At 39.2% G+C, this 144,179-nt stretch overlaps 3 long non-coding RNA genes across 4 annotated transcripts; 2 read left to right on the top strand and 1 right to left on the bottom strand.

Annotated features, from left to right (window-relative positions):
* Positions 1–40,155: 40,155 nt before the first annotated feature.
* On the bottom strand, positions 40,156–80,171 carry LOC113944999. Of its 2 annotated transcripts, XR_003526911.1 has the most exons (5): positions 79,758–80,171; positions 66,306–66,461; positions 49,046–49,152; positions 41,100–41,196; positions 40,156–40,484 (listed from the first exon to the last, which is right to left on the bottom strand). It is a non-coding gene; the product is annotated as an uncharacterized LOC113944999 (long non-coding RNA). The 2 variants fall into 2 exon arrangements; XR_003526910.1 differs by lacking the exon at positions 66,306–66,461 and having other exon boundaries at positions 40,158–40,484; positions 79,758–80,170.
* LOC113944998 lies at positions 78,366–86,497 on the top strand. The gene is made up of 3 exons (XR_003526909.1): positions 78,366–78,652; positions 82,991–83,078; positions 86,460–86,497. It is a non-coding gene; the product is annotated as an uncharacterized LOC113944998 (long non-coding RNA).
* Positions 86,498–86,505: 8 nt separating this feature from the next.
* On the top strand, positions 86,506–118,261 carry LOC113944997. The gene is made up of 3 exons (XR_003526908.1): positions 86,506–88,339; positions 113,464–115,252; positions 115,881–118,261. It is a non-coding gene; the product is annotated as an uncharacterized LOC113944997 (long non-coding RNA).
* Positions 118,262–144,179: the final 25,918 nt, after the last annotated feature.

The following is a 144,179-nucleotide window of genomic DNA, read 5'->3' as shown; positions in this document are numbered from 1 at the left end:
AGAACAGCTGTTTTACTACATTCCATTTGCTTGAGTCAACAGGCCCATTCTAATAGTTTGTTGATTGTCTTACATTTTGTCAATATTGTGGTATGATTTCAGTGTTTGTTTTATCATTGCTCAGACTGACAATGTTTTATTTTGTGAGCTGTGATGAGATAGCACGTAGGGTACAATGGTAAGAACGATTTATTTTGAATTCAATTTTTACCAGATTGTTTTGCAGTAGCTACTGCCCTGCTCTAGCTATTTAATGATTTTTGCTTTATGCTTCTCTCTTGTGGACCCCAACCAAAACAATGTTTTTCTTGGTGGTCAGCGATTTAAGCCATTGTCCCTATTACACATATTTGGCTCTTCTTCTTAAGGGACTTTATGATAGAGTTTCCTCCTGTGCCCTAGGGATTATACTTAAAGTATCCTCACATAGAATTGATGATGTAGCTCTCTGGGCTGCCACTGTTGCCTCTCCTTTATGCCCTGGTCTGGAAGACGCTAGAAATGAGTGTTGACATCAAAGCACAGAGGATCACCATCACAGTCAGATTCTGCACTGGAGGCTCAAGGTAGAGTAGTGTCCATCCCTGACTTCCCCAATGGGCACAGTGCAGCACTAATTTTTTAGTTCTTGGCCAATCATGATCTCTTTTGCAACATAATGTCAGCAACAAGTCCATTTACCTGCTATGGGCATATGAAGTGCTTAATGAGTTCTAGAAGACCAACTGTGAAGTGCCTGGCAGAAATATAACAGCTTGCATTGTATAAACATGCAAAGGGGCATGCGATGCAACTTCCCCCTAAGTGAGTTTGGGTTTCATTGCTAGCGATGGAAATCCAAGCCATGGTATGGAGATCATATTTACAGGGCCCCCAAACAAATCATTAGTAAGATCCTGGATCTGAATTGTACTGTATCATATATTCAGCCCTAACTTACTTCATTCTAACACCTCCCTGTAGACATACTCTATTGGAAACATATGAAAAAGCTCCAAACATAAATGGCATGTCCCTAATAAATAAATGATTATGCTGGGAGCAGCAAGAATATTTTTCTGTTTTCTTTCAGCCACTGTTTTGCAAGTGTTAGCAATTTTCACAACAGTTCAGAATTCCCATACCCATCTGTGGTGATTTCCCTCAGACACCCATAAACCCACTTTCTGAAATTTCTTATGTATTTTTATCTGTTCTGGTAGAAATATTCAATTCATTTGATGTGCATAAAGCTTCCTATGTTGTCAAATAATTTTTGAACTTCAGCAGAGAATGCAGTAGCATTGATAGTCATGTACCTTGCTCTGCTATTTCAAACTGCCCACTTTATTTATCTAAGACGTTCCAGTATTTTTTATCACTCTAGTCATTAGCAAATTTAAATTGCTCTCTTACCTTTTGCGTGCTTGCCAGGACAGAATATGTAATAACAGTCTGTAATTAAATCTTCCTCAACTTACTTTATCACTGTACATCTTCTCTATACATTTTCTTCTTTTCACCGTCCGTCAAATGATGGAGCTGACAGAAAGGAAAGATACTGCTTGAGCTGCACAAATACCTATATGCAAATTAATCTGAATTAATCTGGACCCCTCCTCCCCCCATTAAATTAACATTTAATGAAGCTCTCAAATTTTAGGATGTTAAACCTCATTTAGCTGAGAGTTGAATACAGCTATTGATGTTCAGGTTCTGCAGTGATAGTAAGTTTGATTAGGAAATGAAAAGTTTTTAGCTTAAAGTAGCAGAACAAAAAATTTGTGTGTTATGGTGAATCATTAGTAATATAGCAAACACAGTGGTGTCAAACTTTTCACTTTAGTTGTGGTGAAAAATGGCCAGAGCAGGATCAACTTTTTGCACTTCTCTTTTTTTTTTTCTCTAAGCCAAAGAGAAAGCAGGTTTTTCCCTTCCACTCTTGGTGTCTCGTTAAGCCTTAGAGGAGTCCTGCAGTGTTAGGGAGCTAGTGTAAGTGAACTTTCTAAAGGAACAAAATATGTGACTGATAAAAGTAAAATATGTCTAAAATTTTGCAGCAATATGTGATTAGAGTTCAACTCCAGCTTCTGGCTGGTGTTCAAAATGAAAGTGAATGTCTTCGCTCACATAGTGCCCAGAAGATTACAGGGAATGTGACAAGGAAAAGTAGGAACTTTTTCCTTAATTTCCAATACTTATACTTTCAGAGAATGGCATAAGAGAATGGTAAGAATTTTTGCCTCTTTTTGGGGAGATTTTTCATGATGGAAAGTGGAAGCAGCTGAATGGGAGTTTCTTTACTAGTTAATATTGTATAAAAAAATGTAATTTAGACTTCCACCTGTAGACTAACTTGCAGTATGCTATGAACATATGACTGACTACTTTTATTGGCTGTTCCAGCCTTAGAAAACTCCTTTAGAACATCATAAAAAGATATAACTAAAAAGTCATCTCAAACGAAGTTCTATTTTTTTAATTAATTTCCTTATCAGGTACAAATAAATACAAACAGCAGAAATCACCACTTAAAAAAAAATGCAATAGGGATTTTGGGGATTTGCATGAAAGCAAATTAATTAAAAAGGCAACCTTACATTATAAAGTATATGTCTCATTTTACTTGCAGTTGCCACAGCCTTTCCCTATTTCTCTCTTCCTCTGTTGAGGCCCTCTGGCTTTCTAATTTTACACATGAATTTGTAAGCTCCTCTGAAAACATCTTCCTCTTCTTAGGCTTTGGGGAACCATCTATCAAACCACAAGCTGATTTTTTAGAGAATTCTATTTCTTTTTCAGTCTGGTGGAGTCAGTGAAGCTAAGGCTGTGGGCTGAACTGTACAGTGTTTCATGTTTTGCAAATCCCTATAGGGGCTGCAGAATCCTTCCAAAACCCCAAACTCTTCAGACAGGTAAGAGATGCCCTCAGCTGTCCTGGTTTTGGCTAACCAGGAGAGATGAAGCAGAGGATGTGGTTATCAGCTGGAGCCTGAGGCCACTGATCTGGTGACACATGGAATATGTGGCTGAATGGAGACTGAAGCAATCAACACAAAGGTGCTTTGGGTGAGTGGTTATCAGCATCTGCTCAAACACAAATCACAGACTCATAAGACTGTTTGGGTTGAAAGGGACCTTAAACATCATCTGGTTCAAACCACCCTGCCGTGGGCAGGGCCACCTTCCACTAGACCACGTTGCTCAAATCCCATCCAGCCTGGCCCTGAACACTCGGAGGGAGGGGTCATCCACAACTTCTCTGGGCAACCTGTTTCAGTGCCTCACCACCCTCACAGTGAAGAATTTCTTCCTAATGTCTAATCTAAACCTGCCTTCTTTAAGTTAAACACCAATACTCCTTGTCCTATCACTACATGCCTTTGTAAAAATTCCCTATCCAACTTTCTTGTAGCCGCTTTAGGTACTGGAAGGTGCTCTAAGGTATCTCTAGAGCTGTCTCCTCTCCAGGCTGAACAGCCCAGCTCTCTCAGTATGTCTTCATAGGAGAGGTGTTCCAACACTGTGATCATCTTTAGGGCCTCCTGTGGACCCACTCAAACATGTCCATGTCTTTCCTATTCTGGAGACTCCAGGGCTAGATGCAGTACTCCAGGTGGGGTCTCCCAAGAGCAGAGTAGAGGGGGAGAATCATCTCCCTAGACCTGCTGGTCATGCTGCTCTTCATGCAGTCCAGGGGAAAGTTGGCGAAGTTCTCCTGTGACACCATGCAGTTTCCTCCTCAATTTTTTCCCAGTCTTCCCTTTTCTTGTTTAATCCACACGTGGATGGTGTGGATGGACAAGCACCCTACAGCTGGACAAAGTTCAGACCTAGCAGTGGCTTCCTGGCTCCACTTCTGCATTTACTTGTGGGAAGCTGTGGACAATTTTCATGAGTGTTTTGTGTTTCTGACCCTAGCCTAAATGCTTTGGTAATTTCCAGTCTCTCTGCAGTCACCAAAACAAAATATAAGAGATTAATCTTTGACCTCTGAAAAGATGCAAAGTTGCACTGTATTCAAGAGAATACTAATGATTTGTGATCTTGACTATTAAAGGGAATAAACAATTGCATGACTTTTTAACCGATCTCAGAACGAACTCCATTAAAAATGATTTATAATTAATTTTTAAGTCTGCCAGTTTTAATCTGATAATTCATACTAACCATTTTTTTTTCTGGTAAACTGGAGAGATAAAGTGAGGGGGGATGTCTTCAGGAATGAAATTATGGATTTAACTATATGTTGTATTTATGATGTATTAGCAATTTTAAAGCAAGCATGAAGGAAACTAACACCTGAAAGTGTTAGCCTGGTTGAAAGTTCAGAGGTCTGAAAGTCCCTTATTACACGTAAGGGACTCTCAGATTACTCTCATATCAGTTAAGTGCACTGATATGAGAGTTTTTGCCTTATAGTCTCATGTGGTTATTTCATCAGAGAGCACTAGTTTTCTTTACCTTATTTGTAGAGCTGAACCTATGTGCTCTATAAATTTACAGTACATCTACCTGTACCCTGAATAAATTTTCTACACAGCTCATTTGAGCAGTATAGATGAATCATTGGCAGTGACAAGTATAATACTGAAATAAACTTCCCGTTTGAGCCAAGGGAAATTGTACTGCAGACCTAGAACCTCTAAAGCCGGAAGTGTAGTCTCAAAATCCAGCAGCAAGTTACAGCTATGCTGAACAGATTCAAGTAGAGTGAGAGGTGGTATTAAAAGATGAGATGGTCCCTTATCTTTAACACACTGGTGCTAAGTCTCTGTCTCTACCTCACACACGTTCCAGATACAGATGTTTCTGTGTTTAATGATTTCAGCAAATAAAATTAAACCCACAGATACACAGTGCTTAGGGAGTAAATGGATGGTGGGCAACAGAAAGGCCTCTATCATGATTGTATCTGTTTATTCAGTAGCCCGGTTCCTGCAAACTATTAAGTAAATGCTTGTGTCCTAGTGGGTGACAGCTTGACATTTCCATGGTGCTGTAGCTATGTGCAGCATTTTACAGGTGATGCCAATGGAACAGAACTGTCACACACATTGTGTGCCCCTCTATTTTTAATTTAGTTTAAATCTCTGTATGCATATGCAAGGGTAGATCCATCCACTTTTTCCTTGAACATCACTGCCTTGAACATTTTCCACATATGTGGAAAATAAGACATTGAATCACTTTGTCACTGCACAGATATGCAGCAATATCACACTGAGCAACCATGTTCTGTGATATCTGGTCCCACTCTGTGGTGTCTGTGGTCTTTGTTTCGCAGGTTCGCTGCTGTAGAGTGGCATTTTAAGATGGTTTCAAAAGTGACCACTGCCAAAGCGATCCTTTGACATGGCAGAGAGGTGCAGGAGGAAAAAAGATTGTTAAAAGGGTGATGATTAAGATTATAATGAGTCAACAGCATGATAAGAAAGTCATAGCCAGAAACTTAGGGAGGATGCTTAGGGCACTGGTGATTTTTTAAAACAGTCTTCCACTTCAAAGGAAGGAATAGGAAATGTGATTTTCAAGTGCAGTGGGATTAGTATTGCATGTTTGTCTGTGATAGTAAAGTCTGCTCTAACTGACTGAGGTGTGTCCCAGTCTAGTTTTGTGATTGGGTGTTGATTTTCCTCCTTTTAAATATAGCTTTATGATTAAAGAATTATAAGTATGGTACTGCAGGTAAAAGAGATTAGAGAGGCAAATCTGACTGTCAACAACCTTTTTATAACTAGAAAAATAAAAGCAGAATTGCTAACACAATTAAGTACAAATAATGGCAAAATGTAAGGAAATATGTAGGATTTAAAGCCAGCTTGCAGCTCCCAGTGCTGTGTTTGCCACAGAGCACTAAATGGAAGCGCAAGTTTGAGGACCATTGAACAGAGTTCCTATCCCCAATGAATCACAATTATAGTAACACCTGGATTAATAAATTTGTGCTGATCCACTAGGGAAATTCACCTTGTTTAATAGCCCTCAAATTTCTAAATAAAGTTGTTTATCTGTGGCAGGATGAACTACTTTGTCCCAGGTTGGGCTGCAGAGCTTGTAGAAAGACTTCTTCAAGACCATTTGAAGGACTTTTCCAGTAAAACTAGGAAGTACAGTGCTGCCCCTTCATAGCCTGGTCATGTTTCCATAGTTCTGCCTTTTCATTAACTGCAAATAACCTTGTTAGGTTTACAGCATGATTCAGATGTAAAAAGTTTGAGATTGTGGACCATGTTTCACCTCAGAAAATACTTAACATATAGAAACGTGAGAGTTACAGATGCTGGACTGTCCCAGGGATTACCAAATATCTGATTTATGTCTCATGTAAGGCAATGCTTGAGTCCAATGCTTAGAGATGTTTTGGTGATACAAATGTGCTGTTTCAATATTTGTCCATCTTTTGCTGTTTTGTGCTGGATGGGTCACCTTAGCGTAGTTAAATCCTCCCTGTTGCCAAACAGGTTGATTTCAGACTCATACGTAAAACTGGCTAAATTTGCCTGATTTGTGCCACTTTGCTGAAGTTTCATAATCCCCTCTTGCTGTTTCTCAATCTTAAGACAGATACTGTTATATCTAGGGTTATTTCTTCTGGAAATGCAATTTTAAATCCTTAGGAGACAGAAACCTGAAGCAAGATTTTTACTGCTTCTACCAGTTTGGAGACTGGAACATAATTCCAGTAGGACATTAAGAAACAACAGACACAGCATGTGACATCCTGCATCTGTCATGATCTGTGTTGGAGGGAGGAGCGGTCGCAGGCGCAGAGACTGTACATCCAGGTGCATGAGGCAGTGCAGGAGGTGAGGAGTAATGTCACTGTCACCTCCGTCCCCACCCTGTAATTTGGTGCCTGTTTTACTAGACTGCCACCATCTCAAAACTGTGCAAAGAATAAAACCATCTTTATACACTCAGATAAGGATATGCAAATGACATTACAAAAAAACGCCCCAAATGTAAAACCTGAGACTAGTTGTGTGAAAGAATTTCCTCTGAACTGCAGTTGAGACTGTCAACGTAGGAAATATGATGACCTACACAAGTGTTAGGAACCACCCAAAAGAGTTCACCAGCTCATTCTTGAAAGTTATAAATAAATAAAACGTATTTTTATGATTACTGCTGAAGTTCCATTTTCCCACCTTTTCTACCTCTTTCAGACATATCTGGTTCTGAATAGGTTCAAATCTCTTGTATTTTAGTTTAAATGATACCCACCTAACATTATTTATGCAGTAAATTCTCTGCTTATTTTGCACAACTAAGACATGTCAAGAATGAACAGGCTCTGTTTCAGTGATAAATGGCACTCTACAGGATCTTGGAACATGTATCATTGGGGTTTGTTGATTATTCAAGTGACATACAGTAGTGAGAGTGATTAACGCTGTACTGCTCAAATTCATCAGTGAATAAAAGCATTACATTACTGTGGTTCACACTGAAACAAGCTAATAAATCAGACTATTCTAAGACAGTAAACATTCACTTTTCTTAAGCACTAAATAAACCTTGCATCTTTAGGTTAGAAGAAACTGGACAGATGAAGAAATCAAGGCCAGTGTTATCTCTGTAATTTTGAAAGGTTTTTAAAGAAAATCTCTAAAATTGACTGAGTTTTACGGTGGATTGTTAGCATCAAAGAAGTGACACTATACATTTTTGAGAAAACATTGTGAGAATTGTATTTGTTGAGAATGTTCTTTAGTTAGCTTCTAAAAATTAGAAAATTGATAGAAAAGGAGGGGAGAAACGTACAGAAAAATAATGCCTGTTGTTTTTCAATAATTTTTTGGTGGAAACACAAAACAAATGGAATCTTATCAAGCATTAGAGAAGTTGTGCAGTATATACATGAAGGGAATATCCTTATCTATTTTCTACTTTTATACTGGTGAAAAATCAACAGGAGTTTAGCTGGCCAAACTGGATTGATGGAGTTGCTCTTGAATGACATCTCCAAAAGGGTCAATAGCAATTAAGCCATTTCATTCATTTGAAGGTTCATCACTTTTCTTTACTATTGTCAAAATATATATTTAGACATACATAAAATTTATTAATTTTTAGCCAATCTTATGACTGGGGCTTTAATGCTTGAAGTTGGCAAGAGTGGGAGATACAGCTGCGTTACAAAGGTACACACATGTGTTCATGTACCCACAAAACCTTTTATTTAGATAATAGTGATGTGATCCATGCCGGCTGGACATCTCATTCACCATTTACTAGCCCAAATTCTGGTTCCTTCAGCAGCCAGTTGAAAGGGTTGACAGATAAATGTTTTTTCTTGCAGCTGGTTGTGTGCACTGGAAAACTGTGCTGCAGCTCAGAGAGAGAAATAGTCATGGGGTTTTGGATGGATTTATGGCCTATCACCATCTGAACAGTCTGAAATGAAAAAATGGTCTTGCTCTGTGTTTTAGAAAGGCAGGAAATCTACTTTCCAAACATAAAACTTTTGTGCATAGATTGCATTGGGAGAGCTCAGGAGAGTGACTGTCACTTTTCTGATGTTTTAAAAAAGGCATCTGAGACCATACTAGAAATTTCTGAAGTATATATGTTTTCCTCTCCCTAGGAAATAGAAGAATCTGACATATTTTACAACACGCACGTATATGCTGCTAATGAAAAACTTCAGAACTAATAAAATCCTTCAGAACCATCTTTTCTGTGGCATGTTGACATCTACTGAATGCAAGACAATGATGCTATGAAAGTTTCATTGCCACACATTTGGGCTGACCTACATATAATCTTTGTGCCTTTCTTGCAGACAAATGAACATTCTGACAAATGTGCCGCATCAGCTAATCAGTTGCTAGAAAGCGTGAGCAATGGCAGAAAACTGGTAACTGACTTGCAACCAGTGAAAAAGAAATCCCTTTCCAAAACTTAGTGGATATATGTTATCTTTTTCTATCTCAGTACAACAAACTATTTAAAAATGCATAACTTAGATTTACAAACTTACCTCAGCCCTATCTTTGCCAAGTAGCTAGGAAAGTAAGGGGTGTCTTCATTTTCATTTGAAAAGTGAGGGGAAATACAACAGTCTCCAAGCTGTTCAACAGCTAAGACACACACTACAGAGTGAATAAATCTTTCTAACAAGAGGAATGGATAAGCATAGGACAGATTACATATGGAAAACATGGTAGCTCCAATTCCGGAGGCATTTAAGACACACATCTCTTGGAAGTGGTTTTCCACAGAGCTGATCTTGCTCAATAGGGTATGGGACTGAGAGACCTGAGTTTTGGCATCTCTGCTCAGACCGAGATTGAGATTTGCTGAACACAGCCTGGGATTGCTGGCTGCAGCACAGCACCTGTGCAGGACTTACGAATTCAGGTCCAGCACCGGGAACACTTCCCAAGCCCATGTGCCTGTCTCCCCATACGTTCTGAAACACCACAGGGATATACTTGAAGTGTAAACATGGTTTATCTGGCACAGGGGAGGCCTGAACACAGGTTTCCCACTTCCCAGGTGATTAGTCTAATCACCAGAATAGACAAATAGCTGCCTTCTCTATGATTTATATAGTTATTCACACAAAGCAGCTCAATTAAGGGTTACTACTCCATTATAACCAAGCAACTAGGACACTAACTCAGCTAGATGAGTTTCCTAAGTATTAGGTGATTTGTACAGAAGAGAAATTCTGCCGTGAAGCTGAGTAACCCCTTAACACCCACCCCCCCCCCAAAGAAAATAAGATTTTTGGGCCTTATTCAGACTGTCTTGTATCTTTTCAGGTTTGCAATTTGTTTTGCTTTGTCTTTAGGATCACCCCAGTCTGATTTATAAATACCCCTGCCCTTGTGCTTTTTTCTTTTTTCTGTTGCTTTCTCTGGTAGATTGCAGATATACCATTTAGACCACTATTGGTAGGGTAAGATATGGTAGTTCTCTTTTCCAAGGTCTGAATCTCATCCCTATCCAGTGCTGGCATGTCTCTCTGACTTGCAAAAACACCTCTCTGCTTCTGTCGCTCTTCCTAAGTTGGACATTATACAAATTTCATCAGGCTCCTAGTTTAGCCCAAATGATGTTTGTCTGGTCCTGTCACCAATAACCCGACCTAAACCATCAGATAATTTTTTCCTCCTATGCCTGTTAAAAGAGCTTGGGATCTGGCTTTGGCTCTGTTACCATAGAAAATTTCTATTCCATTCAAAGGCAGCTGGATGAGCCCATTAGTTTGCATATCAAGGAAGGACTTTAAAGACTGGTATCTCTTCCTAAATGCCTTGGAGATATTTGGAAAATAACTCTGGTGATTATTTTTGTGCTAGGATAGCTGAGATGTGAATTGGATTAAGAGCAGTCCAGATAGTATTTAAAATAGCCAAAAATTGGGGTCCAAATGCTAAAGATGCAGCTCTAGTCTGCTATTAATTAATCAATCTACAAAAGAGTTATAAGAAGTTATTCCTAGAAACAGCCTGTGCAAATGCATATGACACTGTGGGCTCTCTCATCCTCACAAACAGAAGGAAAAGAATTAAGCCCTAGGAAATAAGGAAATAGCTACTAAATGGTCACCCGTTGTCTCACCACAGACTGTGCCTGCCACAGGCAGCTGAACAAGGCTGAGGCATGCCAGCTCTCTGCTGAGGCTGACAGGTAACCTGAGACCCACCAGAAAGGGTCTTTCCTCCTTTAGCTGCTCCATGATGTATGGAGGAGCAAATTACTTTCTGTTGCTGAGCCTAAAAGTTTTCAAAGCACTTTATCTTTTTTTTTTTTTTCCTCCCTTCATGACAGACTGAAGATCTCATTGGTGCTATAATGAAAGGCAGACTGCGTTCCCTGTCATGTCAAGAACGCTGCATCGGGAAAGTCGACATGATTTCATGGCTAATGATTCACTCGCTAATATCAATGTGGGCTGCAGTGAGGATAACCAAGTTGAGCTGTCTTAGATCAAATGATTCAATTAGGCCAGCTGTCCCTATTTGTCATGGCTCAACTCGCTTTCAAATTACCTTTCCAAAGTGTGTACGTGCCTTAGCATAGAACTTAACAGCTCAACTGTTTTACAAAAGAGGATATTTAGCCATGGTGATAAGGGAGAAGAAAGACGTCCCTTTTCATCTGCACCAAATGCTTTTCCTTAGCGGTTATGGTATGTATTTACTGGGCTAAACTTTAAACTTCACTGTTGAGTGTGAATGACTTGACTGTCCTGATGACAGTGCTCTTTCAAATTTCTAGATTATCTTTTGGCAGGTCAAAGAAAATAGAAAGGAAAATGTAATTGTGTATGTGTGCGCACAGGGACAAGTGACACAAAAAGGAGAAAATGGTTCATAGAAAACAAAAATAAATGCATTGTCCCTCAGATGTATCCTTCAGACTTAAAGGGAGCTGGAGTCACTAGCAGCCAGATAGTTCATACAATGACTAGCGAAGAGCTTTTCTGCAATGTGTTGGTTATCCTGGTTAAGCTACTTATTCCTCGATACTTTCCCCCCAGGAGAACCACCCCGTCGACCCTTGGCAGCAGCCCTCAATGCCGCAGCGGCGAGTGCTCTGCAGAGACAAACCGGAGCTGGCTGCTGGCAGCGTCAGCGTGTGCAGACCCGGGGCTGAATAGGCATGGAAATTCAATTACCCTTGGTGGTGGTCCCTGCAGTGCTGGGTGGGGAAGCTTCTGATGCTGAGGCTGAAGCAAAAAGGAGGCAGTGATGTGGTATTGCAGAGGTGTTAAACTGGGGGAAGAACAACCTGGATGAACATGAAACAGAGTAAAGTTATTACAAACATACAATCGCAGCTGTTAATGAAGAATCACATATTTCCTGCAGTTGGATTTGGCTGATAATTTGGGCCTTCTCATTTAAAATATTTTAATAAGATTCCAGTGGTGCCTGAAAAATACTCCCCTGCTGTCTATATGGCTTATTTTACCCTCTATATGTTTATTTTGCCAAAGTCCTCTCTGGCAATCATGCCAAGTTGGAAAATAGCAGTAGAATTCACTAGAAAAATAAGGGAATTTATTCCTGCCCTGGACTGAATGTCTTGTAATTTTGTCATCATGGTGTCAAAAAAAAATACACTGTTGATTTTGAGAAATGCTATATTAGGGAAGTATTTTCCAGTTATCTAAGAAGAAAGTTAAAACTGGAACAGTTACAACTGAAAATTTGTCATTTGTTTTTATGTTATACACATCTTTCACACAAAATAGAAACATCAATTGAAAAAGTATGATTGAAATACTAAAAATCAGAAAATTTTGATGAGCTCTCTTTAGGATCTGTTCATCTTCTGATAGAATATGTTGAATAGTGATATGTGAAGTCCTTTGAGCTGATTGATGGGAGACATTGGGCATGCAATGGATATGTTAATTGAATAGTAACATAGAGAGTTGCAATAAATCCTCATTTCAACAGTATAGCCCAGAACAGCTTTCTGGACCCTTTATTCAGAGTCCTGATTAGGGTTATGGACCACTGAGATCAGTACCCTGATGCACAGAGTTGGGAGATTGGGAAACCTCCAGCAGTGGTGCTTGAAGATGCTTCAAAAATTGAAGGTATATGGATCCTGAACTTTCTTAAACTAAGTTTTCTTTTTTCTTTTTCTTTTTTTTTAGAAAAGTGGGGACATTTTCTGGCTTGAAACCAACATGACTCAGCAGCATTATGAGAGATGGAGCACTGCTCTCCTTCCTGCCCTAGCATAGACATGCTGTTACTTTTTATTCAAGCTCTAATACTTCTCCCTTGCAGCCTGGTAAATTTTCTCTTCCTCTTACTTTTTTTTTTTTTTTTTTTACTGTGGGAATGGAACTCATAGGGTTGTCGTCGGGAATTAAGGCTGTTTCTGACTTTTAGAATTACGATCTTAAAGCAATCAGCAAGATTTTACAAAGAGAGCATGGAAGACTAAATCAGCTTATCCTGGGTTGTCGTTTTCATACAGTGGTAGCATTTATGTGGATGGTTTAATTCTCTCATTTTCAGATCTGCAATACTTTTCTCCAATGCTAATGGAAAGATCAATACTATGTATTTGCCTCCTCTTCATTTTAAGGAAAACTGAAGAAACCACCTTTGGCTAAGAAGTTGCAGAAACACAGAGGAACTTTTCTGTTCCCGCTGTCTCAGTGCTCAGCAGAAAAGACAGGCGTTCCTCAGACAAAGTCTGCTGCCTGCATGAGGTGCACCCTGAGGGAATTCTCCTGCACACTCAGCACTGGCTTGCAAAGTATACATGACACACTAAGGGTCTAAAATGCCTAAATTGGCCTTCTGCTTCCTGCTTGTGTGAGACATATCTATGTGTGGGAGTAAAAGTTATAAGCCCATATATATTGCCTGGTTCATAGATAACCAGTATTAAAGAGAGTCCAAGATGCAACCACGTCGTATTAGTTGGATGCGATATCAACTCTCCTTCTGTCTAAATTAATATACACAGGTAAACAGATTTACCAGCCTTATTCCTGGTATTTGTATTTGTTAATTAATTCAGTTTATCAAAACCACAAGGCACCTTACATCTTGCAGTCTCCATCTTTGACCGCAAAAGACATAGTTATGGATAGGAAGACTATGGCACTGAAGAAAAAGGAAAGATTTGGTGTGGGTTTTAGTGTAAAAGATTTTCAATGATCAGAAAAACTTGAATGATTACAGTCAGGAAACGTGGCTGGACCAAGCTGATGCATTAGGGTTTTCATTTATTTCTGTCTGCTGTTTTCTTTCTACTTCATGATATACAAATCTTGGCAAGGAGGTAGAATCTAAGAAAAGTGACATTTTCTTTCCCAAGATTTTAAAATGCAAAGAGACTGCTAAATAGATTTCTGACTATGTTGAAAAATTCCCTTGAGCTTGGCCTTGAAAAATGCCTTTCGGTGCCCGTGTTTCAGCCTCCCTCCATTTTCTCTTCCATTTGGCCATAGCTCAGAGGGGGAAATTTCCATTCTACAGTCTCTTCTCACTTGGAATAATGTTTGTTTGCATGAGTAAACCAGCTAAAATGGCTATCACTGAAGTCATAGCTAGAAGATGAAACCAGTTGGGACTATTCCCATGTGAAGTGAGTCAGGCTGCTGAATCAGGCCCGTGTGTAAATCTTTCTGCATCCCAAAAGGTTTTTTTCCCATCTCATTAGAAAAAAAAAGTTCTTCCAGAGCACCAGGGAACAAAAGCCTGGGAATGCAAAGTACGGGGGGAGATGACACAATGTCCTTTTAGCTTTCACCTCATTTTTTCTTTCCTGCAGTGTGACTAAAAGGGAAACTCTCCAGGGAATTGTATAATTCTAGGCTTTTATCAGTTTGTTATTTTCATTCTGTTCTTGTCCAAATATCTGGTACATGTAGTTTTTGGGTGGTTTTTAAATCTAACCTTGTGTCTAGCTTTTTCTTAAAGACAACAAAGAACTGCAAGGTGTTAATGGTGTTCATTGTGCAGTATGTATCTCAGCTATTTCCTTCTATGCAGAGCTGGATAGTGTAAAAACAGAAGAAATATGAAAACTGTAAAGACATTTAATGTGTAAAAAGGACCAACTAATGTGTGTCAGCTGAGTCAGATGCCCAAGGCTAAATCTCTTGATGTGAGATGGTGATTCAGCTGTCAAGATGCCTGAGTAGACTTGTGGTCATCATAATGATTGGCTGTGAATTTTTTGTGTGGTTTTTTTGGATTCATGTTTGGTTTTGGGATTGTTTTTGTTTGTTTGGTGTTTTTGTTTTGTTTTTGGGTTTGTTTGGGTTTTTTTAGAAAGACAATAAATAGAAAAGGTCAAAGTTATTCAAATGAACTAACAGCCCATTTTGGTGGAAATATAGCTGGGCTCGTTAACTCAATTCACATCTTTTGTGTCAGTTTTCTAACATACCGTACATCTGGAAAAATGCAGTGATTTGTAAAAGACATAACGTGCCTCTTCCCCCAAAAGTTTTGCCTACAGTATGTAATAAAATATGATAGAGTTTTTCATGGAGTTGGGATCTGATAATTTGTTTAGATATAATATGAAAGTATCAGTCTGTAAAATGAACAACATAAAAAGTAAGCAAATGCTCAAGATATGTCAGCTAACAAAATAGCAAGTTCCAAAAGTGAAAATCAAAGGCTTCTGCAACAGTATTTTTCCCCTTAAAATGAGTCACTTCAGATAGTGTCTAATATTTTGATGTTTATTACCATTAGTGAGGCTGTGTTTTACTGTGGCAGAGACCTTCCTACTCCAGGCAAAACTTACCTCCAGTCAGTTTAAAATCCATGTAATGAACAGATTTTTAGGTATCTCAAAGTATCAACACTGCGTAAGAACATACACACTGAGTCAGCCCAAAGCTCCCCATGTGATGCTGTTCCCTAATACTTGAATGGAGAAAAGAATATAAAACTGACTTAATCTGGATGAACGGTTAAGTCATATTTGACTTTGATTTTAGCCTGTATAGACTTTTCTTCATATTTCTTTGTTGCACTTCATATTGGCAGCCCTGTAGTGTGTGGTGTTAGCCTTTGTTTGTGGAATACTTAGCATGCATGTCAGAATTTTGTGATTCAACCCCCACTCTTCCCTTTTAGCTTGTGCAGGTGCTCTCAGTGCTTAAAAGCAACTGTTTGTTGCAGTGTGCTTTTGCAAACTGTCAGGAAGCAAATGACATTTGTGAAAAGCAGGTTTTTCTTTTCTGCTCGCAAATTGGATGCAAATGTGTTTAAGAAGTGGTCAGAGCTTTGATTCATGCTGTATCTGTGTCAAGACATTACGTAGCAAATGCATGCAAAGATATACCAGCAAAGTCACTTGTAATTGAGGTTAATCTGACTCTAAACCAAACAAATGAGAAGTTTTATTCTTTGTAAATAATCCTCCTTAGAAAAAGAAGGTTTACATTACAGTGAGCTTCTCTGCTTTACAGTAACACTGGGCCATTTCAGAGTCCTCTCTTTCCCTGTACACAAATGCTGTTTCTGAATGGAGCCACCTCTGTTAGAGGGCATTCGTTTAGCTCAGCTTCAGGTTCCTTGTACAAGACAGAAATTAGGTGCTAGTTTCTTTGGGTTCCCTATATGTTCAGCAAAGAGAGAAAGGATCCTCAATAGGGTGGTTCAGAGTAGAAATAAATTAGCTTAGGCAAACTTACACAAAAAAAGTTACTTCTTATAGTGAGACAGTGTGAATACCTTCTCTGTGTGCCCTCTGTAGGTCTAAACCTTATTACTGGGCGCCAAAAAGTCCTGTGAAAAAGCAAAGACACAAAGACAACTCTCTCCCCTTGTCAAACTCAAGTGAACAACTCTGCTAGTATCCATGATAATTATGAATGCAGCTTTCATAGTCTGTCTCCTGGATGGCTGGACAAGGACTGAAAACCAGCATGAGTAAAAGGAAGGAATCAGTTCTGATGAAGACTAAGGAAAGTCCAGGAGATTTCTCTAGATGCAGGACTCCTTGGAGGAGTCTCTCACTGCAGAAAAGGCCACCAAGCACCAATAAAGGTCTTGTACCTGAATAGGGAGAAGTTGATCTTGGTGTGGATGTAATGATTAACAAAGAAAGTGTCTTAAACTGGCACCTCAAATTGGACATTGTTCAGTTTTATACAGTCAAATTGGTACAACCAGTGTAAATGAGTCACATCAGTGTAAAGTCACTGGGCACGTGTGACTTGGCTTATGGCATTGAAAAACACCTAGAGAAGCAGCAAGGGAATTGAGTATCAACTTACTATACCAATAAACTTTCATACAGCTAGAGTATACTGTTTATACAGTATATTGCCTAAAATTGAAAGTTTGGGTTGGAGAGAAATAAAAAAAGAGCAGATTTTCCTTGTGAAAAGGGCAAGTAGGCTACCTGTTGAAGGTATAAACTGTTCCCTGACTGTTGCATTTTAACTTCATCTTTCAAATATTTGAAAGCTCAAGGGAGCCCAAGAAGCAAGTGCTGTGACTGCAAGGGGTTAACAGGCAATTTATGTAAAGTCTTAGTATTCTACAAAATGAAATGTGCATGTGAAATGGAAAAAAAAAAAGGAAAAAGATTATATTTGTCAGCTGTGCTACCATATGTTGCTCTGGCGGAAGCACAGCAAAATGGTGACAATTTCTATTTTATTGAATGAGGATCTGTGTTGATTTCCATTATTTGAGAGTGTCTCTGGACAAACAGAGGTATCTTCATTATCACATAAAACTGTGCTCACCAGTAACCTGGAATATCCATGGCTACAGGGTGACCTGGGACTGCAGTCTCCTTGAAAATAAAATATCAGAGAAACAGTTCAATTCATCTGCATATTTTAATGGATTTAGCCCTTGGAGGGCATGAGGGAATAGTCTTGTGAAAAGATAAGTGGCAGATACAGGAAATATAGACAAATTTGAAGCTCTTTAAAATCTGAGGAGAACTTATCTCATCAGCATGATTAAAACAAGTGTGTGTAAAGGCTTTGGTGGTTGCAGACTACTCTCAGCCATCTGGTCATACTGGGATGCAGGGCTTCGTGGTTTGGGCACAGAGCTGCACAAATATAACTAAATTTCTCTTGGACATAGGCTGTTGCATTTGCTTAGCTCCGCTGTGTCATACAGGCTTACTTGTTGGGGTTTTACAGGGTGAGGGATATCTGTGCCATTCCCTTTTCCACTGTATATAGATGTACTAGAAGATGATGCTTTTGTTATTCTAGGATCACAGCTTTCTCTCAAGCTTTTTCTCAGCTTGCCAGGACCCCAACATGTGAGTTACAGCAAGCTGGGTGCTAAGTGTCACTGAACATCCAGGGCTATCCTTGACTCCATGTGCAATGTGGGAACACAGTGTCTCTCTGGGCCATATGTCCAATGCAAGGCATAAGAAAACAATTCCATGGGGCACCGGAAATTATTCTCCTTTGCCTTCAGGGTAACAAAAGTTAAGCTTTTTTCTTCTATCCTGCTTAATATTACTCAACATCCCTTGAACGTCTCTCCTTCCAGTGACCACAAAGCTTTCCTCTCCATGTGAACCCTACCTCTGAAGTGGCACCATCATTTTTGGATAATGACACCACAGGGCATTAACAATACATCTGTTTTGCCTCAGCAAACATGACAGGCTGGTTTTAACTAGCTGACTGCCTGGCCTGAGAATGTAGAGAGGTGCCTTTGCTGGCACCATGTGCACCAGCAGGAACAGCTAGGTTGTGCCTGTGCAGTTCTGTACCCAGCTCCCTAACCCCTGCCAGACACAGCTAGGCAATATCCAGGCAGGGCTGGTTTCTGGAGGGCCAGTTCTGGTCTGCCAGAGCAGGCACCCAGCCCTAAGAATCCCATCCCCGTGTTGGTGTGCTCAATCTTACATGGTCCAGGTTCCAGGGGCTCCTGCAGGAACAGGGTGGATGCGTCCTCTTGGGTGGTAGAGCGCAGCATCCTTGGAGAGAAACGTGCTTTGTTTTGCACGGGTAAGGTAAGCACCACCCGGTTCTTGGTCAAGCAGAAAAGTACTGTGATAATAAATAGAGGTAGTGGCTTCTTACTTCTGATCTCACTTGAGGGGATGAAATTGTTCAAATCACCTTTTTAAAGGTGATTTTCCTACATGCCCAAACAGAAAAGGGATTCAGTTGTACAAACTGAGCATTCACTGCCATAATGGATGGGCTGGTAGGACAATTATTTGCCAGATAGTAACAGCTATTTGCTATAACAGACACATTAATAAACCATTTGGTAGAGGTATGTTTCTCTTTCCAATTCAGCCCTTTGCAATTCTTAAAGGGGAAATAAGTGCATTGATTTGCTCTCCTCTCCCCTCTCATTTTGCAACAGGCAGATTTTGGGCTGCAGAATCACTTACACTTCCCTTAAGGTCATTGTAGGCACCAAATCAATACAGCTGCATGATACCAAGGTGAGTTCTGCAGCTGCTGAAGAACCACACTTGGGAAGAAGCAGAAACTAAGAACTTGATTTCTCACAGTCATATTACTTGTTGTCTCCAAGGTCACTGCCTTACACTGCCACGGCATTTTGTTAGTGGCTGAAATGTCTATTTTCAACAACTCCTAAGAAGCCTCATGAGACAGTGACTGTGATTTGCTTTCAACATGCTTGGCCCGAGAGGTGACACGCTCATGCTGATTTCTATTGTAGGAAACAAAGGGCTTGTGTCTCAACTTTGCAACTCACCTTTGGCCATGGTTTTATGTGCTGAATTGTCTGTACTGTACAGTGGAATGCCTTGTACTGGGCAATCATGGAAAAAATGTCCATAACCTAAAATTTTTTTTTCCTAAATTTGATTATTTATTTCTAGGGACTCTGTGTAACACTTTTATAATGTGATCATCCTTCATTGCAAATAATAAATCAATTTTTCATTTCAACAGAATGAACACCTTGCTACTTGTTCTTTAAATTACCTTTCTTAGGACACATTTGATTTCTGCTGTTTCTTCTTAATATTGTGGACTTGGAGGAGAATAAATGAGGACAAAACACCTACTGTTAAAATGAATTATATTTTTTCAGTGTTTCTGTCCTAGTTTCTTTTCCAATCTGGGTATTTGGTTTCTGAGTGCTTTTGTACATCAAAATAAAGTTCTGAGAAAGAAGTCCATATTATGCTCAAATTTTGGAAAAAGTAACTACCTGTCCCGAAATCATTACATTTAGGAGTTGGCAGTATTAGTAACTATTTCTCAGATGACAATTTCCAGGGTCTCTTAAAAAACCAACAAGAAGGCTTTGTTTTTAATCACACTCTTTGATCTTTAAGTGAAACCTAAATAAATAGCTTATCTTTTACAGAACTAACTGAGCTGATCTGTAAACCAGATATCCTCTTAAGCTAAGTATGTTAACTAGAATATTTTTAGTGTCTAGATTGGCATTAGGGATGTTGATATACGACTGAGGCCATCCTACAAAATGGTCTTTCCATCACTGTGCATGCACTACTGATTGCAAGTCTGTGTCATAACTACTGTCTGTGGAGCAGAATAAATTAATCATTTATTTAAGATATGTGTTTTACTGCAATTTGACTGCCTTTGCATACATCTCTCCTTGTAAATGCAAACATATTAAAATTTAAACTTGAAACTATGACAGCATATCTTTAGACATAACTTCCAATAGTCTGTTTAAATAACTTGAGTAAAACCCAGCACATCTCTAAAGTAAATAAGATTGCTAAACTGGGAGAAATCATTAGTTCAGCATCTGAAAAGAAAGTGGAAAAAAATATCTATTTTGGAGAGCTGTAACCTTTTTTGGAGGCTGTACTAATTTGACTTCAGTGTGGTCAGGTTTTTTGAAATTCTTAAATAACTGAATGGCAACTGAAAAACTGTTTAGGAGATGTAAATGTAATAAAAGTAATTTTAGGAAATGTTATATTTTACCCCCTTTTTTTAGGATTAAAACATAGGTTTGAGGGTCTAAGAATAGTTAGTTCTCTTGTCTGAAGGATTTCTAACTACAGATCATCAACCTTTTCTAAAATAGTAATTTCAAAATGCACAGTCAGTATTGATATTTTTATCCAGCATATTTGAAATAATTTTCTTTAACTACTATAAATTTGCAATGTTAATTTTCTGCATTGTTAATTGAATTTTGATATGCACCCAAATGCACAAATGTGAGTAAAGACATAATCTAGTAAATAGGAAAGGTAGTTTCAGAATAAAATAAAAATAAAGTTAATATATGTACATTAAACTGTATAATTGCTTTCACTCTGAATAGTATATTGTTCAGAAAATCAATTCCAAATTTTTTGTAAAAGCTACTTTCAAACATATTTATTTGCAACTAATTTTCCAAATGGTGAATCAACATCTTCAATCAAAAGAGAAATTCAAAGAGGCAGTCCCTATTACAGTTCCCTTGTGTTTGGAGTGAGGTTCCTGACTGTCACCATGTTTGTGCTGTAATCAAGAATCTATGGGACTAGTGTTCATGCACTTGAGAGAAGATTTTGTTGCTCTCATGTCCATCATTAGCTGGTGAGCTGAAGGTCTGTTCACTAGTCTGCAACCCTTCCTAGGATCCATTTGGAAGCCAGTCTGAAAGCACATCGTGGCATTTGCTTCAGATATTTTGGGGGAGTAGGTTGGAAGTGTTCCAGAAAAATCCCCCTGGGTTAGAAGAATTTTATTAACACAGCAAAGTAGAATTCTGAATGTCAGAACTAAAGCTGTCTGGCAAGCCACAGAACCCTTCAAATGCAGGCATTAACATGCCATCTTTTATTACAGGGATCATTTTTTTCCCTTGGGCTTCATCCTATGCTTAGGTCAGATCTATTCTGAGTCTTGTGGCAAAATTTGGAGACTAAGTAGGATGATAATGTTTGGATTATTCAAGTACAGACAAGTAATCAAGTATAGACCAATATGAGAAGAATTATGAAACATACAGATTTTAAACTACTAGAACTAAGTGTTAGTAAATGTGAAGTTATGTACATTGCAAAGAATCAAAAGAATTGTAATTTGCATATCCAAACGCAAATTGTAACAGTTGAATGAAATTTTTTTTTTAATGTATGATATTGATATACTACTATGGCAAAAGAAAACGGTGGCACCTATAAATAATTGTAGGAGGTAGTGGATAACTTTATTATAACTTTATTATAAAAAAGATCTAAAAGACAAATGCAAGGACTTGGGCTAAATGAGGAAAATCATTGGTTGTATGTCAAGTTTCTATCTGACAAGAGAATGGATGACTGGATTTGTTCAGAGAAGGTGAATGGAAGCAAAAATAATAGGTATCTGTAAGTCATGAATGGTTAAGGGAAGGAGAACATTCTCATTTTCATTCACATTTGCCTTTCTTTGTAATAGCTGAAGAGATATTTAACAAATCTGAAAAGTGATGCATTTAAATGTGACATAAGGGGCTTCTCCTCTGCACGACTCACACCTAAGTGTAGGGTATTACAAAAGCGCAGGATATTAGTAGGTGTACAAATCTGGGATTTTAGATGATTCCTGTTTATAGATATGAACATAGTTATATTAAGCATGTAAGCACTTTTTTGATGATAAAATTCTTGTACGTTAAGACATAAACTAGCTCTAGCACCAAATCTGATGGAGTTAGAAAACAATTTTTCCTTAAAATAATATATTCCTTACTTGTTCTGCTCCATTTTCTGGAACTCTTTTGAAGTCTTTTTTTCTGAAAACTTTGTCAGGTAAGGTATCAGAAGTGTCTAATCCAGAATTGGGTCCTATTTCAATCATCTATCAGAATCACATCTAGAAAGAGGATTCAACTGTCTTAAATTAGTCCATACATGTAATTGCAAAGGCTGTCTAAGCCTAGTGAACCACTAATTGATTCTTATTCAAGAAATCTGTAATTTTATTTTGTGCCTTAGATATGGCATTTTCCAAGCTTAATAATTCATGTCAAATTAAACAATGCATTTTCTGTATAGCTTTTGACTGTTGCATATTCATATAGCTAGTTTATGACTATTTTTTTTAAATTATTTTGTACTATAATCAGAACTCTGTGAAGATCTTCCAGTCTTGAACAAAAGAAAACAAATATTAAATGATCCTACTGACTGCTTTGCTTGTGTAGACAAGGCACAGATTTAGTACAGTTTTCTTTCTTCAATGTGAATGCTGCTCTAGCTGGGGACCAACAGACCTGAGGAGGCATCCGTATGGCATCTCTATGGAAACTGAGGATGGCAGATTCAATGCATCATTGTATCTGATAGTCCAAGTCTTGTAACATTTATTTTGTACCAGGAATCCAGCCTAAGAGGTTGGTTGATTGCTGTGAGTCACTGAGTTGAAATGACAGTCTTCTACAAGGGACAACATAATAATTGAAATATGGGCCTGGAAGGTGCCTGAAGAGACCAGCTGGTACAACTGGTTGCTCTGAGGAAGGATCCAGCGCAGCTTGGCAAACCCATCTATATTGCCTGCACAGAGACAAGACAGCCTTACCTGGGTACTGATTCCTGGGCATTGTAGTGGTGCCAAAAGGATTGAGAGGATAGATTAGAAGAGAAGCTTGCAGGAAACCCTCTAAAGCCTGTGAAGCTACCGAAAGACTACCCTCAAGAAGATGTTGGTATCTAGAGAAAGCTACTGCTTTCTCTGGCCTCTTAGATCACTAGTTTAGTTAAGGATACGGAGGCATTTTCACTGAAGTTATTTTGGGAAGATTTTCCTTGCATGTATGAAATGTCTTTCCTTCTGTTATAACATGTGTATATAGTTCAACACTTGTTTGTGTAATTCCCTGTACATATTTAGCCTGTAGTGTTTTATGTTAGACTTCAGAATAAACTTGTTTTGTCATTTTCCGCTCACCTTCTGTCTGCTATTTATAACTATATGCAACAGTAATTAAGGAGGGAACAAAACAGCCTAATGCAATCGCCCTTGAAACAGTACTCTGTAATGTAAGGAGGAATAAGAGAAATTGTTCAGATTTTGGACAATATTAAAAATTTCCCTACAGATTTCTTTTCATAATTTTTTCCTCTATAAGTTACACTGAATTTTTTTCATTCCTTTTAAAAGATGTATGGTATAAAAGCATAAAACTTGATGTACTGAGTAGGAATTGCTTCGAAGGAGCTACTGTACCTTTCTTGAGCCAAGTATCATTTGACAGTTTTTAAATAAACTGTACAAATAATTTATGGGAAAATTCACCAGTATTTCATGACGAGAAAATTATTGCATTTTTCAGACAACACTATAGTAACAGGAGAAAACCCTGGCTGAGAGTTTCCTGCATCTGACCTCCTCATAATGGACCATGTCAAAATCCCAAGAAGGATATATACATCTCTATTGTAGCAAAGCAGTCAGATGCCACTGTGTACTGTTCATTTTTTGGCTTTTCTTTTGGTAATGCCCACATTCACAAGATAATCAGGATATAATGGACTTCCTACTGCATAAAAATCTACAGTTATGGACAATGGTAGAAACAATTCAAATGTCTTTCAAAGCTACTCTAGTCTGTTCAGGTTCTTTACAACACACAGTGCCACAGTACCTGAGTTTTCCCCTAGAGCGTTAAATATTATGAGTAGAATCTGTCACATGCGGTTTGTTCTCCAAGTATAAATGCAAGGTTAGGTCAAAATCTTCTTCAACTTTCATAGTTAGACACACTCCATAAATATGAGCTAATATACATACGTCATTTTATGGATTGTTCCTGAACTTCTTGTTTTCCATCAGTTTCCTCTCTTTTTTCAGTTTGGTACATATTACAGTACTGAATGGCAAAAGTCCAGCATTCAAAAAGTTGTTTTGAATCACAACATTAAATCAAATATGTGAATGCTTCGGACAATCAGAACTTCCAAAACCACAACAAATGCAAAATTACTTTCTTTTCTGTATTAAAGCATTGCAAATATCTCCTTATTTAGTTTTTAAAGAAATTAAACATATATTTTTGGAGTAAGGGACGTTTTTGTAGAGATTATGTGTATGTAGTATTCTGGGTTACAACACAGATGAAAATCAAGGAATTAAGACTTCAGGCAACAAATGTTAGGGCTTAATCTACCCCTGTAAGAATGTGACCTTCAAGACTGGTACAAGTCTGAAAATAAGTCTTCCACTTAGGCAGATACCAGGAGGGCATGGGAAGTTGCTCAATTTAGTGACTTTTCCTCACTGTGAACTATTTATGGCTTGGATTTGGAAATCACAATGTTTTTGAATGTCAGGGTCTACTCTATATCAGCTGTCATTATTGGCTAATGATAATATTTGATAATCATGTTGGAATCTTATAGATTTTAACAATCTTTAACTGTTGGCTTTGTTATGGCAACATAACTCCTACTCCAGCCAATTGATGTGTGAATGTGCCCATAACTTCTCACTCTATCATTCACTCAAGTTCAGACTCTATCTCCTAGTACTAACAGAGCAAGCATTTTGATGGCACACTGAAATCTCTGCAACTGTGATACATTATATTCTTAGAGCCTCGCAGATTGCTAACTGCCTCATCAGATTCTTTAAGAATAGCTTTTGAACACTGATTTGTAGACAGTTATACCACTTCCCTTCATCTTATATCTTTCAACAGATATCTTGTGCCAGGATGAGTTCGTACTGTCTATGTCCTGTCTTCTTTTTGTGATTGTGTTATGAGGAAAACTTAGGTTTTGCTTTTAGTACTGGGAGGTCAATCTTAATTTTGCATGTGCTTAGAATGATGATAATGTATTTAGCTTCAGTATCTATTTTGAAATTTACTTTGACTGGTTATTTCCATTTTCACAAAGCCAATCTGTTATAGAATTTTGCTTTGATCAACAGACCCAACAAAGACCTCTGTTTTGGTATCAACATCATCCGAGCTTTGCCTTGTTGTGGTGCACTCATGAATATGTTTCCTTTTTATGTGTCTTTGCAACTTGTGCTGAGATTGACACACTTTGGCAAAATTTTATTGGAGATATGAGACAGGCCCCCCTTAATCTGCATGCTTTTGTGTCTTGTTATGATTGCCTCCATATGGTGAACAAAGAACTTGAAACTCAGCCCAGTAATGTATAGTACTGGCTACCTAAATGTGTTCAGCCTAGTTAGATCAAAACTTATGGAGACTCAGTGATACTGTAGCATTGGAGGTTATTTTAGTCAAACTTGGAGGTAGGATGCAAGAGAGAGCTGCTGAGATCTCAGGCAATGGTTTGACAGCTCAGTCATCCGGTTCTTTTGCATTTACTGCCATTAAATGATGTCTCTTCAGTACCCTCAGAGAACGTGGTTGGTCCTGGAGGGTCAAATAAGTAGGAGAATGCCAGAAATCCAAGGAGTTAAGTGGACAGACGAGGGAATGGTGTGGTAAAGCAGTAAGAGACCTTTAGCTGGGTGTTCTTGCTTAATTTTGATTTCATTTGCACAGACAGTAAGCCTGCCATGATTGGTTGTTATTTGTACTTCTGCCTGATGTGCATTGGGGGCTGAGCATAAGACAGAGTTTGTGGCATCTTCTCACATTTTGTGAATGTTGAGTATTTTTCTATTGATACAACTGAACTTCTATGATGAAATAAGATCACTGCAGTTCCTAAACCAGAATTAAATATTCTGTCCAAACCTCAATTTTGGTGAAAACTTCACAGAACTATATGACTAATTATTTTTGATGGAAGAGATGAACATAAATTACAAGGGTTTCGGATTGCAAATGTTACAGCAGTTTGCTTGGGCCAGAGGGCACAGTCACAAAATTAACAGGAAAATAGCTGTAAAAGAAAGTGAAGTTTCTTAATTAGATTTTATTATACAACATGAATTATAAGTTATAGCATAAGCTAAAGGATGTGTCTGACCTATTGTGTGGGATGGGATACCAAGACAAATGAAAAACCTTTGACATTTTCTGAAAAGGTAAAAGCTGTAGGAGTGAATAATCCTGTTATAGGCAGCCTGTGTAATGATGAACAACAGGTACCCACTTACTGATGAGGGAAAATGAATTTATTTTTTTAAATTTTTGACAGTGTAAGTTTTCCTGTCTACTTATTGAGTTAAATTAGATATTAATTTGAAAACTTTTTCTTTAACAGATGCCAGTAGCTTATGCAGTATTCATTTTGTTAATACATGGTAAAGCTGAGCTGCTCTGTTTTTTGTGTTGTATGATCCTTGTCTCCCTATACTACCTATTCTGTTGAGAAAATAAATTCTTGAGGGCAGGACCCTGGTTATGTACTGATCTGTAAAACATTTTGCATGGTTTCTCTGCATAAGTAATGTATTACAGCTAAAAAAATGGGTAGAGATTTTTGTGACTTTTTATTCCTTGTAGAGTCCTTCAGATCCTCTAAGCAGGCTCATACTTCAAGCTCAACAAAAGTTCTACATCAAAAGAGAAGCTGCATCCTCTTCAACAAAACTCAGCTATACGCTTTTTGTAAGACCATATCTCACTAAAGCCCATCTGTTCATTAGTGTTCAACATGTAAAAAAAAGAATATTAAAAATTTATCTAATGTAACGGCCTTGTTATTCTTATAGATTGATACATTTCAAAGAAATAAAAGAAACACTGAGATGTCTTTTTTTTCCCCAGTGTTAGTAGTCTGGAAAATTTATTTCTGTGTATGAGAGCTCTTTTCTTTATCAGTGGATTCCTCTTCAGGGATAACTTTTGATAACGAGGACGAGAGGACAAATGTTATGTTACCTTATCAAATATTAGAAAATCAAAATTTATTGGTAAATACCAATAAATTGGTGTTTATTCCCAATCTTTTTATGCTAACCTTGGTATAGGATACAGAAATGGTTGGATATCTTGACATCTATCTCTACCTTTTCCACAGGATCTTTGAGTTTCATGCTTCTTGATTTCAAATATTTGTTTTATTATCCTAAATTTAAATGTAAAAATCATCCTTTTATAGTAGCTGGAAAGATGTTCTTCCCTTGGTAATGTGCAGGCATTGCAGAAGTCTCCAGGGACTGCAGGTGGCTTTGGTGCCTTTCCCTACTGTCGTGCTCTAAACCAAGAGGATCTACGTAAAGATTTCATTTAAATACAATACAAGTGGTAATTATTGTCAATTAAACACAGTTATTGAAACATGCTGTCTAAATGTTTTATACTCACTTTATAAATAACATAACTATGCCAGACTCTCTCTGTCTCAGAAATGGATACTGATATTCATGAAATGTATGATACATATTTAGTTAAATATACGCTAATAACATATTCTATCATCTTAAAACAACCAAGGAAGTGGTTTTGTTAGAAAGAAACAGCAGATTGTACCTTATATCCCCATGTGTGTGGCATTAAATCTGCCCTCTGTGTTTTGTGCTTCTCACATGCATAAGTGAAATGGATTTCTTTGCATCTGACCAACACATAAACCGCAGGGAGATGTTTTTAATGGGATTCATTGTGATTAGGAGCTGTGGAATAGCCCCATAGTCATAGCAATGTTAGAATGCCACAACTATTTGATAGGAGACATTTCAATCTGTCATCATCTTGTGTGCCCTGACCCCGATAATACACCCCATTCAACCTGAGGCACAAACAGAAATGGTGAGGTAGGGTTGCATTTTTTTTTCTGTTAGCACAGCACCAGTCACAGTTTTTATGGGTTCCTGAGAGAAGAAAAAGCATTTTTATTTCCTGTGCTGTTCATCCCTTATCTAACCATTTGAAAAGATATTTTGTTTCCTGAAACACAATAAACAAGTGGAAGGGGGAGAAAAATCCTTCCTTAGGTAACCTCAGAACAGAAGAACTTTGTGCATTATGCAGCTCAGGCCATGCCAAAATGCAATTTGGAGGGTGTCCAGCACTTCATTGGAAAGTAATGGTTTTCACTGAACTGAGTTATGACCAGCTGTTTACAGACAGTCTGTGACATACTGATAGAGCAGAACACCGTATGTTGCTTTCCAAATCAAATGATACAAGAAGTGTGACAGAGTGGAGAAACATCTGTCATTAGCAATTTTCAGCACGCTTCACTAATTCTGGACAAAATACGAGTAATGAACTTACCGCAGGAAACTTCAAATACTACCACTGCTGAAACAAGGATATAAACAGCTAGTGCTCCTAATGGCGTCTAATTTAATTCATTTGCAGTAAGAAACAAACAAAGTGGGTTATTTGTTTTTGATCATGGGGTAGTAAATAGTAATGCTGATAACAAACATTCATTTTAATCAAAGAAAAAGAGATCGTGGAACTCAACTTGCCTGATGTTCAGACAGAACGTAATTATCAAGTGTTTTTTCTCCCTTTAGTCTTTTTGAATGTCAGTGATATGGGTGTTGTTGTTGTTGTTGTTCGCTTGTTTTTGGTTTTGTTTTTGTTTTTAAGCAAGGTTTTTTCAGAACAGGCCACAGAGAAGTTGTTACAACATTAAGGGTATTGTCCTTCTTTGCCTTGATCCTCTCACTCGCGTCTCCCCCCATCATATCCTCCTCCTGAATCTTCAGAGAGCAAAACTGCAAGTTTTCTGCACAGTATTACTCACCAGTGGGCATGAAGACATGAAAGGAGTCCAGTTCTGGCTTTTGCTCCATTTTCCTGCATTGTGGCACTGATATTGGTATTTAAAATCACGATTTCAGATGTACTTTTTTAAAGCTGTATGTAGCCCCTATATATTACACATTTTAGTGTTTTCTGGTTGATTTTTCTGTTTTCATCATATCTGGAGCCCAATCACTGTAATTTTGTGATGATTTCTGCTATGTCTTTGAAATCAAATATACCATTTGCATTCAGGGGCTTTAGTTTTCCCTTACCACTGATAACACAGCAAATTCCTGACACTGTTAGGTTTAAATGGCAATCCTCAGGGGAAAAGAGGGGAAAATGAAAGGACAGGTTGTTCCTCTTTATATGAACTTTCAACTAATGTTCACACAAAGCTATAATATGAAATGCAGAGGATAGATTTAGTCCAATCCATTGGTGTCCCACCTATGGGACTTCCCTTGGAATGGATCCCAGACCAAGAGAGTGAAAGCCATTCCAAACTGATGACTGTAAAATGAGTGTAGGAGGTCTTTGAGTAGCTGCGTAATTGCAAAATTATTCATGATAAAAAAGCACTAAACTAGAATTCACAGTATCTTGTAGAATTTCCTGAGGTGTCACAGGAAAAATGTGTAACTTTCTAACACCTTGGATAAACCAAACTGGTCCAAGTACAATATGTTGAAGAGAAAGAGAAAATGTATGGAAATATTTTTTATATATTGAGAGTTTATGATAGAAATATTTTTCTTCCACTTTAACGCAGAAAAGGAAAACTATTAAACATAAACCATTTCAAGAACTACAAATGTGAGGTTCCTCTAATTCTTATAGACATCTACACAGGAGAGTAAAGCAAAGGGGAAATATAGGTACCACTGACACCCGTCATTACATTTGTGATCTAGATAATAAAGGAAGCAGACCCAAGCAATTCGCTAACACTAACGCTATTCTTTACATAAACAGTAAATGTTTAGATTTTCCTGTTCACTGACTAACAGCACACATATCATAAACACTAAGCTGTTATAGTACGTTTCGTGTGTTGATTCACTTTAACAGTTGTTAGTGTGAAGACAGGAAAAGAAAAGTGGGTGTAATGAGACCATGTGCAGTATGCTGTGAAAACAGAGGCCCTTATTTGGCATAATGGGTTGCACCATAAGGGCCATAAAATTGTGCATGTGTTAGTATCATTTTAATTATTACGGGTGCCACATGTTAAGCAGAATAGCGGAACTACTAAAACAGCTTCAAAATCCTTACTGCTGATCGCTGCATTTAATTACAAATAGGAACATTTGGAGATAGGTCACCATAAAACCCTTCTGTTGTCAAATGAGCTCAAATCTGATTTTTGTAATTATGTTTTTATACCACAGATCCTGTTGAATAACTATAGGGAATAAAATTTTAATAAGTACTGATTAAATGCAGGTACATCTTGCTTCCTAAGAATATTTATGTATGTTCTTTGCCACTTACATCAAGGTACCATCATTGCTTCTGTTTTGGTCAGTGGTGATCATTCAACCTGAATGCAAATAAGCTGAATAACTTTATGTGCCATGAAATATTGTTTTTTTTCAGTGAAGCATAAAAGCATTGGATTTCAATTATTCATTCTGTTTGCTAGAGCTGTGTACAGTACTCTAATTCTCTAGTACCAAGGCACTTTCATTATTACACTACATGTCACATTTAGTAGAATATAATAATTAACCTTCCTAAGGAAGAGTTTTTGTGTAAGAAATGACAGCTATTAAAATGAAAATCATAAATATATAAATTTTGTTGTTTAACAGGAAAAAAATCACTATGATATTAAAAGGTGGTAAAAATTGTAATTTTGGATTTAGGTAAGTAAACTTTCATTTTATGTAAAGACTGACTATAAAGTTCTCTAAGCTGAAATTTACCTTGGGAGGAATGAAAAAATAAAAAGGAAGTAACAATTAAATAAATATATAGAATCTGACAGAGTTTGTAGGCTGGATTTTGAGTTATACTAAGGACAGAAACACTGCATTTGGCTATATTGTTCAAGCAAGATTCAAGTCAGAATATACGTGCCCATAAATATTTCTGAGCATTTATTTGTTCACACTCCCTGTTTCTTTTCTGGAGATACATGTAATCCTAAACCAGGCCTGACCTAGTAGTTTTCCAATCTGAAATCTTGTCATTAAATAGAATGTTAAAAACATCTAGAGATTTGTCATCAACATTGTGCTGTCTAAGGGAGGAAATCTGTTTTATGAGATTGTCATTGGACTCATGGACTAACACCCAGCTCAGAAAATGCTCCAGAGCTACTGCACATACAATGGCTTCAAGAGACTGTCAACTGGAAATAAATAAATATACAGTGCCTCCTGGAAAGAGACTGATGTAATTTGTAGAATGATCAGTGAGAGAATTACTTTGCTAGTTCTGATGCAGACTGACTGCTCTGCATCATTTATAGCTGCATGGTAAAAACTCAACCCACATAGCAGTCCAAGAATCTGTGTCCTGGCTCAAAAGAAAAAATCTTGTTGACTTTTGTAACCTTTTCAAATATGTCATTGAATGAGTGCTAAATAAAGACCTCAAAATGTACAGAGTGACAAGAGAGCAGTCCAGAGGTTTTAGGAATGGAAGTAGGCAAGCAACATTAGAAAATAATGATCTCCTCTGTACTAGAACATTAGCAGGTTATGTCCTAATGTGAACCAGTAGAAATATTTGTACCCAACAGGGTAAACCCACAGATATTAATGAAAATCTGTCTCCATTCTGATCCCAAACCACTGGTTCACCACTACAGCTCCATTGTAGCTTGTACTATTTGTATTTCTCCCTGTGAGGGCAGAATGCACTCCTTGTTGCTCTCTGGCTCAGTGCTGGAATAACGCACTATCTGTATGTCTAACAAAATTGTCTCTCGCTGATGTGAAACCCTCGTCTGACTATGTCAGCCTCCGTCTAAAACACAGGCGGCAAAAATAAAATGCTTGACATCAGTCCTTCCATTGTAACTCTGAATCCCATGTTGCTCTGGTTGTGATCCTATTGCACAGTAAGGTCTACTTGATTCTGTTGGATGGAATCATGCCCTTGAAGGGGAAAAGTAATAAGAAGGGAGTGTGAAGAATACTCAGCTGATTAACTGTCTTGTAGAGAAGGAGAAAAAATAAAACAAGCGTTTTATCTGTGGGGTTTACTCCAGTCTAATTCCATTAATTGGTCCTTCTCTGTAATTGTAAGAATACAAATCTCTTAGTACAAAGAGAATGAAGGAGGGTCATAACAATATAAAAAGCAGATGTTAAAGAATGGTAAGACATTATCTTACACAATAGCACTGCTGAGCTCATAGGAACCCATTAAACAGTAATTTGAGCTCTCTTTTGGGAGTTGTCTGGAACATAATGGACCATACTCATGGATTTGGGTAGGAAATGCTCTATCAAGAAAGCAGAATTCCTATACACCATGTATATCAGTCCTTGCTCCTATGGTACTTGTATTCTGCTGTCTATTGGTGACTTACTTTGGAAATTTGATGGTATACTGGTGATCTCTCTGGTTTTTTTGATCTCTTTGGCACAATATCCCCATCTACAAAGTGAAAAAAATCAAGAAATTAGACACAGGTTACGTCTGGGAAAAATCAGTGCACCACTTCAGTTTTAACAATTTAATATTAAATTGAGAGGATCATAACATTAAAAATTGGGATTATTACCCAGATTGTTACTGCATCTCAGAAACCCTGTCACCCTTTCCTATTGAAAGATCATGGCACTCCTCTCAGTCACAGTGCAAATGAGACTTTTTCAGGTATTGTGCATCTTGAGAGTTACAGCAAAACTTACGGTAATGCCAACTCATACAGGTGGACTTGAACTCATTCTTGATTTTGGACTAAGCCAGGTCCACTTTGTGACTTTGATTCATTCCCCCATAAAATGTGGTTTCATGTGTACTTGAATCTTTGTTACTCTTAGGAATATTTCCTATTACACTACTAAATAATCCTTCATGTACACATTCTCCATCTTTCTGAGCCAAGCCATGGCCTAAGAAAAACTATCACTCTACTGCCAGGAAATGTTACTTCCTATTGTGCAAAAGTTTTGCCTGTGTAATTTGATGAGGAATCTTTCTGTTCCCCTCAAATCCTTCTCTTTTCCAGGCTGAACAGTCCCAATCTCTTAGCCTTTCCTCACAGGAGAGGTGCTCCATCCTTCTAATAATCATAGTGTCCCTCCTCTGGACTTCTTCCAACAGGTCAGTGACCTTCCTGTGATGAGGACCCCAGAGCTGGATGCAGTACTCCAAGTGGGGTCTCACCAGAACAGAGTAGAGGGACAGAATCACTTCCCTTGACCTGCTGGCCATACTGCTTTTGATGCAGCCCAGGGCACACTTGGCTTTCTGTGCTGCAAGTGCACATTGCTAAATCATGTCCAGCGTCTCATCCACCAGCACCCCCAAGTCCTTGTCAGCTGGGCTGCTCTTGATCAGTTCATCCCCTAGGGTGACTGGGGGTCTCTCTGACCCACATGCAGCACCTTGCACTTGGTCTTGTTAAACCCTGTGAGATTCCCATGAGTCCACTTCTCGAGCTTGTCCAGGTCCCTCTGGATGGCATCCCATCCTTCAGGTGTGTCAACTGCACCACTCAGCTTGGTGTCATCTGCAAATTTGCTTATGGTGCACTTGATTCCTTTGTCTATGTCATTAATGAAGATAAATAGTGATGGTCCTAAAAGAACCTGAAAGTCAACAAGAGATTGAAATTCCATTCCCTGGAATTGTTCAGAGGGATAGAGAGATGCTGTGCTCTCTCAGAATCCTTACTATTTAGTTTAAAAAAAGATGCCAAAAGATGGGGGGAGGCATTAATTACTAGTGCAATGACAATAAACAGAATAATCTCACTGCTTCACATATTCACAAACTATGAGTACTGACCTTTTATTAATGACGTATACAGAATTTTTAAAAATCCATTTCAACCCATAGCCCTCCATGCTCCCATCACATAATTGTCATCCCAGAAAATGTCAGCGATGTTTCTCTGGTTATTTTTTCTATTTATTCCTTTACTTATGCATACCGTTGAAACGACAGACAAATTGTTGGAATAGGTAAGTTATGAGATGTCATCAGTGCTGAAGCAACTGAAAATGGGATAACCCAAGAGGATAATTCATGTACTGAAACAAGAGCAGATGTCAAAAGAGACAGCTTGTCTGGTTTGTTTGGATGATGATTCCCTAGCATGTATTGACTGAGCAAGATTGTCAGACAGCCTGTTTGTGAAGTTCAGTGTTGCCTGTCTTAATCGTTCTTTACAGGGAGGTGACATTTTGTTGCAGGCAATTATAGAGTGAAATTTTTGTGAATTGTTTAAAGTAGACCAAAACTGTCCTACCAAGTGGCATTCTTTGCAAATGTCCAAAGTCCAGTGGAAACAACTGCCATTTTGACTTCTTAAAATTAAATTGGGTGGGCTGTCCCATCTGTACACTGTGTTCAGAGATGTTAACTTCCTCTGCTATCCAGACTAGGAAGATTCAAGTGGCAACAGTGACAAGGAAGAGGAGATCCATTTTAGACAGAAGGTTGGGTAAACCAGGTAATTTAAAAAGTAATATGTATCTGCTTCATCTAGGGAAATGGGCTTGCTCATGATGCAGCCTGTGTTATGATTCAGTTTGAGAGGAAAAGGAAATGGTAAATCTGAAGAATCTGGGGCATTTAGTAGTGTGTGCAAAACAAAATTCTACCTGGTTGACCTTGTTAGGCAATTACATTTTCAACTTTCTGCTGTCCTGTGTAAGTTAACTCAAAAAGAAAAATTAAACATTCATCTGGAAAACTGATGTTAACTTGTTAAAAGGATTGAAATTCCCCCTCAGGTTTTGTGAATCTCAATGATATTAAGGATCAAGGGTCTTAGGATCAAGGATTAGCTCCTTTGTAACAAACTGAGGAACAGAGAATGCTTCCTCCCAGAAGAATAAGAGAAGAAGGTTTGTAAAACCCTTTCTTCACAGACAGAAATTTAGGTTTCAAGCTAACCCGGCATAGTGATGTATGCCCATGCTCCTTCCATAAATTATTTTCTTGAAATTTAGCTGCCTAACTCTTCAAATGACTTTTTCACTAATTCTCTCACTGAAATACTTACATTGCCTCATATTTTTTCACCTCTTGATACTGTGGTCACTCCTGCTTGACCTACACAGTATTCTGACCCCCATTTCCCTTTCTCTTTTTCCCAGTTTCCTGAAGGCAACAGCCCATTGATGATGACTTGAAGTTTCTTCCTTTTCCTTTGAAATCGTTGTCTTTTACAAGACTAAGATTCTTCATGTCCAAATTGTTGGATTCCTCCCTTCTCCTATTTCTGGTTTACTGTTACTAGTGTGCTTTCTATCTCATTTCTCCATCCATGCACTCCTCCCATTATCCTTTGTGTGAGGTTTTACGTGCCCTTGAAACAACCTTCTTCATCTACTGTGCCAACCATCAAGACCCTCTTCTTTCAAATCCATCCTTAGCTCACATTGATGCTTTTCACCTGCCAGTGACCACTTCTCCATATCATGGATCAGTAGACACTTATCTCACCAAGGAAATAACAAAACCAGAAAAAAACATAAATTAAGACACAAGATTTACAAATATTTAATAAATATTTTCAAATATTTACCTGTTATCATTACATACTAACTCTCCTGCACAGTATGATATGCCCCTCATATTTTCATTTTCCCTCTTTAAAAGGATGCAGGTCAGTAGGCACTGCCTTTGTTTTTCTTCTTTTGTTTTCATCTCTAAAATGATCAATTGGTGTTGATATCAAGGTTTACACTAGCACCATATCAAGGCCTTGAGCTGAAAGATCCCGAGGTCAGGAACTTTGTTGTGCTACATCCTTACTAAGTGAGATATATATTTCATTCAATATACAAATAACAGTAGCAGACTGAATGAAAAGACCTTCAGAGGTTAAACTTAACATTAGTAGGAAATCTGTGAAAACACAGGTGTTTTAACTACTGGTGTTTTTGTGCCAGCCATGACATATGGAGCAGACACCAAGGAGATGGAACTGAAGACAATTGTTAGAATGCATCAGTATCATCTTGCATTTTGAATACTGCAACATAATTTACTAATCCAATTTATATCGGTATATACATGCTTATGTTTAAATATATGATGAAATAGCTGCATTTTTTTAAAAGATGACATATTTTTATTTACACTTAATTTTGCACTTCCCAGAATTTTTCTGTCTTTTCATATTGCCTTATGGTGTGTTGCTTGACTCCTGTTCTCTGTAAGTGTGAAAAGTCAGGAGGAGAGTTCACAGCAGGTTGATGGCCTGGAGATTAAAAGTCTGTCTAAGGACATTTCAAAGTTGTAAAGGTACTATTCTCACATGTACTTATTTCTTGGTGGGTGTGAACAACAGCTACTCACCAAGCTGGTGTAGTGTGAAATAGTTTCCTGTGAAATGATGTGCAGACATATGCAGAAAGCCACATGTATAGCACATGCACAGACTCATCCCTGACTTATGATTAGTGAGATTCTTGCTGATAACTGAGTTAGGAATGACCAGTGGGGCACCCAATGTTTTAATTACCCAGCAAGTATGTGGATTTTCCACATTTACCGGACTAAAATCATGATCCTGTCCTGATGCTTTGAGATTAACACACTGGAAATGACCTTGACTTCTCAGCAGTAGTTCTCTATGACTAGGCCAACTGCACACTGAGATTTTGTTGTATATGTGGATATTTTCTATATATTCCTTTGTTTGTCAATGCCTGGGATAAATTTTTCCCATGCCCCACAAGAGTAAATTTTACTGTACTAAATACTAAAAGTCATTCTTAGTCAACATAAATATGTCAACTAAATTAAATGAAAGGAAGTTAAGTCTTTCAAGCAATTTCCAAAACCTGGGCAATAATTTGGTATCTTGCTGTTACAGGGATGAATATATAATATAGTAGAAATGCTACTGCTAATAATTTGGTTTCATTTTTTTTTAAGACAGTGAATAGGACACCAGAGTAAGTGGATCCAAGGCTTTTGACAAAGTCTGCTCGATCACAGATGCCCAGTGTGACTGTGACCAGAATGAGGGGCCTTTTCAACATTCACAAAAGTGAGCTCTTCCTGCCCTACTGCTGTACGCCAGCACAGCCACACCTTTCTGGTAGGCCAAAAATTAGTGTGATACATGCCAGAAATGACAATAAGAAATGAAAAGGCCATATGGAGTCATTGCTGCCTGCCAGTCATTGCAGTAGGTGGCAATTGGGACAGGAGACGTATTGGAAAGGGCTCCATGCATTAGGGTACTGAAAGAGTAATGCAAAACCTGGATATGATTCCTGGCAAAATTTGAATTATTTCCCCCTTCATGTTACTTCGTTCAGTTGTATCATATTTGTTATGCTAATAACCTCATATTAGGGATACTAAGTTTTGCGCTGGAAACAGAACTTGGTTTTTTCACAACTGCTATGATGAAAATTTTCTTGGAATAACATTTGGTGGATATTTACTAACCTATGCATATATTTCAGTTACCTGAAAGTCAGACACTGAATCACAAATAATTGTGTGTACTTTCTCTGAAGTCATTGAAGAGAGCTAGATGACTCCAAGGTCCTAACAGAAGCATATTGGGTAAATCATACTTTGGTGGCGCTCAGCTCATTCTAAAGTACTTGTCCTAGAGACCAGAAGAAACATGTCCTGGAAAAGCTGGATTCTCTCCAATTACTAGAGTGACTGATTAGACATGGCTAATGCTCAGATGAGATTAATCCAATTTCTGGTAAATACTTTCTAATCAGGAACTTAGGGGGATTGTCTCAGTATTGTGAGGTCTTTTCAGATAATTCTTGGTTATTATACATAAAGAATAAATTCAGAAATGCAGTATAGAAACTAAAGAAATTTAAATGGAAGAACATATTTCATATGAATTTGTATATTGAACTCAAAATACTCATAGACACATTCTATAGTTTTGTTACTCTCATAAGAATACCTTGTCTTATGGTGAATGTACAAGCAATCTTTGATTTTGATTTCTAGTATACATCTGTGATGCTGCTTTGCAGTGCAGTTCCAGATTTCTTTATTTTTTGGGCTAGCATCTTAATTAATCTTTTCTTATTTACGGAATAATTTTTGTTAAGATTTTCTGCATATTCCCTCTCCCTATCATTCTCTCCCTTCTCATATCTGATCCACTTCCTTTCATAAGCAGAAAATTAAGGTTTCACAACTGTTGTCTTGGATACTAAAGGGTTTAACCATAACTTCTCTGTCAGCATGCTAAATACATATGCTTCTAAATACTAGCACATATGTGATGAAAATCAAAGCTCAGAGCTTTAGTTGTTTGCTCAAGTACCCAGTGAGGCCATTCTTCAAGATCTGATGCAGGAAGATCTCTGTGCATAAAGCAAATCAGAAGTAATTTCACTCTACGTGATTTTACCCTACATGAGTACTCTGCTGTTCCACACTTGCTTGCCAGATGTCCCACCTCAAGCTCTAACCTCACACCTTGTCCTGTGCAGATCAACCTCTGCAGAACAAGCTAAGAGTCTCTACATTTTAGGAGATCACTCTGAGAGGAAATAATTGTTCAATTTGAATAAGGCTGCCAGCCTGTGATCCTAAAAAGAAACTGTTCTTATTTGTTCAGCTGTAACCTAGATTAAGCCAAGGAAGATACAAACCAAGAGAGAAGACTGAAGTTCTTACATGACATGGGTGAATAGCCCTATACATGCTGGTCATTAGCACTTTATGAGACAAAAGAACCAGACTACAAACAAGGCAAGCATGTCTCAGAATAAAGCTTATGCTGGAAATGTTTCTGGGAGGAATATTTAGTTATCATGTGGCTCAAGTAAAACAACTGCCTGTAACTTAAATGGTTATTTTCTATTTTAATGGTATATTAAGGTGTTAAGTTTTGTTAAAGGTTTATTGGCACCCATGCAGTCTTTTATCAGTCTGTCTATTTTGCATGTTTGTTTGCTGATGAGAAGAATTTCTGTAAAGAAAAAGAGAAAGAGAAGGAAAAGGTAAGACCATCCCATTTGATGAAATTATTAAACATGATTGCCATTATCTGAGATCAGGAACCATTCTCATCCAAAAATCAATCCCAGAGTTGTTCATCATGACTCATGTTTTCACCATGGAGCTCACTATGGAGCTGCATGTCCAGAGAATTTTTATACATCTCCCTCTCTGGAAAAGAGGGGGTTTGTATTATTCTCTTGCTTCATATTCAGTGCTCTTTTTATTTCAAGCATTAGCAGTGAGTAATTTGGCTTCATCTTCCTCATAACTACAACAAACTTTGTGCACATGACCAGATAGGCAGACTGCTCCATTATAAACACCATTTTCATTTGTTTCACAGTGACTCAAGGAAGAGATAATGTTCCTGATTTTTTTAAAGAAACTCGATTGTAAGTGTGGGGGCAGGGCTTTCCCCCCCTTTCCAGCAACTTGCAAGCTAGCTCTGTAGACTCATAAAAAGTCTACAGAGAACATTTTAGGAACAAAATTAATTCAAAAGGCCACCTATCTAGTTCAAACCCCTGTCCAACACAAGACTTTTTGCATCAGGTACCTTGTCTGGACAAGTCTGAGTATCTCCAAGGACAAGAGATTTCACAATTTCTCTGGGTGACTTGTTCTGGTGTTTGACGTCCTAAGCAGGGAACTATTGTTTCCTGGTATCTCATTTCAGTTTTCCTCATTACGTCTTGTGCCTGTTGCCCATGTGCTGCCTCTGTGTACTGCTAAGATCTGCTTTCCAGACTGCGTGTGGCTGGACTTCTCTGTTTAAGGGGTGCTGAGCTGGCTCACCCTCAACTGTTTATGCACTTATCTCACAAAATGCATGATGAATTCCCCCATTTGGAGAAGGAGGTGAACATGTTAATTTCCCTTCTACTATTTCTCACTTTCATAGCTTGCTACAAGAAAAGAGTAAGGCAGAGGAAAGACAAAATCCTTATACATATATATGTATATATATATATGTATATATATATTCATATCACAGAACCTTCAGTAAATCTGTTGTTTGAATTCTTTATTGTTGAAAACTTTTATACCAAGGAACCCTTTATTTTCCCGTCCAATGTTAGTGGGAATTTAAGACACAGTTTCAGATGAATTCAATAAGATGTTGTATTCTTATGTGTGAAAACTGTACAACTACCAGACAAGAATAGCCTTGCATGCTTTGGATTGGTTGAAACAGAAAGCAAGTAGTATGTTTCTTCTACAAATCACTCTTAGGCTTTGAATATTACGTTGTGAGTGAAAGGTATTCTCAGTAGTCTACTCAATTGAAAGGTTGTATTGAATATCTCAGACTGCGAGCATATCTGCAGAAACTTATTCTGTACCTGGTTCCTAAAAAATAAAATAAAAAGTGAGGAGATGGAGAAAAGAGGAGAGAGAATGAAATGTTGTAGTAATTATCTACTTTCTGAAAATCACATTTAAATTATGGTTGCAAGATTCTACTCAGGCAAACTCAGCACTGCTTGAATTTTAATTAATTTAGAATTTATATTTTTCTAATAGATTTCTAATTGATCGATTTCTATATATATATTTCTGTCTTATTGTATGTAAACAGTTGCACTAACAAAAAATTTGGTTCTACTATCTGTAGAGAAGAGAAATTAGGTCCTGAAGAGAGTCAGCTCATCATTATGGAATTAAATTAAATCTATTGATTAAACCTTCATTCTGTGGTTGGGCTTTTTTGAAGGCATGAAATAGTCTCATTTAGTTACATTACAGCAGTAAGGGGAAGAATATTTAAGGGAAAGGGAATTGCCTGTTCTATCTAAAACAATTACAATATACATTTTAAAGAATAATAATAATAATAATTTAAAAAACAGTCGTGCAATTATAAACTAGGAGAAATATTTTCTGTGATGTTTTGATGATAAGAATTAAAAAAGCAACATTTGACTGACTTCTCTGGTTTCTACCCGAGGTCTTGTGCCAACCTACCTTGCTGACACCATGGTCATTTGAAGGACATGAAGATCTGATGTTCATAGGTCTTTCACGGTTCACATGCATTAGTGTGCTGAGTCTGTGGATGTCACTGTAAACAGACTCCTCTTAGCATCTCTTTTTCTTCTCTCCCCACAACCCTTCCTCCCTCTCTAATACTGTTACTGCATCTCCTGCCCTTCCTTATTTTCACAGGGAAAGCTGAGGATTTAAAATGTGTGCCAAATATTTATTGTCCAACTGAGAACTGGAAGAGAAGCACATGCTTTTACCCGAATAACTCTTTCTAACAATACCTCTAGTTCTTAAAGTCAAAAGGTAATACTTCTGTGAACAGTTAATATCAATAATTCAGGTAACAAGTAAAATGCGTTGCTAGTAAAATGTGCAATTCTGTGTTATCTGCTGGCTAATGCCATGCAGTGTAGAAAGACATTTTCCTTACAGCTTTACTGCTGTGGCAGCAAATAACTTTGTTCTGTGGTCCTGGATGTGGAACAGAGAATGCTAGCTGACCTAACCTGTTTCATAAGGCTAAGCTTCCACCAGTGGTTAGAACAGAACAAACATACCCAGACCGATTTGTGACGAATGGAAAATTTGGACCCAGGTCCTTCAGAAGTGCAAAGATACTTTTCACCAACAACAGCAATTAGGACCTTTCTTCCATCATTTTATTCCTTAGCCATGTGTTGGTCTGTGTCAACACAGATTGACAAAGTCATAGAATTTTATGGGACAACGTGAAAACTCATTTGCAAATTTTATTGCAGTCCATCATTGCCTGCATTCACAGCCCAGGGGTCTTCCATTGTTGTGAATAACAATTGGGAACAATTTCTGGCTATGGTCAATGTAGGGGTTGCAGTCTTCCACCGACAGGTGTTCTTTCTTAATTGCTTCCATTAGTTTCCCTTTATTGCAGGGCTTCATCACCTGATGAATGTAGTGTTTCAACAAATACCAGACCTATCAGCTACAGTGTGTGACATGATAATCAACGTAAGCTCATTGAGCCCAACCTTAGTAAAACACTCTAGTCAAACTCGCAGTGCTTATTTCCCAATAAAATAGTTTTATTCCAAATGCAATATTTTAAATAGAAAAATTTATTGGTGCAGAATTTCAGGCAAATGCAAGCACTTGCCAACATTTGCATTAGAAATACTGTGGCCAGCAGGACCAGGGCAGTGATTCTTCCCCTGTACTCAGCACTCCCCCTGTACTCTGCAGTGCTGAGTTTACCACATTTGAGGCCCCACCTTAAATCCTATGTTCAGTTTTGGGCCCCTCACTACAAGAAAGAAAGACATTGAGGAAGTGGGCAACTCCACTTCTCCTTCCAGAGAAGGGTAATGGAGTTGGTGAAGGGTCTAGAGAACAAGTCCTGTGAGGAGCAGCTGAGGGAGCTGGGGTTGTTCAGCCTGGAGAAAAGGAGGCTCAGTGGGACCTTATTGCTCTCCATAACTGAAAGGAGGTTGCAGTGAGATGTGGATTGGTCTCTTGTCCCAAGTAACAAGAGATAGGACAAGAAGAAATGTCCTCAAGTTGTACCAGAGAAGGATTAGATTGGTTATTAAGGAAAATTTCTTCACTGAAAGGATGTTCCGGCACTGGAATAAGCTGCCTATGGAAGTGGTGGAGTCACTATCCCTGTAGGTGTTTACATGGTTTAGTGATGAACTTGGCATTGTCAGGATAATGGTTGGACTCAATGAACTTAAAGGTCTTTTCCAACTAAAATGATTTTATGATTCTACGATTTGTCAGCATTCTACGATGCTGACAAGAGAAGGCATGATTCCCATGCGAAGTAATAAAACTTCTGATCTGGTAATCTCACTGCATCATAAAGCTTGATTTCATTCTAGGTCAAGAACCTTGTTGTGCGTCACATCTTTGTCTACTTTGAGTAAGAACCATACATATTTTATCAAAAAGAAGAGTTCTTCAAAAAGAAGAGCTGAACATGAGCCAGCAGTGTGCCCAGGTGGCCAAGAAGGCCAATGGCATCCTGGCCTGTATCAGGAACAGTGTGGCCAACAGGACCAGGGAAGTGATTCTTCCCCTGTACTCAGAGCTGGTGAAGCCACACTTTGAGTACGGTGTCCAGTTCTGGGCCCTTCAGTTCAGGAAGGATGTTGAGGTGCTGGAGCAGGTCCACAGAAGGGTAACAAGGCTGGTGCAGGGACTGGAGCACAAGTCCTATGAGGAGAGGCTGAGAGAGCTGGGGTTGTTTAGCCTGGAGAAGAGGAGGCTCAGGGGAGACCTCATCGCTCTCTACAACTACCTGAAAGGAGGTCGTAGCCAGGTGGGGGTTGGTCTCTTCTCCCAGGCAGCTATCAGTAAGACAAGAGGGCACGGCCTTAAGCTGTGCCAGGAGAGGTTTAGGTTGGATATTAGGAAGAAATTTTTTACAGAGAGTAATCAGACATTGGAATGGGCTGCCCAGGGAGGTGGTGGATTCACCATCCCTGGAGGTTTTTAAGAAGAGACTGGATGCGGCACTTAGTGCCATGGTCTAGTAACCACATTGGTGTTGGATCAAGAATTGGACTTGATTATCTTGGACAACTTTTCCAACTCAGTTGATTCTCTGATTCTACGATTTTGACTCCTCTTTCTTTTCATACTCGCTGAAGTATTAGTGCAGATATCAGTGCAAAATGGATTTTTGCTTGTATCTTGCATTCTGGGTTATCTGAATTTTATGGCACTGCATGGAGGTAAATTAGGAACAGAATATGCTTTTCAGCCCTTTTTCTGTTTGTAGTGATACTCAAACCAGAAAGAATGTAATTTTTCTTTTCAGAGCTAAGATTACATTTGCAGAAATTATATTTATAAATAGCAACAAATGCCCGATGCCTTCTTACTTTGGAATTAAAGAAATTCAATTGAGAATTCTTGAAGACAAAAAGCCCAGAGAACCATTGTATATCTTTTTTGCATCTTTCCGCAAAACAGAAGTGTCATTTGACCAAAATCACAATTACATAACTCCATAGCTGCAAGGAATTTCTTCAGAAGTACCTTTCTGCTATGGTATTACCTTAAAAATACTTTTTAATGCCAATTTTCCATTTAAAGTAAAGAACTGGTTTTGAGTGATTCCATTGTACCTTCAAAGACAAATATTATCTCTAAAAGCAAAGATTTTTTTTTTTAAATAAATTATTCTTCATCATTGTCTTTTTTCATTCATTCTCTCCCTGCCTCTCTTTTTCTCCATGGTAACACAGAAGTTGATAACAATGTATGATACTTGCCAGCAGAAGGATTCAGAAGGGAGAAGCATAAAGTGCAAGAAATGTAGAAACCTGTGCCCAGAGCTGCACATTAGCTTTCAAACTTCTGCAGACTTTAACCTTTTTTCTGCTCTATTCACATTTGGCTCATTCTCCAAAACGGATGGGTCTCATTGGTTTTATCTGTCATTTACTTTACCCTTCTTCCCTTTCCTTTATTGCTTCCTCAAAGTGCAACACAATTCCTCAGGCTTTCCTGTTAAATGTTTCTGTGGTAACTGTGAGAGGAGAGAATCACACAGCTGCTGCTACCCTGATCTCAAAAGCAAACATCAGTACAGCCAATACCAATGAAGGTTTGCAAGTGGAAATGGAATGAATTAGCAGCAAAACCATGAAAACAGCAACCAATCTCCATTTTGCAAGTTTTTTTTTAGGATAAACCAAAATTTCTCTGGATTAAGTTCCTATAGGTCATGTATTGCTTTTCTGGCAAACTCCCAGATGACCTTCCATTGGCATACTTGTGGTTCCTCTGTCTAGACTGTACTTTCTTGGTGGGAGAGTTCTTTGCACCAGGAACAACCAGAAATTAGCTTTTTCAATAAATGTCATTTTGTCTCTTTGCTTTAGACACCAAATAACTGAATGAAAGACCTTTCAGAACTTTCATTTGTTTCAAATCCAAAATCCCCACTGGCTGACACCCTTCCCTGCTACCTGATGTAAACAGGATGTCCCATTCATCCTGCTATTACTATACCTGTATGTTTCTGACATGTTCCTCATACCTCAGCATCTCACCATTGTGTTGACAAAATGAAAGGCCAAATTAGTCTGGAAGATTCATAAAACGGAGTTCATGACTATATTCTCACTAAAGCAGAGAATTCAAATATACCTATTTTTCTATTGGAATTGAAGAAAAAAATGCAAATAGCAGCATGATTATATGAATTTGCAACATTTTTTACACACACACTCACATACATATACACTTACACACCCTCTCTCCTCTGTTTTTTGGGCATACATCCAATAGAACAATATGTGTCACTGAAGTTTAGAGCCATTCGCTTAATCCTCTGGCAGTCTCACCCATGAATCACAGACACAGTTACTGATGGGATTGATAGATCCTCCAGAGTGCAAACCCCTGCTTCAAACTTGCTCTTCTTTAAACTAGCTGGCAGAGACAATGATTTTCTGGCAGAAAATGTTAGGTGTTGAAATATTCATAATTAGAAAATGGGGCATTTGTACACATTGTGGAGGACAACTTTGTTAAAATGTTGGACTGCAACATTTTCCAGGCCATTGTATTTCTATTTTTGATACCAAAACCAGCTTTTCAAAAACAAATCTTCATTTCAGCTAGTGAAATCAATTATTCATGGACTTTTATTGCATAGTGAAGTCGTCTGGCTGTTTGGGCCCAGTGCTTGTAAGCTCATCTGCCTCTGTTCATATTTCACTTTTTGCTCATTGACTTCCACAGTTCTGTGTTCCTTAGAAGGAACACATTTTGAGAACAAAGAGTTGTTTACTGCAAAGAGTTAAAAAAGCAAATAAAGCCAACCTAGGAGTCTGCACACCACACTGCCCTTCCCAGTTCAAAACAAAGGGGGATTTGCCACATGAAAGATTCCTTTGGGGGAGCTGCTGGCTTGCATGGGTGTAGACCGGGTGAATATAAAGTGTTTTGGGGCAGCATACAGAGGAGCAAAGATGTTGGTTTGAAGTCAATAGACTACCTGTTTGGACAGGGTAGGTGGCACCTCCTCCCACCACTGGCAGTCTTACTGGCATGGCTACGAATTTGTCCCTTTTATGCCAGAAGCCATGATCTCATATTTGTTAGGTATTGGAAGCAGTCAAAGTCAAAAACACTCCTACAGTTTTGAGGACGCGAGAATATTATTCTACTGCTATGCTACAGCTAGTTATGCTGTGCTGCTCTCACTTACTACCTCCTGTGCCGCCACCTGCCAGACCCAGCCCGCCTCATCCGAGCGCCGTCTGGCATTGCTGGAGCGTGAGGGGCATGGCCTCCCCGTGAAGGTGGAGTATGTTGGCACCGCAGGCCAACAACCCCTCACTCTTCAATATGGCTGGTGCCCAGGGTCAGCACAGGAGAAGTTGTTTTTTTTTTTCTGGTCCAAGAAGCTCAAACAAAAGCCAATTACTGCACATACGACAAATTTAACAGTGCTCCCTGAAAGCAACGCTGTGATTGTATGGCAGATAAGTTGGCAGATACACACCGTTGGACTGGGCAATGTCACGTTCACCAGGCATGTTAAGAGTTTAAACACTGAGCCTGTCTTAAGATACAGTATAAATTCAATGTGTTTTTATTGTAACCACGGAACTGATCCATGAGGTTTGGATTTGCCTCCTTACTTTCAGTTTTTACAGTTGGTAGCAAATGGTCCAACAGGTCTGAGGGGGGTTTTGTCCTTTTCGAGGACAAACCCACTGCTCCCCCTCCACGGTCAGGGTAAAACTGCAGAGAGGAGGCGTGGCAGGGCTTGGGCAGGCGCTGCTGGGGGAGAGCAGTGCAGGCGGCAGTATGGCAGCTTGTGGCGTTATGGTATGTAGCCCATACAACTGCAGAGAGGCAGATTGGCTGGCCCAAGAAGAGCCTCTTCTGCTGAGGTGCGCTACCACCCGCTTACTCGAGTGGGGACCCGTAGGCTGGACCCACTCCTACACTCGTCCTCGTCACTTGCCACCATGGCCACAGTCCAGATGGACACTGCGTTACGCAGGCTGGAGATGAGGCTTTGTTCCTGCTGTCAGTACTGTGGAGCCCATTTTTCTGAGGAAGCAGCTTTCAGACATTTGGGGTTGTGCCAGTTTCTGATAATCCAGAAAATCCTGAATTTAAGCATGTTCCTTAAAATTAGGGTACCCCACACCTTTCTCTCCCAGGCTTCAAATGCTTCCTAGGAGTAAGGGCACCTTATCTGGCAGAGGGTTTTTTAGGTTCATGTGTGGCTTTTGTTTTAAAATATATTAATTTATTATAATGTAAAATCATCTGCCTGGAGGATGTGGGATGTTGTTGGAATACAACCAAGTATTGGCTTGTAGCCTTCTATACCAGGGTGCTAAGAAATAAATCCTAAATAGAAATGGATGAACAGTTTATGTTCATCACCTCACCCCTCTTTTCTAAGGGCTTTCCTAAAAACAGTTGATGTTTTCTAGATTTGTTCAGCGTACGAAATGTTGTATGGTGATGTTAAAAACAGTGAAAGTTGTTTACTTAATTGTAAATTATTAGAAATGTCTTTTCCCTCTTTGGGGGCTTCACGGTCTTCTGATTATGTTGCATTATTCCTCCTCTTTGATTAGATGAGTAAAAAACTCATACACAAAAAAGAGATCAATTATCACTAGTTTCTTAATACTGATACCTGTATACACATGTAGCTTAATAGTAGCACTTTTATGTATAAAGGAATGACCACAGGATATGGGTAAGGAAAACACACTAAAAAACTGTTGTAAAATGACTAATTTGAGTTTTATGTAAGTAGTACGTTTTTTGCTTTCCAAATGATTTTGAAGTGAACTTTCTACACCTTGCAGTCATTCCTGTACATTTTACTATTCATTTTAATGAACCATTGATACTGATTTCCTGAGGTCTTGCAAAAAAAATAGTTAAAAAGTTCCCCAAAACGTGAGGATTTAAAGATACATAGATTTTTTTCCTTCCATTGGTATTTTAGCAGGACAATGAACTGTTCTGAAGTAAGATTATGATACTGGCTGTGACAGTTATGACCTCTCATATGCTCATTTACAAATTATTTTAGCATGTTTGCTGAATTCTAATGACTTTTTTTGGTTCAGCTTCTACGAAGTGAAACGTAGGTTTGTATAACATCATTACATTACTGATGATCAATTTGCACGCATCTCCTGATCAAGGAGGTACCATTGTGCCACCCTGTTTACAAACACAAAAACTAGATGAGCACTGATTTTTAACATCAGAGTTTACAGTCCTAGAGCATTTCTGCAATTGCTGGTATTTAAAGAAGCTTGCTGCATCCACTGGCACTTCATTGACCTTAAACGAGCTTCCCATGGGACGCCAGTATTCTCATATTCTGCCAGTTATAAAGTTGGGAGAAAAAGACAGAGGAAGAAGCATAATGTGCAAGCAAGATTGATGGACACAAACTAGCCCAAGCCAGTATTTGATGTATGTCACACTGATTGTTTCCCTTGCAAACTGAAACTAGACTAGAATGGTGCAAAGGAATAGTTAAAGGCTTTAGCTTTGACATCAGTTGAATTGTAGAATGATCATATTTATGGTTACAGGAGCATCTTGGTTTTAATTGGAAGTTATCAGATGGAATTCACACTTTGAGGTTTGGAAGGATAACCACATATCACAGACTACTGCATTGAAAGTGTTGATATTGTCTGAAAAATTCAGTGATTTTAACAATGAGCATCATTACTCTCTTATTAACAGCGCTCATTTTGCTCAGGGAAAAGCTTGTCTAAATCCAGAAATCTGCCATGCTATGCTCCTGTATTTTCGTCTTTACAATTAGTTTTTAACACAGTGTCAGCAAAAGAATGCCAGTTGACAATGACTAAGCACAGGGAGAGGAGTCTATTTTTTACACAGCAAAACATTTTTATTTTTTTCATTTCCTCACTTACCCACGACTTGTCTCTTTCCATCATCTGTTTTGTCCCTTCAGAAAGCCAGGCTGTTACCTGTCTGTGGCAGGCAGGCACCCATTTTTCATTATCTGTGTAGGTAGGTACTATAATAAATAAATAAATTAATAAATAAATAATAAAAGATCTTTGTAGCTCCTTTTAGTGCTCTGTCTACAGATCATTTGCATCGATCTAGAAACCCATGAAGAAACTACTACAGAGTTTATGCACGCTGAGTTGAAAATTTCCCCCACCAAACCCCCTGTTGTGGATTGTCTGGTGAAAAACCACAAATAATTCCAAAAAATAAAAAGAAGGACTACCATCTTCTGATAACACTGATAGTAGCAACATAGTTACCTGCCTGTCTGAGTGCCCCAGAAGGGATTTATAACTTTATGCTTGACTACATCAAAGATCTTAAAATTAAGGGAGTTAATAAAAAATATTTTGATTGCTAGTTTTATCTCGAGATCTTACAAAAAGGCAATAAGTTCATATAATTAACTAACTAAATAAGTAAAACAGACAATTATATAAGAAACCTTAGCTTAAACAGAATTCAGAAGGATTTGACAGATTATAGGCTGCTAACACTGTCATAATCACTATTAAAATCTGTAATCTCATTAATATCAAAGAACTGGAACTGAACTGAACAAAACTGAAAAATTATAAGAAAAAGATAATTTTTTTTTACTATAGCCTCCAGAACTGTTGTGAAATATAGGAGAGAATAAAGGATAGCAAGAACATTTCAGAAGAGGTTGATGAAATGAAAGCTGTGATGGATTATCTCCAGCCTTCCTTTCCAGCTTACAATTGAAGATCTTACATCTACTCCACACTAATGTTTATTAAGAGTGCTCTGTCATGTGGGACAGGGGTGTATCCAAATGTTGCATAACAGTAATAAAACCAGAGGAGACTGAATGGCAGAGCTCATAATTTTCTCCATTGTTAAAAATCCTGTGTATCTCTTCAATGATTTTTTTTACATCAAATGACTATTTTAGTACATTCTTGTTGTTTACATCAAAATTGCCTCATGGTTTAGAAGCACAAAATCAGTATTTTTGTACTTTTTCTTTTAGGTGGAGTAGAAGGAGCTGGTGAGCTTAGCTAGACTATATACCTCAGTTATTGTTGTTTTTGCAGACAGAATTGTGAGATTTTTGATAAATATAACGCCATGTAATGGTTTGAGAGCCCCAAAATCCAATTCTTGAGTCCAAGCCCCCCTCCCACATCTCAGCCCAGGAGGGAGGGGGGCTTGAACTCGGGAATTGGTTTTTGGGGCTCTCCAACCATGACACGCCATTAGGTGGTTTTGTGCTCTTTTGTCACCCATTACATTTTTAGAAGATTTTGAAGCTTCAATATGCATGTAGTTTAAAAACAAACTCAAACAAACCACAAAAGGGGAGAACATTCTATTTGATATAAGCAGTTAGTACCTATCAGCAAGTATGTTTCTAAATAGGGAAAAAACTCCAATTGACCTGTTCACAGCAACTAACTGATTTTCAAAGAATGTAAGTATTTCTTAGATTGTAAATCCGATTATTTAACATTCTATTGTAAAATTAAATAAAAGCATTATGTGAGATGTTATTGAAGAAAACAGTCCGGGTCTCCAATCCTCCAACATTTGCTAAAGATGACATCTGGTTGTGAAAAAGAATATGGGAACTCTATAACAGAGAAAAAATAACTCATTTCAGATAGATGGCATGCTTCAGATTAAGACTGAGGCAGTGTCAGAGAGGTCATAGAGAAGAAATACACATTTTATATTCACAGCAGAAATGCAACAGCGAGGTGATTACAAACAAGACAGGAACATTTTCATACATTTAATTATGACTGCTATTGCATAGATGTTAACTTTCTAGTCGCTCATCTGTTTACACTTTTAAAAATCAAGCTCATGTGATGGTTAAGCAGAGAGAGGGATAAGAAGTTTTCATGGGACAACCCCACTATGACCTTTGATCAATCATTCCAGAGGATCTTCATATTCTAGAGTACAAGTGGTGGAAAAGCTGCAAAAGCAATACAGTCAGATAGTAGGTTAACAGGACATTATGGAGTGTGCTAGCAAACCCTGCTCTTAGGTTTAGAAGAAGGACAGACAACTGACTACTGCAGAGAAAATGAGAGTAGTAAGCAACACAGTGTTCTGTCTTAAAAACGGTCCTAAATTTTCATCTGAGTTAGCTATCAGAATTGCAGGTGCTACCAAAGTTGCCTTTTTTTGACAGTTTTTCAATAATCTTCTCTTTACAATTATCTGCAGAATACATGGCTGTGCGTATAGGGATGTAATTTAGGGCAACAAAAATGGGGCTCTTGGTCTGCTGGGAAACACAGAGGCTCATCCTTTGATAGGTGCAAAAGGGAAAAAACAGATTCCAAACAAATGAACACACGGTGGTAAACTCTTCTAACCCCAATATCATATGATGATAACTGAGGATTCATGTGGCTTTGCTCCAAATCAGGGAGGTGATAATTGCTCTCACTCATGCCACCATGTAGGCTCTCTTGTATTGTGACCCACAGGAAGACCAATACTATCCTTCCTTCCCTGAGTCTGTCTGGACCATGTATCAATGGTTCCGGATCAGCTATAGCATCTGAAATTATGGGCACTGTCTTTTCTCTCAGGCAATGGAAGGCTTATGTTCATTAACACAGCACTGCTATATTCAGTCCCTGTAGCAGGGTACTATTATACTACAGCTGTATCCTCCAGTAACACACTGGGCAATATCGACAGTGACTCTTTGAAAACAATTAGGAAACACTGTGGAGCAGAGGCCAGTGTGCCCACGATCATGGTAAAGTAGCTGGTCTATCTTGGGTTCTCTTTCCGTTAGTCTGATGGAAAGAGAGAAAGAGAGAGAGAGAGAGAGAGAGAGAGAGAGAAAGAGAGAGAGAGAGAGAGAAAGAGAGAGAGGAAAGAAAAAGAAAGAAAGAAAGAAAGAAAGAAAGAAAGAAAGAAAGAAAGAAAAAGAAAGAAAGAAAGAAAGAAAAAGAAAACAATTAATGAACAAAATGGGTCCCATATTTGGATGTATTAAATCCAAAGCATGCATTTTTTTAAAAATGGAACTGGGCACTATTCAGGCAGTGCGCTGCCATTTTGACATGCCATGTGGACTCCAGTGTAAAAAAAGAGAAAAAAATAATAATGCATATGTGTGGTAATAATCTGCACATGACTGGTTGCTGTAATGTGCACTGCTGTACTGCCAGCAGGGAAGTGAGTGATTGCCTCTCGCCTACACAATGGGCACTGGCTTTGCCTCGCATGATTTTTCAGCAGGAGAACAAATAAGAGGGGAGGAAATAAGGAATGAAAACCGTCGTCTGACTCCACCACCTCCCAGCCCTTGAGACTTGGTTAAGTAGTCAATAAGAAGTTTTTTGCTTTTTAAAAATTTTAGGTGGTTTGCTGTGCCCAGGGAACTTGCTGAGCAAGAGATGAAAGAAAACTACCTGCCTTTTGCTTTGACCTCTGTGTCTTTTAGCCTAGGTAGTGAGATGTGTGCTACAGGAGCTTTGCTCATCAGGAAAGTTTTTATTTGTTTTGCTAGTCTAGTGGCTCATCCGGAGCAGTCTGATATTCAAATGAATCTGTCAGAAACAAGAGTGTGGTGCTTCAGTTCTTGCTCAGGCCTGATGACATTGATTTGTGAGCATACTGCTTGACTACGGGATGTGTGACAGATAAATTTTATCAAAATTAAGGCACAATTAAACATTTCATCTTCCTAATTACTGGCTGTAGATTCAGCCTGATGACCATGTGCTGTAAGAAATCAGCGACCATTACACATTTTAATGGAGCACAGCTGTCTTACAGCTTGGTAATATTTGCACAGTGCCACAGAACTGTAATTTATGATAAAAAGAAAAAATGTGTATTGGCTCTTTTTTGCCAAAATAGATTAAGGATTCATATACTTTAATGAGATTTGGACCTAGCCTTGGATTATCGTTATAAATGATTTATGTGCATGTTGGTGGACTCCTGTAGTTTTGAGTTGATTTGTGTTTTGGTCGACCAATATGTAATTCAGTATTTCCTTGTGTGCCAGTATTTTCATTCTTTCCTCTCTCTCCATTTCAGTTCTATTTGTCCACCATAACTTAGCGAGAAGGGCAAGTGAGAAGGTTAAGAAAGAATCGAGGCATATTTTCTGGGAGACCTCCTCACAGCAAAATTCACTCCTGAAACCCCTCCCCTGCTCCCCTGCTCTGCACCCCGAGCACAGAGAGAACAGGGGGGAGTGAGGTGAGGGGAGGTGGGTGTCACCAGCCTGGATCGGGGTCACTCCTGCAGCCTGGAAAGCAGGACATGGGGGAACAGATGCTGCCTGAACCCCTGCTCAGTCAGAGACCTGCCTGAACATTGTTGCATTTCAAGGCAAAATATCAAAAACCTTCCTCCTGCTTGTTTAAAACATGACCTACAAAAGTGTGTTTGCTCACCCACTTGATATTTTTCCTGTTCCAGTCAGTTTTTCCAGAAAACATGCTGCTTCTCTAAAGGGAAAGAAAACCCAACAATGTATGCACCCAAGTTACAATTTTTGGAACAGCCTTTCTTCTCCATTCTTTTCTTCACTAGGTTTCTTTCACAGATTATTTAGAGAGTGCGCAGAGAAGGGGAAATAATGAAGATTAAATTAGGTGTTTAATATGTATACATATATTCATACCTATAAACAAACACACACACACACAATGGCTGTGTTTATATTTGTGCATGTTTTATTTTTACATTAATCTTAGTGAACCAAATTTGTACTTAATTTAACTACCTAGGTTTGCAAGGAGTCACACTGAAGTCCAGAGTTTGACCCCATATGTTGCAAAGCCCTGAGATCCATATGCATAGATGAAAAGAGAAACTAAATTCTAATTTTCATAATAAAAAAAAAAAATCCTGTCCAAGCTTGATTTACTTCAGTGTTCATATGCTGGAATGTTTCATACTGTACCAGGTTGCATATGCTTGCACACTAATTCTCAATTGCCGTATGCAGTTTGTGACAACCATCTGCTAAGACCTCCCTTAGAGTTCTTTCTCCCACTCAGCCCAGCTGAAATAAAAATATGGACAGAAACAACTTCTGCAGGGAGATAAAAAAGTTGATAGGGGACCTGGAGTTAGACTGAGCATCTGATTTGAATTCAATTGCTCCTACAACTTATGCCCTACTCATAAAACATTCCTGAGGTGTAAAACATTAAATATAATGGAAAACTGTAAAATAAAGCCATACTTCCCTTGACAGACTCGATTGTGCTGGAAAGGTAATACTAAAATATGTCTGCACAGTGCACGTGTTAGCTAGCTCTCACTAACAATTCTAAAACAGCAGCTTAGATTAACTGTGTATCGCACCTTATCACATTAAAGTACCCTAAAGCAGGAGCGGGATGAGTGGTGAGAAAAAGAGGGTGCGAGAGAGAAGGAGCTGAAAAATGTGCTCTCAGATTCACTGACAGAGAAGTAATTCCTTTTAAGCCAGTCTCATCAGAAACCCTGAGTGCTGGGTGTTGGCTGCTCCCCTTCAAGCCAGAGGGGAAAGCCAGAGATCAGATCATCTGAAAATCAGGTGAAGGAAATAAATAGATGAACAATGATAGCAATAATAGAGGAGGGAGCTGTGGGCCAAGAAAGTGAAGATAGACTATTGGGTTCCAGTATTTGATCATCTCCAGCTTTGCATTTCACTTTACCATGAAGTAATGGGTTAAATTCCCCACCACAAATATTATTGAATACAGATGAAAAACAGAAAAGAGTTCAAAAGTCCAAGTAGACTGTCCCCAAACAGGGCTTCTTATGCCACAGCCATTGAGTACAGGTGGCAGTGACAGTAAGTGTTTAGCTAATTTCTTCTTTAAAACCTTCTAATACGATAAAGTTGATTCAATCAGATTTTTTCCAAGATCAAATCTATTTCCATTTCTACAGTTTAAAGCCTGATGTTCCTCTTTGGAGTGCCAGTTGTCATGGAAAAAGGTGGTGATAGATTTCCCTAGTACTGTTCCTCTCCATATTTTCTGAGGTCCTGGTAGTGTAGAGGAGAGATAAAGATGACTCCAGGTGTCTTCTGGGCAAGAAATTTGTATCTGCACACCAATATGATGTTTATCTAGTTCATAACAGCATGGAGGTTTTGCCCCGTGTTTGGTTCCTGAGAGGAGACTAGTGCCCTGATAGCAGAATGAAGAATTTTGAGGTGGCAAACATGGGTCTTGGTCTGCATCTCTGTGCTGACTTTACTTCAGCAAGTTTTCAGTACAAGCTTGAGTGAAAAATCATTCCCAGTGATGAAGCTTAACTGCTCAGAATTAAAAAGGGTAGAAGGGAAAAGGGAAAAGAGGAATAATTTTTGATATGATGAAAAAACCATATCTGGAAGTCATGTTTTGTTAGATTTGTAAAGGTGACACATCAGGATATTTGGCAAACACAGTATTCCTAGGTCAGATTGTCTTACGTGTCTTTGAACCTTGGGCTTCAAAGGCTCAGTAAGTCAAAAGGGATTTTCACCCCAGAAATTGTAACACTGCACATGTGTAAACCTTGAAGCTGAAATTGGTTTGAACTATTTTAAGAGCTTTTAAAAGGCTGGCATATTAAGTTATATATCAATCTGTCCCCCATTGGTTATTAACAGTTACTCTAAGTGTAGCCTATCAGTTTTAAATATAGGAACAGCAGTAAATAGTGCATTATGATATTCCAGATGGAACACTTAAAATAAATTGAAATATCCATATATTTGAGAGTTTTCTACAGCACCACTATTATGTCATCATTTTCTGTAGGTAGTGTAACAATCTCTTATCCCTACAGCATTAAAATTTTGAAGGCATGGATGAGTGGAGAACTGATGACAACAAAATTCTCAGCAAGACCTTTTGGCTGCAGAAAATATTTCAGGACTTGATGCCAGAGTAGAAGCAAGGCAGGAGTGTACCATGTTCTGGATTCTCCTCTTCTGGGTTCTCTCTACTCATGCCAGCTGTTGGAAATCTCTATGGGGCCATAGCATTGTGAACCATCTATTGCTGACTTGTAGCATGTGGTGTCTTGAGGTATGTCTGCTCTACAAGGGGAATAACTACATTACATGGAATTAGGGAGAAGGGCAGCTCTAGTCACCCATATTGCTGATGGAGAAAACATCCTGAATTCAACGAAGGTTGCACGGCCTTTCCATCACAGAGCATAACTGATATGCTTTGTAAAGGTAAAAGGGAAGTGAAATGACTACAGTTTTTTTCTTCTGCTTAAACTTAGCTGCACTGGGGTATAACAGCTTGTTTTTGAGGGACTGGGACTTGATGTGTGGTGGTATAAGTCACAGCTGAGCTGAGAGACTGAACTGCAGAGCCCTGAATGTAATACCTATCCTAATTAGCACATGGGTTAGTATTGCACAAATAACCACCCACAAGCCTCTGCAAATCTGCTTTTTTTCCCCACTTGCATTGCTTAGGATGTTGATGCTCATCCCATTGCACAGATAGGGAATTCAGCTGCTGACTTAACTGGGCTCCAGAGGCCCAGTAGTGCAGCAACTTTAGAAACACAGAAGGCAAATTATCATGTGTCTTTGCGCATGTGTGCCTGCTCACTGGTTCACTGAATAGGTCAGCTTAACTTTTCCATAAAAATATAAAAATACATCCCAACTTACATCCTAGGGCAAAGTGAGGAAGATAGGACAAATGCCAGAAGGTAAATCATGATGGTGCTAAGTTGTGCAAGGAGCCTTGTCTGTCACTGCTGGTCTTTCTGGAAGTTTTTATTTTTCTTTAGAGCTATAGGAAGCTCTTGGAAGATGCTTGGGAAAGATATTCTGCAGGCCCAGGAAATATTGCTGTTATTGCACGAAAATACAAATTACTTGCTATCTACTTCGGTTTTTCTCATCTCTTGAAAGACACTTCCTACACTGGGACATTGTGGTTCCTTTTCAAGTAAGATACAGGTAGCATATTTAACATGCAAGCTGTAGCACTATACAAGTGATAAGTATTTGCTACTCTTGTTCCTGCCTTTAAACTCCAGACTCTTGGGCTCCAGGAGGTGCTACAGGTGGAGGATGACAAAAGACCAGTTGCTGATACTCCTTTTGCTTAATCAATTTGGTGTTATCCTATTGCCCATCAGCTATCTCAGATGTTATTAAATATGCAGTGGGTAAGCCTGCAGGTATTCTCTTCCAAACTGATGAGGCTAATAGACTACAGTCTGTATACCTGTAGTTTTTCTGAGCTCAGTTGGTTCTATGTTTAAACTTCTGAAATTAACTAAAATAGTCATTAGACTATAAAGGCCTCTGATCCTGTGACCAGACAAGCCTCTGTCTCCTGTTAGCCTTGTATGTAAAGCTTTCTTCTCAGTGGTTAATTCCATAACACACTCCATCACACCCCATGCCAATTGAGATATCCAGACATGATACTTGTGCTTATCAGACACAACATAAGGAAAACGGGTCAACTCACATCTCTGCTGAAAATGAAGTGCCATGGAGATGGCTTATGCACAATCTTTCATAGCACTGCTGGTTAGCACCAGGTACCTGTTCTGTTACTGCATCTCAGCTGAGCCCAGGGATCTTCAGGTCACTGGTGAAATCTTTTTAACCACGAGTGCACTTGCCCACATTTCACTTTTATTCTAGAGAACATGATAATTATAAATAAGAGGTTATGTGTAAGCTATCAAGACAAAAGTAATCCTACGAAAAATAACTATCAAACATGAAAATTGCAGTTTCCAATAAAATTTACACTTATTGCCACCAATGTGAACTGCTGAAAACAATTACCTACACATTGCTCCATATGTGAGGGAAGAAGTACGTTACAGGATGCCAACATCCACATAACTTGGTATCTGTAGCAAGAGCCTCTATAGGAGCAACTCAGTAACTTAAGGCTGAAAAACCTCTGACATATTAGTCCCTCTTACTGGTAGGTGTTACTATGACAATATATCAATCTTTTTAAAGTAATGCATTACCATCCACAGATCCATGGGCTGCTTTTATACTCCCATCATCATATCTGTGGCCTTCAAAGTTACAGCTGATGGACCTTCTGTCAAGACCCAGATATTTAATCAATGTGACAGCATCCTACATTTTTTGAACCCCAAAGGCCTTGGAAAAGTTTAATGCAGCTTCCAGGTAAAGTTCAATCCACATGGCTGAGTCCCCTGAAGTATTTTCTGCAGAGAACTCCCCTCCTCCACATTTTAACATACCCAATGTCCTTTACATTTGAAGAAAATGAAAGGCTAAGTCTAAAGGCCAGATATTATTGTAATATAAATATGTGCTTTACAGAGCTCTGCCTCCCACTAAGACGTTGGGTGCAAGACCTGTAGTTAAACCCTTACACTTGGAAGAACCAGTTAGGACTTTTGACAACAATAACAAATTTCTCCCTATCACAATAACCTATTGCTACCTGCATGTGTGTGAGCATTTGGAGACTAGAATACAAGGAGGAATATATTTTAAGGAAAGGAAAACATGTACTAATATTTGATGAGTGCAGAACAGTTTTATTAATAAAGAAGCATCCTGTTGTTGATGTCAGTTGTAATGTCCATGCACTGACACAATCCCATCAGAGATCTCAAGTTATTCAACACCTCTATAACTGTAATCAACAAATTATGCTAGGGAAGTAGGATTACTTGAGAAAGCCACTGTGGACCTGTAAGCCTGTTTCCCCCAGCCATAGCTTCTGACCTCAGAATCTTGCTTCACCAGGATAAAATTATTTCCTGTGTCTCTTCATATGTACACATAAGCATTCACACAAAATCAGAGTCTGGCCCACAATTCTTTTGTTCACAGCACTCTACCAACTATATGCAACATAAATAAATCCTAGTCACATTCTTATATGAATTTCCTTTAGAAGGGAATGTTCCAGAATCCTAATGGCTGCATTTTCTTTGTCTCTTTGAGTTTTACCTTTTACATGCAACATTATTAGACACACTCATTGCCTGACTTAAACAAATAATACTTTCCATAATTATAGCAGAAACCAGTTCACTTATGGTTGAGCTAAAATGCTATGTATCAGATATGTCAATGTGATCTGTATAATACCAAAAATTTAAACAATGAAAAATAACTATCAAACATGAAAATCCATTCATGCTAGTCATTAGATTTTAACTATGCTCTAGGGTTGTTAATGTGGAGATGGGGAAGGCACTTCAGCTGACCATGCCTAACGCTGCAAGCATGCAGCAGAATCAAATTCTTTATTTTCTCAGTACTCAATAAAGAAAACAGAAGGATTGCCTGTTAAATTATAACACCTTTGACGAACAGATTTCTTAGTTCCTAGTCCCTCACTATTGCTTCTATCCAGAAATTTGTACCACAGGTACTACATTGCATAAATAAGCTGACCTGTCAGGTTTTTGGCAATTTATGGGGCTGGTCAGCCTGTACATTCATGCAGTTTTTTGTTGCAATGAGATGTAATGGCTTTTCAGCGCACCATAAGCACAGTTGTGACCACAGGCTCACTAGTGTCATTTTGTGTGCAGTAATGAAGCCTGACGAGTGGTCTCCTGCTTGCAGATAGCCGGCTGTTGTCCTAAAAATGCAAACCATTGCCTCAGGCCATGGAATCAGGAACAGGCAAAGGACAGTGGCACAGGCACGGCTCCCCACTGCTCACCCTCCCTTTAGCACACTGTACTTGGATGCAGTAGAATAGTCTTTACCCTTGTACATAAGGACACAATGAGAGAAAGTGATAAAAGCAATTGTATGAGGCCATGTTGGAAATCAGGTTTTGTGAAGTTGAGCCGAGGTTTAGGAGAAAAAAAATCCATTGCCAATATATTTTCCCCCATGCACAGGTAGTCCTTTGAGCAAAAGTGCTGATCTTCATCACTGTTTCCCTTCCACTTCTTTTATAAATATTTGTGCAGATAAGTGGATGCGTGCTTATTTGTATTTATTTACATTTTGAGAATATGTACTTACTCCCACACTAGCACACACATAAACATGTATACATATATACAGAGAGACAGAGCTAGCAGGCACAGCAAATCACGGGAACAAGCCTGGCTGCTTTTTCTCACAGCTCATCAATATTCCACCACCCAGGAAGGCCAGGCGTGCATGGGGGTTCACACTTCCCACAGCACAGCCAGCCCCATCCCACATCCCCCTCCTCAATTCCTCACCTGAGGGTTGCCAAGAGAGCCACTCTGAGCTGGGTAGCACACTGCTGGGAGGTTGCTTGCTTTCTGGGGGAAAAATAAGTCTACCCTGAGTCAAATAGCAATTAGGCCTCATCCTGGAATTGTGTGATTTGTGATTTAATTAAGCCCCTTTCCATACACCAGCCATCATGGAGCAGCCTGGGTGCTCGTGACAGGGGACTATCTAAATTCTGAAACCTGGAGGGTGGTTTGTTCTTCAGGAGGGTAGGAGCTGCTTTTGTGGTTTCCACATGCACACCCAAGTGTTTTGTAAACAACTACAGGCAAAGGAGATGGGAGCAGAAGTTACAAATCTGTTTCAGTTATAACCTCGTTGCCATATCCCTTCTCACTGTTTTATAGCTCTCTGGGAGTCATCCTTCCCCGTAAAACTTGCCACATGGTGGAAAGTGTCTTTGTAAAATGCTGTGTTAGAGGAGAATGTGGAGCCCAAGACTCTCATCCTTATCTTAGCTAAGACCTTTCCAGCCTTAATCATCAAAATATTTGTCATCTCAGAGAGTGCAAAAAGCTGCAGTTTACATGGTGTTTCTTGTGCAGGGGTGGGGATGGGTTGTGCAGGAGGCTGAGAAGGAGGGAGGCAAGATAGGGGTGCTTGCAGGTACTGTTCCTCAGCTGTTCATCATTTTTACCTTTGAGGTGAGACTGGCCCTCAAATATAAAACCTAGAGTACCTGTTTTTACATTACTTCACTTCTGAAATAAGAGGGAATATTTGGTGAAGTATTAGGTGTACTGCAAACTAGCATGCTTGGTGCAAACAAGCAGTTCATCATGTTATGCATCACAAAAATGACAAAAACAAAAGCAGCAGTTTCTACTGTCATAGGCAGTCAGTAACATGGATTGTAAGCAACACATTACATTTATCTTTATTTCTTAAATGTGTAGCTTAATACTGATATTTTTGAAATGTTAAACATAAATCAGAAAACATACAGAATGTACAGCATTGCCTTGGGAACCTTTGCTTTCCATTTTTTTTTTTTTTAATTTCTTTAATTTCTGAAATTTTATGATAGAAACTCTGTAAAGTTAAGGTAACATTAACCTAGCCTTTGGGTATATATAATACAAAATGCTTGAACTTCTGGGACAGCAGCTATTTCTATGGATACAGTATGTTGAGCAGACATGGAACAAAGAAAACCAAAACAGTTGCTTCTCTGCTGTCAAGGAAACAAGCTGCTCTTTCTGCTTAAATATCTCTTACCAAAACTAGGAGGGAAAAATCCTCTAAAACTCAAGTTTATACTTAAAAAGCAGGAATCTGTCTTACAGGCTCAGGAATAAATGTATTTTCAGATATTTTAGTAAGGGATATTATTATGTTTGCTGTAGGTAAATCAATATATCTCTCTGAAAGCCCCTAAGGTTAAGGTTATTCTTAAAGGTAAATAGTAAACCATTTTTTGAGAACAGTAGGAGTCCAGAAGGAAAGTGAAAAAACATTCTGCAATGTTCTGGGTTTTGTGTTACATGCAGATTACTTACTTAGATTAAATTCTTAGTTATTTGCACTCCTGTAATTAAAATTCCTTTTTTTTTTTTCTTCTATTCAATCCATTAGAAGCTTTGTGGTTTAAAATACTGAAAAATAACCTCATATTTGTTCACAGCTCAAAAATTTTAACTTCTTACTTCTTTCAGAAGTATTAAGTGGTGTGCTGAATAGAATTGCTTCAGCTGATACACAGGCTAAATGAAGATGCACATATATGTTCTATACCACACTTCCAATATACAAATGACGTGGGAGACTGCAGATACTCAGAAACATGGTTAAGGTTACATGAAAGAAAGGGGTTACAGGAAAAAATGAAATGACTCAAGGCATTTTTAAAATCTTGGAGTTACCTCCTGGTGAGTGACATTCTGGTTCTGGTTGGAATAAGCTTCATCTTGAGCTCCTGCACTTCAGTGAAGGACATTGCAAGACTCTCAGAGAAGCATAACACCAGAAAATAGGTCTTTTCTAAGACAGAAAAATATCTAACACATACCAGTGAAGCTCACAGTGTTTCTGGACATACAAGTAGACCCAAAATGCCCAGCTAGCTCTGAAATGCAATTATAAACACAAATCTTTGTCTATTCACAGCATCATTTTTAATTTGAACCAGGGAGCACAAATGAGGTTGAAGGCAAATGGTGTATTTAGTTAAAGTTGTCTTTGTTTATGAGCTATTTAGATTTTCTCTAGCAGGTTTTGCAACACCACTGGTGTGCTTAGATATATGATGCCTGGATACTGAATGTCTGCCCATCTACTGGTACCCTGCATACACATGTCCTTAGTAATTGGAAAGGTACAGATATTCAGTACTTTTCCCACCTGGGTTTAGTAATGTTCCTGAGGCCTAGAAGCTGCAAAGGAACCTGGATGTGCAAAACAATCCTGTGTCTGGAGATAATATCTGCCTTGGTAGTCACTCACAGTGAAATTCTGCGTATATGGCCCATTGTGTACAAATGGTTAAGGTTGATTTTGAAGAACACTGCCATTAAAATCCCTGCTCTTTATAAAAAGTGACCAGAAGTTAGCTCTTTGCCTAGCTATTCTTGCTTGCTGTATTAGCTTTGTTAGTCTTGTAGGCTGGAAATAGTTTTTAGAGTGTTTTTCTTGAGAAAAGGTTGTGAAACATTTTAAAAGCACAGCCCTTAAGAAAAAAACTGATACATTTAAAAGGCATACTCTGAAATGTCATTAAAGATGCTGCACACAACACAATCTCACTAAAATAAAAATTACTACTAAAGACCTAGTATTCATCCATAATTAACTTTTCAGTGCCTTCTTCACAAGTGCATGAATTATAAAATTCTCTATCTTCTTATCTTTGAATTTCCTGGCTTTTCTTGCTTTGTTTAGACACTATTGTAGCAGAGAAGAGGAGTGGGTTTGGGGGGAGGGAAAGGTTTGTACACTTCTGAATATTTGAGCTGTGTTTAATCATTCCATGTGTGAAATCTTTTATTAAAAAAAAAATCAGTTTATCTGATACTTACTGCTATTTAGTACAGCACAGCTTGGTAGCACTAGGTACGTCTTGTTGAAAGTATGTCCATAAATATGTCCCTTGCAGCACAGAACAGCTTGTTAACTTGGCAATCCTCAGCAATTTGCTTTGAAAAGTTTGCCTCAGTTTTGATAGTCCAAATGTAGGGCAAAAACTCAGAGTAACTTTTTTAGCTAATTTTACCAATTGACACTTTCCTCGTAGTTTTAACTGCCTGTTTACTAGAACGAGAACTACGGTGCTTCTTTCTCATTATTCAATAATCCATTTTTAAACATTTTATTTATTTTTAAGGGACTGGGACTATTGATTTTCTGTTTCTCTAATGTACAATCTAAAAAAAAAACCAGCCTGAGTCCATTATGTTGAAGAAATATTATTCTATTATCTCAATCACACAAAAACCTGATGCCAATATTATATAGGGTATGGTATTACTATGAATTTGCAATGCTTTCAATTGAAAAAGAATTACAAAAGTAGAAAAATGCTCTGTATCCCGATGTCACAGGCAGAATAAAAAGGGCACAGAGAGGACAAGTAAATTGTCTAGTGCCCAAAGGATACAAAGAATCAGCAGCCTTGAGAAAAAAACAGATTTGTGCATGCCTGGTGCTGTAAAAAATTTCTGCACTCCTTTTTTTGTTTCAGTAACAATTTCAGCTAGCTTTGCTGGATATCTTCTTTAATGGGAGAATGGAAGTAGGATGCCTACACTACTTCTATACCAAATACATTAGGTTGGCTTATGGGAGAAACCCTGAAGTGAAAACTCGTGAGTCTGTGTTCTAATTTAACCACATGAGGACTGTGATTGGAGATACTTCAAAGTGGGTTACAATGGTTAACTAAGTGAAAGATAATATCCCTTTGCCATTACTGTCTAGTAGGTCTCATTACTCCTCTGGGCATGCTCCTTAGAATAAATTAAAAGGATCCACTGAGAACCATTTTGCTTTAGGTTTTTTTTTCTAATGATTGCCAAAAGCCATTTGCTAGAATAGTACAGAATGTTTACAGATGCCTTAGGAAGAAAACAGCAGAATGTGGAACTAATTGTGTTTATTCAAGATAATTATGAAACACAAATGACCATTACTTACAACAAATCCCCTGACAGCTAGAGTTTGACTCATGGGGCCAGGATCAAACCCAGTAAAGAAAGGCCTTAATGTTAAGTTGTACTGTCCATATGGACACCACGTATCAACACTAACTATTCCAGTTATTGCTCAACCCTCTATGCTCTTATATCCAACTAGTGTTCAGTACAGAATAGCCACAGCTGCTAACACTGAAGAGGAAAGGCACATGGGAATGATGAGTACCTCAGAAGGAATATCCTGCTGAGGTGAGAAGTTCTGAGAAATGCAACCACAGAACCTCTCTGGCCATTAAAGAAGAAGGTTATAGGAAAATGAATGAGCTTTGCTGCACCAGTGATAGGCATTTAATCTCATCAGACAATGGGATGCAGAAAGCAAATCTAAATATATGGCTATTAATTCCACCATCAAGAACAATGCTATATACACTGCATTTGCGTTCATCCGGAGATGGTTTGTCAAGCCATCCCTACGTATCCATGCAAAGCAGGTATGCACACTTCACCTTGAATAAGAAGACAAGAGGAATACAGTGCAAAGCAGTGTCGCAATTGCATAAAGGTGGATGGAGAAAAAAAGTAATGAAAAGTTTCATACTGAAAAAAATAAGAAAATTGCTACATTAAAGGAATTAGGTATAATCTGATTTACTGTGTTTTTTTTTTTTTTTTTAATGGTGCACTGAAGTGTGATTTTTAATTGATCTAGGAGTTTGCTATAATAATATTCAAATGGATCAATATTGGAATTAGAGTTTCATTTCACTTCATTATTGCTGTTGCTGTAGTTGAATTGTTTTTGCTTTGGACAAGAAAAAAAAAAGGAGTTATTTAGACTACCAAAAATGTATTAACATGTGGTTCTCATACAGAGAGGTCATTTATATACTTAACAGTGTGAAAACACAGTGTAGGCTGCACTGCTTTTGTTGATTTCATTTTCTGGCGATATACACAAAATCCAAAGCTCAGTAAAGTCCGAGAGAAAAACAGCAATTTTTTTATTGACTTTGGATCTTGTTTGCCCATATGGATGAGGGCACATCTTGGTGAAAACCTGGACTTTATATCACTGTGAGTTTTGGTTCAATGGTCACTTAACATGCCATGTATGTAGCTTATGTTCAATGTTATAAATCAGCATTCAGTGTTGATTTCAAAATTCCATGAAAAAGGATGACTGTTAGAACTCGTGCACTAACACAGAATTACTGAAGAGGGTTGAAAATCACCAACAAACACATTGTGACTGAAAAATGCCAGAAGCTCAATGGGACCAGAAATGGCACACAGGTTGGATCTTAGCAGTCTGGATCCCTGTTAAGTAAGTTCCCAATTTTCAATCTTGGTGATTGTTTGTCCTGGGAAAGAAAACCTCCACTAATTCAGTGTTTAATATGGCCAGAAGAAATTGGACCGAGATCTCAAACTAATTGTCAAAAATTTTACAAATAGTTCATCACACCTCCTGTTGTTCAGTTTCAGAAAACTTCTACTGTAACATTTCTGCTTTGATTTTTATTTCTCATATAATGGGCAATATAGCTATAAGAAGGGAAAATTATTTTGAAAGAACTAAGAAACCTCAGAATGAGCAAAAAGCTTCAGCAGGGTTTGAAAAATTTTCCATGGGTTTCCATTTAATAGCTTTAAACTATGTTTTACTTGGACTCAAACCTACTTTTTTTCATTGGCTTCAGTACAGTCAGCTCAGACTGGGGGATTAGTCCCTCGTAGTGACTTTTCTGTGCCTGTTACAAGGACCAGCCTGTGATGAGTTCACCAGTTTCCCAAACCACGTTTTTAGCCAGAAGGAAGCCTTACCTCTCTGCTATGGGGACACTTCTTCTACCGCTGCTGTTAATGGCACAGGTTGAAAGGACATGCAAGAGAGAGAAGGGGTGAAGGAGAAGGCAAATAGCATCGTAGGGTGAGCAGTTAATACTCATGAGGGCTTCCTGAATCTCTTGTCCGGTGCATCTGGGCAAGGAAAAAAGTGGGAATTAATTTTATGGGAACTGAAAAATAATAACAACAACAACAGCTTGTCAAGGTCTCCCAAGCAGTACATGGGATCTCTTAGCAAAGCAAAACCACAGCCTGGTGAGCTTGACCCCCAAGCTCACATTTGAGTGGATTGGATTCTCAGAGGTGGCTGCAAACAGCTTCTAGTGATGCCAGTCAACTTGGCAGAACTGGAGAGAAAAGGACCTTTTCCAGTCTTCCCTTCCTTGGGATGGGGGTGATCATACCCCATTAAAGGTTAATGAACTGCCTGCCCAACTTCCAGGCCCCCTAACCACCCTGCTGTCCTCTCAGCCACCAGCTAATCCTTCCAACAAGCCACTGAGGTGAGAGTTCATTGACAGAGGTGGGCAAGGTTAAAGATAATAAGAGTCTAAACATCCATAGGGAGTTCAGCTCGAGTACAAAGTCATAATTACATAAGCCATTATCACTGTACAGGTGAAAAGAAATTGCTGTAAGCAGGGGTAGAAAACATTTGCAAAGACAGGCCTAAGAATCAAGGATGGAAAATATCAGACTTTCTCTAGAGGATACATCAGGGCTTTAGCTAGGCTATAAAATGAGGATTGTTTGGTTATTCAAGTAGAAACCTGTTAAATGGATAAGCTTGTTGCAACAAATTTTAATTTTTTTAGCAGGTCTGTTCTTTCAACAGGTACTGAGTCAAGCAGCCTCTGTTATTTTTATCAAATATATTTTAGAGGCACAGGAAATGCCATGGAGGATTTAAACCCCCAGTAAGCTACACACAGGCAGTATTTGTAATACACTGCTTGCTGCTTTTACAAGCTGGACAAACCTCATACATTATGGGCCAAATTATGCCCTTGGATGAGTATGCCTGATTCCCACTGCTGTCAATGTGGCTGTCATAGAAATCTGTGGGAGACCAGCTTATGCATCCAAAGAAGTACCTGGCCTAAAATCTCTTGCGCTCATGTTCCTTGTTACTTAGATATTTCTCGTGTCTACTTGACTTACTCTCTTTTTTATTGAGGCAAAATAACCACATTTAAAGATATTCTTCAAAAGATAAATATAAAAGACCTCTAGTGCTATGATGTTTTTATTTGTGACGGTAAGCAACGGACGTTCTTCATACAAGGTTTCCTTGAAAAGTCACTATATAAGTGGTTTTACAGAAATCTAGTGTTTCTGCATTTTTTTTTTGAGTTTTGGACAGACCTGGATGATCTCTCCTACAAAGTGAGCAAACATGGTCATTTCACCACAAGTTTTACTCTGCCAATCCTCAGCTGCCTGTAAGTTGCTGCCCTCCCCAAAGAAAATGACTGAAAGGAGACATTCAGGAAACATTCTGCTGCCTCTGTGACACAGGATCAACCCCCCTCTTCACTCAGGTGGCTTGTCTAGGAGTAAAGGATTGTCTGGATGAAATAATTTGTAAATATAAAATACCAGGAAAAGCCAGTTTGGGATGTAGCCCCCACGAAAATCAGACTGAACATACCTTGTGCATTCCCAGTGGGTACTACTGTGGGGAATATGGACCTGGGTGATAACAGGAAGGATAGTGCTAAGGGCCAGGTCCTCTGGAATATTCCCACTGAGCCCCTTGAATGTCACCTGGTGCCCTGGCCACCTCTCTGAGCTGCATACCAGGTTCAAGATTTACTTCTCTCTGCATGGTGGGTTTGAATTTATTCCTAGGCAGCTAGATGGAGTGGTAAATTTATACATGCATTCAGCATTGTCATAGTCATATCTTGCCTGAGGGCATATTGATCCTTGTTACCATATTGACTTGATGCTTCTACATCTGCCAGCAATAGGTCTACACATTTTTTTTATATGAAGATTGCACATTTTCCTTCCCCTGCCCCAAATCTCCTTCCACACAGTTTCCTTTTATTAAGGTGAAACTGTTTTGGGGTTTTTTTTAGTGCAGCTTTTAAAATGTGTCTGTGTTTGCTCAGGTAAAGGTTTTGCACTTGTGGTTTAGCCCCAGCCGGCAACTAAACCCCACGCAGCCACTCGCTCACCCCACCCCAGTGGGATGGGGGAGAGAATCAGAAGACTTAAAGTGAGAAAACTTGTGGGTTGAGTTTAAGACAGTTTAATAGGTAAAGCAAAAGCTGCATGCACACAAACAAAGCAAAACAAGGAATTCATTCACTGCTTCCCAAGGGCAGGCAGGTGTTCAGTCATCCCCAGGAAGCAGGGCTTCATCAGACGTAACGGTGACTCAGGAGGACAAACACCATCACTCCGAATGTCACCCACTTTCTTCTTCCCCCAGGTCTATATGCTGAGCATGATGCCATATGGGATGGAATATCCCTGTGGTCAGTTTAGGATCAACCGTCCCGGCTCACAACTCCTTGTGCAACCCCCACCCTGCTCACTGGTGGGTGGGGTGAGCAGCAGAAAAGGCTTTGAATGTGTGTAAGCACTGATCAATAACACTGAAAACCCCTATATTATCAACACTGTTTCCAGTACAAATACAAAACATAGCCCCATACCAGCTACTATGGAGAAAATTAACTCTATCCCATCAAAAACAAGCACAGTAATGATGACTTTAGTGAACAGAAAGAGTAAATCAAACAGTTGGAAATTACTTAGCAACAGAATTTCCTTTCTAAATTATAAATACACAGAAACCATGTGTTGTATTTGCTTTCCAGAGCAAAAGAAGCAAAGCAAAGGGGAAGTTACCTGTTTATTTGTAATTAACTGAAGACTAGGGGAGCCCCAGCAACTTGGTTCTTGCGACTGATATGCTTGCAACTGCAAGATTTGCCACCACGGGCAATTTCTTCTTCTCGCTCATGTTCTCCACACAGTTTCAACTATAAAGGTCACTAACCAAAAGCAGCTGCTAAAGTGGGTCCAAAATAGTTTTTGCTTAACTTTTAGCATTTGCTTAACTGATTACTAGTTACAAATCTGACACATAGCAGACATAACAGTGCTCTCAAAGAGATTAAAGGATTAGTCACTCACTAGCTTAATCAGATTAATCAGAGATTTTGAACACAATATATAATTCTATCCGCAGAGGGGATACATGATAGCCACATGGTAACCTAATTTGGAAGGGATACTAGGGATGGACAGACCCAGACAAAAGAAGGTAGAAAAAATTGCTAGTTACCACAGGGATTTTTCTATGTACTGCACTTGTAATACCACGTAGAGGCCTTATATTTTCTAGTGGAATTACAAATTCACAAAATCTAACACCAGCATCACCTAGTAGCCTACACAATCCTGTAAAACAACTAATATAATGCCCTGATATAAGCTTATGACTGGTATACAGTAAGCTTATGCATGTGTTTTTCCTTATTTAATTTCATTGAAGCCTTGTTTTTAATTTGTGAGGAGAAGGTCTTTTTTTTTTTTTTTTTTTGTCTTTTGATGCCACAGCATCCAGGGTCTGAAACACAAAGTATGGGGAATGAATCTGTAAAATCTTAAAAGCTTTGTGCCAAAATTGGAAATTTGATACAGTAAGTTAATTGAAAGTAGGGGAAAAAAAAGGATTTGGTGTCATCTGCGAGAGATGCCAAAGCTAGCATTTAAACATGGCTTTACCTGTGGAGATATATACTATTTTTTAAGAAAACGTACATTTCTCTTCCCCATTGTTTGAATAAAGGGAAAAGTGGAGTGGAACCTCAGCATATTGAAGCTGAAGTTTTCCTGTAGTAGAAGTTGCTTAACAGCTGTAGTATTTCTACCAATGATTAATACAGAGAAATCATAGACAACATTGATATGAGCCCTGTTTTTACATGCAAAGAGAAAGAGCGAAGAAAAACCAATGTAACTGATGATATCTTCATCTATCACACTCATCTTTCTTAATCCATTACTTTTCATTTTCCTGATTTTTATCCCTGTATCTGGGATAGTGACCTTAACAAGTTCCCTTAGCATTTTGGAAGGTGTCAGTCTCGTGTCTGAATCTTATCTGCCTGACATTCAGTCTTCAGAAAAGAAGCACTTTTAAGAAAGAAACAAACAAATTAATCTCCATGTGCTTCAGGAAAGACACTGTAGTTGGAAGCAGGCCAGGTTTTCACTCTGAAGGATGCTCTGTGCTTGGCAAAGCCCAGAAATGTGTGTCTGCAATGGTTATTCTGCTAAGATTTTGAAATTTAACAATTACAGTTCTTTAAAGCAGGAACTGCAACTTAGTGGAAACACAGTAGCTAACAAGGAAAAACTGTGTTACCAGGAATTAAGGGTTTGTTATGCAGAAACTGCAAAAACAAAAGGGAACTCTCAGAAACACTCAAACTGTGCAATCTGGCAACCCCTACCTGAGGTCATGTGTGTGGTACATGTATTAAATGAGTTGAGGTGAGTGTCTGTGCTACATGCAGGCTGCCAAAGCTCCCCTCTCCCTCAGCAAAGAGTGACTGTAGGATCGTTCTTTGCTGGGAGGACTCAACGAATCTATTTACAGTGGCCCACTGATACACAGCATTTGCCATCGCCTCTCTGGTGGCTGCCCTGCTGCCTCACCCAACAGGCCCCAGCCCCAGCACAGCTCCCTGCAGCCCATTCCTTTCCCCAGCTCTGACAGTCAGATTTCAGCCACGCAACCCGTGGCAACCAGAATCCCATCAGTGCTCTCCGACAGGAGAAACACAGACACAAACACAAAGCTGCCTTTGGAAAAACAGCAATCGCGCGCTCAGGCTTTGCTTTAAAGAGAGAACGCACTGAATTAAAAATGTGCCAAGAACAACCAGGATGGCATTGCTTTATTTTCACAAAGAAGTCTCTCCTAATTGCACATTAACTGTCTTTTCGCGAACAAACTTGTTTCCACCTAACGCTGACAGTCGCAAGAGCCCGAGTGTGTGTGTGTGCCGGGGGAAGGGGCGGGGGGAGCTGCTTTGTGGCAGTGTCTGTACGTCTCGTGCCTGCGCTGATGGAATTATTGTTTATTTTTTTAATTTTCAGAGGTAGGTTGATGACAGCTGAAGAAGACTGTATTTGCTGAAGAGCAGCATGACGGTAGAGAGGAGTGGAGCTCCTGAGGGAGATCTAATGGTGCCTCTCCTTCCTGCACAGAGATAAAGACTTATAATAAGCGTGTATGTTCACCATCTGGCTCTGTGCATGTGGTCCTTATGGAGGCGAAAGCAGCACAATCTGTAAATGATCAGGAGCCATCGCACTCTCTCCAGAGAATCCACGATGCAATCAAGGTGACAGATGGCATGGCCGCTGCTGTGGCCTCATGGAGAAGATCAAAATCACCTTCAATAAACTCTGACTGAAATGGGCATGAGCACCTCAAAAAAGTCAGTTTGTCAGTCAAACTGCGACAGCAAGCTGCATTGGGGAAACATAGCAGCCAGCTCTCTGTTTTCAATCGTTTCCGTCTGACTGAGCCTGAACTATGATCTTTCTCAAATTGTCCTTTCTGTTTAGCTGAAGCAGGCCAGCAAATTGCCAGATTCATAGCTTTATTGAAGGAAATTGAAAACATGATGTCCTCAATTCAAGGGACAAACAGCTGGCAGGTGCTTGGACACCCAAGTACATAAAATGGACCCCTAGTCTTTTGGACAAGTTTGTCCAACTTTTGTCAGAGTAAATACAGATATATAATAAAATAGATATAATAAAAACACAATTTAGGCAGGGTTTATCAGGCATTAGCTTACAGCAATTATATGGCTGCAAATGAACCTTGCGGTATGTATTAAATGCTGGGTTTTCCCATTTATGCTAAAAATTCCACATCTACTGCTAATTACAGTGATTCTTGTTTCCCCGTTTTTGTATGAATATCTGACTACAGCTCTTTTGTCATGACTATTTATAAAGTATAGGCATTGAGGGCCCAATCCTGCAAGAATCCCAACAGCCCTGACAATGTGGATCAGTACCTTACAGGATCAGTCTGCTGGGGTCAGACTCTCTGCAGCACTCTGTCCCCCCCTGGCCACCACCCACACCACCAGCAGCTCCAAATGCCCAAGTTCCTCCCTCACACAGGCAGAGCGGTACCTGCCAGGTGTTTTCTGTCATTTGTGCAACTGTGTGAGTAGCCAAGGGTCTTAGGTGAGCTTATCTGAAAATGGTGATGAAGACACATATCCATTCCTTTATTTTTCCTAATTCTTTCTACTTTTTAAACTTATTTTTTTATGGTGTCCTTAATTTTTATGGTTTCTTTCTTTTTAGAGGAAGGTAAAGTAATGTTCTTGTCACTGTTTTCAAGCTCGCACATGAGAACTTCCAGGCTGAAGCTCTATTGCCAGGCTGAAGCAAGAAGGACACACTGAGAGGTGACAGAGGAAGTGAAGGGCAGCCTTCCCCCTGCCCGCAGGATCCTGCCCCAAGATCTTCCTGGCCTGGTTTGGTACAAGAAGTGGATCGACGTCTGCGCCCCTGCTCCGTGTGGCAGATGGTCACTGTCTTTCTCGGTTTGCTCGCTTGCATGTTTGCTTTTCTACCACCACATTTTAAAATGTCCCTGTCGCCTTTAGCCTTTCCAGCTACTCATTTTTAGCTTCGTTACTCGTGAAATATTCTAGAAAGTCTTTTGGCCTGGTTCAAAGTCTGTTAACAGCAGTGAGTCTTTTCAACAACTTCACTGGGTCTGAATAAGTCCTTGGCACATACGTCTCTGTAAAACAGAGCGTTATCAAAGGCAATTTTTTTGTATTTTATTTTTTGATTGGGTGTGGAGCATGGGTCACATTTTAAACTCCAGGTTTCTGTTCCATCTGACTGATTTTGCACCTATAGTTGACCATCCTACCTTGCACATTTTATGCCTGCAAAACAAATAAATAGGTTGCCTTTGCACTAGCTACCTCTGTTCCTCTCTACCAACGTGACTTTTTGCATGCATAGGAGAAGAGCTATGCTCCCTCTCATGAGTACACAGGTGCCAAGAGACTGTGACAGAAATGGCCCAGTGTAAGCCCATTGTTTTGATTTGGCAAAATGGTATTTTGCTGCTCCAGCAATCTGGGGGTTGGATAAAGAGGTAGTGGCAAAACTTTGATCTGACAAAGAGGTGCTGCTAGGAGAACGAGGAGGGAATTTTAGACATAAACTCCAGAGGGTTTCTACTTTCTCAGTTGAGAAGTTTGATTGGGATTATAAGGTCTTGCACTGCTTTTTCCTGTTATGTGATAACAGGGAGCACAGCAGATCAGGTGTATGAGCAACTTCTCCCAGAACTGAATCTTCTTACAGCTGACTGTGCTGCTAGTGTCCAGTTCATTCAGAACAACAATCCAGGGAAACATCTGAGTATCGCAGGGGCATTTCCTATGATGCAGTTTCCAAAACAGAGCTGATATAACATTGTAAAATAATAAATACAATACTATAAGCTTGAGGTTCTTGTGTGGACCTTGTCAAAACATCTGAATACCTGATATCTTTATTATGGCAACCAACCTGCATAGTGAGACATTTAGACATTGGTCACTAAGATTTGCCACAAGCAAATCCACTTGGCCACAAGAAACACCGAATTGGGATCTCTCTAAATTGTAGCTAAACCCCGGTAATTTTCTGCCTTTGGCTACCTCCTCACTGTATTTTATTTTCTGTTTGTTTCGCATGATGATTACAAAGGGAGTAGCAGGGAAGTCTGCTTTGTTCCTGTGGTAAAGAGGGCAAAGTCCAAATCAGGCAATCTGGTTGACAAGCCCCAGCCCACACCTACAGTGAGGAGAGCCCTTATTGCAGAGTTTGTTTTCTCCTACCATGATCTTCAGAGGATCTCTACAAGGACACTATTTCCTGTTGGAGGAGAGGCTTGACGGGGTCCCTGCATGGGAACAGGAATGTAAAATCACCTTCAGAGACTGGTTTGAGTATAATGAATGGGTTTACTTCTTGTTCAGTGGGTGACAATGCGTGACACGTAATACACAGCACATTTCAATACACACATGCATTAGATCAATGGAAAAAAGCCTGGCCCGATTGAAATTTGCCACTGTATGGCTGAGAAATCTGGAGGGCTTTCCCCAACAGAGGGAAGTTTCACTTAATGCATAGAAATTTAAAGTAATATATTATGAGGAGAAGAAAAGGATAGGTTTTCTAGATAATTGAATGAAGTGAAGGGAAATTTAGGGCCAGAAACGCTTTTGTCCTTGAATGTTCTTTCATCGCATTCCAAATAGGGACTTTGTGTCATGGACCTGTGAATACAAAGACTGCTTTTAAATCTCTACTTCTTGCATGACTGACACTTACAATTCAGTAACATCTTTCAAGACATCCTTTGTGCACATTTATTTCAAAATAATGCATTGGACCTGTAAAATCTTACTGGAATATTTTCTGTAATTACACTCCCATATTCTGTGATCAATCTTTAAGTTGATTGTTCCTTGTTTTAATATGACCTTATATCACAACAGCATAAATACAGTGAAAGTCACTGTCTGAAATGAAACAGCTTTCATTTTGCTATGTATTGATGGAAGGGATGTTGATTGTAAAAGGAAAATGTTTTGTTTTCTGGAATAAAAATACAGAATTTGGAGCCTAGCAATTGTTGCCTGGGGAACATTTAATAATATTGCCATGCCTGCCACATACCAGGGAAATGAACTTCCCAACAATGCCTAGAAATGTGGGATCACTCCCTACCCTCCTTTTGTTTGTCTGCTGGCTTTATCTCTTTGACCCTCATTCTAGTTAGAAAAACATGTTGCTTCAATCTTTTTTACAAATCATTTAAAATGAAAGGAAATCGGGAGAAGGGGAATATCAGCATCAAACAACCCACTCTCAGGAGTGGAGTCTCTTCCATTGGCAGTTCAGGGCAATTTCCATTCCAGTTCCCTGGACAGCTTTATGGGGAAATGGGATGTTCTACTTCCCTAGTTATCATCTCAGCAAAGGCAATGAAAAACCCCCTTAAGAGGAGGTCAACAGAGTCCAGTATCAAGAGTAGGAGGTTTAAATGGAGAAGAGAGGATGAGAAAATTGAAATAAAGGATTGATTTTGATCAACAATGCCAGTGCTTCATACATATGACTGTCTTTCATCTAATGAATGTACCTCATAGAGGGGGAAAATAAGTCATAAACATAGCAGATGTCTTGTGCATGTGAACTAACATGAATTTCTTGCATACCTCTGTTCAGCTATCACCATGAAAGCAGAATGGCTATCATAATATTCTACTGTCAATATTTCTTTTAAAATTTCTGGGACATGTCTTGTCTGAGTAGTGTATACACTGCAATTAGCATTATAAACTAAAATATAGATTAAATCAAACTAGTATGGAGTGTCCATTTGAAAGTATTCAGGTGTGTTGATTAAAAATGCAAAAGTTGATATTGGGCAAAACCACGATTTTTTTTATGCAATTTTTTCTTTTATGCATGTGGACACAGAATTACCATCCCAAAAAGTAGACAGATGCATTTGTGGACAGTATTAAATAGCTACAAAAAACATGTCCCTATTTAGAAAGGCCCTTTTACACAGTGGTCCCAGCCTGATTTCTAATCATTATTTGAACATAAAATGCTATAATTGCTCCTGTGATAGAAGAAAATAAGTGAACTCGGAATGGTTTAGCTAAAATCAGAAACCAGGAGCTGAAAATATTCAGTTTGATTGCAGTATATTTCATGTTATGAATGTACCACAGAGCCCTTGGACTGTTATGTCCTTGCATTACTATTTTAACAGCAGGGGTTACATCTGGGTGGTATATAGGGTCTGCTCCTACCTACCTGCAGTTCCACCAGAGCCACAGAATGGAAGCCTGATAAGAGGAGATGCATTGCTTTGTATGATAAAAGGTACTTTCTTTGTCTGGCAAACCACTCCTTTTGTATGCACATCAACCAGATGGCCATTTCAGTTTGTCTCCGGCTGTGAATCAGACAATATGGCAGAATTAAGGGAAAAGCAAAACCTTCCCCACCGCCCCTCCTCTCTGTACATAAAATTAGAAATCAACAACCTTTAGGGAGATTTTATTTTAATACTTCATTCCTTTGGTAATTTAGTGACTTTTGACTTTCTCAGTCGTCGTGAATCACTCTCCTTAAAGTGTGACTAGCTAAATGCTTAAGGACCAAGAGACAGGGAAGAAGGTTCAGAAACTAAGTAACAAAAGAGACATGAGAGGCAGTGGATTTTTTTTTAAAAAAGAGTTTATCTGTGTAATTTTGGTGATTTGATACTAACCACATTTTGCAGGGGGAGATTCCTGATGGTGTTACATGGACAGTGACTGCAGTTCTCTTTCCTGTCATACCAAGAGGTCTGGAGTCTTGTAGCATTAAACATAGGAAGTTCTTTGCTGATAGTCTACATCATTTTATCCTACACTGGAGATCCTTCTACAGATTTTGGGCAGCCACAACATTACCCTGCAGAACTCACAGAGAATTTGGAAAACCAATTTGCTTTGGGATCAGGAGGTGAAAGGCAGCTCCCACACTGCTGATAGTTCCCACACAGGTGGGTGATGTTACATGCTCCTGAGATATAAATGTTTCAGCTCCTGAGATATAAATGTTTCAGAGGAAGAAACAAGGTGAGGAAAGAGGGCCAACAGAAATCTCAGTAAAACTAAGTCTCAAAAAAAGACTGAAATGTCCAACAGGAGCCCTAAAATCTTTTCTGTTGGACTTCCAGGGAAAAAAGGCCTTATGATTTTTACAGAAATCTGATGTACACATATTTAGTTACTAACATAATTTAAAGCCTTCTGAAACTGTTCATTTCACTTATTTGGCACAATCTGTAGGATAAAATTTGAAAATAACTAGAAAGAGACCAAAAGCCACTATGCTAGAAAAAAACCACTCTAGTCCCTGGTAGGAGATGGCAGCTCTATATTAAATCCTATATTCAACTGGGATTAATTTTACAATTTTCCAGAAATAGTCAAGCATATACATGGTGATTTTGGCACATCTCTCAACACAAAATTATCTCTGAGTACCAGTAACTTTTGCTATAAACCGTGATAGCCATGTGCAGTTGTGAGAAGACATGTTCTTCATTGAAGCATGTACCCATATTTTAGCAACTACTAAAATTAAATCCATGGGTTGAACCCTCAGTTTGCCTGCCTATTAGCAACCAAGAAATACAAAGGTATTTCTCTACTGTGCAAGTAACAACATTCTTTTGGTTCACAGAAGATCTCCAAGAATGAGCATTAAACTTTATGTAAAGTTAGGCCCTATGAAATAAAGAAACTGGGCACTCTCAGGATTCTCTCTACAGTTGGCACGAATTGCTATTGAATTCTATTAAAACAGTTTCAAATCCTGTTCTAAACCTTTAGTTAGTAAACACTGAAACTGCATTCACATTTAACTGTGAGGGCAGTTAAGAAGAACACTTTCCCATGCGTCCCTTCTTGGCCAATTTGAATTTATGCCAACAGTGACAACTAGCAACTGCATTTCATGGTTTTCTTCATGTTATATATACCTGATTTAAGTTTAACTTTAACAAAAATCACACAGTATTCCACTTATATGTACAAATTTTGCCAGAAATCATGGGAGGAAAACAGCAGTAAAAAAAATTTGAGAACATCAATAATAGAGTACCACTCTACACAAGAATAAGGGAATAGATAATAAATAACTCAATTTCAAGTGACTTTGAGAAGTTTTACACCCTCAGTCATTTATCCTAAGGCTCTGGAAATCAGATTTGCCGCAGCTGGCTGCTGTTGAAGTGAAAGTAAACATAACAATAGGCAAAGGAAACCCAACAACAAAAAAAAGGAAACAGATTCTGGAGTTTTGAAATTATTAATGCAAATTCTTATGCATTAACTTGTGTCAAGGAGATGTGAGGGTTAGCAGAGATTTTACAAATATTTAGTGAGAGATAGTTTTTATCTCGAAAGTTTAAGGGTCAACGTGCTATGCAAAGAATAGATAAGATTCAAGAAAAAATTAATAGTCATGATTTTTGGGGAAGGAAGGTTTGGTTTCATTAAGAGATATAAGAAAAAACTGCTAAAACTGGAGGTGAACTCTGGAAAGGTGGATGTATACTACCAAAGAAATATCAACTATATGATATCTGGTTATAAATTCTTATGAGTACAAAACTGTGATTAAAATATTCCACATTTTCTACTAATGAGGCAAAAGTACTGGGAAAAAAGTTTCATGAGAGATAGGTGAGTACTTTTAACATTTATTTACTATATGGGGAAAGAGAAAAGGCAGAAAAAGTGAACATTCGAGTATTTATGAATTTTCTCTCCTTGTCTCAGGACTTGTATGCTGAAATTGAAGCACCCACACTAAAGGGGCTTCATTTTCAACAGCATTTGGTACCTATTTTCTTCTTTATATTAGATATCTTTCCCTTTGCAAGCTTAAGTTTTATCTCTTCTTTACTGCGCCTAGGTCAAGTAAGATATCCATTACAGTCCAATTGCTGTGAGATCCTTGAAAAATCTGTGAAATTAAAATACCTCAGTGCAAATCTAAGATCTGTGGGGAATAAATAATTCTGATGAGAAGTTGGTTTGTACATCAGTGTTCCTGTCTGTAGAAACGAGACTGTAATAACTCCTTTGCAAAATACCTTAAGATCTGAAATCTTTGAACATACTGTATAATAACCAGATTTTGTTATCAGTTAGTAATGAATTGTTGGTACCACTTATATTACAGAAAGACAGGAGATACTTTTCGATGTACAATATGGAATAAACTCCCCAAGGGAAATTCCCTCTTTATTCTTAACATTTTTACCTAAATGTAGACGGGAAAAAAAGACGAATGGTATTCTGAAAAGCCTCTGATCAGATTGCTTTTTTTTTTAATCCTAGGAGTGGTAGAATTAACATGTTATTTGGTACATAGTAACTGTTTTACTTGGAGAAAGAATATATTTGCCAGCATAATATCTACATTTTGATAGTCCTGCCATATAAATCTGATGCGCTAGGTCTCAAATGCAAGCACAAAAATCTACATACCCATCTTTATCATAATGATTACAATAAAAAGGAGGAAAACCGTTGATTTGCTTGATAATTTACAAAACCAAACTTTATGGGCAGGAAATTTTTAGAAAGGTAGCTGTAAATCTCAGCACAGTTCTCTTTCAGGTGACCTACAATCTTACTCTAAAGTCACTTCAAACCTATGGAAGAAAATCCCAAAGGTCAACAAAAAAAGTCATTTTTCTTCTTGAACTGGCATGCAATTTTTATGTTAAATAAAATTTATACCCCTATATAAACAGATTGCTTAAAATTAATGTCTTCCTACCTTTATCCAGTTATCTTCTCATGGTTTTAAATAATCAGAAGTCATAACTTATGGTATATGAAGACTTGAGGATTTTATATGTTATTTTTATTCTTGAGCATGGCTTCCAAGGAGGTATGCATAGCCTGCAATGTGCATATATACCTATCTATCTATCTATCTATATATATATATATATCTGTCTGTGTATATGTGCTCTCTCTAATAACCAGTGAGCCTCTGGAGACAAAGCCACCTCTTGTGCAGTTCTTAAGTCCATGAATAACCTTAAGTACATGACTCATTCTTTGAGTGGGATATCTCATGCATTTAAAGTTGCATACATGTTAAAGTGATTTGATGGACTGGGACCAAAACAAGTAGGGTCTATGGCAATGTGGGACCAATGATGTTCTTATTGTAAGACTCATTAACCCTGGTTTTTCATGAATTTTAACAAAGCAAAGAGTTTCTGATTAATGGGAATTCTTTAAGGTTTATTTTAATTTCTTTGATTTTGTTCCATTGTGCATGGCCCATTTTTATGCCTGTGTTTCCAAGGAAACAGTTGTAAAATGGAATTTGATATGATGTGTTATCAGGTTCCTTGTCAGCAAGTTTCAAGTGATAGTTATGAACTTGACAAATTAAGTTAAAAAAAATTATGATTGGAGTATTAAGATAGAGCTACATCTACAATGTTTGTTGTCATCTGAATTACGTTCTAATATTTTCATTTGTTTGGGTACAGAAACTGTTCTGATCACTGGAAGGAGGAGGTCATAGTATTGATAGCACATACACAATATACAATGTCTCCAATGCTGAAATCAATATTTGAAACTGCTGCTGTTTTGATTCCATTAATATAATCTCAAGAGGAAGTACATTGAGTTAAATCAGACTGACTGCATTTAAGAACTCCTTTATCTTCACTGATGGCTAACAATAAAAGGAAATCTAATCAAGACCCAAGTCTTATGTAGCAAAATCCAAGTAGGGGTTGTGTATGCAATAAGTCTAAGAGAATGGTGTACTTTGGATGGTATTTACAATCTGTTAATTGCTGCGCAAGCACAAACACAAATGTTTATTCCAAAACATTTGTGCAAATATATGTGTTTTAGAGAGCAACAAACAAACTGGGGTTCTGTTCCTCAGCTTCTTTATTATTTTTATTGTAGTAACAAGGGTCCATTGAGTAAATATACTAGGCCAAAAAAAAAGACTTCTTAAAAAGGACTGTAGATCCAAGTTTGTGTTTGTGACATTTTTCACAGATATCGACCTCAAGAAAAAGATGAACAGGAAACTCCAAACTTGTACTGAGGACTCTTGTTTCACATAGTACTGTTTTTTGATGATACTTGCAAGTAAAAATATTTCAGGAATGTTTCATCATTCTATTGAGAACAGCCTTTTTTTTTGAAGCAATCTCTATGGGGCAGTTACCTTGACAAGCCTGAGAAGCTAGGTAAGACCCTGAAAAAAATAGAAAGACCTATGCAAGCAATATTAAAACCATGGTTTGAAGGAAGGAAAATAGGAATTTGTTACTGAAGCATATTGCAGTAGTGCTCCCCGACTTAGTAGGGAAAATATTTGGTTTAGTTTTAATACAACTAGTATTTGTCTTTCAGATACTTAACAGAAGTCATGTCAGGATCTGCAGAACTCTCATATCACATTTTATTTTTTTTTTGTCTGTGCATCCACGTGAGGCACGCCAGGAGCTGAGACTTTGACCTCTGGTATTTGACGTGCCCTGCCCTGAGGTCATGGCCTCCCTGTTGACAAGATGTGGGACCGCACCAAAGCCCAACTATGCTCTCACTGGCATCTGCACTCATTTTTCCGTGAAACTTAGGGTGCTGGCAAGAACATTAAGGGCTTTTCTCCAGCACCAGGATGCTGATAGGACATTAATTTGAACCCACAATATCAGAAGCATTCCTGGTTCCCTACATTTATAGGTCAAGTGCCAAACCTTAACAGGTTTGGGGAAGGGGATGGGGGGGAAGTTAATTAGAGACTAAGGAGCAGGATTGTGCAGGAAACTTTAGGCCAAGCAAGGAGTCAAAGCTGCTTTTCCTTAACTGTAGGCTACTGTCTTAATGCCTGACCTTCCTCTCTCGATTTACAAGTGACATGTAAATGGAAATGAAAAAAAAATCTAAATGTTTATTATTGAAGTGTTCACATCTTCAGAGCACAGAGAATTCTCTGAATTTTTTAGTTCAGGTTCTGTAAATTTAGAGGCTATTACTACCAAATGCTAGCCTTTTTTCGCACGAGAAAGTTACTGTTCTTGAACTTTTAGAAAGTGTAATCCTAAGGAGGAAAGACTTTAAACTGGAAAAACAGAAATTATTTCCCTATAGACTGATCTGAAGTATTTGAGGCTGTCAGAAATGTGGTATTTTAATGTTCTTGAAGAGGTAGATTTCTGGACAAAGGTAGGTGAGGCGACAGAGGTGAATTAATTTCAAACACGGTCCTGCATGGAGAAATCACCACTCCTTGTATAGTTGCATGTGTGTGGAGACACACACACACAAATACACACACACATACATTGTGAATTTCTTGTTTTTCACGTATTAAGCCTAAAACCAGTTTATATTTTTCCATTAACAGTTTGAAGTAAGTTAATTTAAAATCACAGTAGCAGGACTTGGTGAGGCAAGGGTGAAGTGTACGCTCTCAGTTGTAGAAGCAATCTTTTCATTAAAAATGGCTATAGTTATATTTGTCTTAGCCTTTTCCCTTTAGTAACAGTTTATAAGAAGGAAAAGGAAAACAATTCATCTTGAAGACAATTGAACCTGACATAAAAGAATGTAAAAGCTTGAAAGATGGTCTGATGCGGAAATACATATTTCAACAATTTGTAAATTGTGCATTATATACTCAATGAATAATTGTGGTCTGTTTACCAAACGTGAATGTAGACAATTGTTACTGTACTATCATGTAGTCCATGAGATAGAGGCATTATATTTTTGATACAAAAATGCACATTGAAGAAACAGAACCAAAGAAAGAAATACTTGCTGCTGTTCAAGCATTAATAAGAGCTGTTTTAATGTTGTTAGAGATTAGATGATGTCTCATTTGAGACAACTAAAACTTTTCAGATTCTTTTCCCTAAATGTATATTATAAGAGTGCAAAATGCATCCGCATATGATGTGTTGTTATCTTGTCTGTCTCTTTTTCTAATTCTGTCTTTTGATGTCATTTAAAAATGGCTAGGGGAGTGTTTTGAAGGCTTGTAAGAAAAAAAAAACCTGCTCTCATTTCCAAGACAAGTCTTGCTATGAAGTCTCAGGAATCAGTTTGGGTGAGTTATCACATATCCTTTAAGAAAATGGGAATACACGGGCTATAACAGCTCTATTTAAAATAGAAAATCTACTCTGTGTGTGTGTATGTGTGTGTGTGTGTGTGTGTGTGTGTGTGTGTGTGTGTGTGTGCAGGCAAACATGGCATTCAGGAGAGTGAAATGAAATGAGCCAGAAACTTCTCACATTTTCCTGGCATCTGTGGCGTGTCGCCATATGAGAACCATATGACTGCTGGCAGATTGGCATGTCAGCTCAAGCATGTACAACTTGACCTCACGGAGCTCTGTGTTTATCAGTTTATAACAGGAATATTGATACAATTTTAGCTGCAGTCTTTCTGTGCAAGGACACTTCATCCTTTCACAGTCCTAATTCTCCTTTGCTAAAATGACAGCACCTTGTTTTTGAAGTTGCTTTTCCACTCGGGGAAAAAAAAAAAGCAAAGGCGGTAGAAGACAGCAGAAAGCTGCTCTGTGTGCCAGAATGATGTTTCATTCATTGTTTTGTTAACTGTGAAGTCCTTAGTGGAGTTTGTCATGGGATTGCCTGGCTGACTTGCACTGGTTTTTTGGTTGAAAACCACAGCAGTATTAAAAACAGAGGTGGAGGCAAAAATCTGGAGTATTGTTAAAGCTGCAAGTTATCACTGAGGTATATCTGTACAGAGCAGTTCCAATGTTTATTCACTCAGAATAAGGATAAAATGATAATACATAAAAATGTGGATGGGCAGGTTTTCACTTAAAGTTTGCTTTAGATGTCCTCGTCTTCAAATGAGTGGAGTGTAAGCATATATGTAGTTGCCACAACTTATATATATGCTGCTAAAATTAGAATCGTGAACATGATGTAAAATCTGAGACAAACAGCTCTCCATCCAGAATGAGAAACTAGATAGAAGTGTAATCATAAATCTGAGTTTACTTCAAATATTCATATGTCATACAAACTTGTCTGGTTGTTTATGGCTGGTGAGAGTTGGTAACAGTGAAATGATGTAGGTGCAGCCCAACCATGACCTGGATTGGAGACAAATAAAAGGTATAAGGGTACTTTTGACCATATGATTTCATTTAAACTGCCTTTGTCACCACATTTTCCTTCAAGAATAAGAGTATATCTTCGATCCTCAAGCACTTAAACATACACTTGCGCTATGACTTGTTCCACTTCACAGTGTGGAAAGATGATGTACTGAACACGCATCGCTTCACATTAGCGCCCGCAACTGCACTCACACTGCCTTTCAGAAATAACGTTATTCATATCTGCTCAAGCTTCCTTGAAGGTTAAGCTTTAAACTGCTGTGATTTTCTAATTTTCTCTATACTGGCAACTTAATTAGAATCTCATCAGAGCAGATTCTAGAACTGACATTAAAACTTTCTCACCCACTGTCTTGACGAGAAATGTTATAGAGACAGTACCATAATGACTAGTTTCTTTGTAAGGACTGGCATGAAGGGTAGGTGGAAAATCAGTGAAGAACAACAGCAAGAAATTAATTAGATAACACCCTGAAGAGAAAAAAGAAAATGAGAAAAATTTTACTTCTTCTTTTTAAAAAAAAACAACAACAACAAAGAACGAAAGAAAGTGAGATCTAAAATTTCAGTTTCCCCAGAGACATTACAGGATACATTATGGGATACAAGGAAATATCCTGCCACATGCAACTATATATTCCTATACAACAAATAGGAAATTTATGGTGATCAAAATTGCCATTTACAATGTCCTTGAAGGAATTTATTAGAAAGTCTAAAATAATTGGATGTATTTATAGAATTTCATTCAACAGCCTTTTCATGCTGATGGATTGGAAGAAAGACTAAAAGAGAAATAAAAAACGGAGGGAAAATGGCTCTGTTCTGCTGAAAATGGTGAGCTATTTATTTCTAGTTTGTTTTGGCAGGTAATGTTTGGCCAGAAAATCTAATATTGTGGTAAGGCCAAACGTTTTGAGTTTACCCATCTGTAACCTCCACACAAGCTACAAAATTTTAAAAATTCAAAGTTTCAGAACCTTTTATGCATGGTGAACTCTGATTTAGTTTTCATTATCATCTGTAGTCTGAATCTCTGCTTATAGCCTGAGAAAACTTGCCATATCAAATTACTGCAAAAAGATTTCCAGTCTAAGAAAATGAACAATGAGCAACATCATTTGACAATTGTCTTTTCTGTTGGTTGAGACATATTCTGTCAAAAGCACCACATGGATCGATGATGACATCTAAAGGGGCAAAGTACATACTCAGAAAGACTATTGAAAATCAAATATATCACGAATTCTCATGGATGTGTCAGTTCATTAATTTATACACACATTTGCACACTCATATTCAGACTTGAGAACACATAGATATTGTGGGTGTAGTAGACTCTCTCCAAAATGCATATATGGGTCTGTGATAATTTTCCTCTATCAGGAAAGAAAAAGATTTGCAACTTCAGTCAGATTTATCATGTTTATTTTATATAACATTTATCATTTGAGTGGTAGCAAAAATACTTTGAGAAGTAGTAAGAACTGAAAGTGTGCCTGTCATTCATGATGATGATATGCCTATTTAAGGAAAGGTAAAACTACTTCTGAGCATCAAGCTCATCTTAAGAGATTGGCACCAGACAATTAAATTTTGGTCATCTGGAGAGAATCTGAATAAAACAGTACAAGACATCCTACAGTCATGACAGTATAAACTTGAATAAATGTTAGATTTATACATGAACAAGTAAAGCCCTTTATCATTAAATAGTACCTAGTGTAAGTGGACAAGCCAAGCTTGTTTGCTTTTTTGTTTCTCTTCAAAGAATTGTAGTGGGGGGTGCCTAAGTGTATGATTCAGAAGGGAGGGAAGATCACTTGCTGCAGCACGTGGACAGGTTTGAGTGAGAGCAGATTTCCATGCCAGAATGAAATATGAGCCAGGGAAAGCACCCCTTTTTGAACACACACAAGCCCTGATTGCATGGCCCACAGCTGGAGTTAATCCAGATTCCTATTTAATTAAATAAGGCATTCTGCTGCCTTACATCAAAATGCACAAGGATGGAGGTGAAAGGCAAAATGTGACACCCACTTCTCTTCATTGTTACTGAGAAAAGATAAGGTTTATTTAAAATCTTTTAATGAAAATCTATTCAATGTGCAGGACAAATTCTAGCTGCACAAGGTAAATTCTAACTGCAAGAGGAATGTATTGTGATGAGGTGATGGCTTGGTACAAACATATGAAATTTTGCTATTGAATGAACTCTCTATGAAATAACCTGTGCTATAATTTGTTGACAAATCATCCTATCCTGGGCTCACATTATCAACATGTTTCTGAAAAAGAATAATCCAACCTTTTTTTTTTTTTCTTTCACAGCAATAAGAAGAAAACATTCAGCTGAAGGATGTCTAAATAAAATCCCATTTTAGAGCTGGGCACTCAGTTATTCCATGTGCAGTACCTATCCTTCAGCATCTATGTATCTACAACTTTTTCACAGGTAAGAGTGGAAACTTCCCCAGTCTTTGAGGACTAGGAACTCATCTATAATGCAGGTCAAGTGAGATGTGACAGGCACTATCCAAGGTTAAAGGGAATGACAGAAGTAACCAGGTGAGAACTTCCTTATAAACTCAAAATTAATATATATGTTATACTTTTCCCTAGAAGGAAGATGTTTTCTTTATTAATTTGTTCATCTCTGACACAGGTACACTGATTTCATTGCATGCCAGAGGCTGTCTGATTTAAAAGATGCAGATACACTTGGGGAAACACAGACCATGTATATTGGCTTTCATTGTAGAATCCATTTTTTTTCCAGCATATCATCTCCTCTAGGAAACAGGAAGGATGGATATTATGGGGTTGTGCATTTTTATAGCATCACATGGCAAACGTGTATCCTCGATAACAGCAACAACCACTGCCCTCTTCTTGGTTTTCTCCTGTCATGAAATACAAGGGTTGAGTTTGCTTTTTTATTTGGCTTAAGTCAACAGCAAACAAAACTGTTGACCATAGACAACAAAGAAGTTCTGGTTCCTTGAAGAGAAAGATAACTATTGGATGGGTAAGCAAAAAGTGGAGGTTAGAGAAGCAACAATTTCCCCACAAACATAGCATAAAATGGGAGCAATACACGAAACTGAATTGCAGATAGTTTAACAGTGACCAAAGTTAAACATTGTCTTTATGTAACTTCTTAATAACTAGTGTAACTTTTTTTCACAGATATTACTGAGCCAGAAATCAGCAGGATTCAGTAAATGTATAAAGCCTTTCTGAGGATATTGAGAGCATTCAGTCACATTACATTAGAATAAATTATTTCCTAACAGTATGAGTACTCCTATCCTACAGTACAAAACACCGATTGCCTGCTCATCCTGGCTAGGACATTATTTCCAGTGCAGGAGATGACTTAATATTGTTTTTTAAATCTTGCTGTGACATGTCAGAGGCCAATTAGATGGACTGTTGGTCTGACCTGGCATGGTTATTCTTATATCCCTTCTGAAGGTGATTAATTTTGTGTCTGTTTTAGCATTGTCCTTCTCATCACTTAGGCATGTTTTTGAGCACATAAAAATTTATTCTTTACTTCGCATACCTTGGCTGCCCCTATCCCATTGCCCTCCACACCTTCTCTGGCATTGTAAACACATCACCTCTCCCCAGCACCCTTCCGTATGTTTTCTCCTTAACCTTTGACACCTTTCAAGTCTGTGGACAACTCCTTAAGACACCCTTAAAGAATAAAGCATTAATTCATTTCCATCTTTCTCTGCACCTTCATACTACAGGCTCACCACTGTTGCAGGCTTGGCAGGGATAGAAAGGATGGCAATAAATGCATTCAGGATATCCTGCCATGTAGAAAAACGAGCAGCATTTCAGAGGAAGGTTACTCTAAATTCTGCTTAACATATCTGTAAAATCTTTCCAAAGTAGGTATCTGTCTGGTTTTCAAATTCAGCCTTAATTTGCCTCTTTTTCTTCTCTGGCTTTGAGACCCCAGGGTTGTCTCCCTCCTTGCACACCTGGAAGAGATTCCTCAGAAATGATGCTCTGCTTCAGGTTTCCTCTCCCAGGCAGCCCTTGGGGACCAGGATGCAGCTGGCCTCAGCTTGCACTACCCCACTGGTCCTGGCTCCCATTTCAACCTCCCTGACATTCCTGGCAATGGAACCATGTTGGAAACAGGCTTCTGGGCACCGTGCTCTAGGCAGTGCCTTCAAGGATACAAACCACAGGTAAATCATATGCTCTATAAAATGAAGCGTTTGGATCCAAGAGTAGAGGGACATTGTCTCCATTTTCTTGCCAGCCTGTGCAATACATTTACTTTATGACATCTAAAAAGGGCAAGGATCTGCCATCACAGCTGCTTCATCTATATGCATTTCAATGCATATATATGCTCAATACATATATAGCATGTCTGTAGCCAGACCAGGACTCCCAAGAAGCCTTACAGGGCTCCCATGCTGGGATCATGTCCCATGAGAGATGATAGGGTTTCCTGACACTGGGGTTGCAGATCACATCCCTACTGCAGGAAGGCAGGAGCAGGCAGGGATGCCTCAGACTGGTAAGGCTACTGTCCTACAGCTCAGTCCTATAACCTGGTGATACTGCAGGAAGTCTGGAGCACCTTCTCTAGTTCCTTTCTCTCTCTCTTGCCTTTTTTTTTTTTTCTCCTTCAGACTGTATTTGACCATCTTTACCTCTCTTTCCCTGTATTACTCCTAGTTTTTTCCCTTTGATGGTCTTATTTTTCCTGCTTTTAGTTTCTTTCTACACTTTTACAGCCACTTTTCTGCCTAAATCAGAGAACTGAATTTTTTAAGGGAAACAAGCCCTACTTTGAAATTTAGTTGTTTGGTTTGGCAGAAGGGAGTTTCCTCTCCTCAGGGCAATTTTCCTCCTTCCTCCAAACCCACTATTAAAAATTATTGGAAACATTAGCCAGATAGGATTAAAAAGAAACAGTTTTAATAAAATGTCATTCGAGTTTTGAATGACAGAGTGAGGCTGTGCATGTGATATACTATAAAAAGCCTTAAACACCAGTATATTATGTGAAAAAGTAACAGCTCTTCTTTGTGAAGGTGCCATTTATCAGCATCTGAGGAGGTTATTCAAGTGAGTAGTTTAACAAACATTAACTAAAGAGTAATGTTTAATAGCTGTCCTGTTTAACTCTAAATAACATAGCGGAAGATGGCTCTTAAAAATTAAATGGACATCAATCAATAGACATTGTTATTTTACAGGAGAGGTTATATATAGCCCTATAGAAACAATGCACATGAGGCGTGCTGCTGGGGGTCACTCCACCAGGCAAAGGATAAAGGCTGAATCATACACCTTGGGCAGGCACAGACAAGCACTCTGTCATTTTAATAATGCTCTCTTTGCAGAAAGTTTCACCAGTTATGGCCATGATGCTTAATTGCTCTCATTTATCTTTCTAATAAATGATGTCATTGAGTTAGAGCTGTTGAACAAATACAACTGGCAAGTCAGTAGGTAAACCTCCTATCCACACCTACTGATGAGAGTGAGGGAAATAAATGAGAGTAAGAAATGTAGCAAAGGCCTTAAAATTATACATAGATGAAATTTAGGACAGCAAACCAGATATTTTATTGCCTTATTTCTCTATTTGTCTGAGACCATCCATATTTACTGAGAAGTAAAAAGATAGAAATATATACATAGAAACCCCAAATTCACTGAGTGTAGAAGAAAACCTATTTTGTACTGCCAGCTTGAGAGTTCAAGGGGTGACAGTTGTGCTTTGGCCCTGCTGCATCTTCATATAGGCAAAGAGAGATGCAAGTCTGCACAGTGGAACTCTCACTCTGTGCATACAAAAAAAAAGGCTTTCAGCTCCATATTTTCATTCGTAGCAAGGTTTTAGTCTTGTCTGATGTAGAAGGATAAGAGCAATAAAATGAAAAAAGCAAACAAAAAGTTCCCCAAATGGCTTTACTCAAGCTGAGTGAACAAATAGAAAAAAAAAAAATACAGTGACTCTGCTTTATCTCTGTAGGGTACAAATCACTGCCATTTCCAAGTCTTTATCTCCCTTGCAGAGGTTACCACCTGCTGCATTTCCAGCAGGACTGGATGATGTTGCTGTGGCCTGGCCAGGGGCTGTCAGTACTACTGTGCTTAGGCAGGATGATCTTTGAGCATGCAGGAAATGTGTCCAACGTGGCTGGAGTTTTGTTTGTTTACTTGTTTGTTCTCCTATATTTCTAGGAGAAGAAACTATCTCTAAAAGGAGTCTGTTCTGACAGAGCTCAGCTTTTGGAGCCAGTCTGGACTTCTCATCTCAGATCTGCCCCTTAATGGGGGGAAACGTAAGAGGGCTGTAAATGTCCTTCTTATAAATCCTCTTTTCCCAGTTTCATGGCTTGAGTTTGACAATTAAGAAAAGTTGCTTAATCTCCGTTAACCTTTGTGTCTACAAGGGTAGAAAGCAGCAGGACTTTACAAGTCTGAGCATGCTAAAAGTGGTCATGCAAGATGATGGGAGTCTTGGGGCGTCCTGTGCCGCTTCATGCAGGAAATTAGGTGATTATTGGAAATCAACTTCCTGGGAATTGCTAGGAGAGCATAAAGGGAGTGAGGGAGGCAGAGCATGAGCAGAGAAAAGCCAAGGGGCTTCTGCAGATCCAGAATTAGGTAAGTGCCTACGTGAGAAAATGAGAGGTAGAGTAGGGGAAGATCAATGACCGTGCAGCAAAGCTGACCTCCTCAGGCTGTGCCTTTCTCAGAACAGTTTGTTTCTCTTTCTATTATTCCAGTCCTTTCCAAACTGGGCAAAAATGATTTTTAAAAATGCTTACTGTTTATGGCATGGCTTTAGATTTTTTTTTTAAGGTCTTGCACCTCTATCTGGAGCACTCAAACTGCCTGTGGGCAGATAGCTTGCCACTGCAGCACCGAGAGACTTCCTCAGCAGAGTTCACAACTGTGGCTAACAGTTTGGGTGGTTCTACTAAAAATACATTACACCTGGAGATACTTGATGACTCTTTTCCCAGAGCTGATGAAAATTACTGTTACTTTTTTGAAGGGAATTTTCAGGAAGTGTTAAACATATCTATAATAAGAGGAGTTGGCTTTAGATGTAATATTCACCACAGCTTTGCACTGTTGGTAAATCCAGTTTGCTTCCTACAATATCCCCACATTTCTTTATGGAAATAACTTCACACAGTTGGAGTCTGTGAGGGAGAAGGTGATATGGGTCATGAAATTATACCAGATTTTAATTCCTACTGTATGAAATTCATAGCGTGCAGGATCTCAAACAGCAGATACCAAGTTAGATTGTATTCTTAATATAGACTCTCAAACTCTTTTATGATTAAACATTGACTTTTCCTACATGAAAGCACAAAAGGTTGATGCTGTGTGGGAAGTTCAAGGTACCCAGATTATAGGGTGTAAAAATAAGGAGAAAAGGGATTTTTTTTTTTTTAAATTTTACAGCCCTTTTAAAATGTTGGAAAAATGTTCAAGGCCAATTCCAAATCAGTGCTTTTGAAATGTTGGTAGCATGATGAACTGTTAAAAAAAAATATGGAATAAACCCTTTGTTTTTAAAATGATTTTCACTGGTGTTAAAGAACATTTTAAACCAAGAAGAACTAATTATTACAAACCCAGAAATTCAAACTGGTATTTAAAAGTGCTGAAGAAAAATAATTCATTTTGTTCCTAACCTTTTAATATTCCTAAATGAAAAATTTGGTAAAAATAATGCAGCTTCATGAAATGCTTCAGTTTTACTGATACTTATTTGTAAAAATTTTACACAGGCGTCTGTGGTAGGGACAGGTACATAGTCTGTGAAGGGCTAGGGATTTACTAGGACCAGAAGACTTTAGTAAAAATTGGGAATAGAGACAGGAAAGTAAAAAAAAAACCCTACAGCACAAGTCAGAAAGTAGTGGAAAATGGTAATGGCAAGAAGATAGGCTTGGGGCATTGACCATGTCCCTAGAAAGACTGTTCCAGTGTTTGACCACCCTCTCAACAAAGAAATGCTTGCAGTGTTCAGTCTGAACCTCTACTGGTGCAGCTTTGAACCATTGCCACGCATCTTATCACTGGGTACAGGGAGAAGAGATCCTCACCCCCCTCTTCACTTCCCCTTCTCAGGAAGAGAGAGTAAAGAGGTCACCCCTCAGTCTTCTTGTTTCCTCCAAACCAGACAAGCCCAAAGCCCTTAGCCGCTCCACACAGCACATGCCTTCCAGCCCTCACACCAGATTTGTTGCCCTCCTTTGAACACATTCAAGGACCTTCACACCCTTCTTAAATCTTGGGGCCCAGAACTCCACATAGTAGTAAAGGTTTGTCAAGTCTGTGCCTAGAAATGGTGATAAATGTACCAGCCACTGGCTATTTTTGTTGTGCTTACATATGGCTGCACAACAGACATAAGGTATATTCTCCTCCTCTTCTGTTTTTGTGTTCTGCAAGAAAACTTCCACTAATGTGAAATTTCAATAAAAGTTGCAAAGAAATATTTTGGGGTTTCTTTTCTACTCAATGTGTAGATAACGTAGAGTAATAAAGGAGTGAGTTTTTAATAATCTGTGAACTGAGTATAGTCTTACAACAAATGAAATATCAAGGTATGTTTGAAACCAAACCAGTCAAATCTTGATCTTTTGGAAAGCAATAGGGTTTCTTAGCTGAGTTTCAGTGAAGTAGTTCTTGATGCCTACATAAATATCACACAACAAAATTAGCATAACCAAGGAGGATATTATTTGATTCAAAATATAGATATATATCAAATTATATGATTCAAAGAGAGCTGCTTTGGGTGTTATCAGGGTAATGATGTTGTAAAACATTATTCTTGACTGGTAACCTTATCTTTCACACCCTTTGCAAAATGTCTAAGATGCCATATTAAGAGAGTTTTAAAAATAAATAATTTCTTCTACTTCCTGAAGTGCTTTTCATCAAAACATAAATTCAGTATAAAAAATAAAAAGAAACCTTTGCAATTTTTCTGCAAAATTAAACACTGCTATCTGAACCACTGACAGAAATATATTTACATATTTCAGGCTAAAGATCTTTTGTAAATGTTTAGTTACCACATTCAAACCTTTCAACACTTCCCTCAAAATCACATTATTCTTATGAAGATACAACGAGAAGTCAAGGAATAAAATGTAAAAAGCTCCACTTCAATAATATGAAGAATATGAAGGTTGTGAAATGAGTTGACAGCATCCAGGAAGCTCGAAGTTACAGCTGACAGTCTGTCCTTAGCTCATGCTGTGTGAAAAAAGCAAATGGCACTAATGCATATTAGCTGAGACAAAAGTTTGAACCTCTCAGCCCATCCCTCCTTCTCTATTTGAGTTATGGGAGCTGTTGTTTTGAGGTCTGATTTTTAAACTTGGCTTCAGTGTTGCTGTTAGAAGGCGTGCATGGCACTTACACATAACATAAATCTTTCCTTGAAAGCTCCGTTTTGTCCATGCACGTGGTGGCTCAGCAGCCGGGATGCAAGATGTTAGTGACAAACGTTGATGTGTTTCTGCAAGCTTTGAAGGCTTCATCAAAGGCACAACAGCTTACTGTACACCTATTCAGAAAACATTTGCTTTGTGAGCTTTCTATCTTTTACCCCTGCTATAGTTTACTGGTCTTATATGTCTTTCTAAGTTGTGATGTTCAATACGGATAACTCTTAACAAGTGCACCATTTATGTTTACAACCTCTGTGGAATGCAGAGATGACCCACCTGTGAAATCTATTCCTTTCTAGGAGCTGGTTGACACCTGGGGCAGAGAACACTTTTTACAGTGACTCCCTTCCCAAAATGAATTCTGGTGATGCTTGGGAGAAATAACTGCATTTCAGCATATTATGTAGCCAGGATAAAGGAATCAGGACAGACTTCCACTCGTGACTTAGGAATTTAAAGCATAGAAATAAATTCCCTGAAAACGGAGTAAAGCAGCTTTTACTAGACCACAGCCTAAGAAATCTCTCTTGCCGTTCCTAATATACCACCAAGAACATTTTCAGCTTAAAAGGAACATTTTCTCAAACTGTTCAAATCGTGCTAAACCTTTTGAAAATAGAGTTTAAGACTGGACAAGATGGACAAAAGTCTGTGTCTGTCTTCCAGCATTTCCTTTTTCCAAACTAGTGATCAAAAATTCAGTACATGTAATGGATAGATCTGAAGGATTCCACATATTTCAATGTAAGCAAGGTGTCTGCAGGATTTTGAGGATTATTTTCTTTGAATGCTCTTCTTCTTTAGTTTTGCTTCCCAAGTTACTGTGTACTTGTATTGCAGATTAATCTGAGCAGTTTCCGTAAGAGTGAGCTTTGACAATGTTCCCTGGTTCTTATGGGATAACACTTCAGTGACTCCCATTTGTGAAACCTTCCTGCCCATTCCTGACAACGTCTCCTTAATAAACCTAAGCTCAAACAACTAGTGGAAGGTGCTGGTAGCAAAATAATAATAATACTTTTGTAAAAAAACCAACCTCCACACTAGAGAAGGTATTTAAAAAAATTAGAACATCTGAGATAAAAAGGTGTAGAGAACATGACAGTCTGTCAGTAGAAGTCTGAGCTGATAAAGCCAGCAGTTTGTTGAAATGTAACAGCCTTCTACTAAAATGCTGGGAGAGTAACAAGGCACCCATGCAAGGGAAAAAAAAAAAAAGCTGAATGAACATTTTAATTAACTCATGTGCAATTTTAATTAAAAACATAATGTGTCAGGAAAATGAATAATGCCTTGGGGCAATAAAATAGCTAGATTTTCTGTTCAGTCTTCTGCTTCATATCTTTTATGGAAGAAGGATATTTTTGTTAAAAGGAAAAAAAACACTCCCTCCAGCCTCCTGCCCCCTCTCCACACACATCTACCAAGAACACTTATTGTAAAAAAACCAAAGGTGTGGACAAAAAGAACAAGGTTAATTCAGAATATGGTACAAGACATTCTCTGCTACTGTCATGTTGGTTGTGCCACATCTGGCTTTTAACACAAAAACTTTGACCTTCAACTTCAAAGTCAGTGTTAGGTCTTACTATAGTATGCTCAGAAAATGTGGATGCCCCTAGTGATTCAAATGAGAACTTGAAACGTTTGAGTATTATCAGGCCTTGATGACAAAGTGGTGGTCTCCAGCCTTTACAGATGAAGCCATTTTAAGCCATTGGGATTCTGTAACCTGACATTCTGTAACCTGAGATACCAGTAATCATATGACTTTTTAAATGTGAAAAAAAACAACTTTCAAATATTAGAAAGAAAAAGAAATAAAATAAACCAAGGGGAACAAAAGTTAAGGAAAGTTAACTTTCCCCAAATGGAAAATGTGGAATGTCCAAACCTATTTATTTCTCTTCTTTGCCCAGATACCACTCAGCCCTCACTGAAAGAGATTTGAAATTCTAGCAGCTATAGCATAGCCTGGGGCAAAGGCAGGGTCACAAGCACCATCATGTAACACATTTTAAAGGCTGTCAGAGATGTTTCTTCAGTTTCTGTGTCCTCAGCAGTCCCAGAGTCACTGGTTTGCTGCAGGGACTTGCTACCTGGTCATACCTTTTTCTGTGGCTCACATCATTTTGACCGTAAATCACATCTAAACTGTGAGAAGGCTGTTTGCCTTAATGTGCTCTGAAAGCATGTGAAGCTTTGTGTGCAAACAGTCCTGGGCCACATCCAGTCTGAAGCATGTTTTGCAGAGCTCTGGTACCACGGGCTTCCATGGGAAGTTCTAACACTCAGGATCTCCTCTGAATGTCCCCGTGTGTATTCAAGACCCTAAATTTAAACTTCTGACTTTGAAATCCTGGTTCCAGTTATAAGCAAAGTTTCTGATCTTATTTTTCTTTTGCTTTTCTGAAAGCAAGAAGGAAAAGAACATGCAGTGTTGTGTACCTAGTGCCTATGGGTGTCCAGAAGAGAAGCGTTGCCTGTAGGTAGCACAGGACAGGCATTACCAGAGACCCCTCACAGTCTGAAAGCTGTCTGCTCCGTGACTTTGGGCAAATGGCTGATTTGGCAGTGGAGGTAATAATACTGAATTTGAGAGAACACTTTGAGAGCAAACACTGTTCCTCAGCATGAAGTACGACTGCTAGAAATGAAGAGGAAATCCCTGTGGGAGCTGCACACAAGCTAATCTTGCAGCTCACAATGAGCAGCCTGTTGCCCAGCCCTTGCATCATTATTTGCCTGCATTTTAGCAAGTACAAAGGAAGCCCTAATCCGAACCCCACAACATTTATTCACACAAGTGACAAACCCCTTCATACTATGGCACTGCCAAACCCAACTATTAAATTAACATTAATAACCGGTGTCTGAAGTGAAGTGAAAGATTACTGCTCAGGCTTTGTGAGGACCAACGCTGACAACCAGCCTGGATAGAACATCGTAGCACTGATGTGCTGCTTTCCCTGCCAAAAGAGATACTGGTGAACAACTGTAGCATTCTCCTTTCTGAACTTTTTTTTTTTTAAATGGGATTTGAGTAGGCAAATTTTAGGCAATTGGAATTGGAACTTTGGGTTCCAGGATGGGATTTTTGGATTTGGTAGGCAAACCCTGTAACAGGGCAGGATTTTTATAAAAAAGAAATTCCTAATTTCTTAGGCACCATTTACTGCGTCGCTCCACCAGTTACCTGAATATGTTTATTGATATGTTTGGTACAACAAATGTAGTGAAGCAGTCTATATTTCAGACATGTGACAGATGTTGCGTTTTTATTGTCATTATTATTATATTGCATCTATCCTAACTAACTGAGGAGTTCTGCCCTACCCACTGCTAAGACACTTGAACACCACCTCAAATTCAAGTTCTTCAGAAACAGTTAAACACTGTTTCTGTCTTTCAATAGTTTCATTTCCCAGAAGCAGGGCGGAAGGTGCAGAAGAGCCTTTACCATGCTGCTACCTATTTAACCTAGGGCTTCCTGGTAAAGGGGAAAACATCTATGACTTAGCCATGATGAGTGACATATGTTTGGGGGTGGTGCCCTTGGATTCCCTCAGCACAGAGGTGCAGTGCCTGGTCTCCTGCCTCCCTCATGTCCTGACAAAGCTGTGGCCCTCTGTGCCATCTGCTCCTTGGGTCTAACTATTAGGGAAAATGGCCACAATAAGCACAGAAATAGTCATATGTTGATGGACATTCCAAAAGGAGTATTAAAGAGTCAAAAATAAATCAGCTCTTCCACCAGTTTGTCCTACAGAAATAAAGACAGTGAGGTGTTTCATACAGCCCTGGCTTTAACAGTGAGCTCAAGAACTACAAATGAGACTGATCTGGCCATTTTTTGCTTATTTCCTGACAGCAAACTGGTGAATGTTCAGACACAATATCTTCTCCTGCCCAAGCAGGTTCTACAGTTCATGTCTCCCGTGATTAATGGATTTGCTTTTGACTCAGGAAGAAATTTCTCCTGGCTTCAGACTCCTGAAACCCTACTTAAGTAAATTTTTTTTCTCTGCCAACCTGTAAAGTAGAAAGGATAGCATTTTCCCAGCTCATGAGACAGCTGTGAGGATGCACAGGCTACAGGGTCCTCACATCCCAGCATGATAGAGTCATATAGACACACATGAAGGGCCCAGGTGCTGTGGGGTCATACTTGCCAGAGTCCTCAGATAACACACTTGTAAAACCTTCATGGTGCTTGCAATTTTCTCTTCCTAGTTCAGGGCCCAGGAGGCCTAATCAGCTGACCAGGGGGTGGAGCCGAGGTAGCTTCCAGGGGATATAAACTGCTCCAGGGAGTGTGGTGACCTGGAGCAGGCAAACAGAGGTATGGTATTTTCTGTGGTGGGTTGCGCAGGCAGGGCGGGCAGGAAGGGCACAGCCACCCTCCCAGCTCTCTCTGGTGGGTTGTGAGGTAGGTGTGTGGCTGTGGGTACTTTTTTTTATGTGTTTTTTTTCCCCTGCAACTCAACTTGATCCAGCAATGGTTTCCAAATGAGCAAAAGCCACTACTGCTGCTCTCAGGGGGAGTGTGCTAACCCAGGCAGAACCCCCAGGAAGGATGCAGCTGTGACAGAGCCTGGTGTTAGTTCCGGAGGACAGTGTGAGAGACGCCTGTGTATGATGTGAGCAGGTGAATGATTTGCCGCATTTAGTGGCAGAGCTCAAGGAAGAAGTGGAGAGGCTATGAAGTATTAGAGAGAGTGAAAGGGAAATAAACTGGTGGATCTGTAGCCTTTCGACCCCAAAAGAAGTCCAGCAGGAGATGGTGAAGCCCTGCCCCTCCTGCCATCAGGTAGATGGTGCAAACCAAGCAGATGGGGGGGGAATAGAAACAGGTCCCCAATTGAATAGGTAAAGGAATTCCCCCCTGAACCCCATCACCTCCCATGGTTCCCTTAAAGAACAGGTATGAGGTCCTGGACCCAGAGAGTCAGGCAGAGGGCAGTCAAGAAGAGGATCTGTCTGGAGGGTCTCCCAGTTGCACCCCAGACAGATTGCAACTACAGCTATAAAGAAAAACAGTTGTTGTAGGTGACTCCCTTCCGAGAGGAACTGAAGGCCCTATATGCCAACCGGACCCATTCCACAGGGAAGTCTGCTGCCTTCCTGGGGCCCGGGTGAGGGATATTAGTAGGAGACTCCCTGAGCTAATCCAGCCCTCTGATTATTATCACACTGGTGGTGGTCCAGGCTGGCAGTGATGACATTAATGACAGAGTTGCCAGGGTAATTAAAAAGGACTTCAAGGTGCTGGGTCAATTAGTTAATGGGACAGGAGTACAGGTGGTATTCACCTCAGTTCCTGCAGTAGCAGGGATGAATGAGGAGAGGAGTAGGAAAACTCATCAATAGGTGGCTAAAGGATTGGTGCTGCCAGCAGAATTTTGTTTTTTTCAACCATGGAGCAAATTCTATGGTACTTAGCCTGCTAGAGTCAGACAGGCTTCATTTATCTAGCAAGGGCAAAAGGACTCTAGCCCGTAAGTTATTGGGGCTGATCAAGAGGGCTTTAAACTAGGTTTGAAGGGGGAAGGAGTTGAAACCAGGCTCTCCAGAGATGAGGCTAAGGGTGGAAAGCCTGAGTTAAGACTGAAATCAGCAGTGCAGCTGAAGTGCATGCACACAACATGGGTAACAAACAAGAGGAGCTGGAAACCATTGTGCTGCGGGAAAGCTGTGATGTAGTCGCCATCACAGAAACATGGTGGGATGACTCGCATGACTGGAGTGCTGCCATAGATGGTTACAAGCTCTTCAGAAGGGATAGGCAAGGTAGGAGAGGTGGCTCTATATGTTAGAGAGTCTCTTGACTCTGTAGAACTTGAAGTCAGTAACGATAAGGTTGAATGCCTGAGGATCAGAATCAAGGGAAAGGCCAACAAGGCTGATATCCTGGTGGCAGTCTGCTACAGACCACCCAACCAGGATGATGAGGGTGATCAATTATTCTACAAGCAGCTGGTGGATGTCTTAAAATTGCCAGCTCTCGTTCTTGTGGGCGACTTTAACCTGCCAAATGTCTGCTGGAAACTCAACACAGCGGAGAAGAGGCAGTCTAGGAGATTCCTAGAGTGTATAGAGGATAATTTCCTGCTCCAGCTGGTAAATGAGCTACCAGGGGTGGGGCCCCACTAGACCTGCTGTTCACAGACAGAGGGGGTCTGGTGGGAGATGTGGTGGTTGGAGGCCATCTGGGGCACAGTAACTATGAAATAATAGAGTTTTCAATACTCAGGGATCAAGGAGGGCCATCAATAAAACTTCTACCCTGGACTTCCACAGGGCAGATTTCAGCCTCCTCAGAAGACTAGTTCAGAGTGTACCCTGAGAAACAACCCTTGAAAACAAAGGGGTCCAGGAGGGATGGACATGCTTCAAGAACCAAGTCTTGAATGCACAGGAGGAGGCTGTCACAGTGTATCGAAAGGCGAGCCGGAGGGGAAGATGATCTGTCTGGCCGAACAGGGAGATTTTAAAGGAAATTGGGGTGAAAAAGAGAGCTTACAGACTATGGAAACAAGAGCTGGCTACTCATGAAGAGTTTAGGAATATAGTTAGGTCATCTAGAAAGAAAATTAGAGAGACAAAGGCACAATTTGAACTCAGTCTTGCCACTTCTGTTAGGGGTAACAAGAAGTGCTTCTACGAATACATCAATAGCGAAAGGAGGGGCGAGGTAAACCTCCACTCTTTGTTGGACATGGGGGGGAACATAGTCACAAAAGATGAGGAAAAGGATGAGGTACTTAACACCTTCTTTGCCTCAATTTTCAGCAGTAAGACAGGTTGTCCTCAGGACAACTGGCCTCCGGAGCTGGTAGACAGAGACAGGAAGCCAAATAGCCCCCCTATAATCCACAAGGGAACAGTTAGTGACCTGCTGAGCCACTTGGATCCTCACAAGTCTGTGGGACCCAATGGCACTGGAAGGCTGCTCTAGGGTCTCCCTAGGCCTTCTCTTCTCCAGGTGAACAAGTCTCTCAGCCTGTCTTCATAGAAAGGGTGTTCCAGCCCTCTGATCATCTTCATGGCCCTCCTCTGGACTTGCTCCAACAGATCCAAGCACTTCTTATGTTGGGGTCCCCAGAGTTGGACACCGTACTCCAACTGGGGTCTCATGAGATCAGAGTGGAGGGGGTTAATCATCTCACTCGATGTGCTAGTCATGTGTATTGGGTTTGCATTACAAGGTTCTGGGAGCAGTGGGGGCTATAGGAGTGGCTTCTCTGAGAAGCTTCTAGAAGCTTGCCCCCTGTCCAACAGGGCCAATAGCAGCCAGCTCCAAGACAGATCTACCACTAGCTAAGGCTGAGCCAATCAGCAATGATGGTAACACCTCTGTGATAACATATTTAATAAGGAAAATGTTATTGCACAGAAGTAATGGTGGCCAGAGAAGAAAGGAGTGAGAATATGTGAGAGGAACAAATGTGCAGACACCAAGGTCAGCGAAGGAGGAGAAGGAGGTGCTCCAGGAGTCAGACAACACTGCAGCCCATGGTGAAGGCCATGGTAAGGCAGCTGTGCCACTGCGGCCTGTGGAGGTCCACAGCGAGGCAGAGATCCACCTGCAGCTTGTGAAGGACCCCATGCCCGAGCAGGTGGATGCCTGAAAGAAGGCTGTGATCCCGTGGGAAGCCCATGCTGGAGCAGACTCCTGGCAGGGACCTGCAGACCCATGGAGAGAGGAACCCATGATAGAGCAGGTTTCCTGGTAGGACTTGTGACCCTTTGGGAGACCTATGCTGGAACAGGTTGTTCTTGAAGGACTGCACCCCACGGAAAGAACCCATGCTTTAGGACCCCCATCCTCTGTCTCTGTGCACCGCAGGGGGGGAAGAGGTAGAGCCTGGGAAGGACAGAGGGGTAGCAAGAAGGTGTTTTAAGGCTTGTTTTACTTCTTATTATTCTGCTTTTACTTTGATTCGTAAGTGGAATCAAATATCAATTTATTTTAATTCACAAGTGGAAATGTCACTGTCCTTTTGCCTGTGACAGTAACTGGGGAGTGAACTCTCCCTGCCCTTAACTCATGAGCCTTTCATTGTATTTTCTCTCCTCTGTCCAACTGAGGAGAGGAGTGATAGAGCAGCTTTGGTGGGTGCCTGGCATCCAGCCAGGGTTAGACCACCACATCTTGTTTCTTTTCATGCAGCCCAGGAATGTCAAGGACAAATAGTTGCAGTTTGTTTCTTCCCCAGGGTAGGTGGTGGTGGGAGCTCATTACTAAGCCTGGTGCCCACCCACCAGAAGCACCTCTGCCTCTGGAGCTGCACCCTCGAGCATCACCATATCACCACTGCTCACAGGCCAAACTCAAAAGAGCTAAGCCAAGCCGTGGTTTTCGGTCATCCAGAAAATAGTGGAAGGCTTGCTGAAGAAACATGCAGGGATTAGTAATTTAACAAACAGAAGGTAAGGGTCAGCCTCCAAACATGAGCCTTTGCCTCTGAGGTCACTGCATTTAGAGTGTGTATGTGTCTGCATTCGCATGAAACACTGAAGTTCTTGAGTGCAGTGTTGTAATGTCTGTTTTCCAGAGCCCGAGGGGAATACCTAAACTGATTTTAACTGTACAGAGAATTCTTTTGCGAGAATTCTATGCAAGAATTCTTTTTTAACGCCTCCTCAGACCTGTTACTTGTCTTTTCCCCTTTTTGTTTTCCATCAAATTTTAGGCTATAGCACATCTAATAACTAAAAAGTATAATTCCAGGTTACATGTACTATTGCTGAACAAATATGTTTTAACAATATGCCTGCCTGCCATTTATATTTACTTCTCATAAATGAGCTTGCTTTTGCCATGGCAAGAGTGCCCACCATAAGAGTTAATTTATGCAAATTCTGAATAATATTTACTTTTAATTCTCTTTTTTCCCTCCCCCCCAGTCATTCACTTGATTCTAAGACTGTCATTCACCAAAGAAATAGTAAAACAGCACTTGATTTAGGAGAGCAATCACAATTCATGTTTCGAATCCTGAATATTCACAATATACTGAGAAAAATTATTACAGAATTATTAATCAAATTGCTTTGAATAACAAATAAATGTTGTGGAATTATGGTCTGACTGCAGACGTTTCACAAAGAGGTAAATACGATAAAAATATTTAAATAAACTCTTCAGTGCTAATTAAGGTTTAGACTGCTATGCTCTTGGATCCTCTGAGCAGCAAGTTGCTTTGTAACTTATCCCATTGATTTCAGTGGTATGATCGATTCTGGTACTATTTGCAATATAAAGATTTTGCCATGGAAATGCCAAACAATAGAAAAGAAATATAATTTGACCATTTGACCCAGTATCTTTGTTTCTGGCCATAGGCTAGAAGGATCTGAAAAGATGTATTTATTCTCATGAGCCATAAAGCAAGTTTCTTTGCTTATGTCTTGAGTCTGTTTATAAACTTACACCAAGTGTTAAGGAACACTTAACTACTTAATACTGCATTCTTCTCTGCACTTGGTCAGCCTTAGAAGTCTGTGAAAACCGTGTCCATAGGTCAGCTGGGATGCCTGATGTGCATCTGTGTATGTAACGGACATGCTGCCTCTGGTAACAGCAGGGTTATGTCTGCTGGCTACGGGGATTTGTGCAGCCTAAATAAGCAGGCAGAGACAGAATAGAGGCACCAGAAGGCTAATTCCAGGTACTGGCTGACAGTTATTTTCTCTCGATTCTTACTTAAATCACTTTGGTTAAAAACTATCAAAACTATTTATTTGTATTTTGCTTAGCAAGGAGTTGTTTTTGTCAAAACTGGAGCCAAAATTCAGTGGGTCACATTTGTTTTGTTAGAAGCCCACATGGGGACACTGCTGCAATAAATCTGCCTGCTTTTGAGACAGATCAGGATTGAAGTGAAATAAAAATATAGCTAGTTGCAAAATCAGAACTTTTTAACAGACTGCTTTAAAAGGTGCAGGTATTTACATTTAGTCTGCAGCACAGTGAAAAACAGTGGTCTTGCAGGTTCCAGCAGCAAGATCTGCTCATCCCTCTTAAATTTTTCCTGTATGACAATACATGTTGTCAAGAAGAAAAACAAAAAAAACCCTCTTCAAGAATTTGGAGGAATGAGGTTTGCCTTGACCATTAATGTTCTCTGTTGCAGATGCAAACATAATTAATGTAATCTAACACATCTTGAAGTAAACTAATGTGCATACAGATATAAACAACAATTCCAGTCTTCTAAAGAGTGCAAATCTGATGCTTATTAGAACAGTTTGTAATCACTCCTATTTCAAGTTCTGCATGAGAATGTGCTGTAATGAGGAATTTAAAATTTTCTAATTAGACATGATTTTATAAAACAGACATAATTAAAATGGTGAGGATTACGCAAAGAAGGATGAGAAAACGTAAAACAGACAGAAAGGAAGAAAAAGAGTATAAATAAGGAAAAAATAAGCACAAAGCATCACTGATGTATCAAATTTATCCTTCATAATTTGAAGTGTACTGCAGTTTTTATTTCACAGCGCAAAAAACTACCATCGAACATTTTTTATAAGGTTATGCTAGCATAGGTATATTCATACTGACAATTTGATTAAAGGATGCTTACTAAGCTTTGGAGTTTATTTTCATAAGTTTTAGCACTTCAGAACAGGAAATTGCAGTCTATAGACCTTCGCTGTTATAACTGATCAAAACACATAGATAATAGTTCTTAGCTGTAGAGCCATTGCAGAGCTATTTACCCTGATTTGTATTCAGTGAGAGATTGGACCAAATAAAAATATTTTCTATATATTTCGAAGAAGGAGGGTGATGTTCTTCTGCTGAAAGACAGGAAGGGGGAAGAAGCTGACTCTACAGTGAGCATTTCTTCCTCTTCCACCATGCCGTGTGGGTGCCAGGTGGGATGCTGAAGGCTTGTTTGTTCCCCAGCAATGCACAAAAAACACTCTACAGAACAGTTTGTTTGAGGATGAAGGTGACGGAAGATGACTAACCTTTGTTAGCAGGATACATTGGACCCCAAGGGAAGAGGGATCCAATTTCCTTCTTTTTAATGCATTTAGGAAGATGAGTTCATTTTGCCTTTGTAGTTTTAACAGAGACATTTTTAAAGCCTTGGGAATGAAGCTTTAGCTGGGAGACACATTTTGGTTTGTGTTGTCACAGAACCAGCTGATTTTCCCCAATGGTTTAAGCAATTTCCAGATTGTAACAGGGGATGCCACATATTAGCTAGATACTGAGCAAGAGCCTCTCCAAAGAGTTGCTGCATTTCCAAATGCTCCATACAGGGGGAGAAATTCAAGGAAGTACATATGTTGCTTCTAGTTTCCACAATATTTTGGGTGTGACTGACTAGATTCATATGTTCCCGTATTTCACCAGCAGATAAGTATTGGACTCAGAAACAATTCACCCTATCAATATGAAAGTGATGTGCGAAGCCAAGAACGCTATTACTTAAGTTCTTGCCAACTACCCTTGATCAATAGATGAAGGTCAAGTCACTCAGACACATATATCTATTTCTGATCAACCAGTTCTAGCTGCAAAGCTGGGAAATTGTTTATCAGTTAGGAGCTAATCTGCATATATTAAAAGAGCAACGTTCCTCTTTACTGATAAATAAATATCCATCAATGTTGCAAGTGATAATGTTTATTTTGTGAGGATTTATTGTCTTGACTAAATCTATGACTGATAGCAAAGAGAAAGCATGTCGAAACTCATCCAAAAGTGAACTTGTTGAGTAAAAGGATCTTAGTTTTGATGCATTTGTTCAGCAAAAAATTACTAATATAATGCTAATATAATTACCAATATCATAACAGATGAAATCTGCCTTTCTTCTTCCTCTTGCAAATAAGGATAAAAAAGCTTGCTTTGAAAGAGGTCTGAAATTTGACTAAAATTAAAATAATAGCTGAATGATAACCTTCTGAAAGAAATTAAAAAGATATGGGGAAAAGATTATTTCCTTGTTCATACTGTAGCAGATAAAAAATAAAGAGAGTTGACATTACAGTAGTTTTACTCATGACAAGGGTATAGAATTTCATGAAGCAAACTCACTAGCAGCGTCATGCCCCATCTGCAAGCTAGTACTGACTTTACATTGTCTTTTCTCTCTTCATTTATACATTGAAATGATGTCTCTGGCTACTGGCACTTTATCTTCAGCTTCAACAGGAATGCAATTCCTATATGGATCTGGTATTGATACTGGTTAAAGTGTAAGCAATGGCAAGGGCTACAGGTTTCCAATGTGCAGCATTATCCAAAGGATTACTTCACTTTCAGTGGTCAGATCTTTTGGATTATCTAGTTCTGTGTGTGACTGCACCAAACTTCATCACAGAGTGCGGAAGTACCATCAGTTTCTACTCCACCTTCATCATATTAGGGATGCTCTCTCAGGTCGTCTCCTTCTTCAGAGAAGGAAAATAAAGTTTTGGGGGAAAAAAATGGCTTAAGTTTGTCAGGCTCTGCTTCTCTACTTGGCTCTGCAAATGCCACAGCGGAGAAGACGGCCATGTTCACACCATTGTCCTGTTGGAGCTGGGTTTGTGTCTTTACACTTCATTTGAGGTCAATCACACGTGAATGCTGGTGAACAGTGAGGCCTGCTCACTCCTCAGTGTCTGAGGCAGGATTAGTTTAAACCAAAGAGGCTCCATACAGACAACAAAGAATGACTTTAAGCAAATAATCAATGCTGAAATTTTTCTGACAGCTTGGTAATGGGGAAGCTTTTACTTCAAAGACACAGAGCTTTCCCAGTGTATTATGTACATTTATGATATGTGCTTTTAATTAAAATTGAGATAAGGACATTGTTCCTTTACATAAAATTTCATGACCTTCAGGTTTGTCAAAAGTGTTGGAATTTATGGACATTGAAATTTTCTGAGGTACTGAGGTAAGGTGACACCTGCCCTGTCCCAGCAGACTTTAATATGAAGTAACTGGAGGTGTGAAGAAGTGGTCCAGCAATGCTGTACTTCTGTCATAAGAGGTGGATTTTTGTATTTGATTTCTTCATTGAAAAAGTCTTTCTGCCTCAAAATGTAGAATGGACATGTGTATCATGCTGAGGTGTATCTACAATGGACTTTTAGCTATGCAGTCCGCAGTTTCAGTGGCTTGCTATTACAAAATGCCTTGGTCTGAAACCAAGTTCCAGAGACCACCCTGAGAGCCACAGTTACCTGCTCTCCGACTTCCGAAGCAAACGTTAGTGTTTTTAGTCCCTAGAACTCAGAGATGCCTCACTCAAACAGGGACCGTCCAACTTATCTTCTACGTAGAGGTGTGAAGGGCTGATAATGACAAAATTGTTTCTTTATAGAAAGATGCATAATGTTTCTATATCCAGTTGATAATAGAAACTATCTCTGACTGCTCAGGGATTTTTGACTGAGGGACTAAGGCAGGAAACTACCTAAGATAGCAAATGGGAAGTAGAAAAGACAAAGATGCAGTTCTTATAATTTTATGGTTTATTATATTGTGTGTGTTTATGTGGTAGGAAAAGCTCAAAAGTATTATCCCTCATTGTTCTGCAATACTTTATTTGAGAATTTCGTCAAGGCCAGTAAGACCTAAATAAAGTCAAAGATCCAAACAGCTCATTCTTGGCTTGCACTGTTACATTGCAGTAGCTTGTGCTTTTGATGGTTTTATTTTGTTAAACAAAAAGATGAGTGAATTCTTGTTTCTTCTCATCTAAATGCCAAAGATTAATTAATTAAGCTTTGTTCAAGACGGACGATAATTTCAAAATTATTTTTCTCCTTAGTGAACATTTGATCTCGTCCTGTCAAGATGCATTTTTAAGGTGTCCCTTCCTGATATTTCCCAGTAGATAGTTAAAACTGGAGTCTGCTTTAACAGATTTTCACACTGTAGATGGGCTATTGGATGCTTTAGAAAGTAAGACCTGATTATTGAATATCAGTGGAGAATGTGTCAGCTCCACATGGAGAAGAAGAAGGAAATAAATAGAACAAATCCTCTGATGGAAATAATTCTTAAGTAGAGAGACAGGCAAGGATTATATAAGAAAGAAAAATGTTTAGTCTTGGATATTGAAAGTCATAATTTCACACTGTAGCCAAAAAAGGACTCTGTTTTTAGCAGAACTGAGAAGCTGGCTTTTACCACTGCTGTAGTCCCAAGTTACAAAGGTGTGAAATGTTTACTTAGAAAGTGCAATTTTTCACAAACGACCATGTAAAAACATTCATACCCATGGGAAAACCCCATTTCATACATGCATGAATGTATATAAACGTCATGAGTTCTATCCACTGGGTGTGTTGCATGAAGACATTTCCTGGACTGACCTCTTCCTCTGAGCCTCACTGGGGACTTTGTCCCCATAGGTGAATTCTGCTGTTGTTCCCTGTTGCTTCTGCTCCCATCAGGGACTGCACCAAAACTGAGTGACAGGAGCTCCTGAACTTGTGTATCACTACCCCATGGTGTGGCCCTTCTACCCCATGGTGTGGCCCTTCTTCCCAGTGCCTTCTACCTTGGGGCCACGATGACTTTCTCCAGCCCTACTTCAAAGATGTTTTAACTGCAGGCAAAAACATTATAAAAGGCAAAGACTGGTTCAAGTTTTCCATAAAACCACTTGCCCTACTCATCAGTTTTCACAAGACCTCTGAGAGCAGTGACAACCCAACTGGCCTTGGATTATCCATTCAGAGCAATATTTTGTATGATAATTGAGTTAAACGAGTTATTCCTATAGCCAGAAAGCATGAACAGGATGATAAGGGAAGACTGATTTATGATCACTTGGTATCTGAAAGGTGTAGCATTCTATTTAACAAATAGTATTCGTCTAGATTGGAAAACATCATTAACACTTTGGAAAGCCTTCATCCCAGACCCATACACCACATGTATTTTTTTAACATTTTAATTTAGCTATCTGTTTTGGATTACATAAATAAAAAAAAATGAATTCTGTATTTTCTTTCTAAAATAAATCAATTCTGCTACATTGGAATTACCGATTAGATTGAGCATTAGGGAATGTATAAAACCGCATCTTTAACAGACACAACAACATTTCTCAATGAGAATCAAGCAGTTTGCAGTGACCTTCATGTTGATCAGTGGGGGGTCAGTACTGGCATTAAATCATTTTGATTCACAGATGAGATCAACATATTCATATTTGTTTGCCAAATGTGTATTTTAATTTAAGCTTCCTCTGATTGATGCATGTAATTTATGCTGCTTAGAACTAAGGCATCATATTTTTCTTTTTTCCTAACTAACCGGGGGAGACTTTCTTGGAAACAGATAAAGGAAAGAGTCCAGTAATTTGTAGCAATGTGACTACAGCCACACATGTTCTAGAATTAATGTTCTTCATTAGGGTGAGGAGTATCAGCTGTATATATACATCAGGATTTTAATTAACTTGGTCCCCACAACAGGGCACATGATTCAAACTGTTTTCCTTTTTTTCTTATTAGATGAAAAAAAAAAACAAACAACATGATATAAAGTTAAAACAAGAAAAAACCTCAAAAAGCAAACCCATGCACATACAACAATAAGAAACAAAATTTAAGAGTTGCAGTCAAGGTCAAGAATAATTCTGTAAGTCAGAATTAATCATCAGGGGTAACTTGGCACTGATGGCTCACAGAGCAGTGGTCTGACTGAGAGGTTAGCAGTTCTATCTACCCACCCTGCTTAGCCCAGTCTGACACAAGGGTAGTGACTCATTCATGGGATAGTTTAAATTCTGTTTCATTTACAAGTGACTTGTAATTGGCTGCAAAAAACAGCAACTACTAAAAAAAAAAAAAAAGAAAGATTTGGACTTTGAGATACATTTTAGGTGAAAAAAAGTGCTAATCTTCTATAGAAAAAGTTTTCTAAGTCCTGTTAATCTTACCCATCAGCTACTTTCTCCACAGCTCCAAAATTGCCATAGATATTTTATCATGTAAATAATTGCCACTGAAAAAGCCCTTTTTAAAGTAATGTGGGCAAGAGTGGGGCAGTGCATTTTATGCAGTCTCAAGCATGACATGTATCAGATCCCAGATGGTTTTGTATGTTCAGGCAGTCCCGTATGGAGCTGGGTATTGGGTTAGGTAAAACTGGTGCTAACTCAATGTAGCTCAATGGCTGGGAGTACAGAGAGGGTCTAACACGAGTGAATCCAGCACTGCCCTGCACTCTGACAGGTGGGTTTGCCTTTAAGTGAGCCCTGAAATCACTGTCTAGGGGAAAATGCACCTTACACTGTGAATGACTGGTTCACATTTCCCCTGTTCTCTGTGTAACCAAAGTGATGACCAGACTTGCAGCCATGTTGGCTCAGAGTTTTGTATTTCACTGAGTGTGAAATATATCTATGAAAAAAACGTGATAAGTGAGCCTCCATGGACTTAGCATGTCCATGAGTTTGAGTACATAACTAAAGTCTGGATGCTTGTATGAACTGTAGCTGAACAAATAAGCAGGGACTCATGGAATTTAGATACACAATTTTCAAGATGGGTCAAACAGCTGTAGAAAAGCTATTCTTCTATCAAAAATAAATGCAGCTGACAGCTTTTGAAGACCTTTCATTGCTTTTCAAATCCCCACTCCTCCATAGTTCATTTTGCTATGTAAATGAGGTTATGAAATAAGAGGGAGCAAATTCATACTTTGATTTTTTTTTTTAACCTATGCCTCCACTTGAGGAGAAGTAGCAATTCCAAATGAAACAAAAAAATTAGGCAGAAGTTTAAAATGTCTTTGAGTTCTGAAGTTTGGCTATTCGTGTGCATTGCCTAGAATAGCATTACTATCTTTTGATAAAGAATGAAAAAATATTGACTTAAGCAAAGTTCAACAAAATTTCAGAAAATTCCCTCCATCAGATTTTATTTGTCCAGGTTAGTATTTTTTTTTTTGAGGGGGGGATGGGGTTGTGTCTTCCATTTGTGAAATGCCTGACATTGCTTCTTTAAGGCAAGCATATGCGTTACAATTTCATCAAATGTTTAATTGACTGAGGTAGAAAAGCTGAGAGTTTGGATGAAGGTATATCACTTACAAAAAATATTTCTGAATATTCAGTTTGCTTTTCCTTCTGATTTGACAAAGCCACAAGAGTGGAAGTGATTTGCTTTTGGAGCTGTAGGAATGTGAAGATATAGAACTCTGTGCAACTGAAGAAATCTGGTCTTAGCAGACTTTTTATTGCTCTGTATTCTACTGCTTTCTTAATCTTAACATCTGACCAACATCCACCAGCACATGAGTAAGCATACCAGATGTGTTCTGTCTGTTCTTTCCTCCTTTCCCCCAAAAGGGTGAAGCTATATATTTTTTTTTTTTAGAAGTAACAAGAATGGTGACATAATATGTGTCATATGTCCTACCTCTGTATCTCCTTACAGTATCTTGGAGTCATAGAATTGTTTGGGTTGGAAGGGACTTAAAGATCATTTAGTTCCAACGCCCCTGCCGTGGACAGAGACACCTTGCAGGTTGCTCAAGGCCCCATCCAACCTGGCCTTGAACATTTCCAGGGATGGGGCACTCACAACCTCTCTGGGCAACTTGTTCCAGTGCCTCACCATCCTTGCAGTAAAGAATTTCTTCCTAACATCTAATCTAAACCAACCCTTGTTCAGTTTTAAGCCATTACCCCTTGTGTAGTTCTAAGCATGTTTGCACATGCGGGTATTCAAGAGAGAGAAAAAGATAAACTCACATACAGTTCCATACAGCCCTTCCCAGAGTGCACGTCCTGTCTTGCTGGTTAGAGGAGGCAAAGTCAGTGGGAAGTTCCTTGCTCTCTGAATGCAAGTGAGTATTTGATGCTCGCTGATCTTGGATATTCTTCATTCTCTGCAAAGATGATCTTTATCTTTCCTATAGAAATTGCTATTGTACTAGAAGATTGTTTGTGCCAGGGACTAACTGGCACAAATTAGCTTAATTTATGCAATTTGTGTAATATTATTGGTTGGGAGTCAAGGCAAAGTAAGCTGAACTGGCACATCTTTTGCAATTTGTAAAAGACTCCTTGTTTGAACAGAGATATCTGCACTGGTGTTACAGTGATCCTCACCTTTAACAAGGATTGCGTCACAACAGTGAGACACAGTTTATTTAATTAAAGAAATTCAAAAGACATGGACAAAATCTGCATGCAGTTAAATCTTTTGGAGTTAGCTTTAGCATAACTTTTGCCTTTGACACAAATTCAAATAAGTCTGACTTCTGATTACATACTTCCTACCCCATCTATTTTACACATCCAAGATGTAATTCTGAGCAACTAATATCCTAAATTCTTTATACAATTAACAGACGGGCTATATTTCTGAAAAGAGGTAGATTTGATACTAAAGTTAGGACAGATTTCCATAGCTCTGAAATAGTGGAAAATAGATACACTGCAGAGAAATGTGAAGGATCCTAACATGCTGACAAAATATCCTAGGGATCTTGGCACAGTCTTAAAGAGCATAATCCTGGTAAAAGAACACTAGTCCTTGTTTGCTATTTACCAGTAAGTCTTCTTTGTTTGTTTCAAGTATCTTAAACTATCCTGTTAATCAGAGTAATAGAAAAGATACCTTTTATTAGTCTGGAGCCACTGGAGCCAGCTGATACTTTAAATCTTTGCATTTCTGATAAGATAAATTGCATATTTAAAGGATGGCAAATTACAGTGGGTTATATTTCACTATGTCACAGTGATTTAGAAAATCACTTCACATTATAAACATTTTTTATTTAAGAACTATTAGAGCACATATTTTTGGTTGATAATAACCAACAAAAGCTATTTAATTTGGGTTTAACACAAACACGTTTGAGGCTTCTCTGAGAACAAAACACTGTCTCATTTTATTCTAGGGGAATAATGTTATTTTTTAATGGTAAGAAGAAATCTGAATGGTTATATCTGTTGTATGATAAATCGAGATGTTACAGTAAACCTTACACTTGATGTAGAGATGCATGCCTGGAAGCAGATCTAGCAGTCAAAATCCAGGTCGCACAGCCCCTTTGTTTATGAAAATCACAGGTCATCAAAAACCTACCTATTATTAAAGCCATTTATCAGCTGATTATTTCCATACCATTATTTCTTTCACTATTCTAAGTCACCAATAATTTAGAAATATTGACAAATGTTTCTTAAAAAAACAAGCTCACGCTGTCTCTGCAGGTTGATCAGATGAGCTCTCTCTTGTACATCGGAAAGCTGACTACTTTCCAACAACTTGATTTCACAAATGGAAAAACAGCATCTGTTTTCCTGCAGCTCCACATATGGCTCTCACTGTTGCTGCACGGAGCTAAAGCAGGTAGCCCCCGCGAGCACGGCCCTCCAGAGCCCTGCAGCCCCCCGGGAGCGGCCACCACCGTTCAACTGCGAGGGACACTGGTTCCCCAGGCAGTTGGAAGTCTGTGCTTCATCAGCATATGCAAAGCATCCCTTCCAACATCAACTTGTGGGGAAAAATGCTCAAACGTGTATTTAGGACTCCTGCGCTTGTTTATTTGATGTGGCAATTTCAGTTTATCTACTACAAGGCATGATTGCTCAAGGACTTTAGCAAATGTCTAGCCGTCCTCAATGGACCATGAGAGGACCTGAAATAATTTGCAGGCAGAGTTGTCTGTGCATGTGAAGAAGGGAAACAGAGCATCTAAGCTAGAATTAAGATAAAATGCATGTACTTTTTCTCCATGGCACATGATTATTTTGGGGTCTGTAATGTATGCTATCCAGCAGCTCTTGCTGGTCTATTCACAGGAGTTTGAAGCTCAAGTCAAATAAAAATATCAAGGCTTTTTTTTTTTTCTTTTTTTTTCCTTTTCATAGGTTTTGGTAGGCACATGTGCTTGTGAAGGTCAAGGGACTGGCAGCATCAGAAATTGAATTTCTGAATACATCCGCAGTCCAGGTATATTTCAGACAGATGCTCTCATTCCCAGACTGCCCTGCCAATGACCTTAACCCCGATTTGGAAGGACAACTCAATCTACTATAAAGAGGAAAGGTGATTTAGTCTCCAGCCATGCTGACAGAGTCTTGGACCTCTCTGAACACAGTTTGTCATTTGTGCTGAAACATCAAATCATTTGGTAATGTGAACTATCTCCCACTAGCGATTAAACTGAGACTAATTACTAGTCTTTCCCTCTAAAATCTGGCTCTGAATAATCCCAGTGATAAAATTTTCACTCTGTATTTTCCATCTCCATAACAAAATGTAATACAGAACTATCTATTTAACCATCTATTGGTACTATTGTTTCCAACTACTTAAGGCCAGACTCAAGAAAAGAAAAGATAATTTTCTATAATCATTGTTGGAGACTGCATTATAGCAGATTATAATTTAACAGAAAGCTGATTTGCTCAAAACTATCATTCCTTCCTTCAAAGCATTTATCCTCATCTTCAAAGCCACCAACTGATCCCCAAAAGCACTTTGGGTCAAATCTAACACTGATAAATAACTCTACACTCTCTGATGAGGTGGTATCTCAGCTCATGGCAGAATAAAATCACCATGATCCAGGAGAAATGCTGACACATGGCTGCAGCAAGGCACCTTTAGAAGAGAATAGCACAAGCTTGGAAGTTGGCTGCAATCCCTCTTTGGGGCAGGAGGAAGTAAATATAAGCCCATGGCTGTAGTTCCCACAGGAGAGGAACAGCCAGCAACACCTCAGGAATGACCTCAGACAGATAGGGACAGCAGGTGGGTCTGAAGAAGGTGAAGGCAATCAAGCAAGAGATTAAGAAAGAATGAACACAAAGAGGAAGTGGGGGGAAAAAAAACCAGAAGACAGAAGAAATAAAGAGAGAAAAACGGAGGAATTAAAGCCAGTGAGAGGATGGATACGAGGCAAAGATAGTGTCAAATGTGCTCATAAGCTCAAGGAAAACAAAGCTCAACATGATTTTGTTTGATGCAGGGAAAAGAAACATCCCATTACTGAAATCTGTGACAGGCTACAGTATTACTCTACTCTCCTGTGTCAGGAAAGAGCTAGTATTGTTTTACCAGCCAGGGCAGACATCAGACTGTGAGGGACAGCGAGAAAGAGAAATGTCAGCTTGGCTGCTGTTTTGCAGGGTGGTAAAACTTACTTTTCACTAAAGTGGAGAGCTGAGATAAACAAGGTCTTACCATGGTTCCTGGCAAAAAGCCATCCATACTGCTTTGGTTGACCTCTTGTAGCTTTAATCTTGCCCAAACTTACTTAAATGTGTGTTGCGAAGCAAATGCTCTCTGCATGCTCTGCAGAACTGGGGCAGGTGAAAAGTTCACTGTTCCCTGAGCCCAGAAGGAGAGACAAGTTTGGTGGGTCTCCCATAACTAGGATTTGGCAGAATTTTCCTATCACTATGTAGATATCCGGCTATCTCATTTGGAAAAATAACAGGACCTACACTGAAACTGAAAGGCCAGGAGGGAAGCAGAGTCCCAATGTGCTGTATCTGCCACAGACAGGCACCGTGGCAAGCAAGCTGTGGGTGTCTGCTTTGCATGGCTGCTGAATATCTTCTGATATACTGAAATAATGATACATACATGGAAAATTATGTTGGAGCCATTAAGTAGTTACTTTCAGCACTTGGAGAGTCAATGCACTGTATGGTAAGTACAGAAATCTAGTGCTTTCCAGCCAATTTTCAGAATAACATGAATGATCATTGTACAGCTGCACTCTTAAGTGCCAAAGTTTCTGTTTGTTTGATAATCTCAGTTGTGAATGTATTAGTAAAGATACGTTTTTATTTGCATTGCGGTCGATGTGGTAAATGGAGAGTATTCTTTCTGTCAGGCTACTTTATCCACAGATAAAGCTCTTTGAAAAGAAGATATCCAAGTCCAGTTAAATATAACAACTTCTTATAGGAAAAACACTGACATATCAACAATGTAAAAACAGGCACTGTGACATTTTTAAAAGTCTGATCTCCTTTTCAACACTGAGGTCTGTGTTTTTATGTTGAATCAGGCTTCCAGGTAGCGCTCCATTTCACTCAGTGAAATGCCATGGATATGTTCAAAAAGAGCAAAATTTCTCCCTTAGAGAGCAGTAAATTTTCCAAGTGTTTGCAGTTTGTTCTTTGCAGATGGATGAAAAAAGGAGGGAATCCACCTCAGAAATTATTAGAATACTGTCATAGTATCATTCATCTTGGCAAAAGTTGACTGAGCAGATGATGAAGATCCACTTAACTTGGACTCAATCAAAGGTTTTGCTATTTTCATTTCACAGGCCAGATGTAGCTCATCACCAGTTGGAGCTGATTTCAGAAGAGGTGTTAGAGTTTGCTAGTCCAAGAGACGATCTGATCCAGGCATCAAAGGGAGCCACAAGAGAAGTGTGTACTTTTCCCCTGCTTGCAATTGTCTGCGGCACCGCCTGCTCACTTCTGACAGCCCCATGCCACCCTCCCAGAGCAAGGGCTCCCACGTTCCCTTCTTTAGCCCTTCCCTCCCCAGCCCAATCTACCATCCTGCTGGCAGCCAGCTAAAGAGTGCAGACTTAGTGCCTGCACAAAAGTGAGGAGGAATTACTAATAAACACAAGCCTGTGCACTGGGAAAATTAAGAGCCAGCTTCGTGCTGTGTGTTCACTTGACTCATCCACACCTATGCACTGAGCAAGGAGGTAGTTATCTCCTCGCACTTCTCCTTTGTGGCTTTTAAACTTTTTCACTGTTTTGTGGGGAACGCATTCTAAGTTATGTGTGCAGCATCTGTTGCCTGGTTTTTCTGACCCATGCCAGAAGCTTTTCTAGTCTGAAACGACTGAAATGGTTTATTGGTGAGGCCCACAGTATTCAAGATACAAAAGGTTGATCAATACCCCAGCAGCATGCAAAAAGAGTGTGAAAATTTTTCTTACCCCTTCTTACATCCTTAAAAAAAATGTATGCCTGAAATATTTACACCGATCCTCCCCAATTTCTATCACTGGTTCTAATCAGAGTTCAGTATATCTCTTGGGAAAAAAAGCCCTTGCAAGCAGTGATAAGTAGATAATGTCAATTACTGTGGTATTCATGCAGTAGAGCTTTGTTTTGTTAGACTCTGATTCAGCCTCATACAAAGGGTCCACCTGACACATCGTGAACTTCAGAACCTAACTGGAATTTCTCTGGGGTTTACATTTTTCTTGATGCTACAGAGGGTGACTTTTCTCTCTCTTACAGGTGTTCTGGGAGGGGGTCATGGGATTCTCTGACACATTTATAAAACATTTATGAAAAGCATTAGCAACTTAAAGCTTTCTGTCTGATGGTATTTCTTCTCTTTCCAGTTTCTGGTCAGATAATCTTAAAGAGACTCTAACCAGCAGAGCAGGAAAACTTCATTAGGATGTTGCAATCAAACTAGTAAAATAGTTGTTTGGGTTTTCCAGCATATTTCCAGCACATATCTATGTTGAAGTCAAAACCGGTAGTCCAGTTACAGACTTTCCAAGGTCAAATTTTTGCCTGGTCAGACTTTATGTTGGTTGCTTACAGTGTTCTGTTCCAATAAAGACTATTCAAATCCACGGTCTCCAAGTGTGTGAATGGATGAACCAATCAAAATTCCCGTTGTAACAATGCATTATAGGATATTAGAATAGGAAATATATATATCAGTGTTAGAAAAGATGAGCTGTCAGTTTTGTTCTTCTCCTTTCACATTTCTTTATTTTCTTCCTTATCATCATGCCAACGACAGCAGCTAACAAAACATTTAAAAAATGGAAAAAAACCCCCACCATTGCCCCAGCAATCACCATTTGGAACATTTTCATAAATGTTCTTTTCAAGACATGCCCTACTCAATGAAATAGATGCCTGAAATCATGCATACTTCAACGTATTTCCTTTTCACATTCCTTCTGGACGTGTATTTATATGCCAACTCGTCTTCATAAATTTCATACTGGCCTTATAATAGCACAAATTAATGATGCCACTAGAAAAGAACTCAGCTGCTTTCAAAGGAGCAATAATCATGTCAGAGGTGCAGTTGGCATGAAGATGATTGAGTTGCACCTCTTCTCTGAGATATTTTCAGGGATGAATCATCCCTTACATAACATATAGCAATGGACAAATTTTCCATGTTATTCTGATACCTCATGCCGTCACATTTAATTGTGTAACAGTCAGTCACTATCGCATAAATTTGCTTCCTCAATGATTTGTTGTAAGACCGTGGTAGATGTGTTTTTGGTAAGCTGATTCGAGATTTCAGGAGACGTGTCTGACACTGCACTGATTGCAGGAACTGCAGGATAGTGATACACCTTTCTGAAGACAAACTCTCTTTCTGACTTTTTGGTGTGAGCTAATTGAAACTCCTCTCTTGAACATTAACTCCTTCATTGTGAACAATTAAATGGGAAAATTATAGACAATAAAAAAATCACTTTATTGTAAATAAAAGGTCTTTATTACACACTTTGCCTTTTTCATATGCTCATAGATCAAAAATTTGCTTTACTGCTTGTGACATTTTCCAGGCTATGCCTTGCATCTCTTTTTAAGGGAAGTTTAGAACAATTATTCATCTAATATTGTAAGCTAAGTATGCTCACCAAAAGCCACATGCTCTTCCTGTACCACGGGACAGCTACAGCATTGCTGATGTGGCACCGGCTCTTATCAGACTTTCAGATTGGTCTTCTAGAGTATTCTTTAGCTTACTGAATATTTTAATAAGCCAGAGTTCATTTTTACACAACGAATACTTTTACTGAAATTTTTCTTTGTGGACTCTGGTGAAGAATGAAAGTATACAGTAGAAATTTAAAATCAATAGTTCCATTCCTGGCAAGGTCAGGAATATTGGCCTTCCTCAGAGAAATGTTTTTAGTAGAAAACTGTAGATCTGGCACAGTGCATCAGGCTGCTGTTTCACACAGTGCTTCACTGAGTATGGAATATCCATAAACCACCCTCTCTTCAGGGCTGATAATGTCTCACATCAGCTTAGTGTGTGACACCCCAGTATGCCAGCGAGTGGTGAAGTGGGTTTATATCTACATTGACTTTAACCTTACCGAGGGTGACTCATCCTGTTTAACTTCAGTACTGTAACTGAAGTGACTAAGTTAGCAATCTAAGTGCCCTACAGCTTAGGTTCTTTGGGTTTTGTACTGGTGCATTAAGATTCACAGCCTTGAACTACGTCTCTCTCTCCTTCTACTGAGCCTAGCTTACTTCAGTGAGGTGTCAAATAGTACATGGGATAAATTATATTAAAATCTAATGATATTCTGAAAGAAAGTTAAGGCCTGTAACTATTAGAGGAGAATGTCTGTTAACAATAGAAATACTAGATCATGGTTCCTCTGCTGAGGACAGTTGATTAGAATTTTACTAACACTGATATTTCAAAATCTTCAACAGATACTGAGTTCTTTTTACAAGAGGTGTGGGTGATGCACACATGCATTATCTAACATATTCCACCCCATGGACACCTCCATGAAAGATCACAGGTGTCATCTAGTGCTAGTAGACGTTTATTCCGGGTGAGTGATTTTAACATAAGTCTTTACTGAAAGAGTTCTGCACAAAGTTCAAGAGAGGGCTTATCTAAGCCACGGTAATGCTGAAGAAGGGAAAATCTACAAAAAATATTTACACAAGATCTCAGCAAAACTAAGTTGTTCAATGTACATGGCACCATATGTCAAATCTTTTATATATCTTTCTGGATAAGCAGAGAGAATCAAAGGTGAAAGTTGGTTACAAAAGACATCTGACAGCAACTCATGTTCTGGGAAGTTACATAAATAAACCAAAAAGCAAGCCAGTAAACAGCTTCTTCACTTTTCTTTCCAGAGTTATAGACTGGAATGTGACCAGCCTTGGCTGGTCATATTTCTTTGGTGGTTTGCCCATAAAAGAATCCAAGAACAATTACTGTAAGTTGTTGGACAATGTTTTTCTAAAAACTATTACTTGAGCGAACAATCACACTTCTACAAATGAGCAAAATTATTTTATGTTCTCTGTTTAAATAATATGGTATTCATTTCCCTGCTTTTCCTTCTTTCTGAGTGTCCTTCTATGGCAATCTGCTCCCATCTGATGGAAAGCTCATGTATTTCTGTAGCTCTGTGAATAAAACTAAACTTCTTTTTTTTTTTTTTTTAACAGTAAATTAGAACAAGAACCTCTGTTTTCACTGTAATGCTTTTGGCTCTGTAGTGAGCTAGTGACACTCAATAACTTTCTCTGTAAAGAGGTGCCATTTCTTTCTAAAAAGAAAACTGGATAAAAGATTGTCAAGAAATGCACTAAAAGCCAGAAAATCCATAACACTTTGAAGTTAGGAAGTTTTCTGCATGCAGTAACATCCACTAAGGCGGCATTCCAGTCTCCTCACATGGCCTGCAACACATCAAGTAATCCTATCCCCGGTTTGTGAAAATCTACACAAACTGGTAAATTGGCACGCAGATCTGATACAAGGGTCCCAGTGTTTATAATAGTTTTGAACATTCCAAACTGAGCTTAGGGCCTTAAACCAAAAAGGAATCCTTTGGCAATATATAGCTACACTTAGGCAAAAGTGTATAAAAAATTGTTTTCAAGAATTTGAAAGAATTGCATCTTTTTTCCTTTCCAAAGGAAATTTGGATTGAATCTATAATATGAACCTAATTCAAATGAACTGGTTTTATTTCCATGAAGAAATAAAAGTTTCTATGAAGATTTGTCACATAGTAGATATTTTTCCCACTGTAGTGGCTTGACCTTGGCTGGACATCAGGTGCCCACCAAGCTGCTCTATCATTCTGCTGCTCATCTGGATGGAGGAGGGGAGAAAATAAGATGGAAGGCTTGTGGGTCAAGACAAGGACAAGGAGATCACTGAGCAATTACCATCCTGGGCAAAACAGACTTGACTTGGAGAAAATTAATTTAATTTATTGCCATTCAAATCAGTGTACGATAATGAGAAATAAAAGCTAAATCTTCAAACACCTTCTCCCCACCCCTCCCTTTTTCCCAGACTTAACTTCACTCCTGATTTCTCTACCTCCTCCCCCTCAGCGGCACAGAGGGACTGGGAATGGGGCTATGGTCAGTTCATCACATGTTGTCTCTGCTGCTCCCTCCTCCTCACTCCCTGCTCCTTCTCCAGTGTGGCATTGTTCCTATGGGAGACAGTCGTCCCCAACCTTCTCCAACGTGAGTCCTTCCCACAGATTCTTCACAGACTGCTCCAGTGTGGGGTCATCTCTCCATGGGTCCACAGGTCCTACCAGGAGTCTGCCCCAGCATGGGCTGCCCACAGGGTCACAGCCTCCTTCTGGCACATCCACTTGCTCCATCATGGGGTCCTCCATGGGCTGCAGGGGGACAGCCTGCCTCACCATGGTCTTCATCACAGGCTGTAGCGGAATCTCAGCTCCAGCATCTAGAGCACCTCCTTCCTCTCCTTCTTCACAAACCTGGGGGTCTGCAGAGTTGTTTCTCTCGCATATTCTCACTCCTCTCTCCAGCTGCTCCAACTCTTGGTTTTCTCTTTCCTCTTCTTAAACACATTATCCCAGAGGCACTACCACCATTGCTGATTGGCTTGGCCTTGGCCAGCAGCAGGCCCATCTTGGAGCTGGCTGTCATTGGATCCACTGGCCGCAAGGGTAGCCCCTAGCACCTTCTCACAGAAGCCACATCAGTTACCCCCCCACTACCAAAACCTTGCCATGCAAACCCAATACACCCTCAAAATTTCAAAATAAAATTGCTGTTATTAAAGATATATAGAAGTCATACAGCATTCAGTTGTTTGGGTTTTTTTAATTGAAGGGTAGAACTCAGCATCGAGTTTTTTGAATTACATTTTTGTCAGATATGTGACTAACAGCTGGGTAGTTAGCTGCTTTTAATCATATTGTTCTCACAACTTGTGTCAGCATTGCCTAGAGCTACAGAAAGCTGCTCAGTATTGTAGAAACTGAGAATCTAGTAAACAAAAATCAGTGTAAAATGTGAACAAAACTACACCAATACAGATTTAGACAAAAGGAGGTGGGAAAGGGTAAACTCTCACTTACTCTCTTCTACATAGCCTGCAAATAAGAGAGGGAAATGGATGCAACATGGGCATCTCTGATGGGCAGAAGGGCATGTGGCTTACAGAAGCAAAGGTGAATGGAGGTGGGGGGGATGTGGTAGCAGGGAAGCCAGATCCCAGCTGCTGTGTAACCATGGGCAACTACATGGACTCACAGGGAATTTCAAAGGTGCCAGCACAACTGTCTTTGGGGTCTGCCAAACAGCCAGATGCTGGTGCAGAGTGAATATTTTAGACCATTTGCCATAATGTTTTCAGAATTCTACCTGATCGTCTTCCCATCTCTTTTGGAAAACCCAGTGGTATGTTAATTACTAACTTCATAAAAGAAAAAAAATATCCACAGTAAGCTTAATGAGTTTACAGAACTTTTGCTTAAATGCAAGACTAAAAAAAGGATGCTATTACAATCAGTGTGTTAAAATTCATGGACAATGTGTAACATTCATGGCATCTTTGATTAAAAATGAAATTCCTTTTTTCTGTAACACCCAGGGATTTTCATTAAATCAAAATGATGGTCTTAACTGCAGCTACTAAAAGCAGCAGCTGGCGGTGAAGCTGGTAGAGCTATATGGCCTGTGACATGTTCTTTCCCTACTTCTCACCTCTAGTGAGGTAACACATATCTTCTCTATCTTCCTTCCTCCTGAAAACCCTCTCACCACTGGCGAAATATGAGAGTCCTGTAATAATGTGTGGTTAAGTCATTCTGATGAGAAGGGTAAGCTGAAGGTATAGATTTGCAATCGGGAGATGCCTGTCTGTTGATTAGATATAACTGTGTTTTTATTTCCATCTCTCCTCCAGAGGATATAAAAGCAGTCACCTGTCAACCCAATCCAGCAATGAAATTCAGCGGCCTATTGTCCCAATCACTGCTTTCAATCACTCTAAACGGTCTCCAGAGACAATCATTATTATAGGACATGTTCCTAAGAGTAGATAAATGGAGCTCAACCTGCCAGCCTGCATAGGGAAAGATGGACAGTCTTGGCCAAAAATATGAAAGGGCCTGGAGCTTTATTGACATTTACATCAAAAATAGTTAGCAATGAAAGCAGCTGTTGTGGAGAGCTTTCACCACAACGTGTTTGGAATATGCTGTGAATTGAAATACAGACCTCCTGACAAGCAATTTACCTTCTGTCATTCTCCATGTGCTTGCAGCATTACTGGGTACTTGCTGTGATAGCCCACTTAAAGCTGCACATGTGTACAGTTTGGATGAAAGATTAACTGCAATTTGAGGCAGGAAGTAACGAATTGTGGAGTGTCATTCATAATGGCCGACATTGTCATCTGCAGGGTGACACCACAGCAAGAAGGTGCCTCTGTTGTGATGAGCTTATAGATTCAGATGTCATTCATCCTAATGAAGATCTGCCTACAGTTCTAATAACCAGAGTGTGAGACAGCTCAGGATTATAAGCATTAATCTGCCTTGTTTGTTGACATTAACATGATGACTAAAATGCCATTATGCAAGAGATTCTTTCAAAAGCTATTAAAAAGGGGCAATCTTAATAGGAGTATTACAGCTCAGAACAAAATATGTGCCAGGAGTTAATTTCCATGTTTACTCTTGTCATTTTCTACACTGTATTTTTCCTCCCCTAAGTAACTTAGGCTGCACAAAAGTTTTTGGTATTTCATGAGCATAATACCATTTACTGTAGCTGAAATACAACCCACATGCTGGTCTCCCCTAACGCAAAAGGTAAATCCATTAACCCATGATGCTGATAGCAGATAATGTTAAATACAAATAACAATGCAATAAATATTTAGCTGATATTTTGTGAAAATAACAAACCCAAATCATGCCAAGCACACTTGAAAGGAAGACTTATGATAATATTTAATTTAAATAATTGACCTAGTCTATAAGTAGATTGGATTTTCTTTTCAGCCACAGAAATAAGCCATTTTCAAACCAATGTGGTGCTCTTGACTATGGGGGTCAATGGAGAACTGCCAAGGCTGATTTTTCCAAAGACATCAAGACTCTTACAAGTCATTATCAACTGGAATTGAAATAAATCTGTGTGTAAATCTCTGTTTAAAGAGGGCTAGAAGGAGGATATTAAGGATTTTGATCTTTATCCCTGCAGAAGTGGATGACATACATAAAAATGGATGTATGCCTGTCTTTGCAACTAAGCTTAAAAGAAAACTGTATTCACTAGCAAAATACAGACAGCAATCTAGTATATGCAGATATGGAATAAAATATTTTCTTTCTAGATGCATCTAAGAGACCTAGGGGTCAGGTTTTAGGGGACGGTGATGCAGATGGGGGATCTCTTTGAGCTTATAGATGCTTCTGCATTTTTTTTTTTAACACCTAGTTCTTAAAACCAACTTGAAAAGTCTTAATTTTAAGTTTATGTAAGACACATTTCACCAGAACATGGATATTTTTGCTATCTGGATGTGGAACAAACTACACTCCACAGTAGGAGATTTGGATTGGGGATAGGTTAGTTAAAGATCTTCTAAAAAGGTTAATCAAAATCTAGTGGCAGCTGTTACCTTTGTAATGTGTCAGTGGAGAAAAAGGTGAAAGATTTATCTTGACGTATGTTTGTCTATACATCAATGGATGCAGGTGAAGCAATTTAAAAACAATGAGGACCTGGGAGACATGCTGAGGGCCAAGGAAAATAGGGACTGCATATTCTTAATCCTTTCTGTCTTTGTGAAATGGACAACACTATATAGTCCTATCTACCAGAGTTCAGCAAGAAAGGAGTGGGAAGTAAATCCATTTTATGTGTGGAACCACTGTAGGCTGCTTCTAATGAGAGCTGGGACGTGGGAGCCTTATTGCAATTCTGTGAGTTAGTGACTAAAAACTACATGGAACAGCAAAGCTAGGCATGGATTTTCATTTTCTTTTCTCACAAGGGCTCTTTTTGCTCCTAAGTCAGGACACCCTTAGAAAGGTTCTTTTATTACACTAATCTAAGCACATCTAAACTGGAAACTAAAATTGCCAGAAGATGCATTTATTCCAAAGGAGATCCAGCTTCCTTCAAGAAGTAAAAGATGTCCCATTTAAGGTGAAGGATAAATGGTCAGTTTATGTCAGGTTTATACTTTGGGCTACAGGTCAAGTCTAGTATGGCATCTAAAAAGGCCTTCAGGTGGGGAAGACACTGAACTCCAAATGCAGTAAGTGGGATGAGTTAAAAGTCTTGGAAAGGGGTTTAAAAGGGACCCAGCTCAAAGCAAGGAGCTGCAAGAAGTCGTGGTGCAACATTTTAAGCACAGACAGACAAACGAATACCACTGATGGAAATAATCCTAAACATCAGGTTATGGTAATCTCTAATGAAAGCAGGGATATGGTCTCCTTTCTAGCAGTCAAACTGGGCACAGGTTTATTAAATGACAGGACCTAGAGAAGGTGGCACTTCCCTTCTCCCCTGTTTCTGGGACAGAGTAGAAACTGGTGCTGGAGGGCTCAGGTTCATCATATTTCTTCCATTTGATGTGTTCCTGAATTCCCTCTCAGGCCTCTTGATTGGTCAGGATTTTTGGTGTGGACTCCAGTCTTCCTATGGATGCACGGGCTTTTTCTTAGCAGGTGAGAACACCATTTCAAATAAGAGGTTTATGCTGAATGGGCTGAGCTGCCAGGCACGAAGCTCCCTTGTACCAGGGACTAGCAGGAGGGCAATGAGGAGATCCTAGTATGGAGACAGGCACTGGCCCCTGTCTACCCCTTGTTGTTGAGGGGGACTATGCTCTGAGGGTCTGAAGCACAAGGCTGCAGCTTCTTGTCTTCTCCATTCCTACACAGTGTTAACACCCTGGCAGCACTGCCAGGCAGTTCTGCTGGCTGTTTCAGCTGGGTGGGACTTCTGGTTCAGCTAGCACTAACTCCCTGACATATTTCTGACTAGAGATACACTCAGTCCCGAGGGGAACATACCTCAGAGAGCAGCTGCTTGCTGCTCATCCTACCCCCTGCACCAGCTGCACATCTCGGGAGCACCAGATGTACACAGGAGCTTTAATGGTGTATATGCCTGGTCTGAACATTTTCAATACTGAACCATTTTCCTGTTCTATTTGAACAATTCTAGTTCGCATTTCTTAATCCTGTGTCAGGTAGATGAAGACAACACAAAATTACAATTTCAAGTCCTCCTGAGAGAATCTCCCTCTTGCAAAACACTGCTCCTTCATGGTGGTACTTGGTTGTTCCATGGAAATGTCCTAGAGGTAAGTGTGAAATGCCAGTTGTAAAGGCACTTCTAGACCTTTTGAAAACTATCTCACAGAATCACAGATTTGTTAGGGTTGAAAGGGACCTCTGAAGATCATCTCATCTAACCCCCCTCCCAAGGCAGGGGCACCTAGAGCAGGTTACACAGGAATGTGTCCAGGTGGATTTTGCATGTCTCCAGAGAGGGACAGTCCACCACCTGCCTGGGCAGCCTGTGCCAGTTCTCTGCCACCCTCAATGTAAAGAAGTTCTTCCTCATGTTGAGATGGAACCTCTTATGTTTTAGTTTATGTCTGTCACTCCTCCTCCTGTCACTGGGCACCACTGAAAAGAGTCTGGCACCATCCTCTTGGCACTGAGATATTTATATGCTTTAATGAGATACCCTCACAGTTTTCTCCAGGCTAAACAGGCCCAGCTCCCTCCGTCTTTTTTCATAAGAGAGATGCTCCAGACCCTTAATCACCTTTGTGCACCTCCTCTCCATGTAATCTCAAATATATGGCCATGAGAGTTATTCCAGCCCACGGAAACCCTGCTTAGGCTGCATGTAAACTGATGCATGGGTGAATGCCCACACCAGGGTACTGGTCCTCTGAGCAGGGGAGGTGCTTTGAATCCCACTGTGTATTTTGCCCAGCCTCTACACAGGTAGCCTTTCTGTGGACAAAAAAAGAAGGCTCTGGGATGGCAAGGTAGAGATGATGAAACCCCTGAATCTCACCTAGACAGAGCCAGCTCACTCTGAGAAAACTGCCTGGATGCCACAGACTGGGCAGGGTCTTGCTGAGCCCAGGCTAGCTCTGACTGTCTAGCTACCTACACCAAATAGCAGGCCCAGTCCAAACCAAACAGATTCACAAGATCTCAATTCAGTCAGAATGGTATCTGGAGATTCAAAAGTTATGAATATTTTGGGGAACCACTTGTTGGAACTTCTTTTGGTGGGAAGTTTATCACATCTTTGTAATCAAAAAGGCTTTTGAAGTGTGCATGTACCTAACATTTTTTTGTTTGTTTGTTCATTTCCAAGGAACAAAAAGAAACATTCCAACATTCCAAAAACAGATGACATTTGGGATGAAATTGTTCTTTTCTGGGAAGAGCTGAGTGACATAGTTTTATTTTCTGATAGAATCTAGCTGTCCAGAAATCTCCACAAGCTTTAAGTTTAGAAGAACTGAGTCCGCGAGAGCAAGGCCCTCACCACACTTTTAATTCTGGACTCTGAGAGCAAAAACATAGCTGATTTATTAGACATTTCTAGAAATGTGAGCTAATTATTTGCAGCTAACTACAGATTTTGGTGACATAAATTTCCCACAGAACAGACTGACTGAGGAGGTGTGAACAGGTTAATAACATTCAAATTATTGATTACTTTCCATATTTAAAATAAGAAACTGGAATATTTATATAAGGCAAATGAAAAGGACAGCTGAAAGTTTGAGGAGAATTTGAAGGAGATATTAAAAAAAAGCTTGAAGGGGGAGATTTTTTTAAAAATAAAAGTAGAAAAAATACCAAAGTATATGTTATTGAACAAACCCATAGTATTTTTAACTAAGAGTTTCAGCTGTTTTGAATTCATTCACTGAATAAAAACATTGCCTTTTCTAAGCAAATTCTCATGCACAGTTTTCCCAGACCCTGGCAAAATTTCCATCAGATCACTTGTGTCTTTAATTAGACCTTGTGCTGGGAAGAAGCTGACTGTGACTTTAGGGGTCAAGATGGAGCATCTTATTTTCAAGAGAAAATAATAGTCATTGGGTCATTGAACTGCTGGGTAAGTATTCAGAAAGCAGGAGTATTTGACTGCCCATGAAGTTTCTATTTGGATCTAGGAGTAAATCAGAAAAATTCCATGAGCCTCCATGGAAAATCATCAAAACTTGTTGCAAGGTTAAGGGAGGGGTGTTGAACTGGACAACCTCCAGGAGTTCCTTCCAACCTCAATCATTCTGTGAGTGTGTGAATCTTTGAGGTAACTAAGTTCTCCTGGTGAGCAGACTGATCTGACAGAAATGCTGCAAGGGCTTTCAGTCTGTGCTTGAATTTTCTCATGTCAGAGAAAAGTACTGGCCTTAATAATGGAAGGGAAAAAAACCAAAACTAATGGTTTGAAAATTGTTTATTTTCCCGCAAGTATTAGGAGAAGCAAACAAATTAATGCACTGGATGATTTTTTTTTCTCTTTTCAGACTGCATTAACTTTCAGCCAGAGCTGTGTAGGATTATTTCTAGCTCAGAAGCTGGACCTACTTTTGCCTCTAACACTGTCGTTAAACAGTAACACTATCTGGCAGCAACAAACAGCACAAAATAAGTCTAAGATTATCCAACAGTACACACAGCTGAGAACATTCAAAACCAGCTGGCAAATGTTTGGAGTTACTCCATATTCTCATAGTTGTCTTCCTTAATGCAGATGAAGGTAACAAACATGTATGAGGGGCTAAAGACCTCTGGTTCGCTCCTGTGCTGTGCTTTAGCCATTAAACTGATTATTGAGTTAGCTTTGCTAACAAGGACACACAGCAATTTTCTTTCCTTAAATCCCTTGAGTTTTCTTGAATTTCAGCAAACGATAGAACAAAATTTAAAAAAGCCAACATCCGTGAGCACAGTGTGTAATGGAAAAAAAATGTTCTTCCTACATATCTTACCAAGACCTTGTGAAATGGTTATATGTGACTTTTCTTCATTCTGCTCAAAGGAGCATGCAAAAGCAGTTCTCCAAACCCAAAGTCTTGATTTATTGCCATCAGAAAAATCCAGACTCAGAAAAACAAGTCCTTAAGCGAAGGACTTGTCTCTTTCACACAGCTCTTGCAGGAGAAGGAAAGACTTCAGACAGAAATTGCCTGACACTAAAACCTGCTTGTCTGCCTAGTGGTAAATCTGTGCCTGATACACAGACACAGATGTCCCCATGCTTGCCTTTCACTTGAGACTGCTCATTGCTCGTAGCTGCAGTTCAAACCAGCAAATGGAAGAAAAGCTGGATTGCCCCAAACACACCAAGCACAGGCACCAGTCCCTGCTCTGGAAGCAGCTGGCTGCTCCACGTGACACTGGTAAAAGGAAAATTGTGAATGTTGTATTATTATGTATTTCTGCTTTTTCTAATTGTCTTCAAAGGGGAGGCATGCTTTTCAGATGAAGTACAGCTGCTTCTCCTCAGTCTCCCCAGCCTTACCAAGTTCCTCCTGCAGACTTGGGAGCTGCAGGAATCACATCCTCTGTGAAACATCGAGGTTTTCAGGTGTTGTGAGCTCCTGCCCTTTAGCCCAACAGTGTATTTTCTCCGTGAATAGCTACATGCGAACATAATTTTCTAAGTTCAGCAGTGAGAAGTTAGTGTAGATCATGTCCTGCAGCTCTTGTTCTCAGTGCTCTACAGCGCAGAATTAAAATGTTCCCTAGTAAGGGAGGTCTTACTGCTCTGGAAAGAGCCATTCTGTTCTGCATGGAGACTGTCTGTGTCCCTTTCTGAGGACAATTTGGACAGAAGCTGCTCATTCCTTTGGGGGTAACACCCCACTATGAATTATGGTTAAAAAAAAGGGAGTGCTTCTTATTTTGATTTGTGCCTTCCCTGGGTATATAGGTATGATCAGGAGCCCTGTCTTAGCATCTTCACAGGCAAAAGGGGAGCTGCAAGACAGAGGAAAAGATTAGTCATTGCTTAATATTCGTACTATGTCAGGGCCCAGGAGCCTAAGTCAGTCTCAGGATTCCCTTGTGCTAACCTTCATTCAAACACTTTGTCCTTTATTCTATTTACCTGTTAATAGGTCTCCTCTCCCCTTTTTAGCTTCTTCAACTTTGTTTGATTTATTTTTCCTTTCTTTCTCAAGGGCTTGTCACCTCTTTCTTTGTCTTCTTTCTGAAAATCAGTAGAGAAAACAGAAAAAAATACTTACTGTAATGTGGTTACTAGATCTTATCTGGTGACTAAGTTACAAAGAACCCTCCCTTCTAGGGAAAATTTCCTCTGAGATCTTCCTTTTTTGTAATAGGAACAGTTTCAATGACTAGTACTTTTTGTTTCTCTTTGAAGGTATTTTTTGAATAAACAATTTTAGTTGGAAATTTTTGTTTGGCTCCTTTATGACTTTTGGAGTATTAGTTGCAAAAGTTACCCTCTGAACCAACTAATAACTTTTTACCATGTTTCACAAACTTATCTTCATTCTGACCTTGTACCTTGAGTATTTCCATGGACACCTGAGGGCTGATTCATAGGAGGTGTAAACTGCCCCAAGTCTGAGTGAGATACTGAAGGAGACAGAGAACATTTCTCTGAGACATCCAAGGAGACATCATTTGAAGGCTTTTATTTCATGGTACCAATGTGCAAACTGAGAAAAACCTGAGTGCAGTAGAACCAGCCAGCTCCACTGTGCTCTGATTTGATTATAGCTGTAAATTGAAAAGTCTTTAGGAACAAAACTTTTTAAGATAAGTACTGTTGAAGAAACAGCTGTCAGTCTGTAACATCCATTGGACAGTCATGGCTGGGGAGCTGTAGATCCTTGTTTGAACAGTAGTGAGGCAGAGATGACACTGCAGGGCCTCCTTCTAGACCTGGCCCCCTCCTGCCCTGGGGTCAGAGTTTGCCGCTCTTTTATGAGTTTAGTAAGGAGGCTGAGCAGCCTCTCTGTATGGCAGGGGGCCATCAGGGACCCACTCACTGCAAGAAGTGACCTGGTGAGTGTTACAAGGCTGGGAAAGCCCTTGAGATGAGTCCACCTAGAGGTGGACTTCCTAGCTGCGTCATTCTCCTTCCCCTTAATGTCATCCTGTCCCCCAACCTGTGTCCCCTTCGATCCAGACTCCTGATGTTTTAGAAACAGGCTGTCCCTCTCTTGCATCGTCAGGCAGAGCCTAGTTCCAGGCATAAATGACTAATGACAGCAAAGGGGGATGGGGCAGGATCTGGGTTTCGAAATCTAAAGTTAAGCTCTGAGATAAGGGAAGTTGTGGTCATTTAAGCAAACAAACCTTGGACAAGTAAGGAAAGTTTTGTGTGAAGTTTTAAATAGAGTCAGCTGCTCCATGAAACCAGGAAGCCTTTAAAATACAAGGAGAAAGAGGTATTTGTTTCCCGTACACCAAAAAACAGAGCCTTGCCGAGGTAGAGAGAGCAGTGGTACTTTCATTTCCACTCACGGTTCACATGAGCATAGGAGCAGGTTTCTACTCTAATGAGAGTGGGGGAGAGAAGGTTTAAGGTTGTAGCTTGAGGAAATCCCTGTGGATGAAGGGTATAGTTCTGTGTGTCTTAAGATGCAGACTGAATGAAGCCTCAGCGCTACTGAGATAATTCCAGTTTCCTCGCTACTTGTTCCTTATTTTTTCTTAACTTTTCTTGAATGGAAATACTTTTAAGTAGCAGGACTGGTTATAAATAGCTCCGAGTAATCAGTTTGAAGAAGTATGGAAAAAGAGAGGTATCTGAATTTATCTGCTTTTGCATTTCACTTGTCTGTTTCCAGTTCAAGTTCAATAAAATTTCCCCATTTCTCATTCGTATAATAGAAGGGATCGTCATACAAAGATATTGAAATATCTTCTTGATATAGATTTGGTATAGACATACAGATATGCCATTTCTGATATGAAATGACATATTTCTTTGCTTGCATATTCTTTCAAAAGATGAGCAAATAAAACTGAAATTGTAAAGTGTATTGCATTAAGAGACTCCTAAGAATCTCTTTAACAACATTTGCAATTGTTTCCCTGTGAAGAAATTTTATGAAATGTGTTTAAATATTTATGGAATGTTAAAAATGAGGCATTAATTGGCAAACAACTTAATTAAAATGCTTTCTCGAGTAATTAGGAGCAAATACTTTCCTCTCTGTTTTGCATACCATTTGTCTTGTTCTCTGTTTGATAAAGCCTGCCTGTCAGTCAAACTTTGCTGCAGGTAATTTTTTAGCTCTGTGGGGAAAATCTTCAAAAATTACATCTGAATTTAAAATATTTTTATTATCATTTTTGTCTAACAAATTCTCCTTTTTACTTCATCTTCTATATGTCCCAGTAAAGGAGCATCCTGGGAATTTAGGGCCTGAAGATGAAATTCTGCATCAAGGCATTACTGAGTTTCCAAAAACACTCTCCTGAGAACAAACTGAATCAATCTAGAATCAACAAACAGTGCAGTTAATTAATGAGTACACCATAAGGGAGCTTTTTTAAACAATGTTGACTGCTGCTGCCTCAGGACCAATAGCACCAGAAGTTATTGCTGGTTTCAAAGAAGTGATTCTTAGGGTTCCCCCAAGGCACCTTTTGCTTACATTAGCTATTTACTACAACTTTTCCTCTTATTTGCTCCCTAGGGAAAGTATACTTATTTGCTAAATTACTTTTTAAGTGATGCTTCTTCATGCCAGTAGCCTGAGGTATATGAGGGAAGATGCTACAGCATAAATAATAGCAGAAACTGAGCTGCTTTACAGCAAAGTGTAAAGAAAACCTTTGAGCTGGACACCACCCAAGCAGTGCTTTCAGGCCAAGCTGAACCCAGAGGGCTGGGGAGAGCCTCATGGACCAGCTGCACACCCAGCCAGCTGAGTCTCACCAGTGGTCACAAACCCACAGAAGCCTCCAGAGGGAGAAGTCCTGCAGAACACTTTGGAGAATCAGGATGGAATAATGGAGGAAAAAACCTCAGATTTCCAGCCACTAAAAACCAGGGAAGCTGAGTCAATCTTAGGAGAGTGATACAGGTTTGCACCAGGTGAAATCCTGGCTTGCAGATTATCCCTAACAATAATCAAAATGAATGGAATATTCTATCTACAACCTTCCATGTAAAAAAATCCAAACAACAAAATATTAAAAATAGGACTGCATTTTTTTGAGGTCACAGTGTTACGCTATGGCAAAGCAGTGATTACTTGTGTTGTGCAACTTTTGGAATTTCCCTTTCAGGCCACTCTGTAGGAGGAGAAAAAAAAATATCTAAAGTAGGAGGCTGTGTTTACCAAACACCCTTCAGAACATAAACTGGGTAGATCATCATGTTCTTGCAACGTGATGTTTTTTTATCACAGATATGTTATAGGAGTTTAAAAATGTTATTAAGTAGGGTCAAATTATCAGTGGCCTGGGGTAAAATTGTATTTGTATGTAACCAAATTCAGATATTGGATAAATTGCTGAAACTTCGTTTTAAAGATGCTGGGTGGCAATTGTACTTACCCCAGCCATGTTTGGAGCTCTTATAACTGTAACAGCATCTGTCATTCACACAATTTAAAGTGTCCCATGAAATCATAGTGTAGAAATATTAATTTAAATCTGAATGGAAGCATTATATATTAGTAAATCTCTAGAGACTGTACAAGCATTGGGTATAGCAATAATCAGTTGATATTACTCATGCGGTCTTGCTGGAAGGTATTTCCAGCCTTCTCATGCTTTTAATAACATTTACTGACAAATTATCACTAGCATAAATATTTCATTGGGGATTCACTGATGTAAGGTAACCCCTAAAAGTTAGGAATGACTGATGTTCAGGTTTGTTCCTGCTATAGAATGTTAGACAGATTTTTGTAGGACCAAGGAAAGGGTAATCACCAGTAGGATGGGAGTAAAGCTGGCGAAGCCTTTGTGTTTCTGGAGGGCTTGCTTTGCAAAGGGTTCAGGCAGACTGAAAACAAAAGGATCCTGCAAAATGCAGCCTTTGCTCCCAGAAAAGAAAGACAGTGAAATCTGTTTCCAGGAGGGCAAGTGCAATCTCAACCCAGGAAGTTAAACTCAGTCATTTAATTCTCCTGTGTTTATGTCTGGTTTTGTTAATTTACTGTAAATTCGAAGGGACTTTACACCACAGGCACCATGACAGGGTTTGACCCAGGCAACAACCATCTGCTGGAAGGGAAGACCTCTTGCCACCGTGGCTCGAGCACATGGCACATGAGCCTTGTGCAGCTGGCAGCTGAGCACGGGGATGCTGCTTCTTTGGAGCTCCTCCTGGTATTGCCACTATTTATATACTATTCGGGATCCGCTTTCCCCAACTGAATGCTGATGTGTGCTGCACACCAGAGCAGCTTCATCCAGGGACTGTGACCAGAGTTGGGGTGTGAAGTAGCCCTAGGCTCTGATCTCAGCACGCCAGTGCTCCATCAGGTTTGCCTCCAGTGAAAGGTTCACAGAAGTTGCCATTTCCTTATTGTTGATTTTGAGTTAATTCTGCTTAGTTCAGATTGCAGTCACTTCAGTCCTGACATCAAGGAGCAAATTCTAATTGTGTTTTTGATTCTAATTCTTTATACCTGATTAAAAAACATAAAAGCCATAGATTGCTTAAATATGAAACAGAAATGGATTAAAAATTGGTAATGAGGTGGGAAGCTGAAGTACTTCTATTAAAAACAAGCAGGAAAACTCCATGAGATTTGTACTCTTAGTAGTAATGGTTCTGATTTCAGCAAGCTCTCAGAGCATGTTTCTGAGCTTGTTCATGATGGTTTATATTTCTCAGTAATAAATGTTGCTTCTCCCCCCAAACTTCAAATATAAATGTTTATTACACATTAAGGATTAAGAGTGTTCATATCATTCATTTCATTCATTCATGGCTAGGCTTTGCAAATGAAGGCTCTATCCATGTTTGTTATCAAGCCTTTTTGTAAAAAACATCTTTTGTATCAAATAGAAACAAGAGCAATTCACACTTGGCAATGATACATTGAATACTACCTCAGTAGAAATAAAAATGGATCATCTCTATGTCTGTTTGTTTCTTGATATTTAGTTAAAATTCACCTTACAGATATCTATCAGATAATAAATGTTGGATATGCCTGCAAAATTGGAGATGTGTTCCTGTTTGTCTTATGTGATGTTCTAGTAATATGAGCCACAAAAATCCTGAGTCTGCATTCTGTTTTGCAAAACTGATTGTCAGTATCTGCTTTTGTTTGTGTCCTTAGTATGTCAGGTAAAGTACAGTAATGCCTGACCATTGTGATGATCAAAACCCAGGACTGAAGCAACAAATGATGGTTCATATTTCTACAGATTAAATATTGTAACAGGAAAAAAAAAAGTCTTTTCAGCTCATGGGTATGATTTCATAGAATTAAGTCTGGACAGTGCAACTCTGACAATGTGAATTAAGATGGTGTGGTGAAGAAAATGTTGTATGATGATCTATAGTTACACTATACATGTAGTTTTGCCTATGGGCCAGCCAACGACCAGTGCAAGGCACTGGGCTTGATCCTCCAATGTGGATGTGAAGAAGTAAACTATCTTCAGTTGAATTATCAAATCACTCAAAATTCCCAGTGTGTGAAGAAGACCATTAGCAACATGCTTTCTGGCATCACCTGCTGTCCTGTCTAGTCTATTTATAACACAGCATTCCCATCACAATGTCTCCAGGCTTCTATAATGAAATTGATCTACTCATGTTCCCAAATCCTTGCCTTCTCTCCTGCTGGATGTGGGAGCCTGTCACCTCCTTTATAATGACTACAATAAGTTGACTTGTTCCCAGTGCTACGGACTGTGTTTCTGTGCATCTGTCTGGCTGTGTCCCTTGGCCTACAGTAATTGTAAAACTTTGGAAGAGTGTTTATTTGATGTGCATCTTGGCCAGCTTACTCAAGTTGCTTTGTAGTGCATTTGGTTCTCAAAATTACCTATCAGTTTACAGGGATATTTTCCTCCCTGATGATCTTACTGACAAACTGTTTAACTACTACCAGTAGACCTTCCTTACACCTTCCACTCCAGAAATATTGTCTGCTCTTCTCTGTCCACAGTAACTCTATTTGGCATGCAAGATCCATCCAAGGTCCTTGGAAGGTTTGAACTTAGACACTGTTACTAACTCGCATATGTACAGGCAGTTTATGGATATACTTCAGTATAAATACTTGGTAGGGCCAAGTGATAGCTCTCTCTGCATGGCTCTGCCTCCGAAACATTTAGAAAAACATGAAGCTCTCCATATCTTCATGTTGAAGATTTCAGTCAGAAAAGAGAAAAACCTAGATTTCTGAATCTGCAGGTCAGGTACCCTAGATTTAGGTATGATTCTGGATCCAGTGCCAGACTCTATATGGATTGATAGTGCTTCACAGCTTTTGGAGTGCCTAAGGATTTAATTCTTGACTGAACACAAATTCTGGGTCCTCTACAACTTTATAAGTGCTGGCCTAGTATGAACTCATTCAACCAGATCAAACTCTTTAAAGTTTTTTTGAAGAGATGTCTTCACACAGCAGGTTTTATGACAACTCAAGTACTGTCTATGTATCCAGTTTGCTAAATCAGGTGTCACCTAGCCTCCCACAGATGACACAGAGTCTCATAAAATATATGGACAGAATGAAATCTGTATTCTGACTAATTTGACAGAGAGTTGTGAATCCACACTTTACCTGAATCAAGCTTGTATTAGTAGTTGATTCTATCTTAAAGATGGTTGATATGAAGGACCTGTCTCTGATTTGTTCGTAGTGAAGTTTAGAAAAAAACAATTGCACTTTTTCTGATGTCAGTTTGTCTGAATTAGTGGAAGATGATGCCTACTTTAGGATGTTAGCTGAACTAACCTTTTATTTACCAATCTAAGTGAATATGAATATTGACACAGCTCATTTCTAACTAGACCTTATGAAATTCCTGAAAAACCTGAGCTACCAAGCATCATGATATTTCTGGAACATGTATTATCATTGCTTGTATTGTGAAAGGGGGATTTACAAAACTGGATCTGTAGGGGATAATGTAGTAACAGAGTGTGGGACTGCTAATTTCCATGTGATCCTTTGCTGTAATCAAAAGTGTTTGGTTGATGCTCTTGCTGTGTAACCATTTCTCTTTTTTTTGTTTCTCCCTTACACAACACTGGAATGCTCAAGCATTATAGCTGCAAAAGTTTGAAATGCTGTTTACAAGTCAAACTGTTTCAAAGTAGCCCTGAGGGGAAGGAAAACAAATATTCCCTTAACCTTCATTCTAATTATATCAGTCATTAAAATACAAGGAACAAAGAACAGTGTTTATTAAAATTCCCTTCTGTTGATAGCTCCTCTTAATAGTGTGATTCATATCAGCAGATGTTTAGAGGAATAGTATGCTTATGAATTAAGTTCACCAAATATTTTAAAATATTCTGATACTCTCTATGATCTTTTATACTATCTGTAGGCAGAGGAGTTATTTTAATGATGCATTTTCATAAAAGTTACCTCTGTGGTTGTCCAACTTTGCACAGTCCATTAAATCTACAAACCTGATGAAATGACAGCATTTGATACTTATCGACTAAGATCCAGAGCTTCATTGTATGCTCTTCAGATGAGCAAACAGACAGAATAGAAATGGCTGTTTTCAACTGAAGACTTAATTTCTTTTTGCTAGGAGAATTCTTGATTCAGTAATCATAAATTAATAAGTTAATTCTGAGATTATTAGTACTACTGGTATCTACTTCAAACAATGAACCGATCTGCTTTCATAGGGGCATTGCAGAGGTACACACTTCTTCTCTAGATAATTTACTTTCTTCATAGGTCTTTTCTCCTTCCCTGTGCTGCAAGTTTCAGAGTGGGTTTCAGAGTAGGTGCCACTATCCTGAGATTGTGAACAAGGTGACTATCGTTCTGGTTTCAAAATACTTATACTGTGCTTTGGAAAGATTGTTTTCAGGCTGTCTGGTGATCAGTAGAGATGAATAGGAGAACAAGAGTACTCTGCTTTTTAGCCAAAATATGCAGCTGAGTGGATATTTCTCTGTAATTTAAGTATTTTTCCATGATAATAACTAGAACAGGATGTTGATGTCAATTTCTTTACCACAGAAATTAGACTGGAACCATTTATTGGATTCAGTTTTCACTTTTTACTTCCTGAGGATAATAGCTTTGTTATAATTAAGAGTTTTAAAAATCCTTAAACTTCAGCATTTATTCTAGAGGTGATTTCAATTTTCTCTCATCTTTGCTTTCATAAGTAGGGTCCTGCATTTTGGCCATAACCCTCTGCAGTGCTACAGGCTGGAGACAGAGTCATTGGAGAGCCACCAGGCAGAAAGGGACCTGGGGGTTCTAATCAACAGGAAGCTGAACATGAACCAGCAGTGTGCCCAGGTGGCCAAGAAGCCAATGGCATCCTGGCCTGTACCAGGAATAGTGTGGCCAGCAGGACCAGGGAAGTGATTCTACCCCTGTACTCAGAAGTAGTTAGGCTGCACCTTGAGTACTGTGTCCAGTTCTGGGCACCTCAGTTTAGGAAGGACACTGAGGTGCTGGAGAGTGTCCAAAGAAGGGCAACAAGGGTAACAAGGCTGGTGAAGGGACTGGGGCACAGGCCCTATGAGGAGAGGCTGAGGGAATTGGGCTTGTTTAGCCTGGAGAAGAGGAGGCTCAGGGGAGACCTCATCACTCTCTACAACTCCCTGAAAGGAGGTTGTAGCCAGGAGGGGTCAGTCTCTTCTCCCAGGAAACCAGCAGTGGGACAAGAGGGCACAGTCTTAGGCTGTGCCAGGGGAGGTTTAGGTTAGACATCAGAAAGAAATTCTTTACAGAGAGTGTGATCAGACATTGGAATGGGTTGCCCAGGGATGTGGTGGATTCACTGTCCCTGGAGGTATTTAAGAAGAGACTGGATATGGCACTTAGTGCCGTGGTCTAGTTGACAGAGTAGTGTTGGGTCATGGGTTGGACTTAATGATCTCAGAGGTCTTTTCCAATTCTGTAATACACCAAAACGAAAATTCTGATTCTGTAATACACCAAAATGAAAATTCTAATCCTGTAATACACCAAAATGAAAATTCACTGTGATAATGCTTTAAAAACTTCTTAAATATTTTTAAGCAGTATGTTTGTCTGCAAAAAATGGAAGCTATGTATGCTACTAGTCTGATATAGAGAGTAACAGTTCATTTTCCTCTCTTGGTGTTCATGCCACAAGGCCTCCAACTTGCTTACAGGATGATTCGGGTATAAGCAAAATGAAGTAGTCAGAGAAATCAGCATGAGACTAAGGGGCTCCATCTCTCAGAGAGGTGCTGTGTTCACATCTCTGCTGCACAACACTTGTCTGCCTTTATAGGGAAATACATGTTGCTCTTGATGGACGTGATGGTGATAGCATATGCTATTGATGCAATCCTTCTAAGTTGGGGAATTCTAACACGTAAACCAGGTTACTGAGGCTCGTATGAAATTCAGGTCACACCTGACACAAGAAAGACAAAGGAGATGACTTCTGGGAAGCTGCATATCCCAGCAGTAAAAGAGAGAGGAAGAACAAGCTCCTTAATTTGAGTTACCTAAGCTCCATGGTATACAAGTGTCAGCTGGTATCTGAACTCTGTCATGTTTTGTGGCTGTGAATATGAAGACCATTCAGAGTGAAAAGAGCACAACAAGAACACCAAGCATAGGGCTGGTGGTATGAAAACAAACTGTTCAGGGAGCAGGTGGAAAGCCATGGGGGCCAAGCACCTTAACCCCACTTCAAGCATGTCTACTCCTCCAGCAGCAGAAGGCAGCTGTAACCATGGTGGATCCTGAGGCAGCTCAGAACTACTGGTGTGACATGTAGATCCCTTAACACTGGGGTATAGTCTGAGACTGCCAAAGCATTTCTGTTACACTTGAAAAATCTTCTTTATTCAATAAAAAATATTATTTCCTCAAGTGTGCCTATGATATCCATATGGGTAAGGAGTGGGCTGCTGAGCTACCTGCTATAGAGTTATATTGAGACAGAAATGACAAGGAAGTAGTTTCAAGACCTAACCCTCCAGAGTTCTTCAATAAATTTAACTTCTCTCATTTGAGAGAATAATGCCGTTTCCTTCTTTTTCAACCTGTTTCATGTTCTGATGGGCTTTGTGCCTTTTGCCTCTAAAATCTGTGCCTTGCCTTTTTCTGTAAAAAGAAAAGCAGAGGAAAGAATTTGATTCTGGCAGATTTTTATTTTACTGAAGTGCACAATTAGTATATAATATATGGAACCACACAAGTATCTTCACATCATAACCCATAAAAAATGTTCCTAGTTTCCAAAAGTCAGAGTGAGTGGAAAAAAGGAGAAGCCTTACAAAAGTATCTAAAACTGAGGAAAAACTGTCATGAAGACAAAATGCCTGATGTTATCAATGTACACAACTTGTCTTCAGGAATACACAGGTTGTTGAATCACGGGTAAAGAATTTTTGTTTTAAACAAGTCTTGGATGATCTTAGCATTGACACAGGCAGTAGTACACTCAGTTCTAGCTGGAGCAGAATAAACATCTTTGCTCTGCACATGGGTGCAGGCTACAGGGTGACTAGACCTTTCCAGCTGATTCTATAAAGGTAGGTTTGCATAGAGCTCTGGAACATACTCCTTTATTGATGCAAGTCTGATGGCATCCAAAAAAAACCCCAAAGCAAAAAAGGATATTTAAAAACCCTAAAGAAGTTGTAACTAATTTTTTACCCTGAAGCTGTCATGCAAATAAGGTTTTCAGCAGGCTGCTATTTTATGTGAAACTAAATGCATAAGTCTTGCAAATCAGTGCTTCAGATTCAGTTCTGTGATACTGTAAATGCATTTAAATTAAGGATATTGATTTCTACTTAAACTCGGACCAGAAGGATTTGGTCATTGCTAGATCTTATGGGACCAACATGCAGTAAGTCATTAATAGTCTGCTTTTATTTTTGAAATATCACATTCTCCTTCATTTTGCTTTGAGCCTTACACAAAAAACCACTTCCATTGTTAAAAATCAACAGCAAAACCCAAATAATCCAGTATTGCATGTATTTTGGAAAATGAATATGACCTAATTTAAAATATAGAGGTAAAAGCACCAGTTGAATTCAGTAATTGCCAGCAGGCAATGTTATTGCATGCAGAAAATTGACTAGTACATCCAATATAAATTATTGATGCACTCATATTGACTTACTCTGACTTTGATGGATAGAAAATGTGACACTATTGTAATGTGCATATTGTATTAATAACATAACTAATCAAAGATAATTTTTAACAAACTATGACATAAGGCCCTAAATTATTGATGGATAACAGTTTAAAGATGGTTAGTGTATTAGTTGAATGTGTTCATTTCACTGACCATTTGGTCTGGTCCCATCTGCCACAAGTTAGCTTCCTCATCTCTCTAGTACCCATTCAGGTGCATTTGGAGCAGCTGGGATATTAGTTCTCTGTGGAGAAATAAGATCTCACCATGACTTGCCAATGCTCCCTGCAGTTCCATGCTCCCCAGCAGCCTCTTCAACAATAGGACAAGGCCCTTCTCAGTTCCAGGTCTAATAATTTAATCCCATAAAACAATGTAACTTAGTCCCTCAGAGAGCCCAACCTTATTAATAAAAAATGCAGGCATACAAATTACATTGTTATAGTGACATTCCTCAATATTGCTTTTTTTTTTCATTCTGTCAAAAGCTGCTTAAAAAAAGAGAGACTTATTCAAGGAAATAATGTGGTCATTTGAGGTAGTTGGCCTAGGATTATAGCATGTAAACTAGGAAAAGGTGAGGGCAGGGGGGGAGCGATGTGAGAGTTAGGGGAGTTACTGTATTAAAGGAGATCTGTTTCCTTAATTCTTTACTATGGAATACTTAAAACAAAAAACAACAGAGTATGGATTTCAAAACAATAAATGCTCACTTTTGGTCCCCTTTGCTGAAGGACTCTTCTTAATACTAGTAGCATCATTTAGCAATCTGTTAGACAGTGAACCAGGACAATTCATAATGTAGCTCAAAGCACTAAAACAAGTGGCTTCCCATGACTTTTATTTAAGTTTGTGGTACAAATCAGCCCTCTGTATCATGCAGTGTTTGCAGATTGTATCCATTTCCACAGATGTTTTAAGTTAGATGTTGTTCTTTGTTGTTAACCCTGAACTAACATCTCAAGAGGAATGCCAAAAAGGAAGCAAATGGTTGGAAGCCTAAAGAAAACATTACCTGATGGCAAGCATCTTTTGAAAGAAAATATTTCTCATTGCCAACCTTCAGCAGGGGTGGTGGGAAACAGTGCTCATAACAGACATCTTAGTAAACTTTCCAGAACTCCCCCTCCACCCTGCTGATTTTCTGCTGTGTAATGGTTTTGAAAATGTCTACATTTTCTGAGACCAGTTTTTAGACTAGGCATGTTCTCTTTATGCTGGAAGACTTGCCATACTCCCATATGGCCTTCTAGGCTGAATCAGCTTGCCCAACTAAGCACCACCCCGTATGCTTACACTGGGTCTCTGCTAAATGGGCTAGCAGCAGTCAAGGCATGAGTCAGAGGATGAAGTCAGCCTCTGAACAAACAAAAAGATATGTCAAAGAACTATTTCATTAATGTCCTCATTTCTGAGTTTCCATAATCAGAGAGGGTACAGTTTTACTTGTTTTTCCTTTAGGTAGGCTGCAATTTACTCTTCCCACTGAAACAGAATGAGGTAGGTCTGAAAAAGTAGGGGAATTTCAGGAAGTGTTCATATAGCAAACCACTGTTTACTGTAATAACACAGACCAAGCAGACTGTGATGAAACAGTATCTGGATTTTCCATGTAGTTCCTGAAAATCAAGGGAGTGTTTCTGTCTTCATCCTCACTTGCCTCCTCACTCTCCAAAAACAGTAGGAAAGACTTCTCCAGAGCTAGATTTTTGGTCCTAGTGGCAGGTGAGAGATTGTTAAGGGCAACAGAGAAATATCACTTCCCTGCTGTGGTGTGTTTGTCGTATGTGACTAACGTATGACAAAGGAAGCTGTGATGAAGTTTACAGCTTTCCAGCTCTAGTGGCACACGCTGAGGTCGTCTGTGGCTCTTCAGCTCAGTCATCTGCTGGGGGAATTCTTGGGAACTTCCAAGAGCCCAAGCTAGACTATTTCCTTTTTACCGATGGAAACACCACGTTTGGCTTACCCATTCTTGCCAGACATGATTAACCCTCAGGATTCATAAAAGCACTTCTGCAGAATTGTTTTTTTCCAAAGGATTTCAGATGTATAAAATTAGATGACCTTGCTTTTTTTCTTCCTGTCTTTTTAAATGACACAAGGAGACTGTGTCCATGAGACAGCTGAACCATCAAATTTTAGCTGAATATAGTGTTCAGATCTCACAGGTTGAACACGGCTGTGATATCAGTATGTGATTTTAGGAAACATGGCACAATGTACAGAAGGGACAAAAACGTGCTTTCCTACTGCTGCTGGCAAAAGGAGTACTTATTTTGGTATTCTAACTGCTAGAGAGCATATGATCTCCAACTGTTTCTTCCAGAAGAATTAAAAATTGTCAAGTGGCATTCTGCCTTCTTCCTGCATTTTATCGAAACAGCTGGCTAAACTTCTGCTCTCCCTCACCCTTCTGCTGGAGCCTGGTTTTCAGTCACCAGCTTGCTTTTTTGCCTATCTGTTTAAACATTGTTTACAAGTTATTAATCTAGGCAAAGTAAGACATTCTGCAAGGCTTTGCAATGAAGCACAAAAATTGTGTGGTGGATTTGTCAAAACACACTTGAACAAGGACTGAGATCTGACACTCCTGGTGTAAGTTGAAAGGTTTATCCATATTGACAGAAGTTATTAGATCCCTGTGCAGTTTTACAGATACACAACATGAACAGTTCAATTCGTGAAAAGAAACCCTAAAAGAAGCACAATTTTTTCTGAAATATGTCTTTTATGATTAAATTGTTTGTTCCCATGTCAGAGAAATCTTTGTCTATCTACATGTTTAAATCCTCAGTGTAATGCAGTTAGCTTTACATTGAGGACAGGAGGCAAAGATTTAGGCAATATCTCAGAGACTGCAGTGTCACAGGCCATACAGCAACGTGAAAAAAAAATTATGTAGCATAGGCAATGTCTCACCTATGTAGAGCAAAGAACGCAGACCTAAAGGTATCCCAGGGTAGGATTTATTTACCCGTACAGACTGTCCAGCTAATGCACCAGATCCTAATTAGAGACATTGGCCAAAGTGCTCTGCCATCCCAGTGTGAAAAATATGGGCTCACTGGTGGTCTCAACTGCCCTTCTCACTCACACAGCAGTGACAAAACCATCTTGCCCATCAGCATACCATTGCTTAAGGATGGTACATTAAAAAGGTATGACTAAAAATCTGATGTGGTTTTACATGCAGATTTCTAAGCCTCTCTAACATGTTTTCTGAAGGGACTTGGGTTTCATTGTCTATAGCTATATTATAAT

The sequence above is a fragment of the Corapipo altera genome, unplaced genomic scaffold (genome assembly GCF_003945725.1).
Source record: "Corapipo altera isolate COAL_440 unplaced genomic scaffold, ASM394572v1 49, whole genome shotgun sequence".
Taxonomy (NCBI): Eukaryota; Metazoa; Chordata; class Aves; order Passeriformes; family Pipridae; genus Corapipo; species Corapipo altera.
The sequence above is the reverse complement of the archived record's forward strand: the minus strand, read 5'-3'. Positions and strand labels throughout refer to the sequence as shown.